This window comes from Borostomias antarcticus, assembly GCF_949987555.1.
Source record: "Borostomias antarcticus genome assembly, chromosome: 15".
NCBI lineage: Eukaryota > Metazoa > Chordata > Actinopteri > Stomiiformes > Stomiidae > Borostomias > Borostomias antarcticus.
In genome coordinates this window covers 18,759,978-18,891,589 of record NC_140248.1, presented here as the reverse complement: position 1 = coordinate 18,891,589, position 131,612 = coordinate 18,759,978, and the positions used below count along the sequence as shown (strand labels likewise).

At 45.0% G+C, this 131,612-nt stretch overlaps 7 protein-coding genes across 13 annotated transcripts in view; 3 read left to right on the top strand and 4 right to left on the bottom strand.

Moving 5' to 3' along the window:
• Positions 1-24,259, top strand: part of LOC311318724 (RNA-binding protein Musashi homolog 2) — a 199,639-nt gene extending 175,380 nt beyond the window's left edge. The window contains exons 12-15 of one of the 3 annotated variants that reach the window (XM_084450145.1): positions 8,312-8,491; positions 14,507-14,661; positions 17,458-17,528; positions 19,133-24,259. In XM_084450145.1, the coding sequence (XP_084306271.1) occupies positions 8,312-8,491; positions 14,507-14,661; positions 17,458-17,499 (377 nt within the window). In that variant the 3' untranslated portion in view covers positions 17,500-17,528; positions 19,133-24,259. Of the gene's footprint in view, positions 1-8,311; positions 8,492-14,506; positions 14,662-17,457; positions 17,529-19,129 lie in introns of all 3 variants that reach the window. The other 2 variants (XM_084450144.1, XM_084450146.1) reach the window with 2 other exon arrangements.
• Positions 24,260-62,338: 38,079 nt separating this feature from the next.
• nufip2 (nuclear FMR1 interacting protein 2) lies at positions 62,339-66,517 on the bottom strand (the record flags this gene model as incomplete). Its single annotated transcript, XM_084450081.1, has 4 exons — positions 62,339-62,492; positions 62,618-62,650; positions 62,875-64,563; positions 66,376-66,517. 4 exons carry the CDS (start codon positions 66,515-66,517, stop codon positions 62,440-62,442), a joined length of 1,917 nt encoding a protein of 638 aa, XP_084306207.1. The 3' UTR covers positions 62,339-62,439.
• A 1,148-nt stretch (positions 66,518-67,665) lies between these two features.
• LOC311318920 (dystrophin-related protein 2-like) lies at positions 67,666-99,482 on the top strand. The gene is made up of 24 exons (XM_084450354.1): positions 67,666-67,728; positions 67,912-68,041; positions 78,112-78,286; positions 86,017-86,173; positions 87,052-87,160; positions 87,546-87,805; positions 87,999-88,145; positions 88,525-88,603; positions 88,832-88,892; positions 89,735-89,796; positions 90,924-90,998; positions 91,617-91,824; positions 93,393-93,478; positions 93,688-93,845; positions 95,588-95,754; positions 95,862-95,973; positions 96,236-96,375; positions 96,504-96,563; positions 97,110-97,157; positions 97,280-97,405; positions 97,745-97,988; positions 98,585-98,714; positions 98,824-98,919; positions 99,171-99,482. The coding sequence occupies exons 1-24, from the start codon at positions 67,726-67,728 to the stop codon at positions 99,194-99,196; spliced, it is 2,859 nt and encodes a 952-aa protein (XP_084306480.1). The 5' UTR covers positions 67,666-67,725; the 3' UTR covers positions 99,197-99,482.
• Positions 99,483-100,531: 1,049 nt separating this feature from the next.
• On the bottom strand, positions 100,532-106,522 carry glra4b (glycine receptor, alpha 4b; the record flags this gene model as incomplete). The annotated part of the gene is made up of 9 exons (XM_084450353.1): positions 100,532-100,792; positions 102,107-102,265; positions 102,647-102,861; positions 103,130-103,267; positions 103,426-103,508; positions 104,165-104,388; positions 104,546-104,613; positions 105,222-105,349; positions 106,515-106,522. 9 exons carry the CDS (start codon positions 106,520-106,522, stop codon positions 100,532-100,534), a joined length of 1,284 nt encoding a protein of 427 aa, XP_084306479.1.
• Positions 106,523-108,013: 1,491 nt separating this feature from the next.
• aifm1 (apoptosis inducing factor mitochondrion associated 1) lies at positions 108,014-122,099 on the bottom strand. Of its 5 annotated transcripts, XM_084449568.1 has the most exons (21): positions 121,878-122,099; positions 119,874-120,004; positions 119,383-119,503; positions 119,179-119,205; positions 118,680-118,814; positions 117,716-117,778; positions 117,353-117,418; positions 117,182-117,253; positions 116,061-116,200; positions 115,384-115,514; positions 115,030-115,120; positions 114,852-114,936; positions 114,678-114,754; positions 114,172-114,280; positions 113,850-113,957; positions 112,552-112,640; positions 112,300-112,440; positions 109,498-109,640; positions 109,129-109,253; positions 108,589-108,779; positions 108,014-108,475 (listed from the first exon to the last, which is right to left on the bottom strand). In XM_084449568.1, the coding sequence occupies exons 1-21, from the start codon at positions 121,963-121,965 to the stop codon at positions 108,404-108,406; spliced, it is 2,205 nt and encodes a 734-aa protein (XP_084305694.1). In that variant the 5' UTR covers positions 121,966-122,099; the 3' UTR covers positions 108,014-108,403. The 5 variants fall into 5 exon arrangements, with proteins under 5 accessions (XP_084305694.1, XP_084305693.1, XP_084305695.1 ...); XM_084449567.1 differs by having other exon boundaries at positions 117,182-117,418; XM_084449569.1 differs by lacking the exons at positions 117,182-117,253; positions 117,353-117,418.
• An 834-nt stretch (positions 122,100-122,933) lies between these two features.
• nono (non-POU domain containing, octamer-binding) lies at positions 122,934-127,151 on the bottom strand. The gene is made up of 10 exons (XM_084450557.1): positions 127,017-127,151; positions 126,187-126,305; positions 125,910-126,103; positions 125,448-125,749; positions 124,795-124,890; positions 124,510-124,706; positions 124,060-124,244; positions 123,913-123,943; positions 123,687-123,775; positions 122,934-123,316 (listed from the first exon to the last, which is right to left on the bottom strand). The coding sequence occupies exons 2-10, from the start codon at positions 126,263-126,265 to the stop codon at positions 123,209-123,211; spliced, it is 1,281 nt and encodes a 426-aa protein (XP_084306683.1). The 5' UTR covers positions 126,266-126,305; positions 127,017-127,151; the 3' UTR covers positions 122,934-123,208.
• Positions 127,152-128,793: 1,642 nt separating this feature from the next.
• Positions 128,794-130,398, top strand: vma21 (vacuolar ATPase assembly factor VMA21). Its single transcript, XM_084450160.1, has 3 exons — positions 128,794-128,950; positions 129,455-129,564; positions 129,865-130,398. Exons 1-3 carry the CDS (start codon positions 128,889-128,891, stop codon positions 130,005-130,007), a joined length of 315 nt encoding a protein of 104 aa, XP_084306286.1. The 5' UTR covers positions 128,794-128,888; the 3' UTR covers positions 130,008-130,398.
• Positions 130,399-131,612: the final 1,214 nt, after the last annotated feature.

The window sequence follows — 131,612 nt, the reverse complement described above, 5'->3', positions numbered from 1 at the left end:
TGAATGGCCAATCCATGCGGTGTGTAAACCCATTTGCCCGAAGGAGCCTTATCGCATATTATGGCGGCTATAAAAAGCTCCCTGTGATGTTTGGAGGTGATTACAAGTATCTTACCGCCTGCATTCTGGACGTCCATCCCGGCATATCTGTGTATCAATCGCCATTAATCACCAGCTGAATGGAGCTAGCTGTAGCTAACAGGTCATTTCCTAGTATTGTTTTGTTCTTTTCATTATCACCAGATTCCAACTCCCTGAGGACAGTCGGCGGAAGCAGAGGTTATTATGTAAATGGTGGTTTCAGTGTTCTTCTCCACTGAAGCCTGTTCCTTTTCCCACTGATGAACCCACAGCCCGGTTGAAGAGGAGGTGGGGGGGGGGGGGGGGGGAAATAATTTGGCACCATTTTGCCACATTATCTGAGATCATTATCCCTTTCCCTCCCAACAAGCTCTGTGATCCTGGGAAGTGCCCCAGAGGACTCTGGGATTGGCTGTGCTCGCTGGGCTAAATTAATCAGGCTCCCGGGGGCCCCCACGGGGACACGGCTCCGTCCGCTCGTCCCAGATGCTGCTGCGCCCGCCCGGCGCCGCCGCCAGCCCAGAACGGAGGCACGTGTGCCGGGTACAAGAAGAAAAAAAAACGTGGAGCAGAGAAAGAGAGAGAGACAGACAGAGAGAGAGAGAGAGAGAGACAGAAAGAGACAGAGAGAGAGAGAGAGAGCCAAAGAGGCCCGTATCCGTGTCTGTCGGAGGCCCTCAGAGAGATGAGGCGTGTTGGGGAGGGCGATGCGCGTCCCCCCCCGTCCCACAGAGAGCTGTGGCTCCTCCTCAGGGTGATGCGCCCCCCCCCGTCCCACAGAGAGCTGTGGCTCCTCCTCAGGGCGATGCGCCCCCCCCCCCGTCCCACAGAGAGCTGTGGCTCCTCCTCACACAGCTGGAGCTGACAGACGCTCAGGGGTCATAGCAGACTGAGCCTCCAGGGGCCTCCAGGGGCCCCCGGCACTGCAGGCCCCCTCCACCCCCTTACACAGCACAACCTGAGAGGCTGGAGTGAGTTTCCGGATGACCGACACGACACTTTCTGTGCTAAAGTTGTTGTGAGTGGTCAGATTCCAGAGTCCAGCCCCCAAGTTCATCTTTCTTTTTCAGCAAGATACCTTTGTGACTGATACTGTTTGTGTGTGTGTTTGTGTGTGCGTGTGCGCGCATGCATGTGCGAGCATTTAGCCGAGCTGATCAGCTGCACCTGTAGCAGGAGAAAAAGCACGGCAGGTGGTCAAACGCGCTCAAGTCGGTGATGACAGCATAGCCTCATACAACACAACCTTAATTCCTGTCCTGAGATCACACACTTGTCTTTGGCAACATGTTGAACACGAAGGAGAGAGAGAGAGAGAGAGAGAGAGAGAGAGAGAGAGAGAGAGAGAGAGAGAGGGGGGTCTGTCTGCCGGCTAGCAAATGTAAGAATGAATCATCTGTTAAAATTCATTAGCGAAGCCTCTCTGAGCACAAAATGACAAGACATTAAATATGTATTATTTATGAAATGTCGGCGCTCTTGGAAAAGGGAGTCTAGTGTTGTTAATTAGTCAGCCATTCAGTCAGAAAAGACTATTTCAAATGTAAAGTGAACGCTGCTCCAGACAGCCTGGAGAGGGACTGCCCCCCCTCTCTTTTTAAATGGCATAGGTGGAGACGAGGAGACTAATTACAGTCTCGGTGAAATTCAAAACTAGTTTGGGACACCGCGTGACAGGTGTATTGGCAGCCTCTGTGGAGTGATGTGTGTGTACAGGCTATGTGTGTGTGTGTGCGCGTGTGTTTGTGTTCGTGTGTGTGTGCGTGCGTGTGTGTGTGGCCAACATGGATTTGAGTGGCGGCTAGGAACGATTCGGTAGCAACTCGCTGGATGTGTTTGCGTGTGTGAGTGTGTGGTTGGTTGTGTGTGTGTGTGTGCGCGCCCGCGTCTATGTATGATTAACGTTTGACAAAGGTTTGTGTGTCCGCGCATCCCCCAGTGTTTCCGTTGGAACCGTAGCCCTCGTATCTGGATAATCACAGACTTTTTTGTCAGGGAGCGTCTCACCCTTAAACACCTTCCCCACTTTCTAAAGTGGTAAAGTAGCAAGGAATATGCCCTATATTTTTTACACCGGACATGATCGGCTCCTTTGTCTGTGTTTTCAAAGAGAGAGAGGCAGTACTTTTCAAGGCGGTGGTTTAGAATTCCTTCTCAGAGCTAGTCATCTGGCAAAGTGGAAATGAAAGAGCTGCATTTATCCACTTGAGGAGAGCTACCCTATAGTGCTGGCAGCAGGTGACGAGAGGAGCCCTCCCTCCCCTCCCCTCCTCCCTCTCTCCAGCTCCGCGTCTCAGCAGCGAGCTGCTGCGTTGGCCACCGAGCCCAGCGCCAGGCCACTGGGCAGTGGGCAGAGGCAGAGAGGGGGGGGGGGTGTGGGAGGGGAGAGGAGGGAGAGGGAGGGGGGTAAGATGGATAATTATCTGTAGAAATGAAGCTCGGCAAACGATTCGCACTGCCGGGGCCCCTGAACCGGTCGCCAAGGCAACCTCAACCTGCTCATTTGTTTTGCAGATGAGTAATTACATCCAATTAGAGGAGTGTGGAGGAGAGAAGGAACGTCCAGAGAAGGGGCCATTGTTCCGGTTAGATAGTGTGAATATTAATAACGCGACGGTCGGAGGCCCACTGATGTGATCGGTGATACTGCTGCAGCTGTGCAGCACACTGCCCGGCCTGGCATCACGCTGATGAAAATACATGACTTAGGCTGTGTGTGTGTGTGTGTGTGTGTGTGTGTGTGTGTGTGTGTGTGTGTGTGTGTGTGTGTGTGTGTGTGTGTGTGTGTGTGTGTGTGTATGTGTGTGCGTGGGTGTGTTGGTGTGTGTGTGTGCGTGCTTGTGCCAGCCCCCCCACCTGTGTCCCCCCTACCCCCCACCTGTGCCCCCCCCCCCCCAAATAGCCATCCTCCTCCTCCTCCTCCTCCCCCTCCTCCTCGTCTGTGTGTCTGGGGCTGCATGGTCAGCTGGCTGGACCGCAGCATGGAGACGGAGCAGGGCAAGGACCCTGATGAGGAGCAGCTTAGCGCCCTCACTGCTCAGCCGAACAGCACCTGACTTTTATCTCAGAGGGACTTTTATCTCAGAGGGACTTTTATCTCAGGGGGACTTTTATCTCAGAGGGATCTCAGAGGGACTTTTATCTCAGAGGGACTCTCACGGCTCTAGACTTTTACCTCAGAGGGACTCTCACGGCTCTAGACTTTTATCTCAGAGGGACTCTCACGGCTCTAGACTTTTATCTCAGAGGGACTCTCGCGGCTCTAGACATTTATCTCAGAGGGACTCTCACGGCTCTAGGCAGTTGCTGTGTTCGGAATCGCTCCCTATTCATTATATAGTGCACTATATAGGGCGTCAGCCATTTTGTTTGTAGTGTCCGAATTCTCCACGGAATTTTCGTTCCCTATATAGTCCACTATTTATTACCCACAATTCACCTTGATTTGCAGGGAACAGTGCATGTACCCTACATTTTCTCCGTTCCCTAGGTAGTTCACTTCATGGTGAACCCCATATAGGGAATAGGGAGTGAGGGAACGAGGGAGCGATTCCGAACACAGCTAGTGTGTTTTGGGCCCCTGCCCCCCGGTCACCTCAAACAGAGCGTCATGTTTTTTTGGTTCCACACTAGTGAGCTGATAGGAGGAGTCTATTCACGCTGTGTGTTTCTACAAGGCAGAGGGGTGTAGAGGGATGTGCCCTGCATGTGGAATGTAGGATGGTGAGTTATCTACCTCCACATGGAGGCGTATAATCCGTCCGTAGAGGTCATAAGGGGGGTTAGATTTAGACGCGCACAAACACACACGTACACACACACATGCACGCACGCACGCAGACACGTACACACACACACAGCTATTCTGTAACTATTCTACCTCCCATCCACCCAAAGCCAATCACAAACTTCATAGTGTTGAAACGCTAGAATGAGACAACCCTAATCTGCTTCCTGCAGAACTCGCTGGAGAAGATCAGAGCAAAGCCATTATTTTGACAACTTTGAAGTCAGGAGCCTTTTTTTTTCTTCTTTCTAATGCCCGATCTGTTTCTCACCTTTGCTCAAGTGAAAGTAAATCACTTTGTATTCGCTGAAAAGACAAGGAGGCGCAAGACGATAATCGAGCTATTGGACTTGCCCAGACGGGCTGTCTTCTCATCCCTTGGAGGGAGCTTCTCTTCAGACACATTTCATTCATATCTTTCCCCACTGACGGCGCTATCATCGAAGCAATCTACCTGAACAATAAACGTAATTTTGCCTGCTTTTATTAGATAAGGCCCAGCAGTGAGGCGCCCGGCGCTGCGGGCTAATTGTCCGTGGCGGCGCAAACAAAGACGCCATGTGTATTTGTTGTGTGCGTCGATGTCGCCTTTGTGTCCCGTTGCTCCTGCTATCCTGGAACTGGTGGGGGGGGGGGGGAGGGGATTATGCAGATTGCAACAGGAAGCCGCCATTGTGGAGGGCCTGGCAGCGGCTCGGCACACAGATGTGGCATGAAGGCAGAGCCAGGGACAGGCCTCCTCCCTCCCTCCCTCCCTCCCTCCCTCCCTACTCTACCCCCCTCCTCCTCTCTCCCTCTCCTCCTCCCTCCCTCCCTCTCCTCCTCCCTCCCTCCACTACCCCTCTCCTCCTCCCTCCCTCCCCTACCCCTCTCCTCCTCCCTCCCTCCCTCCCCTACCCCCCTCCCTCTCCTCCTCCCTCCCTCTTCTACCCCCCTCCCTCTCCTCCTCCCTCCCTTCCTCCCCTACCCCTCTCCTCCTCCCTCCCTCTCCTCCTCCCTCCCTCCACTACCCCTCTCCTCCTCCCTCCCTCCCTCCCCCTCTCCTCCTCCCTCCCTCTCCTCCTCCCTCCCTCCCTCCCCTACCCCTCTCCTCCTCCCTCCCTCTCCTCCTCCCTCCCTCCACTACCCCTCTCCTCCTCCCTCCCTCCCTCCCCCTCTCCTCCTCCCTCCCTCTCCTCCTCCCTCCCTCCCTCCCCTACCCCTCTCCTCCTCCCTCCCTCTCCTCCTCCCTCCCTCTCCTCCTCCCTCCCTCCCTCCCCTACCCCTCTCCTCCTCCCTCCCTCTCCTCCTCCCTCCCTCCCTCTAATCCTACCTCCCTCCCTCTCCTCCTCCCTCCCTCCCTCCCCCTCTCCTCCTCCCTCCCTCTCCTCCTCCCTCCCTCCCTCCCCTACCCCTCTCCTCCTCCCTCCCTCCCTCTCCTCCTCCCTCCCTTCCTCCCCTTCCCCTCTCCTCCTCCCTCCCTCTCCTCCTACCTCCCTCCCTCCCTCCCCTACCCCCCTCCCTCCCTCCCTCCCTCCCCTACCCCTCTCCTCCTCCCTCCCTCTCCTCCTGCCTCCCTCCCTCTCCTCCTCCCTCCCTCCCTCCCCTACCCCCCTCCCTCCCTCCCTCCCTCCCTCCCCCCCCTACCCCTCTCCCTCCCTCCCTCCCCTTCCCCCCTCCCTCTCCTCCTCCCTCCCTCCCCTACCCCTCTCCCTCCCACCCTCCCTCCACTACCCCCCTCCCTCCCTCTCCTCACCCTCTCCTCCTCCTCCCTCCCTCTCCTCCTCCCTCCCTCCTCCCTGCCAGAGCGGGGCTCCTCTCAGCCGCCCGGCTAATGGGGGCGATTGTGGCGAGGCCTTCTCAAAGGTCGCCGCTTGTTTGTTGTAAAAGATCTAATTAGGAGGAGGTGAGGAGGCAGAGGAAGCTCGTCTAATTACAGCCGAGTGCGGAGAAAGCACCTCGGAACCCAAGGACGGCCGGCTATTAGCACGCATGTCAAAAACGGATTAAGCACAAGTGTCCTCCAGGTTCTAAAAAAAAGAAATATTTTTTAAAAATCAGTTCTCCCCGGTTGGGCTTCACGGTTCAAACTCTGCGGTCTGAATTTGAAACGCTGACGGCGTGGCGCTGTGGCGCGACCTTAAGAGAGGTCCGAGAGCAGGGGGGGGGGGGGGGGGAGCAGGGGGGTCAGCCGTGAAGATAAGGAACTGCAGCGCTCAGGAAATTCGCTCCCTTATCCCCCTCCCCTCACACCCAGAGGAGGAGAGCACATCCCTCTAGGAACACCCGTCGCCTCCTCCATAATTCAATCCAGCACATGGTCTTCACAGTCACACACACACACACACATAAACACACACACACATGGGGTTGTGTGCGAGTGCATGTGACCGCCCCTAGCACAGCGTGTTCGGTGGCAGGGCGTTTAAAGGAGGTGCAGCTGGATCTAATGACAGCACGGCACACGTGCGGATCGCAGAACGCACGCACATGGCTGCCCGTCGGCCAGACGGCCGGCAGCCCCCAAAGCACCGGCGGTCAGGGGCAGAGGCAGAGGAGGACATAGTGTAGAGAGAGACAGATACAGAGACAGAGCAGAGACAGAGAGAGACAGATACAGAGACAGAGACAGAGACAGAGACAGAGACAGAGACAGAGACAGAGACAGAGAGAGAGACAGATACAGATACAGAGACAGAGACAGAGCAGAGAGAGAGACAGAGACAGAGAGAGAGAGAGAGAGAGAGAGACAGAGACAGAGAGAGAGCAGAGGCAGAGATGGGCTGAGGGCGGGCTCAGCGCTGGTGGGTCAGGGTATTGCCGGACCTCTCTGGGTTTGGACCTCATCTCCTCCCCCCGCCCCATCTGCCTCAGCTAGAAGAGCTGCTGCTCTGTGTGACGCCCCCCCCCCACCTCCCGGACCCCCCGGAGATAGCAGACACCTTTGACTTATTCCCAAAGAGCCTCCTGCTGTTAGATGGCTCTGATGTGACCCGTTGCGTCACGCGGGGCTTCCGGCCTCTCCTCGTGGCTCGGAGGGTGCCGACTGACCCCTACAGGACGATGCGAGGCCTTGTGTTTTACATATTTCCATTCCGTGCTGTACACAGATCCGTCTGCTTTATTGTTTTCCATCCATGGACGCCTCCCCTAATGTATGCGTCCTGTATTATAACTCCCCCCCGCTGTCAGGAGCACTCAATAACCCGTGGCAGTCGCTTATAATTGAGACGCAGTGGGAAGTGCAGCGTCCAGAGCCTTGGTCCACGCTGTCAGGGACGGCGCCGAATGAGGGGCAGCCTGACATTTTTAGAGCCAAGTAATTTGAGGGCCGGTGGGCGTGGGGGGTGGGGGGGGGCAGGGGGGCGTAAAGGGCAGGCCTCTGAGCACGCCGCCGCCACCGCCGGCGGCGGTCGAGACCGGCAGCCGCCGACAGCCTCGTTGTTGCCGGGCCACCAGAGGGAGGCCCGGGTGTGAAAAACAAACGCTCTCCGCCGCCGCCGCCAAGCCCCGGCCTCTCCAGAGCGGATTAGCTCCCGCGCCGAAGAGGTGCGAGAGCCAACGGTCGCCTTTAATGTCCCTCTCTTTTATACGAGCAGCTTGTCTCAGATTAAGGGGACAAGCTATAAACGTCTGCACGTCTTATTACCGCGTGACAATTTCTGAAGCGTTGATAATCCGCCATCTGCGTTTCAAAGAGGAGATGGTTGGAGAATGGACTCGGCTTAAATCCGGAGTGTCAAGCGCTCCCTTCTGTTTATGGCCAATAAAGGCGAATGTGTCTTTGTTAGCGCAACGCAGCGAAATGTCAAACGCAAGGTCCTCGATAAGCAGAGCTATTGGTGCGAAATCAGAGGCTTGAAATTAATTATTGATCTGTGTGAATTGTATGTTTTCCTCCCGTCAAACGCTAAGAGTTTCCTTCAGGTACATCCAGCAAGCATTGTAGTCCTCAAATGAAAGATGTATTGACTTGTTTTTAATAATTGTCCCATCTCATCCCTCTCTCCAGATGACAGAACAAAATGTGAGGGAATCAGTTGACATTGTTCATCCTTAGACACGGAAACGGGCAGCTAGCGTTGTCTCTGAATGAGAGGTAGTCAGTCTAGCAGCCGACACCATCATAGTCGGCCATTGTTTGACAGACAGACAGCGAGCGAGGGAGGCGGATCTTGATGAGAGACACTGTGTACAGTTTTCCGGTGCCCAGGCTTACATATCAAACACACCCCGGACAGTAGGAGCTGCTGGGGAGCGAGAGCAGGGAGGACCAACCAATCACAGAGAAGGGGATCCCTCCTAAACAGGGCGTCACGCCCCGCCATGCCATGCTTTAAAAAAATTTAATAAAATAAAAAACACAGCCATGCCAACTTGTGAACCATGCCAACTTTTTATCCACAATGATGGAGTCCCTTCCCCTCCTCCCCCCCTCCCCCACCTCTACACTGTATCTCCCAGGCTTCCCCGATTACGGGTTTTACTCTGCGCCCAGTGACCAGCGGGGGGCGCCCTGCTCCTTTGCGGACTATGGCTCCCTGGGGCCCCAGGCGGCTCAGATGCTGCACGGCGAGCATGCCACCTCCGCCTGCAACTCCCCCCTACAGCACCTACAGAGCCCGGATCAGTTTAAGAGCCCAGGTTTGTATGTGCTCATCTCTCTCATCCACCTTCGCGGTTGGTGTTTTTCCGTTTGATTCATGACTTCCGTTCCTCCATTTAGATGATCTGTGCATTTTTTTTTATACATTTTTTATTTATTTCTCTCTTTGATGAGGAAAAGAAAAAAGGCTTTGTTTGCCCCCCCCCCCCCCCCTCCGAGAAGTGTATTTGCATACGAACGTCTTGCCCACAATGCATTGCATGTTTTTTCTCCTCTTTTTGATTTTGAATGTACTTTTTGTTTTTGGTGCCGTTGATTCCATGCCCCTGCCTGCCAGTAGAAGACGGCACGCTCTGTCTGCACTCCTCCATGCATGTGTTACAGTACAGAACCAGCATGAGAGCCAGGGGACTCGCTGGGGACTCACTGGCCTCTGTCAGAGACAAGAGCTCATGTTGACGTTTTCAAATCCCCATGACCTCTGCTCTTCCGCCAGTGAGTGAGTGAGTGAGTGAGTGAGTGAGTGAGTGAGTGAGTGAGTGAGTGAGTGAAGGAGTGAGTGAGTGAGTGAGTGAGTGAGTGAGTGAGTGAGTGAGTGAAGGAGTGAGTGAGTGAGTGAGTGAGTGAGTGAGTGAAGGAGTGAAGGAGTGAAGGAGTGAGTGAGTGAGTGAGTGAGTGAGTGAGTGAGTGAGTGAGCGAGCGAGCGAGTGAGTGAAGGAGTGAGTGAGTGAGTGAAGGAGTGAGTGAGTGAGTGAGTGAGTGAAGGAGTGAAGGAGTGAAGGAGTGAGTGAGTGAGTGAGTGAGTGAGTGAGTGAGTGAGTGAGTGAGTGAGTGAGTGAATGAAGGAATGAGCGAGTGAAGGAGTGAGTGAGCGAGCGAGTGAGTGAGTGAGTGAGCGAGCGAGTGAAAACGCTAAATTATTCAACCAAGTCCTATAGCGAATATATGATCACCTCTATTACCAGTCTGAGAATGAATAACAAGGCAATCAGCAAGCATGTTTGGTACTCTGTGTGTGTGTGTGTGTGTATGTGTGTGTGTGTATGCGCGTGTGTGTGCGTGTGCATTATACTGTAGCAACATCACACTGATATGTTGATATACATAATTCAACCATTACTCTGCAACAGAGGCGCGTTGTAATGTCAGTGTTGCTGTTCTGTGATATGTGCGTTCATTTACCTCAGCCATTTGGTGTTTCTGTGGCCCCGGTGTGATTGCACTCTTCACACACTGGAACGGCCGTTGTCTTTCCAATGGAACGCGTCCAATCAGTAGACGAAAGAAGAGGTGTAGTAGTGTTTCTAGGTCATTTCCTGTAGTAAAAATAGAAAGTCCTCTCATCCAAGTGGATTGCCCTCATGCAGAAGCCCCAGTGCTACGGCAGACGTACGTGTGTTATTGGCCTGATCACGGGGTTGGTGGTTTCAGTAGAGAGCGTTCACTACTGCATTGTGAGCGGCCATTATACTGCGAAGCAGGTAAGTGGAGCGTGAAGCGTCGGCTATCGAGTTGATAGACAGCGGCGGGCCCCCGAGGGACTGCGTGAGACACACCGCCGCCGTCGGCTTATTCCGCTCGCCAAACGCCTCCCGCCTCTTTCATCAGTGTCAGAGTGTCGGGCATCATCGATGCGTGTACCGGGAACACAGGTGAATTCCTCCGCCAATCTATAGCTGGAATCCATAGGAGCGTGTGTTTTTAGGAGCGTGTGTGTGTGTGAGTTTTTAGGAGCGTGTGTGAGCGTGTGTTTTTAGGAGCGTGTGTGAGTGTGTATTTTTAGGAGCGTGTGTGTGTGTTTTCCATAGGAGCGTGTGTGTGTGTTTTTAGGAGCGTGTGTGAGTGTGTGTTTTTAGGAGTGTGTGTGAGTGTGTGTTTTTAGGAGCGTGAGTGAGTGTGTTTTCCATAGGAGCATGTGTGTGTGTGTTTTTAGGATCGTGTGTGAGTGTGTGTTTTTAGGAGTGTGTGTGAGTGTGTGTTTTTAAGAGCGTGTGTGAGTGTGTTTTCCATAGGAGCGTGTGTGAGTGTGTGTTTTTAGGAGCGTGTGTGAGTGTATGTTTTTAGGAGCGTGTGTGAGCGTGTGTTTTTAGGAGTGTGTGTGAGTGTGTATTTTTAGGAGTGTGTGTTTTTAGGAGCGTGTGTGAGTGTGTGTTTTTAGGAGCGTGTGTGAGCGTGTGTTTTTCCAAGCGCAGGCAGTAATGATGCCTGGGGCTGACTGATGATCCTGTCTCTCCTCAGAGGAGATCTCCTCCATTGTAGCGGAGGAGGAGGAGGAGGTCCTGGGCAGTGGGCTCTGGCAGGTGTTGTGGACTCCTGGAGACACTTCCTCCAGCATCACTAGTCCTGCCTCATTGGTTCTGGCAACGGACAGGAAAAGACACCTTTAGGCTCCATGCTCTACAGACGAGATTACACACACGCGCGCGCGCACACACACACACACACACACACACACACTCCTGGTTTGGAGCGACTCCCAGCCCTGGGTGGAGATCAGCCTCAACTCATTGGGATGGATGGTTCCCTCACACTCCACTGTCTTGCCCGGGTCCCGGGGCTCTCGGGGAGGACTGCCGGTTCCGGTAGACGCCCCCCCCCCCCTGTCCCGGACCCCCCAGGGTGCTGTTTGATTACACACGAGAGGGGAGGATACAGCTCTGTTCGACCTCCAGGTCACGGCGCCGCATGCGGGCACGCCCCCCGGGTCACAGTTCTGGAGAAGCCCAGCTTGTGAGGACGACGCGGGGGTTGGTGCTGTGTGTGCTCGGGTAGTAAAGGGCCCCTCCAGGCCCTTGGTAGGGCCCCCGCAGTCCCGGCCCTGCTGATAGGGCGGGCGGCTGCCTCTCCACCCAGAACACCCTGCATCTCAGAGGAACACGCAGCCGCTAGTCAGCAATCTAAGTGCTTCCCAATCAAAAGTCACGGCGCGCACCACTAAGTGTCTTTGAAAGACATCACACTAGCGTTCTGCAGGCTGTGTGTGTGACTGTTGGGGCGAATACATTAATGTCAATCTTAGTTTCTTTTTAAAGTGTGACTTGATTACACCAGCCAAGCAAATCCTCAGCGCCGCACTGAAGACGGGGCTACTGTGTTAGAGGGGAGGGGAGGGGAACTCATCCACAGCCAACGTGTAGCAGCCCGCCTCACCTCATCCTACTTCACTTAACACACTCCGCTTAACGCGCACACAGAGGGGGCGCCCGCGCGACCATCGCCCGCTTTCGCTGTCCGTCGAGCCCTCTCTCTCTCCATCCGGGGTGACGTGTATCTCGTGGCGAAAATAGGGAGCGCAGGAAAGCGGTAGGAGCACATGCAGGCGCCGCGTCAGCGCTTTCACGGCGCCGTGTTGACGTGTTGACACCGACGCTCCGTCACCATGGCGGAGAGGGAGATGGAGGGCGCCGCGCCGCGAACGGGAGTCGAGTTCGGACAGATGAGTCACCTGCGTATTAAAAAGGGCGCAGTGCGATCGGGAGTTTTGGCCTTGTTAAATTAGCATGGGGAGCAGAGTCAAACCCAATAAGTGTAACTCATGTTTTGCTGTTAAAGTCGATGGCTGTGGCAGCACTGCCTGGAGGCTTGGGGTGGGGGGGGCATAAATCCTGTTTCACATGCAGGGGGGGGGGACGGGGGGGGTTGGGTGGGCTGTGTGCAGTTCAATAAAGTCCACCAATTATAAAAAATGAGGATTACTGTTTAAACTGAAAATAGCTGTAATTGCTTAATAAGCAAGCCTATTAGAGGCTGGGCTGGCCAGATAAGAGCAGTGAGCGCGGTCATGAGGCCCTGCAGTTAAGCACCAGAGTCAACCTCATTAGATCACCATGCAGCCCGATAGCTTTGCTTTCCACCCTCCAGACCATAGCAACAGAGAGGGGGTCTTATTACAGCTCATAAAACTGCCCCACTTAGCAAGAGCCAGTCCAGGATGGTGCGACTTATCAGTGAATCTGCAGTAGCAAAAAGAATACGTGTAGTGAGTGTGTGTGTGTGTGTGTGTGTGTGTGTGTGTGTGTGTGTGTGTGTGTGTGTGTGTGTGTGTGTGTGTGTGATCTACTTGATGTACTCTGCTTTGTAAGACATCCTTGTATCCTTCGTGGTCCGAGCCCTTTCAGCTCAAAGGCAGCTTCTTCTGAGAAGAGACGGCCGTCTGTCACGGTCAAGCAGGATTTTTTATCTTTTTTAATTCAATTTCTGCGTTTGTTTTTGCAGTTTTATCAGTGAATAGAGGCGAGGCTGAGGGCCGTGTGAGGGTGACGGGGCGAGGAGATTAAAGTGGTGTGTAGCTGTTACTCCGTTTTAAGATGCCGCGCACCCCCTCCAGCGTGTGCTCATATCACTAGTGTTATTGGCCTTTCCAGGGCGTCTGGATTTTCAAAAGGCGTTTTTTTTATTAGTCTGAGTCGCTCTTACCCACAGGGCATAGGTCGTAGGTCACGCAGACCCTTGCCTTTACAGCCCTCTGAGTTGGTACCTGGGGATGAACTCAAGTCAAGCGTTTATATTTCACAACGTGTACCCCTCCTCTCCGTCAGATATGTTCTTTGCTTTGAATGTTGTGCAGATGTGAACAGTACCGCCTCGGTCAGGAGAACAGTACCGCCTCGGTCAGGAGAACAGAACCGCCTCGGTCAGGAGAACAGAACCATCTCGGTCAGGAGAACAGAACCGCCTCGGTCAGGAGAACAGAACCACCTCGGTCAGGAGAACAGAACCGCCTTGGTCAGGAGATAGATAGACCACGACAGTAGATCACAGACAGACCACTACAGTAGATCACAGATAGACCACTACAGTCGATCACAGATAGACCACTACAGTAGATCACAGATAGACCACTACAGTAGATCACAGATAGACCACTACAGTAGATCACAGACAGACCACTACAGTAGATCACAGATAGACCACTACAGTAGATCACAGATAGACCACTACAGTAGATCACAGATAAACCACTACAGTAGATCACAGATAGACCACTACAGTAGATCACAGACAGACCACTACAGTAGATCACAGATAGACCACTACAGTAGATCACAGATAGACCACTACAGTAGTTACCTTAGTCACCCGGCTACCATGAGCATCTTAATCACAGGGTCGTTTGTACAGTATGTTCAAACCGCGTTTCGTTGTACATGGTACCCTATCATGTATGCAATACTGTAGGTATTTGTTTATTTACCTTACAGTTAGAGGAGGAGGTACCGTATGGATGAACCATTGATACTAAATACATAATAAATCTGGTTAGACAGACAGTGAGAAGGCTTTAACTGGTGTCATACCTGCCCGCGTTTGGAGATGCAAGTAATCGCTACCCCATGTGACTACAAATTGTCCCCCTGACTAACTACAATGACCATTGACGATACAGTACCACCCATTTAACAATACTGAAACTGACCTTTTTTCCGTGAGGAATCTCATTCGCATGACACCACAAACCATGCAAACGCATACAGTGACATATTTCCCCACACTGTATTAATGAAAATAACAAAGCTGCAGCAACGTCATTGATATCGGCATTTGCCCCCGCCAAAGCTGCCGGTATTTAGTAAGCCAGCACAGCCTTACTAGTGAGTAGTCTGGTCAAGTGATCTGCAGTGGTCTTCCTGTCTTGTGTTGTGCATGGTTGCAGCGTGAATGATATTGCTGTATATACGTTATAAAGAGCATGTACAGTACATATCCCTAAGAATATCATACTGGATTCATTTTGGATGCTGTCCGTCGCCACCTCATTCCTCTATCTAATTTCCGCTCCATTCTCTCAGTCTGCCTGCGGATCATGACTGCAAACAGGTCTGGGATCAGTTCCGACAACCCATTTGAGCATCGTGTCATTTTGACTTCATGGGATGCCAGGTTTATGAATTCGCTGTTGTATTCTCAGATGTTTATGTGTAGAGTACCAACATGAATCCGGCATATGCGTCCTGTACGGTGCTGTGCGCTGTTGTTCTTCCTCGTGTGCGGCGCTCCGCAGACCTCTGTAGTGTCACTGAGCTACGGCGCCCCCTGCTGTGTCGTTTGTTCAGGCGCCAACCCACCGCGACCCGGAGGCTTCCCCGGAGCCAACAGCCCAGGGCCGGTCGCTGACCTCTACGGACCGGGCAGCCAGGACTCCACCGTGGGCAACTACATCAGCGCCGCTAGCCCCCAGCCTGGATCTGGCTTCGGACACAGCATCGCGGTGAGTATAGCCCCTCCCCCCCTGTCCCCAGACCTCCTCGTCTTCCTCCTCCTAAAGCACCCTCCCCCCCTCTCCTCCTGATAGAGGGTCACGGTCACAGAACAAGCGGTGCACGTGGCCCACGGCCGTCTCGAAACGTGACCCCCCCCCACCTGCTTCACTCCGCTTTGTTGTTTTGTTACACTCTGAAGATAAAGACGCTCCTTTGTCAGTCCTTTGTCTGATTTTTAATGGGAAGTCGACTTGAACTCGGTCTTGTCTGAGTAGAGTTTCTGGCCGGCGCCGGAGACAGTGACTCACTGGGCTGACGCGTGTAGACAGACATTTAAGACATTAAATAAGACAGACATTTAAGTAAATAAAATGAGGCGCAACTGAGGAAGTGAAGCTCGTAACAGGAGGGAGGCTGCAGAAAGTGCATGTGCTGCCAACCACTGCCTGTTTGCTGAGCATATCGTTTGACATCGGCCATCACTGATGCCATGCCTGATTGTTGACCCTTTATTGGTCTTTATTAAAGGAGTCTGTTGCTTATTGAATATGGAACTCTGACCTAAATACGAAACACGCACAGACCATCAAACAATTGAATTAGCATGATAGGAGATCCTGGCGGCCCTATCTGTCTGAGAAGCTGCGCACAGTTCACAGCCGTGTCTGCTTCCTCTCGTGTTAGTCTCTCTCTCTCTGTCAGTCGCGTGCCTCTGGTGGACTTGTTGCTGCTGTCGTTAGCTTGTTACGGTGCCGTTGTGTACGCCGGAGTGTCAGAGAGATGGAATGTCACTCGACTTGTTATGTCTGAGTTTTTAGAATCTGATTTCATCTTCGGGATGGCGGCGCTGACACACTGGCGTGCCTCCAGACATCTCCAGAACACACGGGGATATTTGTAATCACAAAAGTACATAGAGATTGTACCGTGGGCACCATTCACCAAGATTAATTGCAGAAAAAGTATGAACGCCGATTAAGAATGGAGTTTAGCACAACTCTGAAAGGACGGAAGGGAGACTGTTCATCACCCTTTTGAACGGGAAGGACTCGGAAACGTATCGTTTCCTCTTCTTTTGTTACAAGCCTTTTGCACCAGCAGCTACAGCAGCAGTGAACCACTGAAAGGGTTGAATGAATTATTTGGACCGATTGAATTACTCATGGGATGAGAACACTTTTGTTGTGAAGATGAGAATATTTCCCCTGTCAGAGCAGTGAAGTAATGAAAGGGCTCCAACCTTTTACAACATTTATTCAGAATGCATAAGGGCATTTCATGATATTCGTGTTTGCCGTAGATTTACAGTACATTAGTAAGAGACACACAATACTGGTTTATCATTATGTTGTTTTTAAAGTAAATAGTCTGATCGGTTGGCTTTGACCCATCTCTTCTTCATGAGCTGATACAAATGTTTTGAATATTTGTGGAGAAAAAAATCTGATTCGAAGGATTCTCTCCCAACTGTGGAAACCTGCTTTTAATTTCTACTTAATTTATGATAAATTCAGTTCAACCTAATCCACCTTTAAATGATTCACTGAATCGAACAGAGTGCAATGAAGCAGCGAACCCCTGCTGCAGCCTTACAACCTTCAGCGCACTGCCAGATGATGTCTGTATCCAGAACATTAAGGAGTGAAATGATTCAGAACTAAAATGGGCTTTTTAATTAATGCATGTGTAACCTGCAGCCAGAGTGATCACGTGATGGAGCCTGACATGTTGCAGCCTCATGGATGACTTATAATCTGACTTGCCTCTCTGTCTCCCAGTCTAGTGTCAGATCTCACATGGGGGTAGTCAGACTGTCAATACCTGAGCAGCCGCTGTGCAGAAAAACAACCGAGGCTTGGGCCCCATCTCCTTTGTGCTTTCACTTTGAATTGAACAAGACGACAAGCTAAGCACTATTTAAAGTGTTTGGAGTTAGCATGCCGAAGAGACGTGTTGTCTATAAACGTCACGTCCTCGACCTGTCAGAAGCACAATGGACAGATGAGAAGCTTGATAACCAGCTAGGCCGATAGAGGACAAACACACTGCTTCTGCTCTCTAGGAAGGCTGTGATGGTTGCGCCACTTTGCCTCAGACAATGCGGGTGATTGCCGCGAGGCAGAGCCACCCTGCTCACAATGGCGAAACAGCTGTCGGCTCTCCGTGCATGAATTTGAAATACTGTGTAGATTAATATAGTTTTGTTGGCATGAATGAGTATATCCAAGCCTCCTGTAGTTTTCTGTTGCCCTGTATCTACTGTAGCCAAGATTAGACTTACTGGGTAGAGGGACTGTAGAATCGCCAGCACTTACATCTTCTGTGTTGTGCTTGACTTTGCCTCCATTGACCCTGTCATGACTCATCTCCTCTGTTTTGTCGCCAGTGTCTTGATGATGAACCAGTAATCTTGAATCATTACTGTAGCGTTTTACTCAATTCCAGCTCTCTCTCCCCTTGTCATTTGAATGAATTCAAAGCAGTGATAGCATTTGAAGTCCGGTAGATCTGGGTCTTTTAAGATCATTTGATGTTGGTTGAGCACTCTCTTAGTAAAACAATCTGGTAGCAGAGAGAGATCGCTGGAATCTGTAAAGTTCTACAGTGACTGTTTCCAAGAGAATATGGACAGAAAAATGATTTGTGTCGATTGCCTATTGCTCTGTCTATTGAAAGTGATCTAAGAAGCGAAAAGCAACAGAGAATACCCATTCATGCTAGCAGAACAATGTGGATAATAAAATGTACTCACTCTCTTTTCCTTGAAATGCATACTGACCAAAGTACTAACTGTACATTTTTAGGGCCCGTTGATTGCGACAGCTTTTACAAATGGATACCATTGAGCAGGTGGTCGGTTTCCATCTCATTTGAGGTATTATATTCTACTTCTCTTGTTCCGATCTTTCCCATATGTTGATGTACATGTATCTCCTATTTCCTCAACTCTAGTTTCACATCTCCTGTATTCTTAAAAAAAAAAAACACGTCCCTCCATGTCACACCATCCTAAACATACAGCATACAGATATGCACGGCTAAACCTTTCCCCCACTTCGGATTTGTGAATGCATTCATATAATAGCACATGATTACAGCTGCTTTTCTGTTTAAAAAAAAAAAAAAAACATGATTAAGCTGTACAGTACAGTAATGTATGTGTAGGACTTATCCTCCCTGATTTACTGACGGCTGATTGTCTTGCTAATCCTCCGATAAGTAATGTTTTTTCATCGCTCTATAAGATGTAATGATGGTACAGAGTGTACTATGTGAGCTGTTGCTTTGTTGTGTGTCTTTTCAATACTACCCTATTGTAAATGACTTGCTCTCGAGGCTCAGACCTACAATAGTGGATCTGTGGAGTTACCTGAGACAATGGTGAGCACTGCATTAGTGTATATGCCAGCAAAAAAACACAGCAACACCACACTCAGATCCAGCCGGCTTCTCTGCAGCTGGTGGTATTTTTTTTACCTCTGCCCAGTGACAGCGCAGGGCGAGAGGTAATGTTTTCGGGGGCGTGTTTGTTTTTTTGTTTGTTCATCTGTTTACGCAAAAATGACCAAACCGATTTTCACGAAACTCGGTGGAAGGGTGTAGCATGGGCCAACGTAGAACTTATAAAATTTTGGAGCGGAACTAAATCACGGAGCGGGTCCACAATCCGTCCAAACACGGCCAGCCATTCACCTACATTTGTTTTTTGGACCAGGATTATGCAAAAACTACCACACCTATTTTCACGCAACTCAGTGGAGGCTTGTAGCATGGGCCAACTTAAAATGATAGTTTAGCTGAGGCCCATAGACCTCCATTATAAAGGGGGTGCACGCACAGAGGAAAAAGGAGCTAGCTTACTACTGCACGGATCGGTTAAATGTTGGTGTGTACCGATCGGTTTCATTGAGGACAAAGCGACATTTGAGCTAAACTTGCTATGACAGCGGCGTTCCCCTTTCAGCCTATTATCTGTGGTTCACACCATTGAGTAAAAGAGTACTCCAAAAAAATAACCAATGTTTCAGTTTTTCCACTCATTAGGACTTAGGAGCTGTATCTGCTTCCTCAGTTCAGTGCATACACAGAGCAACAGACTCAGTTGTAGTTTGTTTATGTTGAAAATCTGGGAGGATGAGTTCCACATAGGCTACTGTACCTGTAGCTATGCCTGTGATGACCCTTTAACTGGCATGTAGCTTAGTTGTGGTAAAATTAGAGTGTGTGTGTGTGTGTGTGTCTGTCTGTGTGTGTCTGTGTTGGTGTCCATTTTTCATTGCTATCACATTTATTTTGATTGAGCTTTTTCGCCTCATGTACTCACGCTACAGTCATATATTTACAGGTATTTGACAGTCAGTCTTAAGTGAGTCTGTTTCTAGTCGTTATGGGGAAACTTGAGGTTATTGCTGCTGGGCTGTGCTGATGAAGTAGCCAGATTGTAATGGTGTTGCTGTGTGTCTCTGTGTCATCCAGCAGAGCCTATCTGGCGGTCCAGGAAAGACGGGCCGGAGTTTCTAATTGGCTCTGTATGCAGGTGATGTCATCAAACTTCAAGCACTACAGCATCACCCCGACTAGACGACTGGAGGTGGAACCACATGAAGAACAAAAAGAAAACGTAAAAATCATCTCAGAAAAAAAAAAAAACAGAAAAAAAAACGACTACTGCTGTACCATTATCCAAACCTCCCGTAACCTTGACAACCTGGTTTGGTATGATGTTTCATGTTGATTTCCTTCACCTTCCTTCTTAGTTGTTGGATTAGTTTGAACAGAGAGTTCTTTTTAGTTTTATCGTAATTATTTGTGACGATTTTATTTTACCTTTTAGTGTACTCATGTAAATTGATTGTGTTTATCTCTTTGGGGGTCATAGTTGACAATGTTTGAAAGTCATGTCTTCACCTTTGGTACCAATTGTAAGAGAAAAAAATCTGAGCTTCAAGTGTCTCTTTGCACCCAAAATAAATCCAAAGTAGGAAGGCTTGGAGAAAAAAAACATATTTCAGAAAATTTGAGAGGGTAACTAACTAATGAATCTTAGTAGCTGTTTTTAATTCTTGTGATGTCTCATTGTTAATCATAATTACCTATTTTTGGGCAATACAAAGAGGACTCCAATATTTTTATGGTCCTTTTTTATAAGTGTTGTTTTGTTGTTTAGAAAAAAATCTGTATTCTATAACAAATTTCATATAATTACATTGTGAATTCAAACTTAAGAAAAAAATGTACATATTATTCCAGTCACTGCGTATAACCAACTCAATGAGAGAATAGCATATTTTTGTGATGGTGTGTCAAAGAAAATGTTCTAGCGTGTGAATAGAAAAAAGCTCTAAACAATTATTATTATTATTATTATTTACTGCCTGAAGACGGTGACTACCCCAGTGACAAACAGAACATATTTGAACACTTACAGTATGGCTTGCTCTGTAAATACTCAAGCTGAATAACTTTACAAGTGTCATACCAGCATATTTACAAATGGTGAGTTCAGCGCACAGTTTTGAGAAATAAAAGATCATTGATTGGTATCTTTTGTCTAACCAACTCTTGTTTAAGATATCAACGTCATTTCATAAAGAGTGATGATTTAATTCAAAGCACACTGTACTTATTGGGTAAGAATAGAACTGGAGCCCTTAGCATTTTACAGTGCTCTGCTCCTCCGGACTCTTTTATACTCCTGAGAGAAGACTCAGCTTGTTGTTGTTTGTTGTTGTTTGTTTCCTCCTGCTTGTTCCTCTTAAATTGGGAACACAATACCTGGGCTCCTTGTGTCAGAGCCAGTATGTAACAACGCTTGGTCTTTCAATCAGTTCTCTTATAAATGAATTAGGAAGGTAACCATTTTGATACCATACCTCAGTCCTGTGAGTTCAACCGTGGAATCGTTTAATTTATTTTAGTGGCAAATAGATGAAAATGTTGAAAGGAAAAATAATAAATCATTGCACTGTGAGCAGAAAAGAAAGAACAGGCTGTTTCCTATTTGCACATGTATATGTTGGCTATTTAAGATGGCCCTGTCCTTTGGTTGACGTATGAAGGATTATGGGATGTGGCTCCTTTCTAGACTAGACATAAGCTTCACATTTCACAGGTGAATAAACAGCTTGGCAAATAGCGATTGATTGATATCAATGTGGAGGTCATGTCCTTGGATTTCTTTGTTTGGTGTGAGCCAGCCTCTGATCTAAGATATGTCTGATATTTTAGATTCAGCCAATAGAATACACTGAATAAATTATTCATTCTGTTGATCATAGCTGCTGCGCTAAGTTCTTACACGGAATGTGTTGGGCCAGGTTTTGCTCAAATATAGACACATTAATGACATGCTCAAAGTGCAGTAAGATTTTTAGACAGGAAGATGGAGTGGTGTGTATTCTGATGTAGTTTTATTTCTGATGTAGTTTTATTTGTTATTTCATTTTATCTGATTTGTGTCTCATTTTATTAGCTCTTTTGTTCAGAACAACCAGGTGATGATAAATGCTGGATGCTTTTAACGTAAATGATGTGGAGGTATGATCAAGTGATGATTAAAACGAGAATACAGAAAAGAACCGTTGTAATGTTCAAATGTAAACAAAAAAGAAATACAAAACTATAAAAAGAAAAAAGATGCTTCCTCACTGATTTCAATTTTGAATCAGGAGATTTTATTGATATTTTTGTGGTTAATATTGATAATTGTAATATTATATTAAAATGTAATGTGCATCCATCGATTTCTCTCTTTCCATTCCCTGTCACCACATACAATCTTTTGTTGATCATCCATGTATTTCAGTACATTACAGTAGTGTGTAAAAAGAAACACAATTAACAGAGTGCTGTCTTTGATAAGTGTAGTGGTCTCTTCTCTGTTGTTCCGCTCTGCTCTCCCTCCTTTCTCTGTCACGCTCTATTTCCTCTCTCTCTCTCTCTCTCTCTCTCTCTCTCTCTCTCTCTCTTACTCTCCTCTATCTCCTGTAATTAGTAGTAGATGTTATGTAATTAATATAATACTTGTAGTTATTAGTGGATTTAGGACCAGTAAGGATAGAAATTTCTCTTATTATCGAAGTCTGACATACATTTGCCAACCGTTATTTTAATAGCAGTTCCATGCCATTTGTTCCTTGTATGTTTAGAGTTTATTTCCTTTGTGTTGTGTTTTACCAGTATCACATGGTTTCAACTAACCAAAGCTCTCACAGAAGAACTATAGAGAAACAAATTGCTGTAAGATGGAATTTTAAACAAGGCATTATTAGGATCCCCACCCTTGAATGTTTTAAAAAGGGGTGTGCCATACTACCTTAAATGCTAATGCTAGATATGCAAAAAAAATATTTTTGATTCATTTCTAAGAGGGACACAAGCTATAATTATGAAGATTTTATGTGAAAGAAAATCATATTTTTTTAGGAAGTTCTAACATATTATGAATAATGATTACAATAATGATATTAATAATCATAATACTAATAATAATAAACTGTAATATCTTTTAATGTTTGTACACTTTGAAAATATCCCAGATGCCTATGGCACTGCTATTTTTGGATACCACTCTGTTTTTGAAATATCTAAAAAAAAATATTTCACTCATAAAAACATAATTTTGTGCATACTTTGAAATTCATTTGAATCTGGGAACAGTGCTTTTATTTGAATCAAAACCAGGCTTTCTATATTGTTTGTTAGCCTTGCTCACACGGTTAGGTCCAAAGCCCCAAAATGGTTCCAAAGAATGAGCTTATCTTTCGTGTCCATACTAGAGCAGCCCTATAGTGTTGCCCCACAGCCCTGGATGTGTACTAATACATTATCTCAATATATTCAAGCTCCATCTAGTTCCAGAGGAGCTCTACTTGATTTGATGTGACTTCAGTCTTGAAGCAGTATTCAAGCAAGATCAGTCTGGTTGGATTTTCTCAAGAATTTGTCAATAAAGAATGTTACTATTCAAGTCAACCCTAGTTTCAGCTGTTGTGGTATGTTGATAGCCTACATATGTTTATTATTGTTATGTTACATATCACATGGAAACAGTAATGTGCTGGGCATAGTCCAATCAGAATACACTGGTTTATTTGAAGAGGGTTGATATGAAAGAAAATATAGACATTTCTGTATAAAGTAATACTAGGAAATAAACAGGACATCCCATGTCTGCTCTGTTCACTAACATTGTTTTCTAAGATCACTTGTACAAAACAAGTCATTGTTAAACCCTAGATAGTCCAGTTCCCTCTCAATGACTACATAGTGTATATTTTCACAAACTATTTGTCTGGAAGTAGCAGGCTAGAATAATAGCAATATAACCAATACCCAGAACACGATCTTGTCATCACCACCACAATGCCTGAGGACTTTTCATCCATAGCTGTAACTCCTCTTTTGATTGAAGTAAAGGCTGGTTATCCCATTAAATAGTTCATTCCCCTTCTCTCTATCTTCAATCTATTATTTTGATTTGATCCCGTAGCTTGGACTTTAAGGTAGCATGGCTCTGTAGCTGTAATTTTATTTTTCATTGACAGCAGTTTACAGCTGATGAATGTTACACATCTTACTAGACTAGCTGATCCATTGGGGGGAGGGGAATGTTGGTTTAAGAAAAAACTCAAAAAGGAAAAAAAAAAAGACCTGGAAGGTGATATTTGGAGTGTACTACCGTATCCATTTAAACTTGAATCTTGAGGCAAGTGCTAGGCAATGGCCAAACATCATCCCACCCTCCTCAAATCACCCCCTCACTCACCAGTCTTTATCACTTCATACATGTTCTGTTCAGTGTGCACTTCACGTATGTATATCCCTCATGTAAACATTTGACTAGATCAGAATAGTGAAATCCCTTTATTATTGACACAGGAAAACCCCTATTCAGAGGTCTGTATTACTTGGTAGCCAACACTGATTCCACCCCTCACTGTCAAAACAGTCAACGTTATACAGTGAGCTTGTGTGCTCTTTTGGCATCACATTGTGTTTAAAACCCAGCCGGACCTTGCTCAGTGATCTGGCATACTCTAGGTGATTCATTATGGATGACTGTTAAGCAACGACAGAGCGATCCACTGCTCTATGTTGGGTCTCTGTTGAAAGTGAGTGTGGATCAGAGTGCTCATGGCTGTTGCTCCAAATCTGTAATATTGTAGAGGGAGAGCCGTCAGTCCTATAGGACGGTGCTGTGTAGCATTATAAAGGCTGTAATGTCCTTCCATGTAACTTCCACTGTCCTCCAGAGAGGGGGAGCAGCCTGACCCAGAGCTCTCCTCACTGCTGTCTGCTCCTAATTTGCCTTGCCCATTCCTAACACTTGCCCATTTTTTAACGTTAACAGACTTTTTACGGCGAGAGACAGACAGGATTGACTGACGTCTGAAAGCATCTTTCAGGTCTTCTTCTATGGTTTGCTCAAGCCCTGTTGTAAAATATACTAAAATGGATGGGGGTCTCTCACATCACAGATGTGGAAAGTATAATTTTATATTTGTATTTTCAAATAATAATAATGATGAAAAAAATGTTTGTGAAAGGTTTCCATCCTCTACTGTGGTCCAGAAATCGATGTGTCTGTCTGGAAAAAAAATAATAAAATAAAATGAACTGTTTTATTCCTTGCTTTCATTGTTATTTTGATTTGCTTGACTATTGTAATAAGCATTTAGTGTGGGAAGATTGTATTTTAATTTTTTGTCTGTCATTAAATTTGGTGGTCTCTTAATATTTGAATCTCTTCCACGTTCTCATATGACATTGACACAACAGAATTATGAGCACACATGTATGTGTACAGGAACTATTTATCATTAGTTGTTTCACCTTAAAGGGGCAGTACGCGGTTTGTGATTTCTTGTTGGACTTTTGACATTTTTGAAAGATTTAGCAAAATGCAACCGACAAAATCCTCCAAACTGGGGGGAAACAAATGACTGTCGCTAGGCATGTAGGAAGGCTGACAGGCAGCTAGTCTCGCATAGCCAAACCTTTCTCCACACTTTCGTTCCGTGGTGCACTCAGTTATAATCCTGAGATAGATCAGAAAAAACATTGTATTTCTTTAAACCAATCACAATCGTACGGATTTATTTCATTTTAGTGTCAGTGCTTCTCAGCCAAACTGCATATTGCACCTTTAACTTAAGCCCGGCATATACTTGTTATTTGGCTACTGTATGCATACGCATAGTCAAACATGTATTTTGCAGCACGTTCATTTCTGAGTACCTGCACATTCAACCGCAGACGACGCGCCAAAGGAACGCGGCCGGTGATGCGTGGTAGACGGGTACGCGTAGTTAAAAGCAAGTATAAAGCGGGCTTTAGGCTCACAAACAGCACTTCATATAGTCAAGAGGTTTGCTCGGTTCAGCCATGCAAGTCACCCATTGAACACAGAGCAAAGCACACAAAGCACTCTAGGGTTTAGGGGGAACGGCTTGTGTTCTTGTTATGAATTGTAATAAATGAGTAATAAAGGCTGCAACATGGAGATATGGTAAATTACAATGTCTTCAAGGCAACAACAAGCCTGGGTCTGGGTCCCTATCTCCATGTCCCGCGTTATTAATCACACAAACCACATTTCATCACCAGTAATCCCAGATCCACTGCCTTCTTATTCAAATATACCAAGGCCTTTAATTCTGTTAATGCACTCTACCATTCAGATTCAGGTCTTTATTTGTCACATGCAAACATACAGAGCACAATCATAGTGAAATATTACTGCCGGCTCTGTGATGTGCTCAAAAGTTGGTGGTAATAAAGCCCACAGTATGCAGATCTCAGATCAGGTTTAAAAACGTCACACAAGAAAAGGTGAAAACTGCACATGGCTTTAAAGGACAATGTTGATTGATAGTTTTCACAGGAACTCAACATATGCTGCACATCGTTAGCACTGCGGTATTGTTGTTCTCAAAGGCACCTCTCTCGTAAGGGCAGGCGCCTTTAATGACTGCCAGCCTCAAACAGCGCCCTGCATCGTCCTTTCCTCGGCTGGCTTTGAGAAAAGGCCTCTAAAAACATTGTAGCTGTCTCACTATAACTGAAGTTATCCAGCAGTACCAGCAGACTGTCTCAGAACAATGGAATGATGAGCAGAAGGTGTTTGAGACTGCTGTCTGAGTTTGACAGTACATCCTCTCTAATACAACCCCCCACCAACACACACACACTGGAATGAAGCTAAGGTTTTTATTATGCTTGTCAAAATGTAATCAGTTTAGCTTTACGTGAAGTGGAGAATTGTAAATACGTGCCGTCAGCAGTCAGCAGAAAGGTGGTTTTGTTTTTCTTCCTGGTGACGGCCCTGTCTCGTCTCTCGTGTTTCCCAGCTCCAGAGGATTAGAGGAAGGAGTGCTCTTATGAATCTGACGGAGGCTGTGCTGCTGCTAGCTCCTTCCCTGCCTCTGTATCATAGTGGTGGACCTGCAATACACAAGTTTCAAGTTTGTTTCATTTTAAAGAGCATTTTACAACATATTCTCAACGCAATTTACAAAAGGTTAGGCCTTTTACATTCGATTTGATGTAATCAACATCAAATCTAATCTCTGGAAAGCACATTGCACTTGCGCTCATGTCAGCTGGCATGCTTAGTTCAAATCTCTTGGCGTATAAAGACAAGGATGTGGCCAGTGGAGCCTAGTTACTGGGGGTGCAGAGTTGGAGAGTGGAGAAAATGTTTTCACCGCAGAGCGAATTTTGGGGCACACATTTCCCCTGTCATTATCCTACACTTTAAGCTGACTGATATTTCCATTACCTGTAACTCTTGGGTCCCTTTCTCATGCCTGCTGCCTCCTCTCTCTCGGTGTACAGTCACTTCATCATTCTACATTAAGGAGAGCAATACACTTAAGAATCGGCTACACTGAACTGTTTTGGACACACAATCTTTATGTTTCTCTGGCACTTTTAGTCCCCAACATATTTTGTGATGTTATTGAAATTAGATAAACAGCTTCTCAATTCAAGTCCTACCTAAACAGTAGCTTATTTAAATTCACAACATAAGCTTGCACACCAACAAGACCTGAGGTTACAGTGCCTAACAATTCAAGCAAGCTAAAATTAGCTAAAAAGTGTGCAAGCTAGTTAGCGACCAGACCGTCTTTCTAGCTTTGACCTCAATCCAGTAAACCTATGTCAATTCACTTAGCTTGCACACCAACACCAGATATGAAGTTATAAGCTTAGCTAACAATGCAAGCGAGCTAGCTAAACCATGTGCAAGCTAGCTAAGCTAACGATTTTTAGTGTTTAGCTAGCTAATGTTATCTAGTGAGGGTCCAGACCGGCTTTTAAGATTTGACATCAGTCCAGCAAGCAAACGTTAACTATTTTTGTTCTTCAGCTTTTAAAATCTTTTTACTGGGCAGTTTTTGAAGATTAATGCTTGTTTGCCTGTGTCTCTTTCTTTTCATTGCCTTGCTCAGACACGCGCGGCAACATCAACCTGGAAAATCTCCACAATGAGGCGCGGGAAGTTAGTAAAATAAAATAGCGTCTGGCATGCGCACGGAAATGTTGTCTTTTCCAGGGATGCTACAAATGTCATTTTAGACTATATTGACAGATACATATTTTTTCCCAAACTAGCTAAAATTTAATAAAAACAACAAAATAATCACAACAAAAAGGCAAAGTGGTGATGAAAAGTGTGGGTTTAAAAGGACACGTTTGCACCTCCACGTTGAATAGTGGGGGTGCACTTGGACCGCTTGGTCTACAGCGAAGGCACCAGTATGTGTGACATAATAATAGTTTACATTCACAACAACCACTCCTGTTTTGTCTTGATGTGTGTTATAGTAACAGAAACCCTCCCTATAGGCACTGCTTGTTGTCACGCTGTCACATAACACACGTTGTCTTATGAATAAATCAATGCATAGATAAAAAGGCACAGCAATGAAAAGTGAAGAAAAATGCCTGTGCTGTCATATCTTTTTCATTAAAGTTTTATCTCCCTGGATCTGCCCTACCAAATATAGCTCCACATGATCAACTATGCAGCCCTGACTAGCAGGCCTATGGTGTTACAGACATCTTAATCATTAATGTGGACAAGATGATGGCTTGGATGTATGACTCTGTCTATGATCAAGGTTATCCCCCAAATCATTTCGAGTTATCCTAGAACTTCATTGCTTTTTAACCCCTGTTCTGATCTTTATGAATGCAATGGGGAAGATGTTTATCTGCATATCTTGCTTTATCAAGAGACACATTATGACAGAAGCATCATTTATTTGTTAATGTTGTGTTGGTATTCTGATTAGCCTACTCTTCGGACATCTTCCAGGAAGTAGCCCACACACTATCAACTTCTTAAGACACTCATTCGCAGGGAAGTCGCATAATTAAGTATCTGAATAAAGAAGCCTGGAACCTCTGATAGAAGTGTCCTTATTATCCGCATGGAACCAAGTTATATTTATATAAAAAATGAAAAGAAAAGGAGAAGAAAAGAAGAAGCCCATAGGCTGTCGTTCCTAAAGAGACAGGAGGTGCACACTGATCTGCATACCAATCTGTGACAGACCCTCCTGAGCTGTGGCTCCCAGTGACTCCCCCCATACATGGTGCCAGCTACCAGCAGCAGTCCTGATGTGACAGCTCCTAACAACACTCCCAGCACCGTGGAGAGTGCTAGATGTTGCCGCATGCATGCCTAATAAGCCAGGCTCACGTTCCGGCCAGTGTGAGACCTTAATGAGGAAGTGGCGGCTCAAGAGGAGGTCTGGTGGATCACTCTAAAACAGCGGAGTAGCGCTCTCGACCTGGCGTTTATGCATATTCATGACTGGTGTGAGCAATGGCGGTGGGGCGGCGATGGTGGCGCCACACCCCCCCTCAGCCACGGCAAAGAGCGGAGGACATTGCTCAGACCTTGGGGCTCCTCAGCACTCATTAACAGCAATTAAGAGCAACTCTGAGATGCTGGCATTCTTAATTGGCAATTACAGATATGTTAGATATGGGTGAAAGTGACAGAGCTATGTTTAGAATACATCAAGGTAAATTGGCAAGTCGTGTTTATGCCTTCTAAATGAGATGGAAATGAAAGGTTGGTTGCTCAGGTGCTTTTTCTACCTCAAAGTTGTGTATTTTGTGTGTATGCGCATGTGTGTGTTTTGTGTGTCAAAATGTCAAATTGACTCCAAACTGGACTGTATTTTAACAGACGGTTGTTCTCTTCTCTAAAGGCAACACGGACATTCTAGATGACATTCTAGTCCTCTATGCACTTCAATGCAGCCAGCGGTGGGCCTCATGCCGCGATGCTGGGGACGGATGTGGAGTGAAGGCTCTCAGGTGGCTGTGCCCCCCCCCCCCCCCAACCCCTTCCCCTACCTCCTGATGTGCCAACCCCGCGGTGTGGTAATTGACGTGACATATTGATGGGCACTCTCCCGCGGCCAGGGAGACGCGCGCCTGCACACCCTTCCAGCTCGCTAATAATTGCTGATTAAAAACTAGTTAAGAGCCCATGAAGACTAAAACGTGCATTAACCGAATGACCTTCTGGGACTGGCAAACATTCTGCCTTCCCCCACCAAAATGAAGTGACTGTCTCATCCGTGGATATGGTGGCAGGGGCTGTTATTGGAGACGTGGAGATAAGGACCAAACAGGAAGGAGAGCGCTGATTGCATATTACTTTTCTTTCTTTTTTTCTCGAAGCGGAGAAGTTCTGCCAATATCCTTTTCATTATTCACTGACTCAAATTCACTTTATCTTTATTGAGCTCTTATCGAGCTGCTTATGAGCTTATATATTGAGAGACGATGTCAGCGAGTCAGTCATGCTTACAAACATTAAAATGCCCCTAATGTTTTCAGAAATCTTTCAGTTGTAGAAGAATGTTTGACCTTAGTTCAATGACATACAGTTCCGTATATGAGGTCTCATGAGTATCTTATGAGGTAGCTATACAACCACTCTGTTCACATTTTGGACTACTGTGCTGGTTCACCAATTCTTCTTCACTACCTGATATTAAACAAATCTCTGATACTGTATAAGACATGATTAAAAGGAGCACTATGCTGTATGTACAGTAAACTTACATGTATGTCTGAACTGTCTGGGTCCGATCCTAGCTGCTTATGAATCTATCTATCATGAAGAGAGGCTATGGAGTTAAAGGCATCTCTAGAATAGAAGTAATTATAGCAGCAGTAATTATAAATAGTCCCTCGTGCTTCCTGTAGCTTACTGTACCACACGGTACACGCAGGTAGAGGCCAGTGCTTCCTGTAGCCTACTGTACCACACGGTACACGCAGGTAGAGGCCAGTGCTTCCTGTAGCCTACTGTACCACACGGTACACGCAGGTAGAGGCCAGTGCTTCCTGTAGCTTACTGTACCACACGGTACACGCAGGTAGAGGCCAGCGCTTCCTGTAGCCTACTGTACCACACGGTACACGCAGGTAGAGGCCAGTGCTTCCTGTAGCCTACTGTACCACACGGTACACGCAGGTAAAGGCCAGTGCTTCCTGTAGCTTACTGTACCACACGGTACACGCAGGTAGAGGCCACAGGCCAACTGACAGGGAAAACACTGTCATTCTGATTCTCTCTCCTCCTGTTCTATCCTCTAAGATAAATGTTCATACTGTAAATCTCCACTGACCGACTGTTAAGCTCCCCAGAACAGACCATGCAGAGCTCTGCTCATTATTCATCATTATCATCACACTGCGAGGTTGGACCCCCCACCCCCCGCCCCCCCACCCCAAATCAATAACTGCCTTAGAGAAAAATATTTAGTAAAACACTGAGGAAGCTAGGAAAAGCATCGGCCATTGTGAGAGAACAGTAGTGGAGACACTCTGGCCGCGGGCACAGCAGATGGCTCACAATGACAAGACAGAGCCAGTGGTCCTGTCAATCAATAGAGATAGAGGGGTTTACATGAAGGCTTTAGTCTGTGTATAGACCTCTGTTCATCACTATGAGAACAAAAGATGTCATGGACGTTTGGATATTTTGGCACTGTTCACAAGCTGTGTTTTCTTTCTCTGAACCAACACAGGCACCACGCTATAAACACACACACGCACACACACTCACAAACACGCGCACGCACGCACACACACACACACACACACACACATACACACACACACACACACACACACACATAGTTTAGCCAAATGCACTCGGGAACACACAAAGAGCTTTATCTGTGGGAATATGTCCTCCAAGCAACCTTCATGCTCTTGCTGTGGAAAAGGCATTGAAAATTGTGCCAAGGCAGTGGGATTTCAGAGGAAACCGGAGCCTGCTGAAAATGACCCTTCACACATTCATAGAAGCTCTTTTCAACATTTCGTCTAAAGAAGCAAAAATTGACCAGGGAATGTTTCACTTCAAAGCATTATTCCAGAGCCAGTGCTGACTGATCTAGTGCTTTCATTCAATTTTCATTTTCAAATTTGAAATCCCCCTTTCATGCCTGTAAGTGAACAACTGTTGATAAAAAAAAACAATATTGGTCTTCCCTCATCTTTCAGTTATCTCCAAGGAAACACAATCGCCCTCTTAGATATTTTTAAAAATCTGTTCCCTGTTGTGAGCGTTCAGATGACCACTGGGCAAGCCTGCAAAAATAAAAAAAAACAGCCTTTCTTTTTTTCAATTTCAAAAAACACAGAATCCATCAAACTCTGCACAATGGCAGAGAAAGCAATTTGCTAACAAATGTTTTGACAATGCCTTTCCTTTTTTTCACCAAGCATTCAGAGATGTACGCACAATTTAATACCCACAAACAATCAGGGCCCTGAATGGATCCACAGATATTCTGTATTTTTCTCATTATTGTCCCTGTGCTATGGAAAAGCAGTCAATGGCCCATATCACACAAAATACATTATCTCATCCTGTCATCCTCTCCCCCAGCGCACAGAGCTTAATTAATTCCATCTAGGACCAAACAATATTCAGCAGCTTGGTCAGGGGTTATTATGAAAGTCTGTAGCTAATTGTTTTTAAGACAAACTCACCCGCATACTAAATGCATAGAGGAGAGTGATTAGCGAGTGATGGCTGATATAAGCCGTCTAACATTAAAGTGTGTCGTTCGTGGCGCAAGTCCAGGGGCTCGGTTTGGCAGCAGATCGGCCGACGCTTCCTCCTGAGTGCCGTGACACACTCTGCTGCTCCACGCTGTTTTCCTCAAGGTGAAATTGGATATCATCTGAGATAGTGTCACGCCAGGCAGAGGCAGAGGGAGGCTTCATCATGGAAATGTTTAAGACATGAGACATTTCTCTCTTTTTTTTTAGATGGGGCATTTTCTCTGGGTAGAGAAAGCCAGATGTGCAAACCTATTTCAAAAAACCCTATTCTCATGGTAACTCAGGAGAATACAGCAAATGCAAACTGCTGACAAGATTGACATTAGTGAGGCAGCTGTGAGAGTGGGTGTCGAGATAAACTGTGTGTGACATTTAGGCCCACCAGTGGAGTGTGCTGGGCGAATGGGGCCTAGCAGCCACCCAGGGGCCGGTCCACCGGAGGCACAGCCCACAGGCACAGGAAGCGCGCTCCAGCACGTCTCCCCAGAGAGACCGAGCTATTAGGTATTCCACACACACAGTGCAGGGGAGTGCAGTGTCACTGTTAATGAAATGCCTTTTGGACTAATCCGGCATTGCATCCTGAACAGATCCCAGCCTATCTCTCTCCCTTCATACCCCCCCCCCCCCCCTCCTCCCCCGCCCCCCTTCCGGTGAACTCGCTCCCCCTCTCTTTCCCTCAGGTTATTAATCATGATGGCATTTGATGGTGAAACAGTGGGGTATGCAGAAATGGGCCTTGTTCTCAGCATGGAGTTGTCGTTTTTCTCTGTCTGATGTGTTCCGAGGGCTCAGATTCCCTCTCTCTGGTAGAGGGAGATCAGGCTAGTATCTGTGGCGTGTGCTGAAGACACCTGTCTTCAAATCTGACTATTTCAGGCAGCTCCCTTGTCCTTTTTGTTATAATACAATACAATACAATACAATACACAATATATGACGTTAACAATAATGTAATACAACAGAATAGAACAGATGAATATGTCTTTATTTTAGCTCATCTTCCACTTTAGATCGACCCCGTGTACGTTGGTTAGTTAGTTCATTTATTGTCCATCACACGTGTACCAGAGTATAGTCTATTCTGCTCCGACATTTGTTCCAAATGTTTTAAATATGTTTATTATGAAGCCATCTTTTTTTTTTACAGAAATGAATGAACTGTATGCATCCACAATCAGTACAGAAACATCAATGAATATTTCACAGAATGCATTGAGCCTCTTTTATCCAATAAAATAAGAAAGAAACACATACAGCAAGAGCAACACAAAACAAAAGGCACAGAACAACCCCCCCCCCCCCCCCCCAGAGTGCATCCTCAATTGTCCAACCTATCTGTTCCTAATCTCGAGATGGGATATCAGAGGTTCCCAAACCTTGTCAAACTCATCATCTGTCTTTCAGAATAAACCTAATCCTCTCCAAGTGCAAAGTGTCAGTTAGCTCAGTCAACCATAGTTTCCGTGTAGGCACCTCTTTCTTTTTCCAGAATAGTAATGTAAGTTTTTTCGCTGCTATCATCCCAAATGATAAAAGACGTTGTGATACCTTCAGCCTCTTCAGGTCCCCAGATACCCCTAGAATTTTCAACATTGGATCTGGTTCTAACTCAGTACCAAACATGTCTGCAAAGAAACAGAATATTTCAGTCCAGTACCTCTCCAGCTTGGGGCAGAGAGCGTAACTATGTAACAAATCTGCCTCCGCGAAGCCACACTTCTCACATACAGGTGAGGTCTCTGGGTATATATTATGTAGTTTTGCTCTTGAATAGTGCAACCTATGTACATTTTTAAACTGTATCAAGCGATATCTAGAATTAATGGAACATGAATGTATGAATGTCAGACTATCACCCCAAACCTCATCTGGTATCTGGACGCCCAGTTCGTTTTCCCACTCCAACTTGATATTATCTGAATTTGGAGGGTCAATGGATTGTAATCTATCATATAACTACAATAAAACATGTTCTGACCCGGCCGACAGACCCAGACACCCATCAAGTTTATCCGGTCCGGCCCTCTCGAAATCTGGGATGTATTTCCTAATGTAGTCTCTAATCTGAAGGTATCTAAAAAAAATGGCTACCTGGTAAAGTATACCTCTCCATGAATTGTTGGAAAGATGAAAAAAATCCCCCTATATAGAGGTCCCCAGCCTTACATACACCCAGCCTTCTCCATGCCTTACATACACCCAGCCTTCTCCATGCCCCAAAGGTCCCATCTATATTTGCAGGAGCAAATGAGGGGTTTGATGCTATGGGAAGTAAAAAAGACACTGCCCTGAGTCTGAACTGTTTCCTCAGTTGCTTCCAAACCCTTGTCATGTGGTGAATGATGGGATTGTGCCCGTAACTGTCCTTCCGGAGTGGGACTGGGGAAAGAACTACAGCCCCTGGTGAATATGGCAAACAGTCCCCCCTCTCCATCTCCAATCACTCGGAGGGCTCTATAGTATCATCTAACCAACTGATAATGGTGCGTACACTCGTCGCCCAGTAGTATAACATAAAATTAGGTAAAGCAAGCCCCCCTATGTCCTTATACTTGCAGAGATGATCTTTCCTGATTCTGTGGGACTTATAGTTCCACACAAATGAGAGGACAATAGAATCCAATTTTTTAAAGAAGGACTTAGAGAGAAATATCAGAATATTATGGAGGAGATAAAGCAACTGCGCCAGAAAGATCATCTTAACCACATTTACTCTACCTATTAATGAAATAGGAAGTGTTTTCCAGAATTGGATATTATGGTTGATTTTTGGAATCAGCGGAGAGAAGTTGGCCTCATATAGGGAGCTGTATTTCTTAGTGATCACTATACCCAGGTAGGTAAATTTGTCCAACTCTATCCTAAAAGGGAGGTGTTCAAGCCATTCAAGGCTCTTCAGTCGGACTGGAATTAGCTCCCCTTTATTCCAATTTATTCTGTACCCAGAAAAGGTGCTAAATGAGTCTATGATCTTCAATAACACTGGAATTGTAGTTTGTGGTTGGGTCACATAGAGCAAAATGTCATCGGCATACAATGAAATCTTGTTGATAGTACGATCTGTATTGTAGCCATGAATACCTGGATGAGTTTGAATTGTCTGCGCCAAAGGTTCCATGACTAGTGCAAATAATAAGGGGCTAAGTGCACAGCCCTGTCTGGTCCCCCTGCCTAACCTGAACTGAGAAGAGAGAGATTGATTAGTAAGTATCCTAGCACTAGGGTTGCTGTACAACAGCTTAATCCAAGATATAAACTAAAATGGCAAATAGGTACGGCCATTCAACCTGATCAAACGCCTTTTCGGCGTCCAGGCTAATAATGACAAGGTCATCCTCTGAATGTCTAGGAGCATGCATAATGTTGAAAAGAAGACTTAAGTTGTGAAAAGAGCTCCTATGTGGGATAAAACTAATCTGATCAGTATGAACTATCTTGCCTACGAGCTGACTAAGTCGTCTAGCTAATGCCTAGCCAAAATCTTTTGATCTGTGTTCAGCAAGGACACTGGCCTATATGAGCCCACTTCTTCCAAATCTCTGCCCTTTTTTGGGATTAAAGTAACAGTAGCCTCATTTAAGGTCTGCAGCAAAACTCCATCACTGTACGCTTGCTTATACATCCGATGCAAATAGGGGACCAACAACTCACCAAAAACCTTATATAGTTCATTACCTAACCCATCTGGACCCGGGCTTTTATTGTTCCTCAGAGAACTGATAGTCTCTAACAGCTCCTCCTGTGTGATCTCCGCATCAAGACATCTATATCTGTCTGTGACAGTAAAGGTAGCTCTCAATTATCCAAAAATGATTGCATCACGTCTGGTGTTGCACTTATTTGAGAGGAGTATAAACTCTCATAAAATTGCTGAAACCTGTCGTTTATATCTTTATGCGAAATCAGGGGTTTACCTGCGACTGACTTTATTTTGTGAATTCTGTTCAATTTTGTTGCGTTTCCTCATGGAAGATTGAAATGAGATTATACATCCTCTCAAATAGGCCTTCAGTGTTTCCCATAATATCGAGGTGAGGTTTCATCATTGTCATTAGTTTAAAAAAACATCACAATATGAGACCTCAGGTATTCACAAAACTTAGAATTAGTAAGGAGTTGTGAGTCAAACCTCCAACTTCTAGATCTCGGATTCTCATCACTCAGGTTCAAGGAGATGGAGACAGGGCCATGATCAGAAATTATAATGTTGTGGTACTTGGCATCATATGCTGCTGGAAGTAGCTTCCCATCTATCAAAAAGTAATCAATTCTAGTGTACACATTGTGGACACGTGAGAGGAAAGAATATTCCCTGCCTGCAGGATTCAAGATCCTCCAAACATCAAAAAGATTCATATTACTGAAATATGGTCTCAAAAAATTGGCTGCATTGGAAACTGCTACTGGTTGAGTGGAGGATCTGTCCAAGTACGGGTCAAGCACCAGGTTCAGATCTCCCCCTACTACCAAATTAGTAGAAGAAATATCAGGTATTAGGCCTAAAACCTTCCTAAAAAATTCAGGGTTGTCACTGTTTGGCTCATATATGTTAAGTAGGGTCACCAATCTAGATTGTATTTCCCCTACTACAATAACATATCTCCCATCTCTGTCCACTATTGTGGTGGAATGTTTAAAAGGCACCCCCTTCAAATCCGAATCAAAATAGCCGCCCCTCTAGTCTTCATTGAGAAGCTGGAGTGGTAAACTTGACTTATCCACCTACACCTGAGTCTACCATGAGAATCATTCTTCAGGTGCGTTTCCTGCAAAAAAAATATGTCAGCTTTCAATGATTTCAGATGAGAGAGGACTTTGCCCCTCTTAACCGGTTCATTCATACCGTTCACATTCCATGTGCAGAAGATTATCGCCTCTCCCTTCCCCTCTATTCCCTGTGTCATCCTGCATCATAGTGGCTTCGTAAACACTTCAGTCCATGCATGGTACCCCTGTCTCCCTCTCGCATACGTAAAAATCTTCAATGAGTAACACTCTCCCCACCCCCCTACCCCCAAAACACAAACCCAGATTAACAAGCATTCCCACTGTGCCTAATATATTCACTTAAACACACACTCATCTTATATCTCAAGGATATAGAGCTATATTTCAGTACTTAATCACTAACTCACTTGTTGAACCAACTATCTCTAAGCTCAGTAGATATAGTATTGCTATCAACAAAACCAGCATCATATCAAAATGTGAATTAACAAATCTTCAACACCTGCAATTCGAAAATGTAAACATAAGAAAAACGTCCAAAACATCATAAACAGAGTCCTGGGCCTTCCCTTGTCCAAAAATCATAAACAACCTGTTACCTCTGTACAGGGTTCCACTTAAAAGTGCAAACAAATTGTTAAGGGAAAACAGCCAACCATTTATCCTACCGAGATATTTCAAACACAACATATTTCAGTCCTCCCTCCATACTGTCTAAAAAAAGAGAACAGAATGCGAACATTTATCCTGTACTGGGCACCGTGCATCAACATTGTATGCTGTGCCTGAGGGAGTGTGTGTATGTGACTGTGTTGTGTATGCGTATGAGCGTGCGTTCCCGCTTACACCCGTACATTCCCAAGCCTGTGAATGAGTCCAGTTGACCACCCAACTTACTCTGAACCGTCAGAAATCGATAGCACTTTTGTACTCTACAGACCTACATCGTCCTCATCACCATCTCTCCTTCTGTCCACAAGCTGCCTCCTTTTCTGTAAGCGCGTCAGCTGTCATCAGTGTTCAGTTCCAAAGTGGCGTTCTGCAAAACGCCTAGCCTCCTCCTGATCTGTGAATGTAGTTTCCTTGCCCTGGTACGTCACTCGTAGCTTGGCTGGGAGCATGAGGCCGAACCTGACGTCAGGTTTGTCTCGTAGTAGAATCCTGGCCGGTGTGAAGGCCTGAGTCCACCATGTCTCTTAACCACTGCCGAGGGGAGATCTCTGAAGATTATTAGCCGTTGCCCTCTGAACGTCAGATTCTTGTTCACTGTCACTTTCTGTAGTATTTCCTTCAGATCCTGGCAATAGTGTACTCTCAGAATCAGGTGGCGTGGAGGCACATTATCCCCCTGGCGCTATCGGAGAGCCCTGTGTGCCCGGTCTAGCATGGGCTTGTCTTTCAGACCAAGAGACTCTTTCAGTAGCTGCGCAACAAAGTCCCTGGTTTTCTGCCCATCTTCCAACCCCTCTTTCACCCCGGCAATCCTCAGGTTCATCCTCTTAGACCGTCCCTCCAGATCCAGACATTTTTCGGACAGTTGTTCCATTTGGCCAGAGAGACGCTTCACTTTATTCTCCAGCTCCACCACCACTTCCGTCCCCAGTAGATGCAGCTTTGGCTAGCTCCTTCACCGTCTCACCCTGACTGTCTATTTGTGTCTTTAAAGTCACCAGAGCCTCGTCATTCTCTGACTTCCATGTCTCCATCTCCCCTCTCAAAGTTTGAGTCACGTCTGCAATCTTTTCCTCAATCTCGCAGCAGATTTCAGACTTCACTCGAGCTAGCTCGGAATGCAGCGCTGCAATTGTAGCTAGCACTTCCCGGCTGTCCCCACTCTGTGTCGACTCCTCCGGGCATGCCTCCGCCCCAGAGCCCGAGGCTGCGCTGAGGCCTGCTTCCTCACAATCAGTTTTACGGTTCTGTCGTCTTGTGGACATTTTCGGTCTACTTTTCTAACTCTGTTACTATTTCTTTATGTTTATCAAGCCTCCTTTTCTTCTATAAATATGTGCTGGTAATGTTGGGAATGAAGTTTTAATATAAATTCTGCAGAGCCGTTGCTAACACGACTTTATGCACACATGGCCCAACTGGAAGTCTCTTGTTCCAAATGTTACGTTCGTATTGGGGAAGGTGCATTGTGGGTCTTTGCCGGAAAATGTGTGTTTTTCTGGATTTCTGTGCTTTTCACACAAGAGTTTAGAGCTCTGTGAGTTCCACATGAAATGAATAACGCTTAAAACATTTAATATATTCATATTCATGAAAGAAAATCATGTTTTCACTCCTTCATTAACACAAAGGACCATGCATCATGGGTGGGGGACAACATGTTTACTGTGCACTTGTTTTCCCTAGACTATCAGTAATGGTCAGTTTACAGTACTGTATATTCTCCAACATAGCTGGTATAACCCTAACCCAGAGAGAGTATAAACTGAAGGTTGAATCCTAACTTTTGGCAGTATTAGATGTGTCAAGTTTACATTAATCTCAGTCACAGAGTTGCAGAGTTCAGTTTCATCTTTCTGCGTTCACGGTTGAGAAGTTGGCTTTGTTTTCATCTCATTACATTTACATTACATTACAGTCATTTAGCAGACGCTTTTATCCAAAGCGACTAACAATAATTGCATTTAACGTAGGAAGAGCCAATGTACTACTACTTGCCAGAACTCACAAGTGCATCTTCTTTCTAAAACAAACAAGTGACTAAGAGCATAATCTAGTGCTGAAGCAAAGTGCAAGAATCACAATCTAAAGTACAGTGCAATATAATATAATAAGTGCTTAGGTGGGAGGATTGTTGTAGTACTTCTTGAAGAGATGAGTTTTGAGCCTGCGACGAAAGATGGGCAGCGACTCTGCTGTCCTGACATCAGTGGGCAGCTCATTCCACCACTGCGGGGCCAGGACAGAGAAGAGCCGTGACCGTGTCGATCGACCGCAGGAGCCTCGGAGTGACGGGGCAACCAGTCGCCCTGAGGTAGCAGAGCGTAGTGGTCGGGAGGGGATGTAGGGTTTGACCATGGCCTGGAGGTAGGAGGGGGCTGTTCCTTTCATTGCCCTGTAGGTTAGCGCCAGAGTTTTAAACTGGATGCGAGCCGCTACAGGGAGCCAGTGTAGGGAACGGAGAAGGGAAGTTGTGTGGGAGAACTTGGGGTGGTTGAACACCAGGCGAGCAGCAGCTTTCTGGACAAGTTCCAGAGGTTTAATGGCTGACGCCGGTGCCCCCGCGAGGAGGGAGTTGCAGTAGTCCAGGCGGGAGATGACCAGGGCCTGGATGAGTACCTGCGCCGTTTCATTAGTGAGGAAAGGGCGAATCCTCCTGATGTTGTAGAGCATGAATCTGCAGGAACGTGTGACGGATGTGACATGTGAGGAAAATGACAGTTGGTCATCCAGGGTCACACCCAGATTCCTCGCAGTCCGAGTCGGGGTCACCACTGTGTCTTCAATGGTGATGGCCAGGTCCCGGTGCGGACAGCCCTTCCCCGGGAGGAACAACAGCTCAGTCTTGTCCAGATTGAGCTTGAGGTGATGTGTCGTCATCCACTCCGAAATGTCAGCCAAGCACCCAGCTATGCGTGTCTCCACTTCTGTATCAGAAGGGGGAAATGACAGAACCAGTTGGGTGTCATCGGCATAGCAGTGATAGGAGAAGCCATGCGAGCGAATGACAGAGCCCAGAGATGTAGTGTAGAGGGAAAACAGGAGAGGACCCAGGACAGACCCTTGTGGAACCCCCGTAGTCAGACTACGCGATTCCGACGTCGACCCTCTCCATGTCACCTGGTAGGAGCGGCCCGTCAGGTAGGATGCAAACAGGGAGTGTGCAGAGCCATCGATGCCTTTCTCCTCGAGGGTGGAGAGGAGGATCTGGTGGTCTACCGTATCAAATGCTGCTGACAGGTCTAGGAGTATCAGGACAGAGGAGAGAGAGTTCGCTCTAGCGGCATGGAGTGACTCTGTTACTGCAAGGAGGGCGGTCTCTGTCGAGTGGCCAGCCTTGAACCCGGATTGGTGGGGATCTAGGAGGTCGTTCTGGTGGAGGTACGAAGACAGTTGGTTAAAGATAGCACGTTCAAGTGTTTTGGATAGAAAGGATAGAAGGGAAACCGGTCTGTAGTTTTTGACATCAGATGGGTCGAGAGATGGTTTCTTTAGGAGGGGGGTGACTCTGGCAGTCTTGAAAGCAGAGGGAAAACATCCTGAAACAAGAGATGCATTGATGAGGTGGGTTAGGAAGGGAAGGAGTTCGGGTGCAACAGACTGAAGGAGAGTCGAGGGAACAGGGTCTAGGGAGCACGTGGTGGGGCGGTTAGATGTTACAAGGTTGAGGGCCTCGTTGGGGGAGAGGGGAGAAAAGTGGGATAAGGTGGGGCGTGGAGAGGAGGGGGGGAGCAGGGAGTGGAGAGAGGGTGGGGATGGGGGGGTGAGTTTCGTGCATGGAGCGTTGACCGGGGGAGGGGGGAAAGAGGATCTGATATCGTTAACTTTCTTGTCAAAGAAGTTGGCGAAATCATCAGGGAGAAGGGAGGAGTTGGGAGTAGGAGGTGGGGGCTGGAGTCTCCTGATGGCCGAGGGCAAAAGGGTGGGACACACGTCATTCATCATTTCCACAGCAACTGTCCCTGGATTGGACAGCCATGCAATCAGTGCCCCATCAGCCCTGCTGTCTGGCTGTAGCGCCTTTGTCCCTTTCTGCTAGCCGTCATAGTCAGATAAGATTATCACTGACAACCTCAACTCTGACTGAGCACCAACACGTCTGGACAAGAATGAAAAAGGGAGGGACTTTCTACTTTTCTTCTCTCTCATTCTTTATTTTATTTATACCCGAATCTCCAGAAGGAGCCTCTCCCTGTCTTGTCAAGCTGACGCCCCTATTTTCCAACCCTGCTAAAGGAATTGGCTTTCAGAACCCAATTTGTCAAGGGCAAGGCATGGCCCTCCAAGGAAAGGCTCTGACAGATGCATTGAGATCAGTGGCAACTTTATCAAACCACATATCAGGAGGGTTTAAAGCTCCACATCAATAGCATGAATTAAGGGCAGATATAAGCGATAAACAAACAACACAGTAGACATTCATTGTCTAATACCCTGAAGACACAGAACGACAAATGTATCTAGATATCTTTGTGTGAAACATTGTGAACATAAAATAGGTGATATGTGAACATGTATTTGAAAAAATAGGGTGCAAAACAAAGTATGTGGTGGAAGCAGCCATTACTGGGCTAGGTCATCTTTTCTCCACCCATGCAGTATTAGATGGGACTCAGACAAAAAAGGTTTTATAACAGACATATGAATCCTACATAATTTATTTAAAGCACAAATTAATAAGGTCATATTCATCATAGTCTCTTTTCCTCTTATCATTTTAATTTTTAATTCTTTCCAGGGGACAGAAAAAGGCTTCCTGTGCTGCGATCCTGGACTGTGACTTTGCTAGCTCATTACTCACAAGCCTATCACCGGGAGACTCAGATATCTTCAATACATCCTAGCACATGCTGCCAAGGCATATACAAAACCAGCCAGGTCTGACCTGATGGTGTGGGGATTGATTCTGTCTTCAAGGTTACTGTTATCCCTAAAGTTCTCATAGGCAAATGCTATTCGCAGAACAAAACTATAGACCTACTGTATCATACACTATAAATGGAGTTAGATCCTTACTGATGTTCGGGAGGAGAAAAGACAACACCACCACCATTCCAATCTAGCGAGAAACACCTGGCCACGCCTTGCCAATCAACTCAACTAGACACACCTGTTATCACCATGCCGTCGAGGTAGTTTCCTGCCAATGTGCTATATGCACAACTCCGGTACTTCCTGAAATTAGACATGCTTCTCTATTTCCTGTCTCACACTATTGGATGAAATGATTAATCAGGTGTGCCTGATCATTGTGCTGCAGTCAGACACACCTGATTAATCACTTCATCCAATAGAGTAGGACAGGAAATAGAGAAGCATGTCTAATTTCAGGAAATACTGGAGTTGTGCATATAGCCTATTATCCACAGTATATAAACCTGCCTAACCTACTGTTCTCTCTCTCGTTCGTATGCTTGCATTCCACTCCTTCCCCATCTCATCCTTTGCTCTCTAGCTCCTCTATCTGCCATCCAGGGACCACGCAGGGGTCTACTGAGCGCCTCGAAGCCCGGCCGATAACCCGAAGGACTCATCTGCCACACCCAGAGTCTCAAACTTCCTTAAATGTTTCCAGTCGTTGGTGTTGTCTTTTGAACTCGTGAAAATAAGGGTGTGTATTTTGGAAATAATAGAAGGACTGTTACGTACTGTACATACACTTGCCTATCTGAGACCACCCTGTAGACAGTTAGGAGTGCCCTGAGTGGTCTCAAGAAGTAAAGTAGACTAAAAAGTGTGGTCAGAGTGTACAGACCTCCAACCATGAATGCATGTTGTCAGTGTAACCAAGTTGAATTGGGTAAACTCACTCCTCAGTATGAATACTGTCTTGTGCCATTGAAGGGGTAGTCAACACTCCTCCTGTACACCCCAGTCCAAACCCCATGTCTCTAGCGCCCCCACACAGGGAGCTGGCTTGTTTTCATTCATGGACCCGGCCCGTGATTTGGATCCGCTCCAAAATTTAAGGGGCTCTAACGTGGCCAATGATTCACCTCTCCACTGAGTTTCATGAATCATTCATTCATTCATTATTCATTCAAGCCTTTATTTATTCTTGGAAAGACAATTGAGGTTACCCTCATTTCCAATGCCACCGAGATTACAAACACATTAAAACATAAAGAAAAATACAAGCACATTAAAAAAATACAGAGAACAACATAAGTCAACGGTTAAAGGAGACAGTAAAAAAACATATCAGGACTAAATCAATGTAAAACAGTTACAATTAGAAATACAGTGGCTAGAGATAAAATAACTAAAAACAGCAAAAGAGAGAAGAGCTTCCATTTTTAAGATGTTTTGTAGCTCGTTCCAAGAGTTCAGAGCATCAACATAAAATGCAGTCTTCCCAAGTTCTGAGCATGCTGGGGGAACCCTCAGTCAGTCTAGTAGTTTCAGTACAATCAGTCTAGTAGTTTTTGCGTAATCCTGCTAACAAACGAACACATGGACACGCCACCGAAAACATTGTACTGTCGCTGGGGCGGAGGTAAAAAAAAAAAGGATTTATGTTTATTTTAGTTTATTATGAAATCCCACAGTATCAGTATGTGTATAGCTATATATCATTACATGCACCCATTTTGCCTATCCGAGACCACCCTGTGCCAGTGGTCTCTGGAGGAATGATAGAAAACCTATTATTCATGTTATTTTGGTTATTATTTAGATAAATATTAATTGAAAACCCACAGTTGAAATGTATATCTATGTATTAGTGGGCTTGTAGATATTCCCGGCTTGTCAGAAATGTGCATTGGAATGTGTGAATATGCCTGTGAGGGGGGTGTGGCCATGAGTGGCGCGTAATCCAAACAGTGACAAGCGTGCAGCCTACTTAAATTTAATTTAATTTAATTTAACTTAAAGCTAAATGATATTCGTGAAAATGCAAAGATGCAGCTACAGTACATGCGAGGCTCCCCTAGGGGGTTTGCATCTTTGTCACCTTTTTCACCCCTGATGAGTTTGCACCCATGCTAGTGGTCGGCTCCTGGAGTATAGTGTCATCATACCTCCAGAAAACATCCTAGTGGATGAGGAAGACCAGACCCCAGTCGACAGGGAGGTCTCTGTGAATCTTGTGGTTTCAGTGAAGGTGTTAGGTTGCACTTAGGCTATAAGAACCCGCGGTGATGGCCGCTGGCCAGCAGGGGGAGCAAATGTTATATGGACTGCACTTATAGCGCTTTTAACCAAAGCGCTTTACAATGGCCTCTCATTCACCCATTCACACACACATTCACACACCAATGGCAGCAGCTGCCATGCAAGGTGCCAGCCTGCTCATTGGGAGCTATTTGGAGTTCAGTGTCTTGCCCAAGGACACTTCAACATGTAGACAGGAGGAGGTAGCTGAGGAAGCAGCCACAGACAGCGCTGGGACCGAGTGCCCTGCAGAGCAGGAAGAGGCGTGTCAGCTCATTCTGAGCTTAGCTGTTGGAGTTGGACTTGGACTCAGCTTGTAGTATTCCAGGTAGACACCGGGGGAGCTGTCCCAGTCAAACAACCCTGTTCCTGGTTGTCTCCTCTGAGGTGAGCTTTGGTGCAGCTTGTATGGGACCTCAGGTTTGAGCATGAGACTTACTGGGAGTGAGTGGGATTTCCCAGTGGTCTTTGTGGCAGTGGAATGTGCTGCTTACGGTTTCTGTCTGGTTGACAGGGAAGTCAGTTCTGTGAGTCTCACCGGTGGGTGACTACCAAACCCCTTGCGTAGTGGATTGCTCTGGCTGGGTGCACAGAGTGTGGACTGTCCCGTATATAGCCACATGCTTGGAGAGTTTGTCTGCTCTAGTTGGCTTGGAGTCCCAGAGGCAGCGGTGGCAAGCGAGCGTCTTGCTCTTGGGAGAGCCTGAGGGAAGACTGAGAGTCTGCCCCATTGTGGTCTGTGAGAGCGTCTTGCCTAGACTGGTACACAGACTGAGGGATTGCCTTTTCTCTCAAGAGTGTTTTATTTGTTGTGTTGTCTAGAGGTGGTGGATAGGAAAATGTCTTGGGTATTGGATGTTTTCTTTTTGGATGTTACGTGCGTCCTCTTGCCTATCTGAGACCACCCTCTAGACAGTTAGGAGTGCCCTGAGTGGTCTCAGGACGATAGTAGAAAAGCCTAGGATTTATGTTTATTTTGGTTTATTATGAAATCCCACAGTATCGGTATGTGTATAATTATGTACAGTATGTATTACTGGGGTCAGGATATCACCAGCTAATGCTTGCTGCATGTAGAATATGATAATTCACAATGGTTGTAATGCTGATGATGTTGGGGGCGTGGTCTGCCCTTGGTGCGTGGAGCAAACTTCAAAGGACTCTCGGCCTACGGTCAGAACAGACGGCACACAGATCTCCGAAGAATCATTTCAATCATTGTTGATGCAGCAAATGGACAATCGGCCGGTGAGCCTGACTCTGTTAAGAAAATTCTCTTTTAAAAACTGAACCAACCCGAGCTGGTGACATCGCACGCCTGGGCTGGCATGGCTGTCTGTTGGCTGGAGAGTGAATATGTGTGTGGCTGGGACCAGAGATGACACAAAGAGCCAGAAGAGTCGTGAGAAAAGGGACCAAAAGTATTTGGACAATTAGTTGCTCAGCTGTTCCATGGCCAAGTGTGTGTTATTCCCGAATTATTTCATTTACAAGGAGCAGATAAAAGGTCAAGAGTTCATTTCAAGTGTGGTACTTGCATTTGGAATCTGTTGATGTCAACTCTCAATATGAAATCCAAAGAGCTGCCACTATCAGTGAAGCAAGCCATCATTAGGCTAAAAACCATAGGGTTGTATATGGAAACTTTTTTGAGACGGTTCTTCTGTTGTTACAAATGGTTCTATATATAATATATCACCCTTTTTTAGAGTGGTCACAAACTTTGCATTCTGTAGCATACATCAAGCCTCTATCTTTCCTCACACTTTCTGACTCTGTATTAAGAGGTATGGCCTGAACTTAAAATGACTTATTCCCAACGGGAAACTGCAAGTGAATCATTATTTTATGACGTTCCTATGAACTGACGGTTAAAGGATGAATCCTGGGGTAGCATTGATGAAGAGATGGAGTTTTTCTCTGAATTGCGTTGGCCAATTACTGAGAGCTTTGCGAAGTGTGGGGAGAAAGACCTTGGTGCTCAATGCGGGGCTGGTGTAAATGCATTAAGTGGAACCAGCTCTCAGCATTAGCTCAGGCAGACTGTCAGCTGATCAGATGGTCATATGGGTCCATGTGTGGTGAAGAGGTCTTCCCAAAGCTGTAGCAGTATCTGTAGACAGTCGTGTAGTGGTGACTAAAGAATTGAATATTCTCTAGTGGCTAAATTGCAGAAATTATAGTTTTTACATTAGTGGTGGTTAAAAAGGGGTGAATACTGTGTGTCCATGGATAAATTATACGTCTCTGTATGCCCTCCACTACACCACTGCCTGTAATGAAGCTCTCATCCTCGCTAATAGCTGTCTGTCAACCATGAAAAATACTGTACTGTATTGTACATATTTTAGTGTAGATGAGTCCAGAATCTGTGTGCATTGCATTGGTATTGTGATACAGAGTCAGCAGAGACATTAAACCACTGTTAAGGAAAGTATCACATTCCTGGCAGTTGGGTTGGGATAACTGAGTAAACACATCTCTTGCTTGTAGGTTCACACATTTTTTTATCCAGGCATGCTTTTATTTTGGGGGGTCCTTTAGTCACGTACAACTACTATCAACTGCACCTGCATCTACTGATACGGCTCGGGTCAGGGTTGGGGTTAGGCTTGGGGTTGGGGTTAGGGTTAGGGTTGACGTTAGGGTTAGTTGAAAGTTAATTGAGATCTACAGGCCATGTAAGGATTAGGGTTAACCCTCTCAAAGTGGTTAAGGTGTTGCCTGTAACCCTAGACCAACGCAGCCTGGAGTCTCCAGCCAAGGGGAGACGAGGGCAGTCTGTCCGCTACGGGTGGGCTGCATGGACGGGACGCATCGCGGCAGAGGCGGCCGTAGAGCAACACCTGTCCTGCACCGCTGAGACAAAGGGGGACCGCCAGGGACCGCCGGGCCGGTGTCCTTGTTTATTCCCTGCCAGGCTGAAGGCAGCAGGTGCGTCCCTAACTTGTGGTTATGGCATCAATTTAAATGACAGATAATTACTTTTGCGACAATGTGCCAATTAGATTAGGCTCAGCCAAACAACATAACGACAATTTGTTATGCTCTGGTGAGCAATAACACACCTATCATAATTAAGAGCTATGACCAAAATAGCATGCTGCTGTGAATTGCAAATACTATTACAAACCAATACAGAGAAGCACAGGTCTTGTTCTCTGAGATACATCGGGTGGGTTATTTTCTCTGACCTGTTGACCAATATCACCTTTGATTTACTTATAGCGCTTTCAGGGCACTAATTGGTGGTGGCAGTAAGCCTCATGACTCTGTCAGCTAAGTTTCCAAGAATCTGTAAGTGGGTGTTATGATTTTGTCATTGCCTTGTCCTGAGGGGTTACTGTATGCTTGTCAGTCTTCTATTTGTGTCAAAGTATTACCAACAGCAAAGGTAGAAATGAAAAATTGTTAAGTGAAAAGTACACTTAACTAAAAACATATATATTAGGGTCATCAGGTCACATTCCTAAGAGATGTCTGAAGTTTAAAAAAAAAAAAATATATATATAGGCCTATTAAAAATTTAAAAAATAAAAAATAAACTCAATTTGGGTGCTTTGTGTTGACCACACCTAGCAGGCTGGGATGATCTATCTATCTATCTATCTATCTATCTATCTATGATGATGACGACGACGACGACGACGACGACTGCACTTTAACTATTTATGTGTTTGCATATGTCCTAGTTGTTTTCATTCTTTCTGCAAAACCAATTGGCCCCTGGGCCAAATTAAGTGAAAAGTTGAAGTAAAAAGGTTAAATAGGGAGGAGTTCACTATACAGTACCACCAGAGATGGTTTGGTTTGTCTGCTCCCACTCCAGATGACGGGACATGCAGCTACCTCTGACACAGTGAGAGTTTCCAGAGTCCATCAAACCTGCGACTGATTATGCTGATGTCATTTTAGTGCACAGTTCCACTGCACAGTGATCAGAGCCCACATCTCTCCTCAGCCTTGAACCAAATGAGAATGCACCAGCAGGACCATATGTTTCTAATATTCAGTCTTCGTTTACAACCCACTTATGATTGCCTACCAGGGGAGTCTTCAGCATAATTCATTGTTATTATTATCTAATTGGTTTGCAAAAGGCTTAATCTTCCTTCAGGAATTAACAGGGTATTGTTTGGGGGGGGCTGGGGGTTTGGTGGTGGTGAAGGATTTGAATAACTAAAGCTCTCGGAAGAGCCACTCTCTTGCTCTCTCGTCTCCGTTTGCTGTGACTGAATCTTGGCAGCACTTCCGCGCTTCTCTTGGGGTGGCTCCCAAAGCGAAACGCCTAGCTAACGAGAACCCAGTCATGGCAGCCAACTCCGCGTTGTTTATCTGAAACAGACGCACCCCCCTCCCCACACACACGTCTTCAAGCCTGAATGACCGTCAAGAAAAACGCCAGGGGTCCACCACGTCAAAGCTCGAGGGCACCTTTCCCCATAAACGGCTCTTTTGAAATAGGCTTTGGGGGTGGGGGGGTGCTACCTGTATGAGGTGGTGTGGGCTGCAGACGGCATAGTCAGACACAGGAATATGCACCAGGGAACTTTCCTCCAGCTTCCTGTCAATAGAGCTTGGAGTGAGGCTCCATGAATAATATATCTTCTGGCATTTGCCGTCTAGGGCCTTAAGAGGGATGAAGGGACCGCAATGCCAGTCATCCGCCACGCAGCGTGACAATTGTTCTCTCTCAGTTGTCATGGGGATTCTTATTTATTTATTCGTTTCCAGTTTTATCGGGATATGGTGATGCTGCGTGTGTGTGTGTGTGTGTGTGTGTGTGTGTGTGTGTGTGTGTGTGTGTGTGTGTGTGTGTGTGTGTGTGTGTGTGTGTATGTGTGTGGAGCGGGGTGGTTTGCTTTGTGAAGGAAGCCTAAAACTCTAAAGGCTGATCTTAAATGTATTAATTTGCTCTGCTACACTCTGGATGAATGTCACTCTCAGGTATCTCTCATAGACCCTTCTTCCCAAATTCAGGTTCTGCTTCCACATCTTTGGCTGTTGCTCCCTCTCCCTCTCTCTTTCTCTCTCTGTCACGCACACACAGACAAAACACACATCAACACGCACGCACACACACACACACACACACACGCACACACACACACACACACACACACACACACACACACACACACACTCATACAAATATTTCAAATGGACAGAAATATTGCCTAGATATGCCGGAATGTTATATATCTCATCGATATAAAAGAATGCGCTCACAAAAGCAGCAGCCTATTACTCCGGCCTACAGAATGGACAGCAATTGTGAAGGCAATTTCAGACAAGACTGTCTCATCATCTCCCTCTCTCTCTGTCTGGGGCCTCTACAGAGATGACTGGCAGAGGCATCCATACATTTTCAGCCTGTGCACTGATTTTACGGAGGCCTAGTTGTTGTTGTTCTTGTTTTTTTACCCTGTACTTAACTGCAGATTCAAAATAAAGAGTACAAAAGGAAGCCGAAATCAAAGCGTTCATAAAACATCCGTAGTTTGAGATGGAAGCACACTGCGGCGGGATTCTGCCCTTCAATTTGCTACAGATGACAACTGCTCACTGAACTGTGTAGCACGCACTTTATAGACTGAAAGAGCCCCCCCGGCCCACAGACGGAGCGGAGCTCTAACAGCCTCCTCCAGTGGCCGCAGACGAACACTGCCCTCTCCGCCTGACAGGAGGACATAGGACTCCCGGCTATTATTCAACAATGACATTTCCCAGCTAATCAATATCTCATCATTGGCAGTCAACGCAGCCTGATCCAGCACCCTGGAAATAGCTTTAGCTCTAAGATAGCCGCAGCTACCACCGAGTGTGTGCGCGTGCACTACGTGCACGTTTGTGTGTGCGTGCGTGTGTGTGTGTGCGTGCGTGTGTATGTGCAAGCACACGCATGTAGGCTACTGAGCTGTCAGTTGTTGCAACTCACACAGACATTATTAAAGGATTACTATTCATAATGCCACATCAATTTGTTACATGTCACGGAGTGCCAATATCCACTCTTTTGTTTCCGTCTTTGTCTCCACATTAAACCATCAATGATACACATCAACACCGCACAACAAAAACGCATATCAAGCTGAAAATGGTGAGATGTCAGTCATAGTTCATGAGCTAATCAGCTTTACAGCCCCTTGAGACTTCCTTTCTTCTGGAAGACAAAGGTAGTGAGGAAGGCGGGTGACGGCGAGAGATACGGGACGATAGATACGGGTTTAATGGTAAATATGAGCAGGGTATAAATCGGCAGATAAAACAAGTCACTCAAAGCCATTTCCTCTCCATTCCGCACACAGCGATAGTTCTATTTCAGAGCTGTCCGTCAGAGTGACTGGCAGCCGGTCCCCCTTCACTGATAACGTTGCAAAAAAACAGCTTTCAATAGTTATATCATGTTTCCTGTGATAATTAAACACGCCATGTGACTTCACTATTTTTGGAGGGTATATCTATGATGAGCCAAAGTAGAAAATACTACTATTCCGGCTTCTCACTTGCCAATATTCACACAATCTTTGATCGCATTAAATGTAGTTAACCGGTGTTTTCCATCAACTGCTTACGTCATTCGGTCTCAGCACATGACCAGACTCTCCACACCACTCTGTATAACACTATTGACCACAGAGAGTGAGAGGAAGAGGAGGAAGAGGAGTAGTCATTGTTTAATCAGCGAGACAGTAATCTGTAGCTGGGATGGAGAGGGTAGCTCTAGTCCTGGGAGGTGCTGTGAGACAGCTCATATATCAGGTGGCTGGCCTGCCTGCTGTTCCATGGAGCTGGACTGATGCTTTCGTAATGGGCTGTCCCATCATTGGCTGAGCCATCCGCCCATTGATCTTGATTGGAAGGCGGGAAGGCGGTGGGGGCGGGCATCAGACGACAGCCCAGTCTGACTACATCACCTGCACAACAGACCAGGGCCTCTGGAGCCGACGGCCGCTTTGACGAACACCCTCAGCGCTCGGCGTCGCTTATAATCTTAATTGGCGTGTTTGGCACAGCCCCCGCTGCTGCCTGGCACCGCCTCCTCAGCTGGCATGCCAGGCGTCGTAAACTTTTCTCCCCTGCATTTATTATACTCAGTCCACTTGAATGGCAGAGAAGAAGGCATTTCGATCAATTAAATTCCAGTCCATGCGCTATTGGAATCACTTATAGTCACAGATCCTTGCCAGGACTTTAACTGAAAACTTAATTACCTGCCCGGGAAGACGCTTTCAAAGGAAATATTGAGAAAGCCTGGTGTGGTGCCAGATGGAGGAAATACAGCTGAGCTGAACATTACCCTCAGGCTGACAACACCACATGGTTATACAGTACAATTCAATCCTAAGTCAAACACAGCATGCAGGTATTCAGATCAGTAGCTGGGGGGCCAAAGGGGCGCCCGCCCCGGGCCCACAGTCCTAAGGGGCCCACCTTGGGCTCAATACTGAACATGCCTTTTTGTTGTATAGTTGAATATTTTTAATACATTTTGTTTAGTGTATCTTGATTGTGGCAAAAAAAGTCAAATAAATAAAAATGTTTGTTTTGTCGTTGACACCCCCTTAGTAGCATACCCCCTTAATAGGAGCCCTGCCTATCTGAGATGCTGTTAGCATTTGAAGTGCAGTGCTGCAATGATAGGTTAGACTTGAGCTGTTGTTGTAGCAGTGTTAGTAGTAGCCCTATTCTGTGAATAAAATACAAATACAATTGCAACTAATACAAGTCAGGCGCACTGAAGCGTAAAGAAGAAAGGCAGAGGAAAATTCTGGTGGCCTCATGTGTTCCCCTGACAAATTTATTTTCCACTACTCAACCCTCCAAGACTGCTGCTAGCATTAGCCAAGCAACCGAAGCAAGGGATGTTAGCGAGGACGAGGAGAACGCGGAAGCTAGTAACATACAGGTAGCTGTGGAAAACAATGCAGATTTGGATGAGATAAATTAAGACGACACAAATGATGAAAATGTTGTGATGATCCTGATGATATTGATAGTACTAGCCAAGCAAGGGAAAATGTTAGTGGTGGTGATGAGGATGATGATGGTGACGTTCAAGATGATAGTAGCCTATGGAAACTATAGTGGCTAGGCTGAGGGAACAAGCACCGCCCCCCCCCTCTCCTACAATTACTCCCCTGAATCTTGTCATACAGTAGATGCTGGCTATCTGGCTACCTTTTTAAAAAAAACGTTGCTGCTTGTGTTGTAGACTGCTGTGTCTTCTTGATTATTGTTATTATTGTGACACAATGCTTGAACACAAGTAGTTTGTTGTGTGTAGGTGTGGCTTGGTTGTGTAGGCTATATGGCTGTGTGGCTGGACACCCAACAATATCATTGGATATTAAACTGTGTATTTGCCTGCTATCCTTGGTTGCCCACTAGTTTAGTCTGCTGTATTTTTCATCTTTTATTTGACTGAGGTTTGAGCAAATTATGTGTTACATCCATGCTGCCGACCATGGTGCTGAAAAAGCCTATCAGCAGTTGTGTTGCTTAAATATCAGCAGGCCACCATTTATTGATAAATCCACGGCACTGTCCATGGTGCTGAATTAGAACGCCTAATTGTTATCTGCATTTCTTTCCATTCCATCTACGCAAGTTTCCCCTTGGATCAGGGGTCACTGTACATACTGACGGCATGCACTCATGGGCGGAGGTCTGCGCTCACCGGGCATCCTTTCTAGTTCACTTTGGAATTCATAGTTGCACACAGAGGGATGTATGGCCCTGTATTTAACACTCTGATATCTATCATTTTCATTGCTGTGTTTATAACCCATCTCCACACCAAAGCCAGTCCTCTTACGGCCAGGATTGCTTTCCAGTCGATTGTGTCTGGACAATCACTGGTTCCATTATCATGGAGGCATTTCTTCAGGTAGGCTACGACAGGGTGAGAGGGAGCATTGAGAAGAGCATTTTCTTTTTGCAGGGGAAAAATAAGGTTAATAGTGAGAGACAGTACCAAGGTCATTGCTTTCAGATTACAGTTAGCCTGATCTCAAATATCTCTTTTGTCAGCTGCCGGGGCAAGAAAAATAGAGAATCTCAAGCTTTCATGAGGACAAACACCATAAAAGTCCCTTTCATTGAACCGTCCTGCCTTTGTGAGTCCTCAGTGACTGGGTTCTTTTTGTGCGGGTGTTGCATCCAGGATGAATAGCATCAATCTTTCTGTTGACTCTGAGGGGGAAACCTGCTCCTACTATGACCAGGTAGAGGCCATTTAAAGACCTTATGTTCCGGTGAATTCAGTACATTTATACCATTGTACTGTAACTGAAACATGGAAACCGGTATGCAGGTTGATAGTGACTTTATAAATCAGAACTCTGCATTTATATATTGCAGATTTTTCTAAAGACAACATGAAAGTTGTTTTGTATACTACTTGTGTAATATATTTGTAACCCTTATTTAACAAGGCAAGTTTGACTGTTTTAACTCTTTTGCAGATACCTCACATCCTACTTTCATGTAGGAGTTAAGTGCCTTGTTCAATGATACAACAGTGGAGTCACATGCTAGTGGAACCAACTACTGTCTAGCAAAAAGCCCGCTTCTTTGGCTGCAGGGGTGTGACACCCCCCCCATATATTATGCAAGAATGTACACAGCTGGCCACAGACACCGACACAGGCATCCACCCTCTCCAGTATTCAATCAATAACAATTTAATGTAAAGACTAAAATAGACTAAAATAACTAAACATTAAGAGTTAAACCGTAAGACTAAAATATACTAAAATAACTAAACATTAAGAGTTAAACCGTCAAGATTTTCCTCAGTTATTTCCTCTGGTATGCGTGAAAGTAACATGGTTTCATTGTTGACATTATGCTTTCCTTATTTTCCTGCGCTCGTTCTCTCCCACCCCTGAGGTTGGGGCAAATGAAGTAACGCCAGGAGGGGGCAGTGTGTGAATGGCTGTATTTAACAGCTCTTATCAACCTTCTCCATTCACAGTGTCCCATCCATTACACCGAGAACTGGACTGGAGCTCAGGCCTGCAGGGCCTCTCATTACTTGAGAGAGAAAAGGAGTGTGTGTGTGGGGGGGGGGATGATAGAGAAAGACAGATCACAGTGTTAAAATGAGGGACATACTTCCTGTATTTTGCTTTGTCCACAGCCGGTGAGATCCATCAGCAGTGCCAGAAACAGGCCCTCTCTCTCCCACAGCAATGCAATAAACGAGGACCGTGTCGCAGACAAGGACACTGGCTGAGACAAAGCCTTTGTGCCATCCATTCCGCCCCCGTGTCAAGGGTAATCTTGTTCCCTGTTCGTCATATTGGCCACCACAATGAGAGGCGTCATCATTCTTTCCTGGGCCTACAAAAGCAGACAGTCATGGGGCACAGAGAGGGCCCATGTGGGAGCACAGATATGGTCAACACCCAGCCCGAGAGGAACTTCAGTGAATGGGTTGGGTGGAGGGTTGGAAAATAGCAATGCTATCTTTTCCACTCAGAGAGAGGAGATATATTGGCCATCTTTATCAAGTTCCTGATACCTGTAGCCTACATTCTTTAACAGAGCACCTGGAAGATAGATTTCATTGTGTAATATTTTGCCTTGTTTATCTAGATTCTGTAGTCTGTTGTTCACAATGTATAGGTAATCTGTCCTGTATAAGGATCACTGAAGCGCAATCTGATAATTTCAAACAGCAGTAACACCACAAACTGAATTCCTCCAGGTACACATTTAAGGTTTTTGCTGATAAATCCAAATAGTGCAGCAAATTGATCCTCGGATACACGCTGCCCTCTTCTGGCTGATCGCAGAACACAGAAAGTTTCAGAAACTTTCAGACTCACCTTGGAGCGTCTATGCATCGTGAATGAAGACTCACTTCAAACTCATAACATGAAAATGAGCGATCACAGGAGACAGTGCATATATAGCATATCAAGGTACTCGCATGTTATCTCAACTTGAGATCTTGTAAAATGCCAACTCTCTAAATGCCCACCTAGTATAGCCATGGACTTACAGCGCCATCTACAGGGGAATCATAGAGTGACATAACAATAAATATAAAAAAGCCTTGTGTGATGGAGAGCAATAACATGAATTTCATGCCATGGACATGTTTTTTTTTCTTTGAAGCTAGCAGTAAACTCAATTACACAGTGTACAACTTGCATGCATTTACATGTTCTTTTTCCATTTGAAACACTCTTTATACTCAATATACAGCATTTGAACCAAACATTCTCTATGCTGAATATATAACTATAATCAATTTCCTTTGATGTGTGTAGTAGGCTGCTGAGGATGTTCTACCAGTCTGTCAACTTGACCTTGAGCCAACTTGACCTAACGGCCTAACAAACCTCTAAACACTTACTAATTTCCACGACACCAGCACACTGTTCTTTGCCGTGGCCTGCTGGGGAGGCAACAACTGGACAGCCTGGAGGCGGTGGTGGAGAGGAGGATGAGGGAAAAACTGAAGTCCATCCTGGACGACCCCTCCCATCCCCTCCATGACGAGCATTGGCAGATGGGGAGCACCTTCAGCCACAGGCTCATTCAGGTGCAAAACAGAGCGGTTCTGGCTTTTTGCCAGCAGCCATCAGACTCTAACATCCCCTACCTGTAAGTTTTTTTTTTTTTTTTTAAACCTCTATGTATATTCTCTACTCTTGATCTATTCCCCCCAGGGATTATAATTTATATTATAAAGTATAATTTTATATGCTGGTGAAATATAGAAAGCTACAGTAGTGTCCTTTGCTAGAGTTTGTAGGAAACAGAACAAATGGACCTGTTTGCCAATCATAAGGCCTCATAAAGAACACACACCTAGCTACTGGATGTAACACTGAAAAGGGCTTTATGTAAGCAAACAGTGGAGTACCAAGAGCCCAGCTAATCCCTCGGGGGAGATAACACTGGGGGAAGTAGTAGAAGAAAGTCCGGTTTATTTTGGGAGAAGGTCTGCCTTAATCTGACAGCCTTGCTAATACCTGCTGACGGACTAGACCTCGGCAGCCCCCAATATGACAGTCCATTACAGGAGCACATGTCCCCGAGGGATTTCACAGGGCGTGATGGGACTGTTATTACCATCAGCCAAGTAATGGCCTCAGGAATGGATCAGTGTCATAAACAGTGAGTGACGCTGCAGGAACTCCCATGGGAGGTGCAGACATTCTCTCAGAACCAAGCAGCTGTCTGGACCAGTCGTTTGGCAAAGGTCTTGACCGCCAACCAACAGAGGAGGAACAGAGGGAGTTACATGTGTCTGGGTGTAAAAGGGATCTGGGTCTTTAGCCTATACGTATTAAGTTCAGGATTTAATATCTGCCCAGCCCAGGTCTAAAGCCCCCTGACACAAAGCTCTCCAGAGAAGGCAGGGCAAGCTAGTTTGAGAGATAACCGGGGTTTCATTCAACCCTGACAAATTGTTGCAAAAAGTTAATTGAAATGAAAATATTGGTGCGTTCAACACCGTGTGTTAAGCAAGTGTTGAGTCTATTTAGCATTGTTTATGTATCAGTCTGCTGATTGGGCAACTCACACACTGTTTCCAGATTGAACTCACCTCAGGCTCGTATCCAGGCAACCTCTGTCACATGTCTAACACATTAAAAATACTACCAAACCCAAAATATCAACAAACTGTAGTTTAGCTAGATGCACTCAGATCATCTGTATCTCACCCTGGCTGTCGTTTATTTTGTTACTGTGAAATTATGTTCTACTAATTCCATTTATAAGAATATTTCGGTAGAAACTGTTCAGAGAACAAAGACAACAGAAACCAATGAGGATTTTTAAAGAAATTGTAACATTTTAATGGAAACTGAAATTGTGAACACTGAGTTTTTATTAAATCTATTACATTGATTTGGAATTTGGAGGGTTATCATGCTTTAAAAAAAAAAGAAGGAACATTTAGGTATTGGTAATGAGATGCATTTGTTAAACTTTGAGTTAACCTATTGCAGACTGCGCACACTTCAACATTTTTAAATGTCAAATTGTGAAACAAAAACATGTTCTTGCTGCTGCCTCTGAGGGGTTCAACAAGGAGGAGACAGAGTATCAACAGAGAGAGCGAGAGCGACACAGAGTACAAAGATGGACTTGGCACCACACACAGCTATGCTTTCCAATACACAGCTCAGAATCACCATACCACCTCTCAGATACATAAGCACTAACTCACATTTCTTCTTTTCACTTCAACATACAAAGATGTGCATGTTACACAAATAGCTCTCAGGTGCCAAAGAGAATGAAAACTATGCCCCCCCCACCCCCCCGTCCACCCACAAAATCTGCTTTTACAAGAGGCCTGGGCAGCAAGAAATGAGAAAAGTCTAAATGGAGCACAAACACTTAGTCCAGCATTTCCCAATACAGACAATTGATAACTGGGTGAAGAAGCAGCACTTTCGGTATTTGTTATGTCTATTAATAGTTTTTTTTTTTCCTTTAGGACTTGTCTACACTCATACCATCACACACTCACAGTGACATTCAGCTGCTACAGTAGCGGCTAAGCCCCTCCCACACCAGCATGTTGTCCCTTCGGTGCCTCCATCAACACTTCGTGTCCTCCACCTCAGTGCATGGACCGGACCATACAGTAGCTGAATATCTAAGTAGTGTACCTTTGGTGAAAGCGAAAAAGTTGTCATACTGTACGTCCAACAGCATTTGCCTCGTCCCATGTAAAACACACAAAATGAAGTACTGCCAACAAAAACAGGGAACAATTCTTAACCGGAACAATTCTTAACAGGAACAATTCTTAACCAGTACACGCAATATCTTCACATGCTCATTAGTCCACTACAGCTGTCTGAGGAAATGCATTGAAAACAATTAAATGTACTGATGAAGGGGGTGCAAAACTAAGAAGTAACATTGCCATCAGCCGCAAAAGGTACAAACATTGAGGCTTTCTAAACTTACAAAAAGAGGTTTAAGCCAGCCATAATAATCAATAGATAACTAAATAGTCTAAAAGATTTTTCAAACAGTATGACATTTTAATTCTGCCTATAATTTTCTTTTGAAGCAAAGTAGTTTCATTCTAATTGTGCATCTATGAATAAATTAAGTGACAATTCAAAAATAAACTCAGTTTTTTAAACAGACAAGTTAATACATTAATGCGTTAGAGCAAATCAAAGAAAACAAAGGAAAAAAGAAAGATGTGCTATCTCACACCGTAACTTGACAACGGACTGACAAGTCTATATACCAGCAAGCAGTTCTCATTAAAATTAAGCAAATTGAAGAATGATTTGTAGGTCAAATGATTTTCAAGCCATGATATTTTCATTAATAACTTCTAAAATACACAATTCTTTCAGCTACTTTCATGTCAGTGAGAAGAAGCAAAAGGATAGCAGTCAGAAAAATTGAACAGCATTGCAATGGTCATAGACATAAAAAAAAGAGCAAAAATAATGGCACAAATACAATTTGGAAGCAATTTTAAAATAAACGTTATCAAAATAATTGTGTAAGCATACTTTTCACACAGGCACCTGAACATGAGACATAAGGGGAACCTTGCATATTATTTGAAGAGCGCACTAACGCACACACCCACAAACAACCTAGCAATGAGGCCTACTGTAACTCATCACTCATAAACCTTTGTGGCCTGCATCAACATCTTAAAGTGATTGCACTTCCTAAGGGGAGTGAAAAATATAGACAGAATTATCATGTTCATGCTTTTCTTTCACAACACAAAGCACGCCAACACCCCGTGTACTTAGTCTCCACTATCAAGAACCTGCTTTTGGTTTACAGATTGCAAGACTAAGTAATAGACAAAGCTATCCTCTCTAGATGCATATTCAAAATTGCCATTTTGATTAAGTGCTATAAAATATGTGGGGCCAAAGATGGGCACCTTTCTGATACTCTCTAGACTCTAGAACCCTCTAGACTCTAGAACCCTCCTTACAAGAATCCACTCAAACGCTATTGTTCATAACAAAACAGAACATGTCTGACCAAATCATTTCACACCGACAGAGGCCCCAAACAGGGTGCCCAGACTACTTTCAGATCACCCTGTTTTACAAGAGTGGCGAGTAGAAACATTTTCACCCACTGACAAACAAGGTTCAAAAAACAAATCGGCCTAGAGAACTTAAAACGTTTTGGCTTCTTGATGCCCCGTTGTAATTTGACGTTGTATTCTTAAGGGGACGTGGTCAAGTTGTTTCATAAACTGTGTATGGACAAAGCACCGAATAATACAATTATCACCATTAACCGTGTCCAAAAATTGTTAACTAGGCAACAAAATCAATTCCCACTGCTGATAGACAAATAAAAACAATAAGCACTATTGTGTGACATCCACACAATTTCACTGGCCTCCACAGCAGCCAAATAAGACATTTGTTCTTGAATGAAGTACAGTATGTGTTAACACACATCAAACACACACACACAGACACGCAGACACACCCACACACAATGGAAGCAAAACAAAGCATTTTAAATCCCAGAGGTCTATCCTTTGTACAGAGTAATTTCAGAGTAAAGGAACTCGGCGTGATCAGAAAACCCAACAGAGGACTGGACCAGGGGACTGGACCGGGAAGCTCAGACCCAGTCTTGCCATTGCATATTAACTGGACTGCCTCTCAGAGATAGTAAACAGGGAGGCGTTTCAATCCATGAGTGACAGACGTAATCTGAACTGTACACAGACCGCACTATCATTTATGGGTGGAAGCCAGTGCGCACCAGCATGCTTATCTAAAGGAGACTGCCTGGACAGAAAACTTCAGAGCTTCAAAGCTTAGCATTAAGGACAGCTGCTTGCATGACATGTCACCATTTTCTGCAAGCGCAACATTTTGGTATTCGTCACGGATCATTCGATTATTTATAAGTCTCAAATTTTGTGTATGAGCTGTTCCAACATTTGGGCGTAACAAGACAGGATCTTAGTCAACTGATTTGGCGGAAAAACAATATTGTTCAACTGAAGTCATGGCTTTACCAACGCTACCTGAGTGACATTTTATATTTCTGTATTTATTCACTTATTTTTTTCTGAAAAATAACAGCCAGAAGCCATTATTAAAAGGAGTATTTCATGCCATATCGGTCGTAATTAAAAGATAAAAACAATTAGTGTACATAAAGTGCTATTAATCCACACAATAACCAAATCACGTATGCTTATAGAATAACTTGCGATCCCTCAGCTCCGAACCAAACCTTAGTGAGATGGTAGTACCAATGACATCGTGACTAGCCACATTGCCATATTTGGACTGCCTATGCACCTATAGGGCCTTTTAACACAGTCATTATGAAAGACAATGTGCAACACCTTTTCAGCCGTGACCAGCTCAGGCAATGTGATTAAAAAAAACACCAAGAAGATGCAGCCATCAGCCTAATCCGGAACAAGAGCGGATCAAAACAAGTGAGCCATACAACTCAGAACAATCACCATAATCTCTTCGACATACTCAAAATGAACCTTTCAAGATATCCCCTTTCATGTTGACAGAACTCGTATGTTTTGCAGTGCACACTGCCTAAACGAAGTTACAGAATGGTAATGTTGCCTGCTGAGTAATTGGTACCACATCTCCACACACAGTATGTCAAAGTGACTGTTCAGGGACATTGGTTAGTATTGCAATTGTTTTCCATCTGTCACCTTTGCATTATGTTTTGTTATATACCAGTACTGTGACCTATCCTCTCAAACAGTCATTCATCTACACCAGCAAAGATGTGCAAGGAATACATTGTCATTATAACTAGAAAGAGATTAAGGACCAAATGCTGAGATGGCACGAAACACCCTAGTGTCAACAGGTAAATTAGAAAATGAAAAATGTGTTTCTGTAGCAGGGAAATGGGCAACAAAATGTGGTGTATGCAAATATTAACCTCGGAGGACATTAGGCCTCCTTACGGATCAAATACACTCGCTATGAGAGACCACACATAGCCCTTGCTCTATATAATAAGTCACTTTCTTCCAAAACTAGTCAGAATGAGTTGAAGAGCACATCTGTCATTATCTCAAATAACTGTAAGCCATGAAATATGCGGACTGAAAATTGCAAGGGCTTAAGAAAATGTAAGAAACGCAAAAGAAAACAAAAGCTAAATTCAGATGAAGACAAATAATACAGATTACTGGTTTTCAGATGCTTAGCACACCGTTCATAAGATGACAACCTAGCCTAGTGTGAAGCTTTCATACTGATGGGCACTTCTTTGTGCTCTGGGAGATTATGCATACTGTAGGTAACATCTAAAAACGCTTCATCATCTAGGACAAACAAAAGTAGTGTCAAAAAAGAGACCCCCAGAGTAAATATCCAGGGCGTTCTCAGTTCACTAAAGTAATTAAGACAAATGTTTTCCCTCAACAGATTTCCGCTCTAATTCAACTCGAAGCTCAACAGCTGATACCTTTACATATCCTTTCCATTTATCTGAGTTTCAAGGCATTCTTTTCAAAGTATGTTTCATTTTCTTTCACAATGTATTCAAATTTGTTCATATTTATGTGTACGCAGAAATTAGGATACACACAGATCTACGTTGAAGTAATTTGAACCCATGAAGAAATAAAATGATTGAGGCATCCTACTGTCAGACTAATGGTTGCCACAGTTCAACGGACAACAGGATAAAGGCTCAGGCGGTGCACTTTGCACCTTCTTTCATCTTATTCCCACTGCACCCAGAGTAAGGAGCTAAGAGACCAATGTCTATCACAGCAGAAAGTGTCACAAGTGTCCATACAACTTGGAGGCACCGAAACATTTCAAGTTTTTGGGGTCCATCTGTAGTTCCAAACTCTGGCCCCCAATTTTTCCGCCAATAACTTGATTTACGTGACAACATTCGCCCTTCTATTCTCAACTTTGTCTTTACTCCACTCTGATGCATCAACTCCCCCCCTCCCCCACCCCCCCACCCCCCCCCCCTCCAAAAAAAAAGGTGAGTCCATGTCCCACAGAAAGTCTGTCACTTGTCACCCAACTGTCCACCTCTCACAGTTGACTCGATTTTGTTTTCCAAAGACATGACTGCCATGGTAGATAACTGCAGCACCCAGGCAATGGGATTGGCCCTCACTGGTCAGGTCCATCCTGGGTCTCGTCATAAACCACAACTCTTTTTGGATCTAGGGGACAGTACAGAGAGAAAAATCAGTGAATTAACCATTTGTGTTCTTCAGTATGTTAGGCACATTCTCACCATACGATGACGGTCTTTGATAATGGATGAATGGTACAAGATTTCCCTTACCTTGTTTTTGCAAATTGAAGATGTATCCCATTTCTGTAGGGAGAAACAAAGGGTCATGAATATTGCACGTTCAGTTAGACAGTAAACCATTTACGTATGAAAACAGAACAACACTAGCCTACGGTTGAACAGTTTCATTCTTAGACAAAGACATCTAGGCTACTTCCTTATGTGCTGAATTCAGAGGCGTTTGTGCAATGTGAAGATAAAAAAACATGCTCCTAAAACGCCAGTAGACCTAGTAGATTAAGCATTACCTTTAGTGTGATAAGTAACAGCAGCTTTAAGATCAAACGACCCCCAGCTACACCTTCTGTCCAGGCTTTTGGACTGGGCCAGGGTCTGCTCTTTAGAAACCCCCAACACCAAGTTGGTCAATGAAGTCTGGGTGGGCTCGGCAGCACTGTCTTTAATGGGAGCTGCCGCAGTTGCACCTGGACTCTTAGCCTCACCCGTTGTCTTCTCCTGGCCAGATAGATGAATCTGTGCTCCGTCCTCGTCCTTTGTCAGAGCAGGGATATGAGCGAGAGACGCACCACTGGGGGTACTAGTCCTTTTTTCTTGAGCCAGTGTGAGAGGCTCAGGGACAGGTGAGCTAGTGTCAAGGCATGACTGGTCTGCGACAACAGTACACTCCCCTTGAAAAGTGACTGGCATAGCCTCCTCCTCCACGGTCAGCTGCCCGCTTCCTCCATCCGGCCCCACGTTGGGCTCATTGATGAAGGAAAGCCCCCACTGATTCTGGAAGATGTCTCCCAAGGCTTTCTGATTTGTCTGAGCGGCTGGGTTGTCCACTTGGCGAGCACTGGGAAGTACAGGTTGCATATTTAAAGGGTTGAAGGGTATGAAAAGAGTACACTTCCTCGTCTCGAAAGCTGCTGCCGCAGGATTGTTTGTAGAGCTACAGTTATTGTCCACAGAGGATGCTACGTTCTCGCCACATGGGAGAGAGGGGGCTGGTGGAATATTACTAGCAGCAGAAGCAAAGAAGGTACCTCCAGACGGGCAGCCATTTCCGTCTCCAGAAACGGGGCCATTAGTAAAGCTAGCTGAGGTGATGGTTTTCATGGCGGACATGGGGACCTGTGACAGTCTAGCGGGAGTCTGAGGAGGCACTGGCTCTCCTCCCGCCTGGGCCGCCTTGTTGAGGTTCTCCTTTACTTTGCTTGCATAACTGATCTTGGGCACAATTTTAGCACTGCTATTGTCCACGGGGAATACCGGAGGCGGCTTGAATAAAGTCCAAGAATCCTCTTTTGTAGAGGAGGACACCTTAGCTTTGGGCCTGTCCTCGAACTTTTTACCCGAAGCGCCTGCAGTCTTACTATCAGAGTTTTTCCTCTGAGGCTCGCCCTTCGACACCTCTGGAGCGCCTGTCCGCCTGGGTGCTGTGTGGGCCTCCGCTTTATGGACAGACTTCATGCCATCGAATCTTAAGCTCAGCACTGTCTCAGTTGGTTCAAGAAAGGGAGCCTCCGGCTCCTGTATGGCATTGCCTTGCTGCATGGCTCTCTCCCTTGCTCTTGTCACATTCTCAGTGTTCTTGATGCTGTTCCGTCTAGCCTTGCGTTTCTTAGGGGTAGTATATCCACCTTCGGAGCCGCTGCCATCGTCAGGGACTGACTTACTGGAGAAACCGTTGGTGATATAAACAGAGTTTACCACCCCATTTTGAAGTAACACAGATTCTTTCTTGTCCAATTCCTGGCCATCATAGTGGTTGAAATCTGAAGCATTGTCATCATTGATGTTCATAGTCTGGTCCAAACAGTCTTTGCTAACCACTTTTGAAGCAGTGGAGTAAACCTTTTGTGTTGACTTTTGTCTCACGGTGGCGTTGATCACATGTCGGCTACCATTGTTGGCGATGGCATACGGGGCAGCGGTGTCATCTGGAGACAGAGTCCTGTCCCCCCCCACGTCAATGGTGTTTACTTTTCCATTACCTGAGAAAAACAACACAAGCAAGTTAGTTGCAATGTATACAGTCTACAAAAGGCCTAACCATGTATTCAACTGTCTATTACAGATCTGCTAGTATATCCAGTGTTAAGGGAAAAACGCAAATACAATCATCAGCACCACTCTCAGGAAATGTTTTGGAGTCTTACAGTAACTACAGCACCATTTAATGTATCACACATCTAGACTGCACGGGTGAGGTGAAAGGTCAGCCACGTTGATGTATTAGTACTCTACTGTCAGATTACTTGGACATTTGGAAAATATAGTAAGATAACATAAGAATCATCATAAAAGCTAGGCTGGCTTTTTGAATCAATATGCTTCTTCTTCAATATGCCAGTAGCATCATGGCATGGGACTGTGAAGATTAAAGGTTCACTGATATCCTCTGAGCAACTACCCTGTAATTTAATCCTAATGTCTCTCATATGAGGGGCAGCACTCAAATGACTCAAAATGCTTTTAACTCTACAAAAGGACAACTGAAAGTGTATCATTCAGATAATCCCATGATCACATATTTGCAGGTAAGGTTATCCTAAAAGGTAGGCCATCATGGATGCAGTCAGCTTTGTGATGTCATAGACAGATCTGACAGATAGCCTTTACTGGTGGAATTTCCAGAATTATCTAAGATGACATCACAGAGCCTTGAGGAAAACTCAATGTTCTGCTGCTAAATCCGTTTCATTTAAAGTATTTGAATCGTCAACCATGTAACATGGCAATTAGGACATGCCATTTTCAAATGATCTTTCAATTTATATTTTGTATGTGGCAGCAGACCACTTGCCATATATAACTTGGGTGGGATATAAATATACATTTTCGGCTAGCTAGCTTAGTTATTGATTTCATTAGTATAGTATTAGGCATGATGAGTCATTAGTCAGTAGCTAGCTAAAATAATTGGGAAGAATCGAGAAGAATCGAGATGTTTGCGTGGCTTCACGATCGGTGCCAAGCTAGAGGATGCAACAGGCCTACCCGGGCCGGAGCTAGCTAGCTACTGCTTTTAAGGTTCGCTAGCTAGCTAACGTTAGTGTTGCAGCTAGTCATCAATTCACCAAACTCGCAAAAAACGTGAAGACCTTGAGCCATCTGGTTAGAGCAGCAAAGATCAGCGCAAATAAAGCTGCGTTCAAACTTGTAGCCAATAAAATACATTTAGCAGCTAGCTAGTTATGGGATTGGTAGCCATCTAGCCAACTAGCATACATGTTCTAACATGGCCGACAGGAAAAAGCATCCGAGAACATTCCAGTGGAGCCGGCTTGTTTTGCTAGCTAACGTTCACGTTAGCAGGACGTTCAACGCATATTCTAACAAGTAGCTACACGACAGCTTTAAATTCGTAAGGCAGTCGCAATTGGTACGTGTTAAATTTAAGAAAACATACAAAGATAAGTTATCGAGTCGGGATTTGTCACGGGAGCATAAAAATGGGTGGCGAAAACCCGGCGCACAAGGTCAATCCCCCATCTGTCAGATCATCAGTGACAGCTGTCAGGCGACGTGTCCCCTGCCCCTAACTAGCCACACTGGGACATGTTTGGCTTTAGCTAACTACGTTACTTAACTTAAAGTGGGTTGCATTATTTTTTTGCTAACGACCATTCAGCTTTAGCGTTCGTTACATCGATGACAGCTAGCAAGCTAGCTAATTCAACTGGCTTAGTCATTGACATTAGCTACAGCTAGCTAAGCTTGCTACTAACGTTAGCCGCTAGCTGGGTTAGCCTGCCTGGCTGGGTTAGCCTGCCTGGCTGGCTAACTTTTCCGGATGGCCCAACCTGTTTTCTTCGTCTGCGTTTCCTGATGCTGGAAGTGGATCTTCTCATTTTTTAGAGACGTTTTAAGTTGAATGGCGGTTCTCTCTTCTCCATGGTGGTGATATCGTCTCTCTTGTGCCCGGTCTTTGGGCTGTTCCTCCATTGAAGTGTAATAGAATATCCGACTTCTACCAATGCGTGCAGAGTAGATGACTGCCACTGGGCAAGTAGAGAGCCAACTTCACAAGCACCCAATCAACGACAGTGAAACACGGAAGCTATTTGAGGCCTCTGTATACGTCAGCAGAATGTCTAAAAAGTATCAAAGCTACTATTTTGGGTGTTCCCACCCTCTCCCGAAATTCAATGTGTTGGACTAGCCTACAGTACAGTCTGAAAATAGTCAATTTCTTTGCACTGTAGAGGTAAATCAAAACGTTCCTATAGTCTTTCATTCAAAGACCATGCGGTGTTTTGATTATGGTCTTATTCGGTACTGAGAAAGGTTTGTAATGGGCATAGCCTACAGTGAACAGTCTGTGTGGACTGAATGCTTTAATTTGGGCTCAATTTAGTGGTTCCGCCACTCTGTGTGAAAAGAGTCAACTAATAAGTGTCCCCGTGCTGCATGGCTGATCTGATAATACATCTTTAACTTTAAATGCATATTCATTCATTTGTCGCTGACGTGGAAAGGTTATTTAACTTAGCACAGATCTCTTTATGTGTAGTGGCTGAGTGAATGGCTGTGGTTTGCTCTGCAAACACAAGGTGGAGCCAAACCATAGTTTGAATCCACCAACCCACCCTCCACAGTCAGTTGTCTTATCCCCCTACTTGGTCTACATACTCAGTGACTCATAGCTAAATAAAGCAGCCAGCAGAGTCTCTCGGACGAGAGGTTAACATCAGCCTCTCCCATATCACTAACATTATAGAAAGCCAGGGTAAAAGGAATGATAGAACATGTCTTGTATTTCAAATAATTTAATATAATACATGCACATTCATCTTAGTAGAGATTGCATCTTTTTTATCTGTTTTCAGATGATAACTCAACCTTGAATCATTGTTAATTGCCATAAGTGACACTATCTCTCAATACTTATAAATAGTAAGATCGACTAAAACATGACATCTGCGCTCTATGATATTGATCATCCTGGAAGTCTACTTTGAGTGCAGTGAAGATGAGCTAATGAGTATCCTCACCAGTTCCACTGGCTGCTCATTTATTTGCTTTTCAGTCTCTCTTCTCTGTTGGGAAGGGGTGGCAGCGAGCAGACTGTGTGGATGTTGTCTCTCAGGAGGACCCAGACAGGCTTTTGGTGATCCAGAGCTTCTGTACATTGCTTTGGGTTTCGTAGAGCAATGGTATGATGCAGCTATATTATTTCCTTCCCTTAGACCAAAGTTGGTTTTGATATGTTTTAATTGATTTTTTCCCAACTAGGGATTGAATAGTATGTAATTCCCTCAGACATGTAGGCTATATTACTGAGCAACTATTTGAGGTCTTAAGTCTGACATTCATATGTTGTTATTCTTAATTTGAAGACTCACAGATGTAGGCGTGATGGGGAGATACATGTGAATCAGAAGCAGATTCTATGTCCAGAACACAGTCACTGCAACGGAATGGAATCAGAGCTCTCCGACAGGATGCCCCCCAACATGTACCGTGATGGTAAGTCAAATTATGTGGAATATGCACATTTATCACAGTTGATCAGTTTGTTTTTAGAGTGCATTGATTTAGGCGATTTCTGGTTGAAAGTAAGGCTGCCTTCATACCGATAGTTTACCATTACATTAGACTACAACCTAAATTAGGCATAGACACAACCGTTTACCCCAGAAAGAGAAGCTTTTATATGTCTGTAAAGTGTTTTATTCCACAGCTATTTGTAGAATTGTAGACAAGATCGCAGTTACATTTTTGTACAGGAACTATTAGCCCAAATACCAATCTGCCGCTGCCGATATCGGCCCGCAAGTGGTTTTTGGGAAGCATATCAGCGGGCATTGGCCGGCCCGCTGGGGGAACCCCGCTAGCTTTTTTCTGGCGGAATGTAGCCTAGCCGTCCTATCAGCGCTGGAGGACCTCTGGCGTCTAGCCGTCGGCAGGATTACCCCACAACAACCCATTACAAGCAAACAGTATTATACAATTTGAAACTATAGGCTAGGGCTATTATTTTATTTCAAAGAAGGCACTATTTAATTAATTTCTGTTTTTATTTCTGCACCAACACCTCCACATAGCCTATTTGAGCAATCCAAAGTAAATTTCTCGCATTCATACCCTGACCCATCTCATTTAGAGCCTACTTTGCACAGATTGCATAGAATACATGTAGGCATATTGTAGCCTACACTAATTTCCAGGGATCTTGGGGACGGACAGAAACTCAGGAGGAGCGGGGGAACAGTGGGGTCCCGGAGAGGGCAGAGGGGTGCGTAGGTGGCGCGGGGTCCAGAGGGCTTGGAGACGGAGGAACTCCACAGAGGAGCGGGGAGACACTGGAGTCAGGAGCCTAGGGAGAGCAGAGGCGACGGACATTAGGATGGCACAATCATGGTGCATTCGTTTATAACTGGGAGGTGGCAAATTGCGACTTGCTACTAGGAATTATTAAATATAACACCGCATGAACTCGCACTTCCTCGTCGCAAATTCGGATATGTTTCTCAGCCCCCAGTTGCTCGAATGCACTAGATATAACTAGGTAACTGATATAATGGTATATAGCTCGAATGCACACAGGTCGGAGGTAGGTATTTTGCCACTTGCCACCTCCGACCATAAACGAACGCACCATCAATAGGCACGCAGGATTACGAGAAGACGGTATACTAGACTTTCAGCCGACTAAAGACTGACCGACAGTAGTCAACGTTCAAGACCCGAGCGTCTCTCTTCAGCGGCCTTAAGTAGACTAGTGTTGCCCAGGTGCTGATTGGGGTCAGCTGGTCTGATGGTGATAAGCAGCACCTGCTGAAGAGACTGCTCGGCCCGATGCAGTGGTGTTCGAGGGGGACTGGGAACGAGACTGGCGTGGGCGTGACAGTGGGGGCTCAACAATATTGAGGAGCAATCTTTATTTTCTGTTTTGTGTGTAATTTCTAATTAGATTGATAATTATATGTAGGCACATTCTTTTTCTGTATGAAGATTTACATTCTAGGCCTAATATGAGGGATGGGCGATATTGCCAAAAGTATTCACTCACCCATCCAAATAATTGAATTCAGGTGTTCCAATCACTCCCATGGCCACAGGTGTATAAAATCAAGCACCTAGGCATGCAGACTGTTTTTACAAACATTTGTGAAAGAATGGGTCGCTCTCAGGAGCTCAGTGAATTCCAGTGTGGTACTGTGATAGAATGCCACCTGTGCAACAAGTCCAGTTGTTAAATTTCTTCGCTGCTAAATATTCCACAGTCAACTGTCAGTGGTATTATAACAAAGTGGAAGCCATTGGGAACAACAGCAACTCAGCCACAAAGTGGTAGGCCGTGTAAAATGACAGAGCAGGGTCAGCGGATGCTGAGGCGCATAGTGCGCAGAGGTCGCCAACTTTATGCAGTCAATCGCTACAGACCTCCAAACTTCATATGGCCTTCAGATTAGCTCAAGAACAGTGCATAGAGAGCTTCATGGGTTTCCATGGACGAGCAGCTGCATCCAAGCCATACATCACCAAGTGCAATGCAAAGCGTCGGATGCAGTGGTGTAAAGCACGCCACCACTGAACCCTAGAGCAGTGGAGACGCATTCTCTGGAGTGACGAATCACGCTTCTCTATCTGGCAATCTGATGGACGAGTCTGGGTTTGGCGGTTGCCAGGAGAACGGTACTTGTCTTACTGCATTGTGCCAAGTGTGAAGTTTGGTGGAGGGGGGATTATGGTGTGGGGTTGTTTTTCAGGAGCTGGGCTTGTCCCCTTAGTTCCAGTGAAAGGAACTCTTGAATGCTTCAGCATACCAAGTGATTCTGGACAATTCCATGCTCCCAACTTTGTGGGAACAGTTTGGGGATGGCCCCTTCCTGTTCCAACATGACTGCACACCAGTGCACAAAGCAAGGTCCATAAAGACATGGATGAGCGAGTTTGGTGTGGAAGAACTTGACTGGCCTGCACCTCAACCCGATAGAACACCTTTGGGATGAATTAGAGCGGAGACTGAAAGCCAGGCCTTCTCGTCCAACATCAGTGTCTGACCTCACAAATGTGCTTCTGGAAGAATGGTCAAAAATTCCCATAAACACACTCCTAAACCTTGTGGAAAGCCTTCCCAGAAGAGTGGAAGCTGTTATACAGTAGCTGCAAAGGGTGGGCCGACGTCATATTAAACCCTATGGATTAAGAATGGGGTGTCACTTAAATTCATGTGTGTAAAGGCAGATGAACGAATACTTTTGGCAATATAGTGTATATCTCGATATTTTGCTTAAGCCTTGAATTAATCCTTTGATGCATACAATCACACCAGTATGATGATTCTAGTCCCTGTAACATGTATGCATTATAATATTCTTGTTAATACTGCATTCACATGCTAATTCTAAACTTTCATGAAAAAAGGGAGAAATCAAAACCAAGTAAAATTTATGGTTATTTATTCAGGTATTGCACTGTACAGACTTTCAGTATAGCTGTTAAATGAAAATAAATAATGCCACATACAGTAGCCTAACTCTATAGAGCTCAAGATCAAATGTAAAAAGTGCATTCAACAAACGCTGAGAAAACAGAAAGTTCACATTTTCCTGGTCACCACAACATGTCAAAACAATAAGTGCATGTCTCTGTGCATGCAAGGTGACATTTGAAAACAACACTAACTAATCTAAAGTGACAATTTTTTTTTACCATTTTGTTCAGACTAGGTTCCTTGCTAAAAACACAAGCTTATCAATGGTGTCTGGTTTGAGAGATGTTCGGTGGCATGTAACTATATTCCCACTGGTACTAAATACCCTTTCCGAAGGGGAACTGGTGGCGGGCACACACAGATACTTGTATAGCTCAAGATTAAACATAACATGTGCATTCAACAAACCCTGAGAAAGACATTTCAAAACAGAAAGTTCACATTTTCCTGGTCACCAGGAACATTTCAAAACATTTTTTTTAATTATTTTATTCATTAAATGGAAAAAAATCTCTACTTTGTAAAATAAAGTAGAGATTTTTTTTTTTTTTTACTTTTATTTTTTTTGCCGCAATCAAGACACACTCAACAAACTTTATTCAAAATATTCAACTATACAACAAAAATGCATGTTCAGTCTTGGGCCCAAGGTGGGCACCTTAGGACTTTGGGCCTGGGGCGGACGCCCCTTTGGGCCCCAGCTCCCTCCTCTACTGTCCCGACTCGAGGTAAAATCCGACTGGCCTTTGCGTGAATGTGCGTTCTCACTCAGTGCATCTTATTTTCAGTTAGCCTAGTTGGATCTGTGCTATTGACAAAATGAGTGTAGGCTATAGGCCTACAGTTTCTACCACTCTGTAAAGACCAGAATACCGCAAGAGGAGACACTTCTTACAAAAAAGCGACCATATATTGGTCACCATTTTGTCCCAGAGTAGTTAACTTTAAAAAATAATTCTAAGGCAGTGGCTATTCTTACAGCATATTATATACAGTATGGTATATTTGGGTTATGGTTGGTTAGGTTTAGAAAGCAGAATTTTCCAAAACAAGATGTAGCACCACTGTGATTGTGAAGCCGCAGGGTGCCGTGTAGAAAAACTCACCTCTTCAAAAGTACCCGGACCCTTCATCTAAAGCACCTATTGTATTTATTTTGCTGCTCGCAGTTTTGCTTTAGCACTAGATTATGCGCTTAGGCACTTGTTTGAGATTCACTTGTGAGTTCTAGCGAGTAGTAGTAAATCTATGTTAAATGCAATTATTTTAAGTCGCTTTGGATAAAAGCTTCTGCTATATCTAATTTAATGAACGTAGGCCAGCTGACATCCTGGTAACCTATGCTAGCTAGCAAGCGTTGCTTACGTTAGCTAACTGCATTTCCAATCTAACGAGTGATAAACATCTAACTAAAGCTGGCTACATAAAATACCATTTGCTCAATTGAGGAGAGGTTTGCTAAAAATGCAGTAATTTCATCAATTTACCAGCGAGTGTGCCCCAAAAATATTAAAAATGACCAGGCTTCCACTCTGGAACTATGGTGTTTTGGAACTTCAGGTTGCCTCACGACACGCGTTACTTTCGCATTCTCCAAATGCAACAGAAGTTTATGGAAGTGTCGCAACTCTCACTCAACGGTTCTGAAGAATGGCATTTGAACTATCCCCGCCAACCCGCCAAAGAGAAAGAGCACTCTTTGTTCCCGCGTCTCTGAATAAAGAGGACAAACAACACAGGACTGGTAACTGTACTGTAAGTATTTCAATTTCAATGTATGTTTATTTATGTATTTTGGTGTCGCCTCTGTAGTAAATTACGCTAACGTTATGTGCAAGATACCCTTTGTAATGATTCTCTATCAAATGCTCTTTCCAACATTAGCTAACGGTAGATAGCTTTCTGTAGCCTACATAGCTAGCTAAGTAGCCTATGTAAAATTACTCTGTCGCCATGAGTGTTATAAGTTTTGCTTTTTGTGGTAATTGTAATGATGGGTTGGTAACCTGGAAATATTTCAGCTGTGGCCATTTCTTGAACTTTTGTAAAAAGTTGTGGTGGGCCTTTGTTCGTTGGCCACGACATGAATTCATCTAGGCTAATGCTAGCTACAGTTTTGGCAAATCTTTAATAAATCTTTAACAACTTTGAGAGAGAATAGAATAGATAAGTGTCCCAAAAGTTCCCATGTTCATTGGGCTACCATTTAGGCTGTGCTGGGTAGGCAGTAGCACTACTAGCTAGCAAAGCTATTGCTAAAGTTAGCCATCTTATTAGATTCTGTTTCTGTGGTGGATGATAAAACTCAAGAGGTCTATCATGGTCTGGACAGTCCTATCCATGTCTCTTCTGTGTACAGTATATCTGTCTCTCACGTGGCTGACTGTCCTGTCTCTCCCTCCAGCCCAGGTGGCCTCACAAGGTGTGTCTGCAGCTGCTGAAGGAGGTGGAGGAGAACTCGCGCTCCAACGCTCAGAGGAGGAATCTGCAGAGAGAACTGAAGGAGCAAGAGCATGACGTGTCGTGGAATTTTCTGACAAGTATTGTTCAGGAGAGAGTTGAATGCCAACATCCTAAGTTTAACAAAGTTTATTACATATAACACATACAAACAGCACAATAACCACATACAATACGTACAAAAAGCACAATAACCCCAATAACTTGCCTTGAGAAGGGGACCACCAAATCTCAGTTGCTTCATGCACACAGCAGTCTGCAATCTGAGAAATGGCAGCCCAGATCTGCAGCTATAGTAAGCTTTACACAGTCAGATATGCAGCCTTGGCGTCTGAGTTGTTTCCCGGCCCTCGCTCACCCCCCTGTTCCTGTTTTGTTGACAGAGAGAGTTGGTATGGCGAGGAATACGCGAGCGAAGACAATCAAGGGTGCTTGGTTCTACAAACATAAGATAGCAGATGCACAATATTCTTTTCTATGCAAGGATTGAGAAAACCAGCTGTAACTGGCCAAAACAACACAGTATGTTAAATTAGTTCAACTAAGGTCTAATGTGTTAAAGGAGTTCAACTGAGATCTAATAATACAGAATTTCCATTACGCACAGGAGATTACTGCACTACACAGCCAGGTAATGCCCCTCTTCCCAGTGTGTGTGTGTGTGTGTGTGTGTGTGTGTGTGTGTGTGTGTGTGTGTGTGTGTGTGTGTGTGTGTGTGTGTGTGTGTGTGTGTGTGTGTGTGTGTGTGTGTGTGTGTGTGTGTGTGTGTGTGTGTGTGTGTGTGTGTGTGTGTGTGTGAGAGAGAGAGAGAGAGAGAGATCAGTTTCCCTTGTTCATTTTGAGTGGTGTGTGTGTTTATGTAAAAAGGAAGTGTCTAAGTAGATTAGACAGAATCTTAACATTGTATGCACTGCAGGACATATGAATTTGGAACTTACTGTGTGTGTTTCCCCAGGATAAGATAAGCAGGGCCAATAAAAGCTTTTATCATCATTGTGTGTGTATATCAAAGACTAAAGTGTTTCAAACCATGGACCAAGCCAAGGCTAGAATTTATCTTAATGTTATTTCATTTGTTATCTTATCTTTTATCTTATTTTAGACAACCCGCCTTGGGAGCACAACATGGCTTCACATTGTCCACAAACCACAGCATGTGACGCCAGTCCTGGTGATTGGTGTTTGTTTCTGGCAGACCTGATCACATTCTTTTTAATAATCAAAATCTTTCAATTATATATACTTATTAAAGGACCAATTCTTTCAGCCATGTACCAAGTCCATTTTCTTTTGATTCTGTGTTTTAGATCGTCCACAGCATCTTGGGGGCCCATCGTTGGAAGATATAGTTTAACTCATTGTGGAGGTCATGGAGGAGGTACAGGAGGCACGAGACACTCCAGGCTCCAGCCCTGCCAGCACACCTGTCCCCGCCATCGCTAACCGGCCGCAACGTAAGTATCAACTTGTCTAGTTACTGATAGATGTTTCTTGGTTAAAAAAAAACACACCCACAAATGTAATCCTGTTTTGTTATCAAAGGCCTCTTGTCCATAGTGCACACACTATCCTCATTGTATTATATATTGTGTCTGTCTAATATGCTGCTTTTATTTTTTTGGTTTACCGCCTACAGTGTAATGTTAATGTTGAAAATGTCCTTTACCTGTTTGTATGAGTAGCCCATATATAGGATATACTGTTTTATATGCTGCTAGTGCTGTTTTTCAATTTGGTTGTCATTACTTAAATAAAATATAAAAATATTTTCTCCTTTACGACATGTATTAGCATTATTACAGCATTAGCATAATGTATAGCATGGGGCAGAGAGGGTTGTAGCCTGACTACGATTGGATGTGCCAGAACTTTCTTCAACTAAAAAAAAATAAAACTGAAGTTATTGTCTTTGGAGCCAAAGAAGAACGATTAAAAGTCAGCTCCAATCAGTAATGCTAAAAACCACAAATGAAGCCAGACATCTTGGTGTAGTCATGGACTCAGACCTGAATTTCAACAGTCACATTAAGATAATTACAAAGTCAGCTTACTATCACCTGAAGAAAACTTGTCCATGCGTTTATCTTCAGTAGACTCGACTACTGTAACGGTGTGTTTACAGGTCTCTCTAAAAAATCGATCAGACAGCTGCAGCTGATTCAGAACGCTGCTGCTGGAGTCCTCACTAAGACCAAGAAAGTAGATCACATCTCTCCAGTTCTGAGGTCCTTACACTGGCTTCCTGCCTGTCAAAGAATTGACTTTAAAATATTGGTGTTGGTTTATAAAGCACTGAATGGTTTAGGGACAAAATATATTTCTTATCTGCTGCTATGTTATGAACCATCCAGACCTCTCAGGTCGTCTGGCACAGGCCTGCTTTCTGTCCCCAGAGTTAAATCAAAACATGGAGAAGCAGCGTTCAGTTTTTATGCTCCACATATCTGGAACAAACTTCCAGAAAACTGCAGGTCTGCTGCAACTCTCCGTTCTTTTAAATCAAGACTGAAGACTTTTCTTTTTGACGCTGCTTTTTATTAAATAAAATAATTATTTATTCATACACTGCACTGTAACCTTTATTCCTGTATTTTATTTTTCCTGTTTTTTTGCATTTCATTTTATATGACCTTTTATGTGTTGCACTTTGTCTTGATGCTTTTAATGTCTCATGTAAAGCACTTTGAATTGCCTTGTTGCTGAAATGTGCTTTACAAATCAACTTGCCTTGCCTTGACTTCGCCAGACCCAATTCGCAAAAATGCAAAGGGTCTGGAAACTCACAGTTGCTTTCCGATTCCCAAGGGGCGTTACCAACGGGTGTAGATCAAAAGGCCTCTGTACGCAATTGGATAGACCTACAACCAATCAGCGAAAATGCCTCTACAGCGCTCCTCTGTTCCGTCATCTTATTAAACCCGCCCCATATTAGATAAACGGTTGTGATTGGCACGAACAAATTTCTGTTGTGCAGATTCCGTTAGAACGGTTGAATATCCAGACTGATCTGTGGAGTCAAATCGAATGTGAGCTCGCGAGATTAGGCTGGCGACGCCAGGCTAGGAGGTTTGCAGAGCACACCACCAACATGCCGAGTAGGCTAAGGACCGACAGCAACGTATTTTGGTACGCTTGGCGGCCCGCTGATTAACCAGTGAGCAAGAACGAATTTGTCTTCGGCGGGCCGCTGGCTGCACGGCCATAATCTGCTAGCTGAGAGAAGGCTATATTTTGATAGAGCCAATGCTATGACAGTTATTTGCTTTGAACGTTGACTTGGATGGAATGTTCAGGCTACTTGTCTGAAATGTGCATCCATATTATAGATAGACGTGGGATGGCAATTTGTTTTTCCTCTCTGAGACACACGATTAATTCAAATGTCCGCTCAACTATGCATATTCACAATTTTATTAGTGTTTTGTACTGTTGATTGTTTTTGGAGCATTGACTTCAAGGACTCAACTCAAACTAATGAAATTATATATGAAGGCTTTGAGAGTGAATTATAATTGCTGTTTTTCAGACGGAATTAGTCTGTATGCAGTTGATTCTAGAGCTGAATAAAGCAGCCCATTGGCAATGGATGATTAGATTCATGAACAAATCTAAAAACTCTAATATGACTGAAAACGACGTATTTGTAGAGATACGAGGTATGACCACATTATGAAGAGTGAAAAAGCTCTTTCAGAAAGATATCTTAGTGAGGAAGTTTGATGGGAAATAAAGTAACTACTCATAAATGATTAAAAATAACATTTTTAGCAGTTACACAGTACAGCGGTGGATGTGCATGTATGCATAAATTCCAGTATGTTTTTTCTGTCATGCATTTCCTAAGTCCCAACTGGTTTTCTCTGTTCATTCCTAATTAAAAGCATTTCACTAATTAAAAAGCTGTGGTCCAAAGCTAGAAATGTAATCTAAATAGACATGACTCAGATCACATACAAAAGAGCAGACGTGCGTGACAACCCTAACTTCCCGCCAGACCTAGGTTGTATTACCATTTGAAATCTTTTCAATGACTTTTGCTTGAGCCTGCCTGGAGTGTCAGCTGGGTGGGGGTTGCACTTTTGGGAACAGATCATTTGGGGTTCAATTGCGCCAGACAATCAAGCACATACTCGTGACGTCTTGAGAAAGATCACAACCCCAATCCTAGACCAACCATCCTAGACATGGTGCTCATCAAGGTATGTCTACTGTATGTGAGGGTCAGGAGAAGCTCTGTACATTGTACCCATACCCTGTACATTATGACCAATAAACCCACTTGAACTTGAAGTATCATCAGATTGCAAAGTTACTTAGTTAGGATGAATCTCTTTATTCTGGACCATGGTCTTCTGTATCTTCAGTACAATACTTCTCACTTTTGCCACAAGCCTCCGTTCTGTCTGTCAGAAGCACGCAGTGCTTTCCATGCCCTATGTTACTAGTCTTCAGCCTGTCCTCATGATTCGTGTACAACACCATTGCCCAGTCAAGTTGATCTGGCACAACACTCAAAACATTTAGTTAATTTGCTATGACGCAGATCAGAGTTGCTTTGTCAGGATCACAGCATTTGAATATATTTACTATTAACCGTCACTGTCCACTGGCTGGTCCCTGGGTGTTATTCTTCTAGCGCCGGGACGTCTCCCCATGTCACAGTGCCATTGTGATGCCAGCAGACCCCAGGTGGAAGGTCCAGGGGACCAGGAGTGCGTCAGAGGGGGCGCTGGGCCAGAGGGGGGCGCGTGTCTGGACGGTGACACGTGTCTGTGCTGTGAAGATGTCCGGCAGAGGCTTCACTCTACCAGGTACAGTATGAAAGGACAAGGGAACACGTGGAGGGAGCATGTTCAGATGAGTATACGTTTCTTTTTAAATGGTAAATGGACTGCACTTATATAGCGCTTTTCCACCTTAGCGGCACTCAAAGCGCTTTACAATGGCCTCTCATTCACCCATTCACACACACATTCACACACCAATGGCGGTAGCTGCCATGCAAGGTGCTAACCTGCTCATTGGGAGCAATTTTGGGGTTAGGTGTCTTGCTCAAGGACACTTCGATAGGTGGACAGTCGGAGCTGGGATTCGAACCACTGACCCTTCGATCATTGAACGACCCACTCTACCAACTGAGCTACAGCCGCCCCCTGTGTATATTTACAAGGCCAGAGCCTTTGAATCGTTGTTCTTAAACTCAACATGCACATCTATGCCTATACACACAGTATAGTCTATGAGCATGCACATGATATACAGTGTCGTTGCACATTGTATAGTGTTCTATGATATGATCATGCATCTGTCGCAAAAATCACACCCAGGTGGTGAAGCAGTGCAGTTTAAGAACAATCTCTACTTCCCTCTGCCGCTGTGCAATGGTATTGGCTTCTCCTGATTGGTCTAAATCTCATGCTACGAACGGATACACACACACACACACACACACACACACACACGTATGGAAGGGGCTGCACTGCCCCGCTTAAAAACATTTTAATTGCTTAGGGACAAATGTATTCCACTGAGCTAAGAGAGAATGTATCTCAGTTGACAGGTTGTGTCTGAAATGTTATCATTAGCCTTGGGTCTGTGGCAGAAATGTTTGCTTGTTGTTGCACAAATTGAATGAGACAGAGATTCATATCTTGTCATCTATGTACGTATATATGTAGAGTATGTTCACTAGGTTGACTAATCTTATTTGTTTATTTGCTGTGCTAACCTCTCCAAGCTACTTTATTTCTGTTTGTGTGTGTGTACACAGTACAGTGTGTGTGTGTGTGTGTGTGTGTGTACAGTACAGTGCATGTGTGTGTGTGTGTGTGTGTGTGTGTGTATGTACAGTGTGTGTGTGTGTGTGTGTGTGTGTGTGTGTGTGTGTGTGTGTGCGTGTGTGTGTGTGTGTGTGTGTGTGTGTGAGATATAGCCTGCACGTGTGCATGTGAGCCCTGATGTGAGGGCTGATGTTTCTGGGTTAATTAATATACAAGGTACAGTAAGCTGCTCAAGCAGAAAGAGAGAGAGATGTTCTTCCTGCTTCCCCAGGCATTCACTTTCACCTTCCATACAGTCAAGTTAGCTCTTTACAGTGACACCAGCAGAAGTTGTACAGAATCCAAAGAATGGAAATTGTCCAATCTAAAATGTGTTGTACAGTAAAAGATGTTCACCCACAATGGAATGAATATAGGCCATAGGCCTACTGTCTATATTTAAACAAGCCAGATGAAACAGTAGGCCTAAACATGTTGTTCACCACTCATGATGTATGTTTCTTTGTAGTAATGGAGTAGAAACGGGATATTTTCTTCATGAATATGAATATATGAAATGTGTTATATTTATATTTAACTCCCAGAGCTCTAAACTCGTTTACGCTCCTGAGCACTTTCTTTCAATTCTGGGAACCCGCAAACAGCAAAAATTACTCTCCTCAATTGTCCGGCACAGATGCAATGTGCACCAGTCCGTTTTTTGCTTGCGTCCTGGCAACGTGAAGCAGATGCACTTATGGTGTTCCTGCATTTGTGAAATGTCCTGACTGTCTGCAGCTAAATCAAAGGATTCAGTGAAGTGATACATATGCAATGAACGTGGAACTCTAAAGCGAGCATCCAGGACCTATGCAGAGCTGGGCTTCAAAATACAGTACCTAGAGACTCTCTGAAGCACCAGCCTCTAAGCGCGATCACGAACGTCAGGAGCACACTGTATTGCCGCTCGAATTTGATGTCAGAACACCAACGGACACCAATTACCCCCTCGGTGAGCTTCTTGTCTTTGAAATCGAGAGTTTAACATGTTTTTTGAATGATTTTTCAAGGTGCCCACCCAAATCCATTGTTTGACCAAAACAAACGACTTTCTCAAAAGTGCTAGTTTTGTAAACGTTTTGATCTGAACCATTGTATATGATCATAAGTAACCTTAAAACAGGGCTAAACATGCATTTTCCCTTTACTACTCCTTTAAGTGATCTTTTTAGCCGGTTTTTGTGGCGTCGTTATTATTTTTCAAGGTAGTTTCGAGGATTTCCGACCAGATGGGGCGCTGTCCGCTATGCGGAGTTGTATGGCAGTTGAAGAAGACTACCTCGAAAAATAATGACGACGCCACAAAAAACGTCTAAAAAGATCACTTAACGGTAACGCCGATCTTTCAAAGCACATCGTTTGTTAGAATAGGCGTTTCTGCTTTGGTGAGTGGCTTTGAAATGTGTATTTGACACTTTTAAATATGAGCGCCAAGCGCTGCCAACTTGGCGACTATTTAAAAGTCAAAATTTCCTATGTTGGTAGAAAGGACTGTGGTAGCAGATGCTACGTCATCAGTGTACTCACAGTTCCTGAGAAGGGCTAGGTGGAAAGGTAAGCCTGTTTGCTCATTATTCCGTTCTGTGTACACAAGCAAGCCGGGTTCTGAGGTACAGGGTTATGGTCGATAACAGGAGGGAGTTTCGCGGCGAGCGTAATAATTGACCCTAAGACAGCGTTGCCATTCCGGTGCTACACTCTCTTGCCTGGTCGTAACCTGTACACTAGTTACAAAGGCCTACATTTCTAGATAAGGTTATCAGTTTGGATTTAGCGCATATCATAATGAAATATTTATCAAGGGGGAAAAAAATATTTTAAGCAGACCTGTGTACTCAGACTTTTGACTTGCACTGTTTATCATAATATAGCCCAGTGTAGTGCAAGCAATATTTTAGAATCATGTCAAATCATACAATTTTGCCTGATCACTTCAGTAGTCAAATTAGAATGAAGAAAGGCTTTGTGTGTGTGTGTGTGTGTGTGTGTGTGTGTGTGTGTGTGTGTGTGTGTGTGTGTGCGTGCGTGCGTGTGCGTGTGCGTGTGTGTCTTGCAGACTGTCAACGCCATGTGGAGGGGAAAAAACATCTATAATAAAGGCAGCTACAGAGTCAGTACCGAGTATTAACTCATTCTTCCGACAAGCACAGGATTTGAAACCAATTAGGGCAGAAACCCATTTCACTCCATTCATTGTAGAACACAACTTGCCATTAGCTGATGCAGATCATGCTGGACCACTGTTTAGGAAAATGTTTCCCGATAGTGAAATAGCCAAACAGTATGGCTGTGCCAGAACGACAGCCTCCATAGTGAAAACACTGACCTGGAAAGATGATGAATGCATTACAGAAGCAATGAAGCGGTCTCCCTACAGCCTTGCCACAGATGGGAGCACAGATATGGAGGACATCAAAATGTACCCCAGTGTGGTTAGGATTTCTGATGCCAGTCTTGGGAGGGAAGCTGTCATGTTGCTCAAGATTTGCGAATCACGAGAGTCTACTGGGAGAGCAATACAGTATTTGAATAGCTTGATGGTGAGCCAAAGAAGAGATACCATGATCAAAATCCTCCGGGGTGGATTACTGCAATGCTCTCCTCATCGGTCCCTAGCTACAACCTTCAGAGGCTCCAGTATATACAGAACAGCGCTGCTAGGATCCTGATGAGGGTGCGAAAATATAATCACATCACCCCCATCCTCAAGTCCCTTCACTGGCTCCCCATCTCACTCAGAATTGATTTCAAGGTTTCCCTCCTCACCCACCAGTGCATATATGGCAACGCCCCCCCCCCCCCCCTACCTCAAGGATCTTCTCACCCCCCAGACCACCTCACGCACCCTCCGCTCCTCCACTGCAAACCTCCTCAAACCCCCACAGATCCACCTTAAAACCATGGGCATGGGGGCTTTCTGCTCGGCTGCCCCCAGGCTGTGGAACGCCCTCCCCGACCACCTCAGGGCACCGCAGTCTGTAGAATCCTTTAAGAAACACCTAAAAACGCACCTTTTCACAAAAGAGTTCTGATGACTGCTTTCTTAGGTTGCATTTTTTTTTTCCATATCATGTTTTTAAAATGCCTGTTTGCTCATTTTATCTTGTCTGTCTTTGTCCTCCCATGTAGTTGGCTGTAACTACATTGTTGTTTTTAAACACCTGTTTTATAGCACTTTGAGATTTCTCTCTAAATGTAAAGTGCAAAACAAATAAAATGTATTATTATTATTATGAAATTGTATCCGCTTTGCTGCAGACAATGCTGCAGTTATGCAAGGTTTGGGGAAAGGCGTAGCAGCTTTTTTGATGGCCTTATTGGTTGTGCCTGTCACCTGATACACATAGCTGCAGAGAGGGCATCCGGGCAGCTTAGTATAAACGTTGAAGACTTCCTCATCACCATTTATTATTACCTGGACAAAAGCAGCAAGAAAAAGTCAAGTCTACATGACATACAGGTCATGTGTGATGCAGGTGTGAGGAAGATCCTCCCCAGATAGCAAGCGGATCTGGGCCATATACAGGCCAGATCTGGTCCTTGTGGCTTAGTTCCGGCCCATATATGGCCCAGAATCATTACACATCCGCTTGCTATCTGGGTCAAGATGGTCTCCACAAGGTGGCTGTCTCTGGGGCAGCGTGTGAACCCTCTAATGCAACAGTGGGATCCACTTATGATGCGTTCACACCAGAGAGGCAACCGCCAGGTTGCGCCGCAGGGTGCACCCTGATCTCGCCGCAGAATTCGGCGGTACCGGCGGTGTAAATTCGGTACCGCTGGAATTTCATCGCAGATCGGCGCACGCACATTTTAATGTGGGGGTCACCGCGCAAATCCACCGCAAAAGTTGAGAAAATCCAACTCTGGCGTTTCGCCGCCGGCGGTGGTTCGCCCGTGCCGCGCCACCTGATTTGCTCCTACCACGCCGCCCGGCTAGGCAGCTGCGGCGTGCCGCCCAATTCGTGCGAATTGTATTGACTTCCAATATAAACTCGCCGCAAGATTTGGCGGTGAATCGCGTAGGTGTGAACGTAGCATTACTGTTTTCTTTCAAAATGAGATGGACGCAGGAAAGAAAAAGAAAACGGAACCCTCAGGTTCATCCAAGCTGCCCAAGCCTCCATCTGGTCCTATCCAGAAGCCTCAAGCCAAACCCTCCCCCAGCATGCCAGCTATGGTACAGCCCAAGCCCTCCTCTATCTCACGGTCACCACAGCTGCCCAAGCCTCCATCTGGTCCTATCCAGAAGCCTACAGCCCCACCCTCCACCAGCATGCCAGAAGTTAAAGCTCCTGAAACGCAGAAACACACACACTCAAATGACAGGAGTGTCTACTGATAAAATTCTTCTCCTGCTCTTAACCCATCCTGTCATCCGTCCCCAAGGGCAGCCGGGAGCAGACAATAGGCAGCGTGCATGAGCTGCGCCCGGGGACCAGTTCAAGCGCTCCTGTCTGCCTTTGTTAGGGACGGACAGTGTTAGTGGTCTGTTCTTCTGCATGTTTTTCGCGATGGGTTCTTAGGCTATGGGGGAAACCCTTGCAAACACAGGGAGAACATGCAAACTCGCATAGAAAGGCCCGGGAGACCTTGCTGAGAGCGTCTTGCTCAAGGATTAGGGACCTTGCGATCCCCAGCTGGCCACTCAACCTGCCGCGCTACATCACACCCGAGATATAGTTTTTTTTTTATTAGATAGATCGATCAATCTATGTATAAATTAGCTCGAGTCATTCCGGTGCCGGATGGCTTGGGGGAAGAAGCTCTTCCTGAGTCTCTCCATGTTCACCATGTGTGTGCGGTACCTTTTCCCCGACCGAAGCAGAGAGAACAGTCCATCGCCTGGGTGGCTGGGGTCTTTCAAGATCCTGTTGGCCTTGGTCTTGCATCTTCTGGTGTAGATCTCCTCGAGGTGGGGGAGTGACCCTCCTTAAGTACGTTCAATTGACCATACCACTCTGTAGGGCCTTGCGATCCTGTGTACTGCTGTTCCAGTACCAGGTGGGGACATCCTGTACCAGGATGCTCTGAATTTCCTCAGTTGTGATGGAATGAATTTTCCTAAGCGCAAAAGAATTCCCAGCTCTGCTGAAACTTACATTTACAGTTACACAAACTTGCAGTTACACTATACAGTTATGCTTCTGAGTTTCTCATTCGTTAGCCGAGCATGCACTTAACACAAGGCTCTCGAGACAGAATGAGTGTCTCTCAGAATGGGAAGCGAATCGAATGAAACCCAAATCCTCTGATTTAGCTGTGAATGGTCTGACATTTCACAAATGCACAGTATAACTCTGTATTTGCTTTGCATTGCCACAACTAGCAAAAAACTGACTGGTGCTAATGATGAGTCATTTGTGCAGAAAGGGTTTCCAGAATTGAAAGAAAGTGCTCAGGGACCCTTCTGCTTTTCACACAGAGCTCTGGGAGTTAAATACTATGAACATGAAATGAAATTTCGTATGTTCATATTCATGAAGGAAATATCAAGTTTCCACTCCTTCATTACCACAAAGGAACATGAATCCTGGGTGGGGGACAACATGTTTACTGTAACACCTGTTTTTCTGTTATTGCTAATTCTTTGTACAGTGTTTCTCAGACCATGAAGTATAAAACTAATTCGACCCGGAGGATATACAGTATGGAGAAGCAAGGGGGAAATCAGCACTAAAGCACATCTTATCTCTCAGGCATTAATTAACAAATGAACCGTGAAGGGACCCCCTCTGACTCTCTGAGGGCTTAATAGACCGCCTGGAGTTAGCATTTTGATTGCTGGTGCTGACGTTGATCTGACAGTCACTAGACACTCTGACTCATAGATGAAGCAGGGGGAAAATGTGTCCTGGAAAAAAAAAACTAAAATAAAAAAAAAAATCGATTTATTCTAATAATTAAGAAAAAAGTAGTCAAGAATGCCAAGATTCATCTTTGCAAGTCCAAGCTGCTTACTTTTATTCCAAATAGTTTACGAGTTTGCAAAGTCGGGCTCAGAAAGTCAGGCTCAGATAATTCACCAAGAGACCTGATTCTCATTAAAACAGAGCATTATAACACTGTGGTTGTAACCATACATGCATATGCAAATACCTCACTAGCCAATTATCAGTGAGTAGGCTACAGTAGGTCTGAGGGTCAACAGCTGAAGTGAATATTTACAGAGATGAAAGATTAACTGGGAGAAGGGGACCCCTGGTGAGTTCTCCTTCCATAAAGATGTTTTAGGCCTGGAGATAGTGGGGTCAGGGCAATAAACAGGAGACAGCTGCTCACTTTAGAACACACAGGATTAACAGTGTAGATTTCCTATGAAATGTCTTGAGCAGAAATTACAGTAATTTGAATTGATCTATTAGAAGCTTTATGAGGGTTCTAGTTTTTAGACCAGATCAGTTTTCCCTTTGGGCAGGGCATTGACTATCTGAATCTGAGATTAGGCCAAGGACTCATCAATGGAGTCCAGAGCAATTTTATCTGCATCCTAGCTCATTGGCTGTGATATAGAGTAGGTCTGGCATAGTGTTCCGTCAAGGGGAAGTAATTTAAGACACATCTTTGCACACACACATTTACTGTAAATACACATGTTGACATAATAATCTTAATTTGATTTGTGAGATTTATGAGATTTATGTCTTTGGCCAGAGAATTTATCAATATTCTATCCACACTCTTCTGTTTATGAATCATGACAATGTCCTTCATATCCACAGATCAAGACTGGGAACTCTGTCTGATGCGAATGAGGAGCTGCTGCTCTCCCTACAGGAGATCACTGAGTGGCTGGAGCTCAAGGAGGAGGAGCTATCAGAGAGTTTGCCGTTATGCGGTGACGTGATCACCTATCAGCATCAGAGTCAAGCGCATCAGGTATTCCAGAACACTTTTGGCCACAGACTGTTATGCAGTGATGAAAAGTGATGTAAGGAACGTAGTTAATTGTTATGCATAATCCAATTATGTTTGTCTGATATTCTAAAAACGTCATAAGGTATACAATGCAGATAATGTATCTCAGATGAAAGTATAAAGAGATATCCTCAACTGTAAGCTGCATTTTGTAGATTTAGGTAAGATTTAAAACATTTAAATATGTCTATTGCTATGACGAGAGGGATAAATGCTCCATTTGAAATGTGAAAATCATGTCTTTGTGAACTGCTGTTTGGCTTATTATAATTTGGTGTCGGATGACACCATACTGTTGAAAAAAAAAGCTTGGAGGCGTGGCCACCCCTGGTTCAAAGCATGTGCACGTTGAGGTACAATCAGCGACGGGGTACTCTTCTGTGGCCTTATGGGTACCCAAACCCACAAACCACAAGACTGAAACTGACCGAATTTAACTTGTCAGAATTTTCTCTTATTGCTACTGTAGCTCATAACAGACTCATAGTGCATAACTCATAAGTTACATACTGCAGCTTCAATTATGATTCATTCTAGAAATATTGCCCTCACAAATCAACATAATTCCAGTCTGGAACTACTAGAGCTGGTGTATTTTACTCCCTTAAATTCCCTTGGTTATATATGTTTATAGCCAGAGTCTGCTCTCTTATTTTATTCAGTTATTTAGTAATACAATTCTTATTTAATTATCCTTTCATATGTTTTCTAGTTTTATCAATGTTACACCCATTGAATTAAGATCTAAGAACTCATTCAGCCCATTGTCAAAGCTATTTTGTGCAGCGCCCACAGACAGATAGTGACAGAAAGATTTGAAAGTTTGGTCTCTTTCTCAGGTCTTTGTGGAGAAGGTGAAGTCTCGGGAATCCTATATTTATTCCGTGTTAGTGTCTGCCCAGGCCTTGCTGTCCAAGGGGGCCATCTTGGATCCAGAGCACAGCACAGGTGGGTAGGGAACATTTGCCTCATGTGGTGATTGCTGAGTGGTGGTACCAACACCCAAGTGGTTATTACAGTGGATTAGATGTGCTAACTGGGGTAGTAGTAATGCAATAGATACATTCAAATAAGTGTATTCTCTGTCCAAGACATTGTCATAGGAAATGTTGAGTCCTGTGTGTTATAAGGTGATGCAGCTGTCTCCTGTTTATTGCCCTAACTCCGCCTCCTCCTCATCTATTACAGTAATCGTAGTAGTAGTAATAATAGTAGTAATAGTTGTCTACTCCATGTAATTCATTACTGTGCTCTATACAGTGTTGACATATTCTACCGAGGAATGAGCTTCTTGCTGTCCTCTGAAGCTGGCCTGTCCTGTTCCTCCCTGTAGACGTGTGTCCCAGGCAGAGGGCCTGCCACTGGGTGTGGAAGCGGGCGGTGTTGGCCAGGGATCTGTGGGTGAGGGTGATGGCACGTTGCGCTCAGCGCCACGAGCACATGACGTCCACGCTGGAACACCTGACAGAGCTGCAGGGTGCCATGGAGGAGCTGTGTCTGGATTTGGAGCAGGCAGAGGGGGTGCAGGAGGCCTGGGGACCCATAGGAGACCTCCTCATTGACTCACTGCAGGACCACATCGATGCCACTAAGGTCTCCAGAGCTGGGATGTCGCGGTTGGGTGTTATTAGGGTTGGGTTTGGGTCCTCTTCTCCTCAGTGGCTAACATTCTCATATCCAAGCCCAAGAGTGGCAGCAGTAGCAGCTTTCTTCTAGACATGCAGTCTCCATTGTTATTGGTTGATTGTCGTATTGGCTGCCATGTCCTGTTTCTGGTCTGTTGTAGTTGTTTCAGGAGGAGTTGACTAAGGTTCAGAAGGGCGTGAGGCATGTCAACAAGCTAGCCAATCCGCTGACGGTCTCCAACACTCCCCTCTCAGACGACGGCTCCTTGTCTATGCAGCAACTCAATTCCAGGTGGAAACAGCTGGAGGTGAACTACATACACATACAGTACATCTTGCACATTTGTCATATGTCGGACATATGTACACACAAACACGCAGGGGAGGAAGATGTGGATGTAACACCGATGATACGGGTACCGTGTACAATCAAATGCGTAGCTGCACCCAAAGTGTTGCTCAAATCTATGATCCTGAGATGAAGAGTCTCATGCTCTACCGACTGAGCTAGCCGGGGAGTTTAACACACCTAACTCTCCATGTAGCAACTATTGCATGTATTGCACTAATGGTGTAAGCATAATATGCTATGTCTACATGGCCCAGTAGACAGATTGTGTGTGCGTGTGTGTGTGTGTGTTTGTGTGTGTGTGTGTGTGTGTGTGTGTGTGTGTTGTCCTTTTGTAGGAATCCACCAAGGAGAGGCTTAGGCAGCTGCAGGACGCCCACATAGACTTTGGACCCAGCTCCCAGCATTTCTTCTCTGGTAAGCTGCTCTCAGACCGACCCGCGCCAACTTGCTTCTACAAGCCACAACACTGCTTTATTCATCGAAGACAACCATGCCCTACGTCTTTTTAAACATCTCCCATTTTACCTCGTTGAGTGTTCACAGTCTGTTTATTCAACTACTTGCAGTACATTCGCTTTCACACGTTAGAATATACATGATAATCATATTATGCTTCCTAGATTTCTTCCTCCTTCATTTCAGGCTCAGTGCAGACTCCATGGGAACGTGCCATGTCACCCAACAAAGTGCCATACTACATTAAGTAAGCGTAGCTGTGTGTTGAATCTGTGTTCCAGGGTCTGATAGTAGCGTAGCTGTGTGTTGAATCTGTGTTCCAGGGTCTGATAGTAGTAGCGTAGCTGTGTGTTGAATCTGTGTTCCAGGGTCTGATAGTAGTAGCGTAGCTGTGTGTTGAATCTGTGTTCCAGGGTCTGATAGAAGTAGCGTAGCTGTGTGTTGAATCTGTGTTCCAGGGTCTGATAGAAGTAGCGTAGCTGTGTGTTGAATCTGTGTTCCAGGGTCTGATAGTAGCGTAGCTGTGTGTTGAATCTGTGTTCCAGGGTCTGATAGTAGGGCAGGTCTCACCAGCTCATCCCTGCCAGTAGTGCTCTTCTCATGAACCCTGTCCCAGTTTGTTTACTTTGACATGTAACCCTAACATAACAGACGCTCCTCATTCTCTCTCTCTCTCTCTCTCTCTCTCTCTCTCTCTCTCTCTCTCTCTCTCTCTCACTCACACTCAATCTCTTTCTCTCTCTCAATCTCTCTCTCTCTCTCTCTCTCTCTCTCTCTCTCTCTCTCTCTCTCTCACTCAATCTCTCCATCTCTCAATCTCTCTCTCTCTCTCTCTCTCTCTCTCAATCTCTCTCTCTCTCTCCTTCTCTCTCTCAAGCCATGTTTCCATCCACATGTTTTATGCGAATTAAGTTATATCGAATTAAAAATCATAATTCAATTGACAAGTGGATGGAAACATGTCTTCAATCTCTCTCTCTCTCTCTCCCCCCCTGCAGTCATCAGAGGCAGTTAGTTTACTGTGACCACTGTTTTCTGTCACCCTTCGACCCGTCTCTCCTCATTCCCTTTCTCTCTCGTCCCCTGCAGCCACCAGACCCAGACCACGTCCTGGGACCACCCCAAGATGGAGGATCTCTACCAGACGCTGGGTGAGAGAGCGTTTTATCCGCTCGTTCAGATGCTCCAGAGGAAGTGTTGTTGCATGCTGGTGACCTCATATCTTTACTGCATTTCACTTCTGGAGGGATTTGAAACTTCTGACTTATCTAGAATTGATATTCTTCTTGCTGGAATAAGTTTGTACTAGCTGTAGTCATAATAATCATAATAATAATAATAATACTTTATTTGTATAGCACCTTTCATACCAATAAATGCAGCTCAAAGTGCTTTATAACAGAATGTACATGCACAGAGTGCTTCATATACAGTAAAATAGACATAAATAAACAAAAAGCAGGAAATAAACAAAAAGCTGGAAAATAAGATGGAAGATAAAACACAATAAAAGATAAAGATAAGAAATCAAGTAAAATACAATGTCATTCAATATGGTAGCGCTACACCGTGTAAGTATCTTAGGAAGGTACAGAACTACTTCGCAGTGTGTATTCAAAGTGGGCGACCTCGCCCGTGAGACCTCACGCTGAGCCCCTGAACCGTTCACGTCCTTTCATTGTTGTAGCCTATAGGAATATGCTCAGTGAAGATTTACCTCAGACTGTATCTGTCGGCTGTAACCCCTACCTGTCATTCGATATGGTAGCGCTAGATCACAGTGTAATCAAGGTAGGCGACCTCACCCGCGAGACCTCTCATAGAGACCCTACTTGATGTCCTTTCACTGATGTACTGTGTGCTTGGGAACATACTCATACTCAACATACTAAGATTTATCAGACTGTTGTCAGGCTGCTTCAGTGCCAGTGCTACTACTGCTTTGGCTCCAGGAGCCTACTAGATTAGTTTAGAAAGGAAATTGTTTAGAAAAGAGATGCACTTGTGGGTTCTGTTCTATGCCCCCCTACACACACACACACCCCATTGCTCTCTGTAAAGCGCATTGTGTTGCCTCTGCGTATGAATTGCGCTATACAAATAAAGTTTGATTTGATTTGATGCACTGACTATAAATGCAATTTTGGATAAAAGCATCTGCTAAATGACTGTAATGTAATGTCATATCCCAAAGGATGCCTTGTTGTCTCACTGCCACAATTGTAAATGTGACGGTGATCTAAACATGACGACCATGTCTGCGCGCCTCTGTCCCCAGCCGATTTAAACCACATCCGCTTCTCTGCCTACCGAACCGCCATGAAGCTGCGTCGTGTCCAGCGGGCCTTGAGACGTGAGTGAGTTGGGTGGGCTGCCATGATGTCGCCAATGCCGCAGTATTTTTCATTTCATATACTTTATTGTCCCCGTGGGGAAATTTGTTGTGGACTCCGCTGGTCCTGCAGGTCACAAGACAGACATCGCAATCATCCTCAACACTTGAATTTAAGTAGTAAAAAAAATAATAATAGCAACGGCAACATATTACAGGACCCTCAGTTGACATATTACACAACCCTCAGTTGACATATTACACAACCCTCAGTCAGGTAAAATAAAACAGTCAATACAATCAATATAGTTTTGATTCAGTCAGAAACCAATAAGGAAACAGTCAATACAATAATCCAATAAACGGTCCAGAAATGTCATTGTCAGTGCTCTATTATACCTGTTACATACCAAACTACATGTGTGCAGTCCTGATAGACATAGGAATCAAATAATTTTTGAAGCGGTTTAGTCTGCTCCGGGGAGCTCTCCTGCCAAAGGGCAGCAGCTGGAACTCAGAGTGGAGAATGTGGGCCGGATCGGATATAGAGTACACCATGGGTGTATACACTGCTCCAACAGCTAGTACCTGCATACACTGCTCCAACAGCTAGTACCACACACCTCCCTCTGTCCTCAGTGGACAAGCTGAGCCTAGCCTGCGTGGCCGCGATGTCCAAGAGCCTGGGGTCGGCGGCGGCGGCGGCGGCGGGGGTCACGGTCGTCCCAGAGGTCGTCCCCGCTCTGACCAGCCTGTACGAGATGCAGGGGCGAGAGCACGGCGTCGTGCTGGACGTCCCGCTCTGTGTGGATATGTGTCTCAACTGGCTGCTCAGCGTCTACGACAGGTCTGACACGTTGTCTGTGGTTCATCTATCCCCACGCCCCCCCCAACCCCCATCATCTACGACAGGTCTGACACGTTGTCTCTGGTTCATCTCTCCACACGCCCCCCAACCCCCATCATCTACGACAGGTCTGACACGTTGTCTCTGGTTCATCTCTCCACACGCCCCCCAACCCCCATCATCTACGACAGGTCTGACACGTTGTCTGTGGTTCATCTCTCCACACGCCCCCCAACCCCCATCATCTACGACAGGTCTGACACGTTGTCTCTGGTTCATCTCTCCACACGCCCCCCAACCCCCATCATCTACGACAGATCTGACACGTTGTCTCTGGTTCATCTCTCCACACGCCCCCCAACCCCCATCATCTACGACAGGTCTGACACGTTGTCTCTGGTTCATCTCTCCACACGCCACCCAACCCCCATCATCTACGACAGGTCTGACACGTTGTCTCTGGTTCATCTCTCCACACGCCCCCCAACCCCCATCATCTATGACAGGTCTGACACGTTGTCTCTGGTTCATCTCTCCACACGCCCCCAACCCCCATCATCTACGACAGGTCTGACACGTTGTCTGTGGTTCATCTCTCCACACGCCCCAACCCCCATCATCTACGACAGGTCTGACACGTCTCTGGTTCATCTCTCCACACGCCCCAACCCCCATCATCTACGACAGGTCTGACACGTTGTCTCTAGTTCATCTCTCCACACGCCGCCCAACCCCCATCATCTACGACAGGTCTGACACGTTGTCTGTGGTTCATCTCTCCACACGCCCCCCAACCCCCATCATCTACGACAGGTCTGACACGTGGTCTCTGGTTCATCTCTCCACACACCCCCCAACCCCCATCCTCTCTGTCCTGCAGCTACTGCCCTCGCAATCTACCCTAATACCCATAATAGCTTTCTTTCTCTCTCTTTCAAAGTCTCTTTCTTTCTTTCTTTCTTTCTTTCTTTCTTTCTTTCTTTCTTTCTTTCTTTCTTTCTTTCTTTCTTTCTTTCTTTCTTTCTTTCTTTCTTTCTTTCTTTCTTTCTTTCTTTCTTTCTTCTTTCTCTGTCTGTCTGTCTGTCTGTCTGTCTGTCTGTCTTTCTTTCTTTCTTTTCGTTTGTTGCGCTGTATTGACTAGTGTATACAGTATATTCTTCTTGTGACCATGTCTGGGAAATCCTTTGTGATGTGTGTGTGTGTGTGTGTGTGTGTCAAGCTCTTCAGCTTAAAAGCTGAGGGCCTAAACAGTGAGTGTACTACTGCAGGGCTAACACCTGGACATCTGAAGAGTGTGCGTAGTGTGTAATGAACCATGTGCTAATGTGTGTGGGTGTGTGTGTGTGTGTGTGCGCGCGCACCGCGTGCGTTTGTGCGTACATGCCCATGTGTGAGAGACAGTGTGTGAGATAGTGTGCAAATGTCCTCATGTGCAATACCTTTTGTGTAGATATTATTTAACTATTGAATGAAAATATACTTCCAGCTCCTGCACTGCTGAGCACGACTGACAACATGACTGGGATGCTGCCCTTCTCTCTCTCTCTCTCTCTCTCTGTACCCTCTAGTGGTCGCAATGGGAAGGTGCGATTGTTATCCCTGAAGGCTGGGTTGGCGTGTCTATGCAATGCTGACATTCAGGACAAGTGTAAATGTGAGATCCTTTTACGTCTACACAGGGAAACCTTTTCTGTAGCTTACCTCACAAACCAATGACAGTAACTCAAATGAAAACAAATAAACCGTGTGGGCTCCAGTCTGGGCCTATTGGTACGCTGGAGGAGAGGTTTACAGTGGGGTTCAACACTGCCATGAGATGCTCCGCCCATGTGCTGTGACTGGTCTGAGGAGAGGGGGTCTCAGATTTGTTCTGGCAGGTGTCGGGGCCCGGTGGCTCAGCGGACCAACGCCACCTCACGGCGCTGCTCCAGGAGGTCATCCTGATCCCTCGCCAGCTGGGCGAGATCGCAGCCTTTGGCGGGAGCAATGTGGAGCCCAGCGTCAGCAGCTGCTTCCGCATGGTAAACCGGGACACACACACACACACACACACACACACACATAGCATCATCATCATCAGGTCGTCCACAGACGGGCCTCCCATCTTCGTCTCCAGTTGTCCCGGTCCTCCACACACCTGGCCATCTCATCGGTGGTCTCCACTCCCGCGTCCATCTTGATTATGTCCACGAATGTTTTAGTATGACTGTCTTTGCGACTTGTGTCTGCGCCATGGAGGTGACTCCCAAAACACCAGCTTAACAACACAGCACAGCACAGAAAAAACATACAGCACAAGCACAGTAAAATGTCAAGAGGTGGACATCATTAGATTCCTCTTGGCCTACAGAATCTAGAATCTTCCTTATTTACTTTACCACCTTAACATATCCACCACCGCTGGTTCTCTATGGCGGTTCTCTGTGTCGGTTCTCTGTGTCGAGTTTCCCCCCGTTGAGATCTGTTTCCCTCGTTGGTGTGAAAGGAGTCGCCACAGGGACCCAGCTCAGTCGCCCACGGGCTCAGAGTCTAGCCCACCACTGACTCACAGCACTGACTGACCACACGCACACGCACACACACACACACACACACAAACACACACACACACACACACACACTCTCTCTCTCACACACACACAAACACACACACACATACACACACACACACACACACTCTCTCTCTCTCTCACACACACACACACACACACAAACACACACACACATACACACACACACACTCTCTCTCTCTCTCTCTCTCTCTCTCACACACACACACTCTCTCTCTCTCTCTCTCTCTCTCACACACACAGCACAGACAACCAGGCTTCTAATCTCTATATTGATGAACAGTGGACAGGCCTTTGTAAAGCCTGTGTAAAGATTCCGTACTATATCAGAATTAGACTAATGTCACCAAGGATTTCAGCCAATTTTAAAGAATTGAAAGTAGGTCTCAGGCTCTGGGTTGGGAGAGTGATTTATTACGGTCACCAAGGAAGTGTTTATAATAACAGTCTGGGCTGTCTCAACACTCAATGCCAAATGTTAAATATTAGGAACATCAATCTCTCGTTTCTATAGACGTTTAATGATCAATCCATCATATGCCTGCTCCCATTGTCCCAATAGATATGTTTGAAATGACTTAACACATCACTGTACCACTGGGTAATGGCATTTTAACAGGCTGGGTTAAGTGGAGCAGCCAATTACCAAGTACAATGGCACTCTGACCTTGTGGTGTGTGTGTGTGTGTGTGTCCCTGTGTGCATGTGCGTGCGTGCGCTTGTGCGCGTGTATTTGTGTGTGTGTGTGTGCGCGCGCGTGTGTGTGCGTTTGTGCGCGTGTATGTGTGTGTATGTGTGTGTGTGTCTCAGACCAGTGGTCTTGTGATGCTGCTGTAGCTCTGTGGCCTCATCATCCCCCGCTGCCACACTGAAGCACAGCACTGAAAGCCAAACAGGAATGATAACTTCATTATGCCTTCCTCTCATCTAGAGGGAGATGCCCTGAAGAAACCACACATGGGGCGGGCCGTCTCCCAACCTCTTAATGAGAATCCAGTCGCGTCCTCCTGAACATTAGTGACTCATGGGGCATCTGCTTCTCTCAGTGTAGTTTTCATGAATTATTTCCTGTGAGGCTTCAGTGATTTTCTACAGCTCTACTCATGCAGTCTCTCAAGGCGTTCCCGTACCCCCGGGCGGTCCAGGGGCACGCGCCCCTAGCCGACAGCGTTCCCGCTCACGTTTGTCTGCAGGCTCCTGGGAGAACGTCCGTGGAGCTGGCCCACTTCCTGGACTGGATGAGCCTGGAGCCGCAGTCCATGGTCTGGCTGCCTCTCCTGCAGCGCGTGGCCCTGGCGGAGAACGCCCAGCACCAGGCCAAGTGCTCCGTCTGCAAACAGTGTCCCATCAGGGGTTTCAGGTGAGACCAGACGGCCAGAAAGGGATCCCTCGCCACAGCCGTGCTAGTGAAAGTATATCAGACTTCAGCACGGTAACTGTATACGCATTCCCTCCGGTCTCATGTAGGTACCGAAGCCTGAAGCAGTTCAATGTGGACATCTGCCAGAGCTGCTTCTTCTCGGGGCGCAACGCCAAGGGACAGACCTTGCATTACCCCATCATGGAGTACTACACGCCAGTGAGACCCGTGTACACCTCACAGAACATTGCTACAGACAGATTTCCATTGCCGTGTTAAGCGGGGTTCACATAGAACAGCCTCGACGAGAATGTCTGTCTTTCCGTGCGATTTGATATGCCGAATCTCGAAAACGGAACATTCGACCAATTTTGCAGTCACAAAAACAGTTGAATTTAGATCTAAAACTATTTTAAGCCGTGTGGTCTGTTGTATGTCAACCAGGCTTTAAGGTTGTGGAGTCTCTTCTCTCTCTAAACAGACAACCTCAGGGGAGAGGATGCGCGACTTTGCCAAAACCCTGAAGAACCAGTTCAGATCAAAGCAGTACTTCAGCAAGCATCCTCAGAGGGGCTATCTGCCGGTGCAGCCGGTCGTCGAGGCGCGCCACGCGGACCGCCGGTGAGTCCACCCCTCTGGTCGGATGTCGTGCACGTCAGCAGAGGCTGCGCCGCTCTGGGACGGCTCATCTGGAAAAAAAATGTCGGCCGCAATTGACACGTCCGTCCCTGTGTTTCCTCCCACCACAGCGCGTCCCCTCAGCTTCCCCACGCGGACGCACCCTCCGGGACCGAACGCTACGCCTGCAGGTACGGCTCAGGAATCCTTAAATAAGTACAAGGCCTCGTGCCCGGTGGGGGGGTGGGAGGGGGGGTTGTTTTTGCGGCGGCACTCGTATAAGTCGCCGTGAGTCAGAGTGCAGAGAGCCATACCAGGCGGCCAGTACACTCTGCCGGTCAGCGCGGTTCACTCAGCATGTGAACTCAACTTGTCTGCCCAACATGTATACTGACATAGTCCATGACCCATTTTCTGAAGCAATTACCACACTGCCGTCCGTGGCTGACATCATCAGCTTGCTTAGAGGGAAAGAGAACTCTTGGCTGTGAAGACGTCTCTAGCTTCAGTGCCGACGCCCTCTTCGTCTCCGGAGCATCAGTGCAGTGCTGGGTCACTGGACACCGGCTCTACTGTCGGCTTGCTCACGGACAGTCTGCTCATAGACTCACTAATGCCAGTAATGAATAGGACGAGATTTATTCGGTTTTATTAGCACCTAATCATATTAAAACACATCACCCTTCTCTGCTGGGGCATGTTTGACGATGTAATTAGTCATGAAGCCTCCATTGCAGGCTGGCAGGGATGGAGAACCAGAGCTGCTCCTTCTTCAACGAGAGCCTGTGAGTATACATTCCCCCTCTTAGAAAACTAAAGATAACGTGAATTGACTTCGCTCGCCTTTTGAGCCTCATGGCTTCTTGGTTCTTGGTTCCTTCGGTGCTGTGGCCCCTCCCTGACCCAGGGAAGAGGACCAGTATCTGCTGCGTCTGGAGCCCGACCCGTCGGCCCCTCAGAACCTCGCTTATACAGACTGTGAGAGCCGGAGCGAGCTGCAGAGAAGGCTGGACTTGTTAGAAAAGGAGACCAGGTGAGAAGGACACATCGATAGCTCCCATATTCCTGTTGCTATAGCTCCAACTTCTTCTAGATGGGGTCCAGAGTCTTTCCTCACATCGGTTCCTAGAACTGACTGGACTGAGCACTTGGACCTGGTCCCCCGGGCGCCATGAACGATGGCTGACCACTGCTCCTGGCTCCTCCTTGGAGGAGGTTGGCGTTGGATGGGTGAAATGCAGGGAACAATTTCCACCGGCGACCGCAGATGTGTGTGTGTGTTGTGTGTGGTTGTCGCCACTCATTCACCGGTCTGTATTTGCGTGTTGACTGCTTGGCGAATAAAAGACAGAATTTTAACATTACTCTCAAGAGTCCTGCAGGCGGAGCTCCGGCGTGTGAAATGGCAGCATGCTGAGGCCCAGGTCTGTCCCCGTCTGTTGGAGCCCTCCGGGAACTCAGGCCGGGAGCACCAGGACCGGGCCCCGCCGGCTGAGGCCAGGGGCCCCTGGCGGCATAAGAGCAGACTGGAGACCCGCATGCAGATCCTGGAGGAGCACAACAGAGAGCTGGAGTCCCAGCAACACCGCCTCAGAGAGATGCTGCTGCTGCTGCAGGTGAGACGCGCACACAGGAGGGAGCGAGGTGGGGCGTGAAGGACGGATTCAGGCGGGGATCAAACCACCCCAACGTCTACCGCTAGACCAAAGAGGAATCCCCCCCCCCCCCCCCCCCCCGAGATCCAGGGGCAATGTTTGGACTTTTCAATCACAGACTTTTCATCCAGACCCCTCTGGATGGCCCGTACCTTGGGCCATCACACGTTTCCCAAAAAGGAGGGTTTTTGGCCCCCGAGACCAAACGGCCCCGAGTTGGGAGTGCTCGTTATCAACTTGTGATGGCCCAAATTAGTAAGTACGGGCTAACAGGAAATAATAGTGAAAAAGGTAGCAAAAAACATCCTGAGGGGTGGACCTGGCTCCTGGCCTATTACTCACACTTTGTGAGTCCTCTCAGTGAGAAGTGCTATAAAAAAAAATATATAATTTTTTAAATACACTAAATGGGCATGGAGGAAATAAAAACACTGTAGTTACTGTGGGAAATGCACATAAATCTCTCTACACTGGGTGTAAAAGTCTGCCTCATATACTGTATATCATTTGGTTTCACAACATTTCAATTTGCCATTATGTCCCAATTATTCCAACAGTCTAAAGAGGATTGTGAAGACGACGTGTCCACCTCTACCTGGTGCTCGTCTGTGTATTCTCCTGCTGTGTCCAGGTGGGACCACCAGGGAAGACAGCCCGGCACAGGGACCTCTGACACACAACACACAGGTGATTCAACGCAGGGAAGCTTCATTGACGTGATGGACTCAGAGTCTATTCAAACTGTTGAAGCCTGTTGAACCGGACCTCTGATGGCTTCGGCTTGTTCATCTCTCAGGAGCTGTGCAGGTGCAGAGCCTGGAGGGTGCAGCTGATCTTCAGCACGTCATAGAGAAGCTCAAGAACGTTTTCCCCACAGAGTCTAAACAGAACGGTGAGTATAGAGCTACTGTAGAGCCAGGCCTGATTCTGAATCACCGATTCTAAATCAAATCAAACTTTATTTGTATAGTGCATGGCATACACAGAGTGGGGATAACAGTACCAACACATGCTGGATTTAATTCTCTTAAGGTCTATCAACAGCTTTACTTCATTAACCTGAGTCAGTCCTCTACTTTTCATTAACCTTATTTGATCATTTAAATGTCTGTATAGTGTTTCACATCTCTCCTTCGCCCTTAGGTGCAACTACACTTTTTGAACCATAGGTGTCGCTGTTGTCCCACAGAAGATACTCTCCATTCAAGAGCTGAATTCCTACAAATGGAATCCATTTCATCCCCACCATTATTTTGTTTTCTGTTTTGCAGACATTTCACATAAAAGCACTACCACTCACTGACCCATTTACTAGTTTACATGTGTGGCAGTTATTCTTTCTCCTATAACACATATACCATTAAGATTCTGTAAATAGCAACTTTTGATTTTGTAACCAAATGACTGTTTGGTACACACTCTCCTTTTTGGGGCCTCTGTTGCAAGTAAAAGTACTGTACCTATATGATATTGTATGATTAAAGTTGTGCAGAAGACATCCACAGTGTTCTTTTGATGGCTGTGCTAACAGAACCTCTGAAACAAACCTGTGCAATCTGCCAGCCAATGAACACTTCAGAACCGATTTAATGAGAATCCAGCCCCGCCCTCCCGAACATTAGTGACTCATGGGTCATTGCTTCTCTCAGCGTAGTTTTCATTAATTATTTCCTGTGAGCATCTCTGACTGTGAGGCTTCAGTGATTTCTGCTCTACTCAGGCAGTCTCTCAAGGCGCCTCATTGTGGAGATAGCAATTGTATTTAATTGTTTTTTGACAGGAGACAAGTAGACTAGTTGTTTAGTAGACAATAGACAAGTTGTCCCTTAGGAGCACCCATGTATTATTCAGTTTATAACAAGAATCGTTTTGGATTTGGATTTCAGTCTCAGGTCTGACCCCTGGAGGAACTTGCAACTGCATCCTCAGCCTCCATCCCACTGACGTAGATGTCCCTTAAGTGACTCAAATGAATAATCAATCAAGAAGCAAGTTCATAAACATCCCATTTATTGACAGTCTTAAGGTAACATAAGTTAGTAACCCTCAATATAACCTTCCACTGTGATAAACTGATCACAAACCATTCCAGTCATGTTCATGGACACTTGTCTTTGTTTGACCAGTACCAACAGGCTCATTACAGTATGTACAGTATATATACTATGGCATGTTGCTAATTGGGGATGATATGGCTCGTATATTTTCCCAAGAATCGGACAGAAAAAAAGAATACCTAAAGAAATATCATGCACTCCTGACTCAGCATCTGGCCTTGTGTCCTGAGTGTGACATTGAAGGGATCTACATACATTAGAGTGCAAAATGGAAACAATTTCATACTTTTATAGAACAGGTACTGGACATGCAGTCAAGTTGTCATGCTCACAGCTGATGAATTTGACCATCTGTCTGTAAGTGTTCTACCGGGGAAATAAGAGTTCACAGTCTCCGGTGCTGTTGTGGAGTCTTCTGGCGTTAAAGTTACGTTAGTCAAATCTTGATCAAATGTCTTCATGTCGCAGCACTTTGTAAGTGAGCCAGTAGAGGACATTGAAGATGAGGAAACTCAGAGGGAACACAGCCCGGGATATGGTGTCGATCCGCTTGGCACGGTCAACAAAGCGCCTGCGGATGTCATAGAAGGGAAATCCAGGAGGCAAGTCAGCAAACACTGGCGGGGCGTCCATCTCAGTGGACACACACGGACCTATCCCATAACCAGGGAAGAAGAAGGCCTGCGCCTGCCGAGCCAGTTCCTCCTCCTACAGGGAGAAACGAGGGGTTAATATCACCCGTCATTCACACTGAAGCTCTCCTGTCACACATCACACACTCCATATGAGCACACTACTGTGTATGAAACAGTCTCAGCTCTGTGTTTAAAGAGTTCTTACGCCAGCGCAGACGCAGCACTGCTGGGGGCCCCCGTCACCCGGCACGCTGTTCCCCTTGGCTTTGCTCTCAGCTGCCCCCTGCCGGCGGACAGCAGAGACACACAAACACAGACGTTCCGCCGTCAAGATTGGACATGACTAAGGTTTACATATCATTCAGTGATGCAGTGTCACTGGTTTTAATGTTTCTTTAAAATGCAAATAAGTCAGAAGCAGCATCTGATTCATAACACGTAGGTACGTACCCAAATCAAGGTGAGACCTGGTACCAGTGTAGTGGATGGTAGGCCTATACGTAGGTATACGGAGTATACTCACATCTTTACCCATGGACCCACAGTATACCCACTTCTTTGAACACGCCTAATGTAAAAACTGTAACATTTCTGCTACAATATACCCACTTATTTAGTCACCACTACACTCCTGCCTGGGACCAAAGACTACTACAGTTCATGCTTGGAGCAACTCATGATGCATCACCATACTGTGAAATGTGTATGCATTTACAGGGCTCTCACCTTCAAACAACTGGACTAATACAATAATCTATTAGATTAATTGTTTTATATCTTTATTTTTTGCTGCGACCAGCAGCTCTATAGGTCGCTCTGTGGGTCGGTTGGTCGATCCGTCCACAAAAGCATTGGTACCACAGCTCTTACTACACTAATTATACAAGAGGAGAAGATTCAGCCGATTGAAAATGCTTGTAGTCTACTCTATAGCTCGGGCGTGGTCTCAGCTATTGCGAATTCACGCTTGTTTGTTGTTGTTTTTTACATTTATTTTACAATTTACAATTTCTACCTTTTTCCCTTCAAGTGAGACAACAGCGAGTCAAGCTGTTGACGTTGTTAACCAGAGGTGGGAGGAAGAGATGGGTTGGATTTAGCACAGGTCAACGCTCCGTGGAACTCCAGGCATCGAATGCGACAAGCAGCTGAACTGTGCTCCTCCCGCATGACTGGGCATGTGCAACAGTAAGAGAGCCGGGCCTGAGGGGGAGAGGAGGGTGTGGACGGGGAGAGGAGGGTGTGGACGGGGGAGAGGAGGGTGTGGAGGGGGAGAGGAGGGTGTGGACGGGGGAGAGGAGGGTGTGGACGGGGGAGAGGAGGGTGTGGACGGGGAGAGGAGGGTGTGGAGGGGGAGAGGAGGGTGTGGACGGGGGCTTGTACTCACTGCACGCTGGCGCTGCTGTTCTCGGAGTTTTCGCCTCAGTCTAAAGAACTCTTTGTGCTGCCGGGAGACAAAGTTAACGGCTGCGTACTCCAGCAGAGCAGCAAACACGAACAGGAGACACACGGCCATCCAGATGTCGATGGCTTTCACGTAAGACACCTGCGCGTGAGGGAACAAAGATGGGCACTGTATATTTGGCGTTTTCTAAAAATGAGGTATCTTTTGTATCACATCTCATATTGGTAAATCCCCATGTCTGGTTGGTTATCTGCTGATATCTGGCCAGTCATTGAACCCTGGCCTGGACCAGATTGGCAGATGACAGTAGCACCTGGGTTAAAATACTATTTGAAATCCTGTCAATTGCAGTATTGTTTGCTTGAGTCTTCCTGGGGTGTCAGGTGGGTGGGGTTTGCATTTTTGGAAACAGCCTATTGTGGCATTCAAGAACAACCAAGCACAGATAATTAATTGCAATCATTTCAAATAATTTTTTTTACCCTGGTCTGGAGCGTCGGAGGGTAGTACTGTATCTCTGACCTTAGGCAGGGAAGCCCTTGAACCAGAGCTCTGGGTGGTCATGGTGAGCACGGTGGTGATGCCCAGGCCCACCCGGGCGGGCGCGGCGTCCATGTTGATCCAGAAGGAGACCCAGGACAGGATGACGGTGAGCAGGGAGGGGATGTACATCTGGATCAGGTAGTAGCCCATCTGGCGCTCCAGGTGGAACTTCACCTCGATGCAGGTGAACTTACCTGTCAGTCGCAGACAGCAGGGGCGCCGTAAGGGGGGGGGGGGGGGTTAGGATGATTCCAAGGGCCCTGCACTTACAGGGGCCCCTATAAACCACTATTATTATTTTTATTATGATAACGTCTAAGTTTGGTTGGCCCAATATTATATTCTTTCATAGGGTCCACATTTTCTGGCAGCACCCCTGGCAGACAGTGGAGAGAGGGTGCATGAATAATGAGGTATCAGCGTGCAGCCTTACAGGACACTGGAGTTTGGTATCTACTGTACCTGTGTTGTAGTGCTTGGTGCAGTAGCCCATATCTTTCTCCTCCTTCAGCACAAACTGAGGGAGCATCAGGTCGTCAGCCACCTGTACGGACCCCACGTCCAGCCACTGGAATATCAGGTCGTTCATCGTGTAGCCGACTGCGTGAGACACACAGGGTTGGATAGGGAGGAAAGACGGAGACATTCGTTTGATTTCGTTTGAGTCGAACCAACAGCAGAGGAATATAACGATCGTCGGTTGCAGCCGACAGTCTAGCGAAGACCAGGGAGCAGAGCAGGCGGGGGTTTGAACTCACAGCTTTCAAGCTGCATAGTGCATATCTGACTGTCCATGGGGAAGTTCTTCAGGTCCATGGGACAGGACAGGATGAGAGTGAGCCTGAGTAACACACAGAGACACGGTGAGAGGGGGAACAGCTGATGAGGCAGCTATTAGAACACTCACACATAAGCTTCATTTTGGATTCAGGGAAAGGTGCCCAGTCTTCCCCAGCAAGTGTGCCCTCTTTCCCTCCCAGGGGTGAACTGGTGTAAGCTTTCTCCACCTCATCAGATCGGAGTTGCTCTATTCAGAACACCTGCACATTCCTTCACACTGCAAAAAACATTTGTTAAAATACAAGAAATAAACACTGAATTTGAGGAGAAATTACTTAATACTAGTGAAATTATTTGTCCATGTAGCAAGATAATTTTACTTCATAAGACATTTTAAAATGGTTGGAGATTAGAAATAAGATAGAAACTAGTAAAGAACTTTTAAAACTAGAGAATTAATCTCATATTTACGAATCTAAGACTTTCAATCTTGGCAAGCGCAGAACAATTAGCAGTGAACTAGGACGGAGAGGGAACCGGTGCACACTTCAGGGAGAGAGGAGGAGCGTTGGACCACAACCAACAAGAACAGGAAGTAGGCTACTCTGATTCAGCTGAGGAGCAGAAATCTTCCATCTGTCTCTCTCAGGAGGAAGTATGTGGGGCAGTTCTAGGAACAGCGTTGGTTCAGGCTGCTGCCGACTGACACTTGGTCACCTGATGCTGTAGAGGACGTTGCCGTTCTGAAAGATGCGCAGGAGCTTGTTGTCGGTGGTGACCTCGTGAAAGTTCGCCCCCTTCTCATTGGCGAAGAAGAGGTCGGGTTTCCAGATGGAGTCCAGCATGGAAGGATCGAGGTCCAGAGAGTCGTCAGGGTACTCCTTATAAGCCAGCCGCGGGTCATTCCACTGCTGCCTTAGAAACACATTGAGCCGATAGTCCTATGGTTGTTTCACAGGAAGGTTTTGATTAAAAGTGGTTGTAAACAGTATAAAAATATTCAACGTCTGGATTAGAGGCAGGCTGATGATGATGATGAGGATAGTGGAGAGTCCGATGATGATGATGATGATGATGAGGATAGTGGAGAGTCCTCACCATGGTGGTTTCAGTGATAGATCCAAAACTGTTGATGAAGATGTTGCATGTCACATTTACAGGAGGTCCTGAAAATGCATAAAATACAATTCAAATCAAATTCCATTCCTTATTCAATTAAGTGGAAATGAAGTGGAAAGCTGTCTTTAAATGGATTCAGTTGTCTAGACACAGCATAGAACTGTGTTGTTATTCCCAATATGCCATTCGTACAGTGCATCTCTCAACTGCCGACAATCTAAATATTTCGTAATCTATAATTCTAAGAGGGGTCACATCGGTGTATTAAAGGATGATGATGATCAGGGAAAGACCCTGTATGCGCTTGGCACATTTCAGGGATGCGGAGCAAGTATGAAATATATATGACAAGTGAGCCTGGGGAGATGTGGAGGGAGCGAGTGGGAGGGAACTGTCTGTTCATCTCTGGCTGTGCAGCAGCAGCCTGAAGTAGGTCTCTGGGTTAGCATGCAAGCCAACTGACACGTTTCTAACTCACACTTGGGGGAATTTCTGTGTAAAAATACCACGGCTAATAACTAACACCGTACTGTCAAATTAATTATCTTTTCAACATCTTAGGCGAGATTTACACTGCAACAAGACACACACGCACGCGCACACATGCACACACACTTGTCATGGATGCAGTGCAACACTGTGTCAACAGCCATACCTTTGAAGTTGGGTCTAATGCGAGCGTCATACCCTGATGTGCGTCCCATCAGTTTGTCCAGGAAGTCCGAGGGGGACGGGGGCCTCGCCGCCCTGCTGGGCAGCTTCATTTCCTTACAGGACACAGGCCTGCTAGGGGAGGAGGGCTATCAGTGAGCATTTCATTTTACATGGTACCCTGTGCATATGACAAATAAACATTACATTACAGTCATTTAGATTACATTACAGTCATTTAGATTACATTACAGTGATTTAGACGCTTTTATCCAAAGCAACTTACTGTACAATAATTGCACTATACTCACCAGAATTCACAAATCTTTTCTAAACAAGTGACTAAGAGCATAATCTAGTGCTAAAGGCAAAGTGCAAGAGTAGCAAACTAAAAATACAAAAGGTGCTTAAGAGGGAGGGTTCAAACATCTGTGAACCACTGCATCAGCACTGAATGATGTAGGCCTACAATGTATGCAGCTGGTGACACATACTGTAGTATGATTGGCATTGCATTACTCTAATGTTACACTATAAGAACATATGATGTGATGCGACAATGGACATTTGGCTAGCAATTATTTGTGACAATTATCCATGTGACAAAATCATTTCTCCTCTATGCTGTTCTGAATAATCGCCACACTTCGTTTACACTGTGCCAGCGCTGGAGAACTGTCTGGCTGGATAAATTATCATTCAAGGGTAGGGAAAACAAAACGCTGTATTTCTTTAAACCAATCACAATCGTCTTCAGCGGAATGGTTGTTAGGTTTCATGTAGTCTAGATTGAATCTGATTGGGCGGACAGCAGATATCACCGTCACTGATTGGGCAGTAATAAACAAATGACAAGGCTCATCCCAAAAACCAAACGAATGACAAGGCTTATCCCCAAAATCAACATCTGTTGAGTCAGACTAAGAATAACAATTATTTCACATTGTGGGGCTAAAATTATATTTATGGAATGAATCAATATTTAATGAGATGTAAAAGTCTGCAATATCTGAATCATTAAATACATCACACTGGTCATCTCATTATGAGTTATAATGAAGCCCAGTCACACATGAACAAAAACTAATCTCACTGGGCTAACATTAATAAACATATGTATTTACAAACATTGCAAAGTGAAATAAAGTATAATTACATTTTCTACGGGCAGTTAAAATGAATGCAATTATGATTCAGTACCAAACTATTTGAATTTGCGGTATAATAGTCTCTCACTTTTGTATTAAAATATACAAAATCTGTATTTAAAATAATTCTACATACATGTAATGTCTACTTAGTCATGTTGAGGTAAAAAATATTTCATGCTCCTTACTTGACTTGTAGGAAGCAGACAGATGAGACCCATACCATCCACAGGACTTGTGAGAGCATCCTCTGCTGACAAGCCTTTGCATAAGAGAAAAAACAGAGCAATCTTCAGATGCATAAAAGTCCGACGGGAGAAGCCTGTCGAGGAAGGCACAGCGACATGATGTTGCTCCGCTGCCCACACGAAACCTTATGGAGGATCCTCTGCAGGGGCACCTTCCAGGATAAGGTCTCTGTACTATTCAGGATCTGGGCAAGTATCACTATTCCAGCATTTGTGTGGATGAATTTAAGCTTTATCTCTTTTCCACAGCCACATACACATACTAAAGAGACAGTCTTTTCAGATCTTTTTCAAGACTCAGTGCCTTTGGCTCCAAATCGTTTTAGCTCATGACAGCTTAAGATCTTAATGAGAATAATTTGGTTCCACACTTAAGATGCCATCAATGGAATAAATATTTTCTTTTGACCAAGAATGTATTGCTTAATTTTCATTGTAATGAAAATTAAACAAATGTTCATAAATTACTTGCAAAAAAAACATTTCTGCGAGAACTAAAAAAAAAAAGAACATTTTACTTCAGGGCAAGACAAAGGTAAGAACAAGGAACACAAAGTTGAGAAGTACAAAAAGGGATTGGCAATTGTCTTCAATCTTATGTTTTTCTGTAAGTAAATTTACTTGTCCTTTCTGTTAACAGGCTTGTCTCTCTAAACACCCAGACAATGTCCAATATCTGTCAAAATGCATAAAGGGGAAACACATTCCATGCCTTTTCTTGAATCCAAAAGCAGACATGGTAACTAAACATCCAACTGAGAAGATATAAAATATTTCTCACTCTTGTAAGACTGTTCCGTATTCCCATGTGGAGTCCGTTTGAAAGGGAAAGCATGTCCTCCACGGAGAAAATCATTAAAATCATGCAGAACATTTTTTCTGCATGTGAAAGCATTTCCAGTTCCATAGTGGATAACTAGGCCAGCCTTAATTTTAATGTGCTTAGAGCATACTCAAGACCTACTTTCTCTTTTGAGTGCTTCTCAAGGCTGTTGCTTGTAGAGGTCAGATGACCTCTACATAGAGCTGTCTGTTCCCATCTCCTCTTAGCACTGCCAAGCCAGAGCTGCTGAACCTGAGCTTCCTGGGCGCCCTGAGCCTTCCCCTCACCCTCCTCCATACCATGTTAGTCTTAGGTGGAAGATGTGGTCACATCGAAGAACAGTAGGGAACATAATATTTAATTCAACCAAACAGCATCTCTTCCACACTGATGAACCTTTGCAGAAATCACAACTGCATCTAATCTGCCCTGACAGAGAAGCCACAGTCCATAAGGACTGTGATGCTGCAGGCATTCCAATGCGTCACACATTTAGCCATCTGAGTCACCATATGCTCTGACAGAATAATTCAAATTGATAATTCACTTTAAAAATATCTTTATTGCAGCCTTTTTTTTCACAATGAGCTGCTTTGATCACACTGAAGAAGACAAACATGTTCCAGCATATTGTGCTCAGGCTGGTAGAACAATTTAGGGCATGGACAATCTCACCTTAATCACAATATGCAACATGAATAGATCTAGGGTGGGGCGGTATTCTCGTGATATTGAATGTCTATCTGGAATAGAAAAACAAAACAGGTGGATCCAATACGCATGACAAAAATCCCAGTACGACCAAGTGTACAGAGAGCAGATGTGTCCAGAGGTTCTCCCTTTTCCAAGTGCGTAATCATCGTTGGGTCTGCCAAAGCCTGGCAATGACTGTGACAGTTCAAAGCCTTCATGATGAGTACTGACAGTGTCTCAGCGTAGGCTTGACCTCGGCCTCCCAAGAGGAGACTCAGTCGTCGTGAATGTTGAAGAGCTTGGCCACCTCGTTGAGATCTACATGCTCCTCTCCGTCTTTGATTATCTGCAGAGACAAAACAGGAAATTCCGTTGCTAAGAAAACTATTTTTAAACATTTTAAGAGTTGAGAGACCATCAGAAATAATCCATCTCTTTCAAACAGCTGACAGTGCTCACCTTCCTTGCAATGGGCATCCTGTTGAAGACGTTCCATAGTATAATGCCAACCACCACCTTGTCTCGCAGATAGAAGATCACTCCTTTTCCGTAGTCATCCTTCTGCTGGAGCGGAGGAGGGGCCGGGGTGTCGGAGGCCGCGACGCTACCGGCCACCTCTTCGGTCTCACTCTCTGAACGGATTCCAGTACCTAGAGCATCAAAGACAGATGCTCACAGACCTGCCTCTTAAATCTGACATCAGGACTAGGATTGTAAGAGTTTTACTACGGGTTCAAATAAAATAAAATAAAAGATCAGTTGTGCCCTTGGTCTTTCCATAAGATCAGACAAGTTGAATCTCAAAAACGCAAGTTTTAGAACTTGTAGAACTTTAGAACTCCAAGTAGCCAGCTATGAAAAACAATCAAATGTAATTCTAAAACAGTTTAAAACCGCATCTGCTGTTGTATGTGAACCCCACTTAACATGTTAATTAGAAAAGAGGTTCTCAAGAATCTTGTTAACTATAACATAATATTAAGTACAGATTGATCGTACCTGACTTCTCTGTGGCAGCTTTAGGCGTGTCCTTGGAGGTGGCTTTGGCGAACACTCCAACTGTTGGAAGACTGCTGTCTACAATTCCAATAGCCTCGTAGCCCACATCAGGTCCCAAGTCACTCCTATAGGACACAGGAAGAACCAATTAGCAGAGCACAGGTTGAGACATGTACAAGTCATCACAGTGACAGTTTGTGTGAGTTCCTACAACAACATAGACTGAATGAGCCTATCACAATATGGACGGAATGAGCCTATCACAGCATGGACTTAATGAGCCTATCAGAACGTGGACTAAATGAGCCTATCAGAATGTGGACTGAATGAGCCTACCAGAATATGGACTGAATGAGTGTGAAATCTTACCAGAACATGGACTGATGCCAGTAGGGTTTGTTGGCCCCGGTCATGTTCTCTCCTGCCAGCCTTCCACTCACGACCGCATGGTCATGGTGCTCCACTCGCCTGCGGCCCAGTCTGATGTCATAGAAGCATGCCGCATCACCCGCCTGGGAACAGAGAAGCCCCAAGGAACATAAAAACAAGGTGTCAGAGAATTTTTTATTTTATTTATTTAACCAGATAAATCAAGTGAGAACCAATTCTCATTTGCAATGACGACCTGTCCAAGAGGCAGAACAGAAAGCAAGTCTATTCATAAAACATGAGTAAAATACGTAATAAATAATCAAACATCAGTAAGTAAACAACAAGGATCAGGTTTAAAAACATCACAACACCCCAAAATATACAATATCTAAACAAAGTATAGAAACCACATGGGTCAGAAAGAGATGTCATATATAGTTATCTAGCTCAGTAGAATTACCGCCTTTACGCAGCGGTATAAACCTGGCCAGTTTTCCACACAGCAGGGATTTTACCAGATGTCAGATTGAACAAGTGGGCGAGTGGGGATGCTGCATGTGCACTAAGGCGGAGAAGATGAGGATCAAGATCATCCTCATCCTTAGATTTCTTAATGCTTAATTGTGAGAGCATTAAAACCTTAAATGTGGCTACATTGGTTACTCCTGCAACTCTGTTCTTTTAAATCAAGACTGAAGACTTTTCTTTTTGCCGCTGCTTTTTATTAAATCAAATAATTATTCATTCATACACTGCACTGTAACTTTTATTGCTGTATATTAGTGTATTTTTCCTGCATTTTTTTTCTTTTTTTTTTTTTACAGTAAATTTCGTTTTACAGTACCTTTTATGTGTTTCTTGCACTTTTCTTGATGCTTTTAATGTCCAATGTAAAACATTTTTAATTGCCTTGTTGCTGAAATGTGCTATACAAATAAACTTTCCTTGCCTTACTGGTCTAAGTGTGAAGCTGCCACACACATTGGGCGAACTCCCAGCCACTAGACCAGGGGTACGGTCTGCTGAAGACACTAGACCAGGGGTACGGTCTGCTGAAGACACACTAGACCAGGGGTATGGCCTGCTGAAGACACTAGACCAGGGGTATGGTCTGCTGAAGACACTAGACCAGGGGTATGGTCTGCTGAAGACACTAGACCAGGGGTATGGCCTGCTGAAGACACACTAGACCAGGGGTATGGTCTGCTGAAGACACTAGACCAGGGGTATGGCCTGCTGAAGACACACTAGACCAGGGGTATGGTCTGCTGAAGACACACTAGACCAGGGGTATGGTCTGCTGAAGACACACTAGACCAGGGGTATGGTCTGCTGAAGACACTAGACCAGGGGTATGGTCTGCTGAAGACACACTAGACCAGGGGTATGGTCTGCTGAAGACACACTAGACCAGGGGTTTGGTCTGCTGAAGACACACTAGACCAGGGGTATGGTCTGCTGAAGACACTAGACCAGGGGTATGGCCTGCTGAAGACACACTAGACCAGGGGTATGGTCTGCTGAAGACACTAGACCAGGGGTATGGTCTGCTGAAGACACTAGACCAGGGGTATGGTCTGCTGAAGACACTAGACCAGGGGTATGGTTTGCTGAAGACACTAGACCAGGGGTATGGCCTGCTGAAGACACACTAGACCAGGGGTATGGCCTGCTGAAGACACTAGACCAGGGGTATGGTCTGCTGAAGACACTAGACCAGGGGTATGGTCTGCTGAAGACACTAGACCAGGGGTATGGTTTGCTGAAGACACTAGACCAGGGGTATGGCCTGCTGAAGACACACTAGACCAGGGGTATGGCCTGCTGAAGACACACTAGACCAGGGGTATGGTCTGCTGAAGACACACTAGACCAGGGGTTTGGTCTGCTGAAGACACACTAGACCAGGGGTATGGTCTGCTGAAGACACACTAGACCAGGGGTATGGTCTGCTGAAGAAGCACTAGACCAGGGGTATGGTCTGCTGAATAAGCACTAGCAGGCAATCTATTAAAAAGGTGGCCAGAGGTTATAAAGTGATGGTTTAAAACATCGCACATATCTGTCTAGAATTTGAACATTATCACTGCAGATCAGCGGTGGGAGAGGAAGGAAGAGAGAAAGGAAGAGAGGAAGGACAGCAGGCCTAGGTTTGAGAGGTGTCATAGTTCTCCAGAAGCAAGCTAGAATTTAATTTGGAGTTTGCAAGAGAGGACAGATAATAATCTGATGTAGCTTTTCTAATCATGCTGATGCATCTGTTCCGCAGTTGTCTGAAGTGCAACCAGTCTGACAGAAGGTCGGTATGTCTGGCTCCTATGTACTGTCGCATGGGAGTCACATGGGATATGACACTTCCTTCTTTGCACGTTCCTTGAGAAACCCAAGGAACCGAGCAACATAGCAAACCCATATCAGGAAAACGCAACAAGACGTTTTTAAAGCTTCCTTCTGTCGCCATGTACATGTATGACATATCTATTCGGCTGCCCCCAGGCTGTGGAACGCCCTCCCCGACCACCTCAGGGCACCTTTTCACAAAAGCGTTCTGATGACTGCTTTCTTAGGTTGCATGTTTTCCATATCTTATGCACCATGAAATGCGTTTATCATGTTTTTAAAATGCCTGTTTGCTCATTTTATCGTCTTTCTTTGTCCTCCCATGTAGTTGGCTGTAACTACTTTGTTGTTTTTAAACACCTGTTTTATAGCACTTTGTTTCTAAATGTGAAGTGCAAAACAAATAAAATGTATTATTATTATTATTATTATCTACACAGAGGCCAACATTATACTTACCACCCAAATATTAGCTCTAGCCTGTAGCTCTGCATTGACCCGATAGCCTCCAAAGTCTGAGTCCACCTCCAGACCAGCCGACTTGGCAAGCTCCACGCTGGGCTCCAGACCCACGGCTGCAACGATATGGTCCGTCCTCACCTACAACAGACCAAACAGGGACTGCAGTAACAGACCATGGTAATACGGCGTGCCAATAAACCTCCTCTTGTATTCATTTCAGTCGCTGTGCTTCAGGGATTGGGAACCTACCACACGGCCATCTTTCAGTTTGATCTCCACTTTGCCATCTTTGAAGCTCACATTTTTTACCAGTGCCTCAGTGATCACTTTCACTCCCTCTGTATTAGAAAGCAAAGGAGAAAATGGGGGGGAAAAAAGTCATGAATTTTATCCTGAAACTCAGACTGAATCACCAATCAACTTCATTATTCAGTCTGAAAGTGCTCCCGTTGCAGCCGTTTTCCGAGATGGGCGTTGCCAAATGAGTCCTCAGCCATTAGTTCCTCCCCTAACCAATCACGTTGTGCAGTTTAATTCCGTCATCGCATTCAAAGGACGCTGATTGGCCTGGTTGGAATTCCAACCAAGAAATCACTCTGGACGAGAGCCTTTTGACCCTCAATCGCCTGAATTTCAGGGGCTGAAGCCAGGCTACATTAATTTATCATGTGACGTTTAAAATTCTTATTTGTGTCTGTAGAGTTACTATAAACAACTAGAAAGGGTGCTCAGAGAGCACAGGGCTCCGTGCATTAATGCATTTTGTTGGTGCAACTCAGTTTAAATGGTTAAAACCACACCTCAGTTTATACGTAATAGCTTACCACAGGATCCAGGCTAAGAAAATCTTATTTTATTAATTTTTCCAACATTCTTAAAAAAAACATCTCCATCAGGACGCGAACCCAAGACTAAAAATCACTACCTCAAAGCCTTTATCCACTCGGCCACCAGGCAGTACGGGAAACCAGGCAGTACGGGAAACCACGCAGTACGGGAAACCAGACAGAAGACGTAGGGATGAAGTGAAAGGGAATGGTCCAAGTATGGCCAAATTTGGTTCTAATTTGTGTATCCGCCCAGTCTTTCTGATCCGTTGCGCGATTTAATGGGTTCTAAGTTGGCTCAAGCAACATCCCTCCACCGAGTTTCACGAAAATCACTTTGGTAGTTTTTGTGTAATCCTGTTAAATAACAAACTAACACACGCAACTGAAAATATATAGCTCCGCCCCGGCGGTCAGCTGTGGTCCCACTATAAAATGCAGGAGCCTTGCCACAACCCCCTGGCCCTTTATTGGCAGAGGCATACATTCAATTCAACACCACTTGGAACATGCCTTTTTGTTGCCACAACAATGCATCCGAGCCAAAAGTTTAACTATTTTCAGTTTGAGTCACACTACATAAAACACCCCAAAAAAGTCTCTTCTAACCGCTTTTGGCCAGGTGACAGTATTTCATCGCAGGCAGTGCAATTATTTTATTTTTATTTTTTTAAAGCGGGCGTCTAGTGTGACTACGGCATCAGTGGCAGTGCTCCTCACCTCTCTTGACCTTCTCTGTAGTCCAGTTGCTCAGATACTCTGGCAACACCTTCCCCATGTTGCCCTTCTCTGGGTACATCTGGATCACCTCCAGGCCAGACTCACTGGCTACCAGGGGAGAAGGAGAAGGAACATGAATGATAACATGTAATAGTCAAGCCACTCTCTCCACTCCCAAAAGCAGCTCTCCTTCTCTCCCCCAGCCACTACCCCCTCACAGTGCAATCAGTTAACTAAAGGATAACCTGGAAGTAGTATCAGCACGGTTACGTTATAGATATTTTATTTGTAGTCCCCATAACCAGTTGGCCCGAGGTCTTACATCTCCTCCCCAGGGCACAGGCCAGCTCGCTCCCCAAGAAACCTCCTCCGACGATGGCGATGGATTTGACGTCTCTGGAGACCTTGTCCAATGTTTTGAAGTCATCCACCTACAGTTGAAATCATGGGCAAGAGTATAGAAGCACTCAATGGGAATGGAATTGTAATAACATCAGCTCTTATCATTGCTTACAACTTTCTATTCCCCAACATTGTTTTTTCTTTTTAGAACAATGGAAATGTGTGCATTTGCAATGCGCCAAAGCTATTTTTTGCACTATAATGTCTAAAATGAACCACTCAGCCAGGGGGATAGTGGAGGGTAAACAGAAGTTAATTCGGTTTACCCACCTCTTTAAAATGAGACAGAGTTTACTCAGCTATTTTCCAATCAACTGCATTAATCAATGACGAGAAACTAGCATCTGTATTTACCACTACACCCCTGCACTCAGCCAAGCCTTCCTGATGAGCACAGACGCCCCCTGCTGGTTAGACATATATTACCTTCCGGAACAGTGTGGTCCTCTGGGCCACGTCCTCTCCAGCTCTTTCAATCACTTGTAGATTCCTTGGCACGCCGCCTTTAGAGAAAAGCTCATATCAACAGCTGTTCACTCAGATTCCCCCGTAACTTGAAATCTGCAGCTATATCGGTTGACTGTTCTCTTTTGGTCTTACCTGTGGCAATCAGACACTTGTCATAGGAGATCTCAGTGTCGTCACTCAGTGTCACTTTGTTTCCTCTCACATCCATGTGCACAACCTGGAGGAAAGAGATCCACGTTCATTCAGAACGAAATGTCTCAAAAGAAACGTGTGAAAAGATCATACATAAGATCAAAACATGGTGATTTACCTTTCTTCCGGTCAGAACAGCTACTCCTCCGTTTGGCACTTTGTCCAGCTCTTCCGGAGCGACGTAGAACGAAGGAGGCTGAAAGTAAATACTTAAAGAAAGAAAAAAAAATGTTTGAAATGTATTCAACGACAATAGGATCATGCTCTTGCAAAGCAATACCCCTTATGGGTAGAGAAACTGGTTAAGACATTCAAAACTATCCAACAACTACCTGTACGTATCTACAACAAAGATACAAATGTGTAAACCTGTGCTATATCATAAGAGTTGCAGCTGATGGTTTGCAGAATGTTTTGGGCTCTGTCTGAATGGGACGGCTTTGATTCTGGACAGTTCCGCGTGTGAACACACCTCCTCTCCTTGCCATTCCACTGTTTGAAACGCAGTGTGCCCGTCACACCCGGGTCATCAGAAAACCACAGCTCCTTGGACAGAGGAGGCCTCATGTACGGAAGGTCTGACTCATCGGTCACTATCAACACCTGAGGACAGACATCAGGACGGACAGACAGTCAAGGAAAAAGGCACTCATCCTGGCTTAGTTCTTGACATGTGTGGTGGGAAAATTTGAATGTCTGTCTGTCACTGCAGAACCAGAACATGCATGCATATGTGAAGGAAAATAATTTTTCAGATCACCCCCATCTCTGTATCTCAATAACAGAGCCATGGCAAGCGGGAATGCTCACCCATTTTACAAATCGCCATTTTCCACTGGCCTAGCCTTTTGTTTCTCAGGAACATAAACAATGGCATGTGATATTTCTCTAACAGGTCATGGGGTTGTGTCCTGCATAGGATAAAAGCTATGTTCTGTACTTTACACTTCACAGTTTTCCTGGGAATCTGATGGAGGGATCAGCCTTCTGTGGCCTTTTGTATCAGGGTCTTCTGATACAGTACAAAAGATCTTCAATAAGCCCCTGCTCTGATGATTTGTAGAACGAAGGCATTTTCTCTCAATTAAATAGTAAGAAATGATTTCATCAACAACATGAATGATGGATAAAGAGCAGTAGACTAATGACCTTGGCTCCGGGGTCTCTGGCCCGAATGGACCGAGCAGCAGCGAAGGAGGCGGTTCCTCCTCCAATCAGGAGGTAGGGGGCGTGTGTGGGGACATGGGGAACCTCAAGGACGGGGGCAGTGGGGGGTTCCTCTGCTGGAGCTGAGAAGGAAAAACAAAATTAAAATCACAACATAAGCTCCTACAGCTGGTTGACAGAGGCGGTCCCACACCATCCTGCACACACAGGCCGCAGACTCCACTGGACAGAAAAACTATGAGCAATTGAACCATGTGTGGGAGCTTAGCAGTAGCCGTACGTTGATGAAATGTTTCGGCACAAGTAACCTTAAAAGGAAAAAGAGAATGAAATGGGATAAAGGAAACAAAACATGTGTGAGAGCTTAGCACTTAGCATTACACCCCTGGATCCCAAAATACAGCAGTAACCTTAACAGGGAAGGAAATGAAAATCGAACCAAGGCCAAGTGAATGACCGAATAATAGGAGAGATGTGTTGGAAGTAACGGAGTCGTGTGCTAAAGGTTCTTCCCCCCCTCCTACTGAGACTGAACTCGGGTCTTACCACTCTCTGTCACAGTCGCAGATTGAGGCTCAGCAGTTTCTGCAGGGGGGGGTTCAGCTACTGGTGCTGGTTCTGTTAGTATAACCGGAGCACGTTAAGCAATAATGAAGAAAAAAAAAATCTGGGTCATACTTGAAAATGAGTGGCAATATCTCCATGCACCGGACAAGAGTCCTTACCGCTCTCCACAACAGGCGGTGGAGGCTGTTCTACAGGCTCTGTAGGGGACGGGTCGGATGGCGGTTCCGGTTCTGTTAGCAGAACAGTAGCACTGAGAATCTGGGCTTACTCCCCAGCCGCTACACTAGGCGTCCACAGAATCACTTCACCGTCCTTGGAAGTCACGCTTACCACTCGGAGCTGGAGTACTAGGCAGCTCCAATGGCTCTTCTGGGACGGATTCAGCTACAGGTGCTTGTTCAACCACAGGTGCTGGCTCTGGTTCTGTTAGCATACATCCATTTAGATTTTTTCTTAAATATATATATTTTGTTTTAATCCTGCTCCAGTCTCATGCAAACTTAGATGATCGATGCTCCATGGGTGACGGGTCTTACCACTCTCTATTAACGGTGCAGCAGGTGCGTCTGCTGGTTCCCCTGAGGCTGGCTCTACCACAGGTTCAGGTGCTGTCAGGGGGAATCCATAGTCCATGATTAGAATCAACTCTTCTTCGCAAACCTTAGGGAGGTGGGAGGGCCATCTTGATCCATCCAAGTACTCCTTACCAATATCAGCTTCTGGTGTAGTGGGGGGCTCAGGCGATTCCGCAGCAGTGACTTCAGGCGACGTTTCTGTGTATTTACCAAATGCTTTAAAAACAATTCTTCACACTGACAGCGAAAGAGCCAATATGTCGTTCTTCCACTGCAGGGATGTAACTGTCAAAGGTGGTGTTGTAGATCAAGTGTTTATTCTACTGAAAATGGGGTGTTCTCTTCTATCAGCGAAACCGCAAATATGTCTTCATCTACTCTGGGGTCTCAATACTCTTCGGCTGCTGGAATCTACTGACAATGATGGCGCTGCTGTAGATCAGTAGATATTTATTCTACTGAAAGGGCGTGATCTCTTCCACCAGCCATTCTCACCTTCAGGGACAGACGAGACTTCAGGAGTTTCTACTGGAGCAGCTTCGGCAGCAGGAGCAACCTCTGTCAGCAGGCATGATAGAATTGTTCAAGAGAAAGGGGAAAAGCTGGACACTTGAGAAAAGTGTGCTCGAGAAAAGAGCCTCTCCATCCATTATCAAAACCAGAACATCGGGGTAGAATATAAACATCAAACAAGGCGCAAAATACAGTTTCAAGCAATGCATTCATACATAATATTTCTACTACACATTTGATAGCCAAATTGAAGGGACAGATGGAAAAAAACAGTGGTATTAATTGTGAAAGAACTTTCGAATAAAGTTTAAGGATTATCACAGAAACATGAGAGACATGGGCAATCACGGTGTCAGGTGTACCATCAACCAATAGATAGACACCCATAGACAGCAGTCAACAAACTCTAGAGACAGTGCTTCCACCAACCCAAACTCAAAGCGCTGTTCAATCTAGTTTTACGTAATGTCATTTTCATTCATTCGCAAACTACTAATTAGACCTAGGCCATAAATTCAAGGACAGGCTATGGTGCGGTGAGTAAGAGGAGTTCCAGAGGTGCAAGAAGGTTGTGCTACCAGACAACTAAATTCAGTGCCAAGCACATCCCTGTGCGCCGCCCCAAGTTTGAGAAGGCGTTAACTTGCAGAGAAGTGAGAAGTGAAAATGTAATGTAAAATGAGGAGACATGCTTAACTGAAAGAAAAAGACATTTGAACAGAAAACCAGTAGCATGCCACAAGCAGTGCTAAAGAAAGAGGTTATATATGGAAAAATAGTCCCATGCCACATGTAACACGTGCAGTGAGGTCAGTTAGATAGTTCAGCCTGCAGACAGATGTTGCCATACTGTACACATCATTTGGTGTGAAGGAATATGGAATTTCCAGATGTGGTGTGAGGCATAGATACTGTATGTGTTTGCATAGCTATATAGAATGAGAACCTGAGGTCAGTTCCGGTGTTTCACTGGGGTCCAGTTCCTCGGGGGCAGGGGGTGAGGGTTGGAGGCTCTCCTCCTCTGATGGGAGTGGGGCTTCGTTCTCAGCCACTAAAGGTTCAGAGACCTGCTCAGCAGGCTCTTAATAGTGAGGGATCACATGCAGTCATGTATTAGCCTAGCAGCTACAGGCCTTCCAGTGAGCTGAAACAAGTTAAGGGCAAGGGTGACCTGATCTCCAGCTCAGCAAAGCAAAAGCACCTTAGTGCTTATAGAACTTGCTTAGTTTTGAGACTTTTCAAACGCCTCTCAAAAAAAATTGGGATTCACTTACAAAACTGACAAAAACGCCCCCGTGTGGTCTACTTTCATAGTTACAACATCACAGTGATCTAATGTAACTTAAACTAGATGGTTTTCAACAGTGTTTTGCTTTCACAATATAACTTTTGACATCTAGCTTATAAAGAAAGTGCCGTTATAAACTTTTGGGGGAAAAACTCACCTTGAGGAGTTTCAGCAGCTTGTTCATCTGTAAGACATTGAATGTAAACAAACACGTTAGATTATTACATAATTTATGTCCTGAAGTAAAATTTGAACAGACTGTGATATACAAGCAATGACCTGTTAATGCATAACATGTGTAGTGTCTGATCGGCAGTATGGTGGCATACAGTGACTTGGATGCACAAAGAACAGCCCCCACCTGGGGACTCTGTCGACAGGTATGTCGTTGGTTGTTCTGGAGCTGCCTTGCTTGATCTGGATGCAATTTCGTCAAGCCGATCCTGATATCTGTCTTTGTCTCCTTTGATGGTGCGGTATGCCTATGAAAACATTACACCAATTCTCATGTAAACTTTATGGACAGCTTTTTCATGCATTTTCCAGTTGGAGAACTATACGTTTTGACTCAAATGAGTTGTTGTGCCGTGAGAGGGCAACAGTAACAAAACTAAACAGTTGAATGACAAATAAAGTCCATATCTAATAATGATTAATCGGATGACTGCCACCATATTCTGGCCCAAATCCATAAGCAGATAAGCCTGTGATTATTGCACCAGGCCAAGATGCAGAACTGTAAAGAGAGGTTATCATAAAAACAGGGCCAGTGGCTTACACTACCCGAGAAGAAAAAAAACTCAGCACAAATTAAGAGGGTCATCAATGAATATCATGGTCATGGATACTTACATATAATCCTCCACCAACGAAGGTCGCTCCTACCAGGAGCATGTAGATTTTATTCTCCCCACCAGATTCTGGAGCTCCTGAGGACATGGGGGCCTGAGGGACTAATGCAGGTCTTCTCTCGTGGTTCAACACTGTGTGTAATCAAAAGATGAATTAAGCTTAAAAGGGGAAATTACATAGCTTGCTGCAGTATGGTAGCCTGACACTGCCATTTCGTTTCACGCAAATTAAAGTGGATGTGCGACTCAGGGGCTGGAGCCAGGCTAGCAGTACGGTGGAAATTGTAATGTGCATTTTGTTGTTATTTATTTGGAAAGAAAAACTCGACTCTGGGCAGGGAATGTACAAGTACAAATGTATAAATTCCAATAGCAACATCAATGCACACCTGGTGAGAGATAAGAAGCACATGCATGCACATTGGCGATTTTATAGGGGGGGCAGGGGGGGCAAGTGCCCCCCCTGATTGGACAGCCCAACTCTGCTCAGATTCTTAAAAAAAACTAAACAAAAGAAAAAAAAACTTTTTTTTCTTTCTTTTTTTTTTTTTACTAATTAACACAATTATTAAATACATAATTGTGGTTTGTACCAGTTTGTGTTAGATCATCATTAATTTTAAAAGTGTATTTATTACTTAAACTAGGCTACCTTTAAAAATATATATATATTCATAATCCACTAATGGCACAACTCGTCCGTCGAAAAAAATGAGATGTACTGCTCAGTGCTCAACAAGCTACAACTAGCCAACCTGCTCATAATGGCAAAAAGAGCTATAAAAACAATTTACCACTTCTTCATAAAATAAAATAAAATCTGGCAATGCTAATGAAGAAGCTACCACTCGAAATGACAGCGCAGCATGTGCAATCGAATGCAGAAGTGCTCCAGAGGCTATCGGAGCTAGCACACTAGCACTAGCACTAGCACTAGCACTAACACTAGCACTAACACTAGCACACTAGCACTAGCACTAGCAACATCACCATCGGCGAGGAAGCTAGCACCAGCAGGCAGTGGCAGTTTGATGTTGTGATGTTGGGTTCGGCCTAGTGCTCGGTCATAAAGTCATATTGACATGCTCGTGGTGTCTATATGAAGTTTGATGCGTTGTACATATTGAATTGTCATACGGATTTCTCATTAGCATACTGTTCACAACTGGTATTCTTTGTAAATAGATGGGACGAGACGGCAGAACAGTTTTGTTTTTTTTCTCACGTCAAAATGTTGCCCCCCCTACTCTCAGAGGGTAAACCGCCTATGTGCATGCAATAGATGTTTGTCTGAGAGCACGACATTATCTGAATCTGTCATACTGCGGCCGTCCACAGAGTTTGGTTTGTAGTCAAGCGCTCAGCTGACAAGTAGCCAACATGACATTTCTTTATCACTAACGCTAGCAAGCTAGTATTTTTGAATAACTAGCTTTATTACAGATAATGGGTTTCGATGATACTCATAACTCGAATATAATAAGAGACTCAGACATAAGAGAGCGACTAGAGCTAACGTTACTGTAAGGTGCACATGCTTTCAAGCGACGACCTTGGGCTGAAATGGCATTGAGAGTTGGCCACGACACCCTCAGAGCTTGCAAAATGACAGTGACACGTTTACCTTTCTATTGACCTAACTCTCACTGCTGAAATGAATGAATAGTGTAAGCAACAGACTTTTTTTTTTTTTTTGCTTATTCATTGCTCTAGTTTAAGTCAGTCCTGTGCTTTTGACCAGCTGGCTAGCTAACGTAGTGCTAGCTAGCTAACTACATGGCCGCACCGGTTTCATATTCATAAACCAGTGTGTAATTTAGGCATGTCCGTGTCAGGCAAGAAACATAATCTGTCTGTGCTGTCTACCGTTACCTAGCCAGCTACGTTAGTTGAGATTGTAATCTAGGTTAATTGCACTGGCCGGGTTTGAAAAGCAGTGACGTTATGCTAGCTAGCTCACGTTGCATTACATAGCAAGTTAGTTAGGACAGCTAGTACTACTTGCCTGCTCTCCTTGCATTTTGCCGGCACAGAGTGGAGGAGGCTCTAGTGAGCGGGGCCAGCTTTCTCCACATGGTCCTGCACTTCAGCATAGCGATATCACTGGACTGAAGCTATGTTCCAGATCAAAAATGCTGCTGGACGTAGCTTGCTTAGCTAGCTACCCGAAGACCGTTTTTAACTTCACTCTAGCTAGCTAACTACAGTACAAGGCCAGAGATTTGGGTCAAGCGAGCCAGCGACAGTGGAAAGGGATCCTCGATTTGGTCTACCGCGTAACATAAGGAGGGGCTTCCTTATTTAAACAATCTCATTGGTTCACATAGTCAAAAGCATTCTACCAGGGCTACCCTACAACCCAAAACGAGGTCACCCTGTCAAAGAACATTACCCGCCCTTCATACAATCTCATTGGTGGTTGAGGTTTACGCGTACATGAGCGCATCAATACTGCGCAAAACGCTCCATTCAACTCGGCAGGTGTCCAAAACTAAAGCAAGGTTGTGTATTCACTTTCTAATTTAAGTAACTATATTGGCTAACTGAAAGGAATTGGAACCTAACACAGTGGGGCAATACTTGGTGCCTCACAGCAAGAAGGTACTGGGTTCGATTCCCACTTGTGAAGATGTGGGCACTGGGGATGTTCTCCCCAAGATTGTCAGGTATTCAGGTGGGTCATCTCCCGGGCCTTTCTGTGTGGAGTTAGCATATTCTCCGTTCACAAGCGTTTCCTCACAAGAACCCGATATGAAAAACATGCAGAACAACAGATGCTCTCCAGCCCTGTCCCTGACCAGGACTGAGCACTTGGACCCCGGGTGCCACTGATGAGGCTGCCCACTGCTCCTGGAGGGCAGCTTGGATGGGAAAAGGTCAATGCAGAGGACAAATTCCACCGGCGACCCCTGAAGTTGCATAAGTGTTGTGTCACCAGCACTGCTCACGTGTGTATCTGTGTCACTTGCCGTGTGGCTAATTAAAGACCCCTCGAGGTCCTGTAATTGGAATTATAAAGAAATGCATATCTTATGATAGGACAGACATCCAAGACCAAGACATGGCTATAAGAATTTATTCAAAGCTGTTCAGAAAGGTTGACGAGTATGACAAAAACATGTTTGCTATTTCTATATAAAAGTACGTTTTTTTAAGGAATAGAAAAAGTAAAGCCTGTACAGAAGCATTTTTCATTAGAAAATGCAAAACAAATCTTGAAGTGACAATGATACTTAAGCCTATATTAAAACAGAAAACCCAAATCCTGAAAATAAAAAAAAGTCAATGCTCGGATTTTAAAATACAGTAAAGAGTAGGAGGAAAAGATCTGAGGCCTCAGAATCTGCGTCGCTTATTGGGCCCAAAATCAGCAGGACCAGCGGGACCCCTTTGGAAGCCAGGCTGGCCTCCCCCAGGCATGTTGTTGCTTCCTGGTCCCTGTCCCTGAGAGTGAAAGAACGTGTCATTAAAATAAGCCATGATAAATATGCACTACAATAACCTATTGTGTAACTAGTGTTAATTAGTAGATTTGTCATTTTCATCATTTGTAAATTTGGAATTTATTAGACTATCTGTATCAAGCATAATCTTGGAGCCGGCAGCAACATTTCACGGCGACTGTACACCGTACATTCAAAATAAATCTTGAATCTTGAAAATAGGTCAGCCAGGGCCTTTCTAGCATGTAATTGCTGGCTAATTACATGTTACTTTTTGCTTAACAGGAAACTGGCCAAGCTAATTCGGTGCAGATTGGACAATCAGTTTTGCATGTTGGAAGCAAAAATGTATAAGTGGTTTCTTATTATACCATCAGGGAAGGATTCTCAGCAGGCTGGCTGGGAACTCCAGCAGGAACAGCATTACCACCCATTGAGTTTCTGTTCATTCCTTGTTGGCCTGTAACGACAGGAAACAGACAAAGCTCGTCAGACCAATACAACCTGCTAGATAACATTGAACTAGTATTCAATGAGCATTCAATACTCACCAATAAATTAAGATTAGTGTTAAATACTTATAAACAAGGACCTTACCTGCAATGTGCATCCTCATCTCCTGCTCCCTCTACATTAAGAAAAGAGAAGGAAAGGTTTGAGAAATTTCCTACAGAGTTGTCTTTAGGGGATGAATAAGGATGCATATAAGGGTATTGAGAATGCCCCCCTCCCCAAAACACTCACATTTTCAGCAAAGTTTCCCTTGAACTCTTGCTGCCTCCTCCTTATCTCCTCGCCATGCATCCTCATCTCCTCCTCCCTCCTGCAGCGCTCCTCCTCCTGGCGGAGCTCCATCTGCTTCCTCTTCTGCAGTTCCTGGTTATGCAGCTCCTCCATCCTCCGCAGCTCCTCCTGGCGTCTCAGCAGGTCTGCAAATCACCAAATTCATCTTCACTAGGATGTTTTTCAACCCCCCCCCCCCCCTTTTTGAAACAGTAATGCCGTGGTGCTCAGTGTACGGCATTTTTCTAAATGCAGTGTTTGTTTTGCAGCGCAGCCCAATGGGGAGTGGACCGCAAGGCGATAAAAAGCAGACCCAGAGCGTTTTGTGCTCAGGCGTCTGCAAAATGGAACATACATGACCATGGCCTTAATGTTGCTCAGGTGTCTGCCTGCTAATGGGACCATACACACCCTGCCGCATCAGCATGACCTGGTGTTCATGCCTGGCTGCCTCCATCTCGGCCTCCAGCTTCTCCTGGGCCTCCTTGATGTTCCTGTCCACCTGCTCATACTGCTGCTTCTCCATCTCCATCAAGGCCCTCCAGCGCATGGCATACTCGTACTCGAATGATCCCGGCTGGGCGAAGCGCGGGGGCTGCTCACGCTCCCTTTGAAGAGAGAAACTCAAGGTCATGTCTCTGGGGCGACTGATGGGACTCTCTGGGAATTCCACTCTCTTTATGGTCGTAAACTTACTTGTGAAACTGCTGGTTCTTGCTGATTATCTTCTCGGGCAGCCCCTCATCCTCATCACACTGCTCCATCGGTTCCACGGTCACCGGCCTTGGAAATCTGCATGCAAATGTTTTAATCGTGCTCAGTGTGAAGTCAGGGTTTTTTCCTGGCTCCGAATGGGTCTTTGGGGGTAATGCGCAAATATTTTTTTTGGGGGGGAAACCTCTGTTATGCTGTGTAGCCTACCAGCACATATAGGCCTATATTCTTCGCTGTCATTCTGACTGAGCTCACTTTTCACAATCATGGAAAATCTCCCGACATGACACAAAATGGATATGAAGACAAAATGTTTAAGACACTGATAACCAGTCTATTAATCTCGATTACTAGTGGTCCAAACCATGGAAAATGCAAGAAAGAGGGATGGGTTGTATTTGAAACAAGCTATCAAACACATTTGGAGAGTATTTGAATTGCTATTTTTATTCTCAATTTTTAGCATTTTGGCACTGGTGATTTTCCTTTGGCTCTGGCTAAAATCTCTGAGGGGCACCAAAAAATCCTCTATGCAGGAAAATCCCTGGAAGTTTACTCAATTTAGAATGGTTACATCAGGCAAATTAACTTTATCAAACCATGATACTGATTTACAATTGTAACCAAATACTCACGCAGTCAAAAGAAATGCACCATCAGCACAGCGATCCAGAGCCTTCCTTGCACCTGGCTTGCCTGCAAATTCCACAATTCCCTTCCCTGTAGGCCGACCTCTATCATCTACGATAACGATGGCCCGTTCCACCTGGCCAAAAACAGAGAACCCTTCCTCCAAGAGCTCATTGGACACAAATTGCGGCAAATTTTTCACAGTTAGAGCAGCACCATGTGTGGCAAATCGCACACGCAGCTGTCTGCCTCTGAAATTGGTATCATCAAGCTCGGCCTTGGCAATATCAGCCACTGTTTTGGTCTCCTGTTGGTTGAAAAAGATGAAGATAATCATTCACAAGGTGTGGAATCTACACTTCACCCTGAACCCTAGAGTTAGGGTAGAGACAGAAGTTTAAAAATGTCAAGAGTTGTATGTCATTGTGATTAGGCCTACTGACTGAAGCATGGAATGGAACATTTACCAGTCTGATGAATCCAAATCCCCTGTCCTTATTGATGAAAATCTCTGATGGCTTGCCATACTTGGAAAACAATTTCTCCACCTCCGGCTCGGTAACCCCAGTCGGTAAATTACCAACGAACAATCGGCTACGCTGAGTGTATGACTTCTCTCCAGGCTTCCTGAAGTTCTGTAGATCTATGGTTAGAGCAGCATCTAGGACGAAACAAAAGTGTGTAGTTTACTGACTAAAATAAGTGTAGGACAATCGGTGGTGTAATTTGAGAAATTCAACTTACTGGGACCTCCATCATCATCTTTGTGCTGTGCATGCTCTCCGTTACTATTTGATGCTCCTCCAGGTTTCTTGTGGTCCATTGGGTTTCCTTGGCTGTTCTCCACGCGGAACCCGGTTACTCTAGGTTAGGACGATGGTGACAAATTATTATGAGTAACTAGCAAATACACAACTGGCCATTACATTAGACATTTGGTAGACGCCTTTATCCAAAGCGAGGCATTGCGATCTTTTTCGATATGCATGTTGCACCGAATTAACTCCATGGTTGCGCCTCATGTTCTAGTACAATGGGGAAAAAAAACATTCCTGATCGAACGTTATTATTTTTTTGACAGTGCAGATATTGGACGGTCCAACCATAGATATGGTTCCAACCACAAAGGTCCCCTCTCCGATAGCAAACGCTAGCTAGCTTCAGCTGCACAGGCCCTCTCTGGCCTTGTAGCCAACTCTAACATGGCTGGGCTAGCTAACGTTAGCTAGCTACTAAACTTTACCATACCGGCGTATCAAGCAGCAAGGAAATTATCACAGCTGACTAACATCAATGAGCAAAAGTTAGCTAGATAAACCATCTTCTAATTTACAGCTAAACAGCAGTCTAGCTGGTTAGCTACCTCAAGCTTTAAGAAGCTAACATTAGCTAGCTAGCTACTTTGTTCCCGATTTCAATGCCAGCAACTAGCTAGGCTAACGTATGTTACTTGTGCACCACACTATACCTTACGTAACGTTAAAATTAACGTTGGCTGTCTAGATCAGCGCGCCTTGTGTCCTACTCAATACTAACGTTAGCTTGGCTATGTATTCAAACGAAAGTATAACTACCTTTGCAAAATAAAATGTGCTCAAGCTTAGAAGATGTCTGCGATATCAAAAACCGTCGCAGGCCACAAAGGACTGAATTTATTCTCCGGTCTCCCCCACACTCCCTTAAAGTAGGTCACTTCGTTTCGATGGCCGTGGGTGATAACTCGTCACGTGTTTGGTGAAGGGCGAACGGAGAAGCCTCCTCGAGCGAGCGGACCCTACTCTTTCAACGGGTTAATTGTGGGCATGTCTATTTCATGATGTTCATCGGAAATGCCCCCCAGAGCAAAAAATGCACAACAGCTTCTGGTGCGTTCAAAAAGAGGCTTAAATCTGAATCTGAACTCGACGGCAGTCCAGTGCACCGTGGGATTGTCGAGGTAAACTAAACTACTAACCCCGGGTTATAACAGAGAGTATTCAAATCAATACATCAGTTTTTGTTTGCATTCATGACGCTAGAGGGTGCACGAGTCATACTTCGATAATGTGCCGGCCGGGTAACAAACCCATCACTTAACCATAGCTGCCTCAGTCGTACCCTTCACCTTTCTCTGTGTGTCTACTGTATACATCCCAAAGAGATACGAGATACGATCCCAAAGATCCTCCACAAGTGTATGAGGAATAGGTGGAATAAAATGACTGGCACCAGCTCAAGATATCTTGAAGCTTTAATAAACAAATCATGTAATCAAATATTCACGCGTGTTCATAGTTAAAAAAAAAAAACACACACACAAAAAACATACAAACTGTGCAGCACACCTAAATGGTTCAAATAAATATCATGAAACTAATAGGGCTAGGAAATGTAGGGCTATTCATGGGTTCAAGACCAAGGCATTTGGTTTGACCCGCTTTGCGCCCTAGTCCTCCTTGGTCAGTCTGTCTGTCCGTCCGTCCGTCTGTCCGTCTGTCTGTCTGTCTGTCTGTCTGTCTGTCTGTCTGTCTGTCTGTCCACAGGACAGAAACTTTGGATTAATTTTCCATCTCCCTTTCCGCCTCTGGTCACAGTCAGACTCTGGATTTGACTTCGGATAGTTTCCATTATTGAATAATATCAATTGACTTGCTCATTGCCCTTGACTTGACTGGGAAATCCAAACAATCTATCACGTTTGATCTAGCTCAGCAGACTGTGCTGTTTGTGGCCAAGCTTCTCTCACTTCCCTAGCGCAGTCTGAACTGAGAGAGAGAGAGAGAGAGATGAGAGAGAGAGAGAGGGAGATGAGAGAGAGAGAGAGAGAGATGTTTGTTGCGTTTTTGTTGTTTGCTGTGTGCTGGAACCTCTGAACGTAATTGGTCTGGCAGTGGCCATTGAGGACAGGTGGCCCTCAATATCCCTGCATGGCAGGGATTTCATTGTTTATTTTCAACAGCTGAATGACATTGTCTAGCCTATAGGCTATGGACTTTCATATGGAATACAATAGGACACTCCCACTCTTACGCTTTCCTCTAACTAGCCTATTGCTGGGGATAGCTCTTGGGGTGTGACAGGGGGATGGAAAAGCAAACCATCTGCCCGCTATAAACAGAAATATAAAAAGGGTAAACCTGAGAAGAAAATTGCACCTCCATGCAATGTGAACAATCATTTCAGCATAGCATTCAACATATACGATTCATTCATGAATTATGCAAGTCAGGCCTGCCTTAGGGGCTGTTATATAGCTAACTGCATCTACGAAAGGGAATCTTTTCATACTTTTATCATCTGTATTGCTGTCCTGTTCCTTTAAACAACACGTCATTATCACGTGGTGGAACCGGAACAGTTGTTTATTTTCAACGCCACACAAGCTAGCTAGCGAGCTAGCTGTTGAAGCATTTCTATTCCAATTAGAAATATTGGTTGTGATATTCCAGCACTTTTTCTGATCCAAAATGGAAAATTACGACAAGCAGTCATTAAACGCAATTCCCGGTCCAGTTCCAGATTTCAGAGGGTAAGTTAGCTAGGCTACGTAGATTTGACTTTACGTTGGCAGATAAGGAGGCTTGCGTGCTAGCGACTGGGCTAGGCTAACGTTCATTTACCTGGCCAGGGCTAACCAACGAGGAGGTCCACAACATTGTCGCTATAGCTAGTCATAGAATCTAATCTAGAATTTCATAAACACTCGTGTACCAATCACGATTATGATCTTCAGTTGAACATTGTTGTTTAGGGCCGTTCATTTATTTCATTGTGATGCGCTGCAGTAGCCTACTTGTCGATAGCTAACGTTAGCTAGCTAAAGGGAAACTAGCGTAGAAGAGCAGAATAATATTATACAGCTAAGTTAGCAAAATTACATTTCTGGGCCAGAACACCGGCAGTTGAAATGCCGTTTAAATATCAGTCTAGTTAAAAACCACGCCTGTAACTCGACACCACCACCACCAATGGTTTCTACATTAAAGTTATTCATGGATGGTCATGCATGCATTTCTTCTGATTTCTGTTCCAGAAATGATGGGTCATTGGTGTCAGTACTGAAGACTTTGCTGTTCTTTACAATCATGATGATTACTTTGCCAATAGGGTTATACTTCACAACAAAAGCATATGTATTTGAAGGTAAAGATCACCAGTGTGATGAACATGTTTGATGTGTTATTGCATGGTATAGACAGAATTAACTTAAGTTACCCGCTTCATTGCCAGTGTAACTTTGATCAAATGTTTTCAACATGTCTAGGTCAATATTAATACACAAAGTGGCACAAACATCAGAATTCTACACTTTATAGCCCTGTGTATCGTATTCCTTTCATGGGACGATTGTTGACATTTTCTGTAGTTAGCCTATAGATCAATGGCAGATGATAGAGGGCTGTGGTGTAATGTGTGACCAATTTTCTTTTTTCTTTTTTTCAGCCTCAATGGGGTATTCCAGCAATGACAGTTATTTTTATGCTGCCATTGTGGCAGTAGTGACTGTCCATATGATCTTGGCCCTCTTTGTCTATGCTGCCTGGAATGAAGGCTCACAACAATCAAAGGAGGGCAAGCAGGACTAGCAGGAACTTATCTTTGTGTGACTGTGGATCAGCAGGAGAAAACTATAATGTCACCACACACAGAGGACTTGATGCCTTACTGGAGCCTGGAGCCCATAGTCCACAAATGCATTGAATTGGTTGATATGAAATGGTTGATATTCTGAGAATGTCTGTAGAGTCACAGAGATGCATAAAGTGGTGGTTAGTGGACAGTGAATGTGCTTGTCCAGTTTTCCCAATTATAAAAATTGGGAACAGCACTTCTAAAGAGATCAGTCCCTATTCAACTGAGCCAATTTTGTGAAAATCAGAACATTTGTTTTCTTTCAGTACTGTGCAAAAGTCTTAGGCCACCCCCCAAAAATATGTTTGAAGCTATTTATTTGGGACATAAATGTTTATTTTCTCATACTACACTAAAACTTTGAATAAACACAAATAAACAATAATCCAATAAAAACTAATGAGGGATTTCTTGTTTTTTAAACTTTTTTTTAAACAAACTTCTGTGGACTCCCTTAGAATGCAAAATGGAAGCAATTTGCATTGGTACACTGCTGGTACAATTTGATAATTTTTTTTCAAGTAGTGCTGTGATCAATTTTCCCCAGCTTCTTACAGGATTTGCCTTAACTCAGATTTTGACTTTGGCTGCTTTTTGAAAATAATATTTCCCTGTCCAAGTGATCTCACACAGCTTCAATTTTGTTGAGGTCAGGCCTCTGAGGGAGCCATTCTTATAGGCTACTGCAAGTGTTCAATTTTCAGACTTCTGCTCTGAGTATCCATGCTCCAGGTTTTGAGGGTCTTTCCTGTACTGCAATCTCTTCTGCTTGTTGGCTTTCTTCGCTGCAAGATGCCCTACAAGACCATTTCTTATAAAGACCCATGGTCATTGGTCAAAGCATGTATTTTGGTGCCAGATGACTCAAGCACTTCACTGGATTTCCTTATGTCTTTTAAGGAAGTGACCTTTAAGTAGCCTACTGTTCATCAGATGCAGACTGCTTTTTGGGTCTTCAACTTGCCCAGTTTTGACAATTTCTGTATAATGAGCTTGAACACCACATCTTGAAAATCTGGTTTGGTGGGCTATAATGCTGGCTATAGCCTTGTTGATACAAAACTATGAGTTTGTTTGTCACAGTGTGTTAGCTTAGACATTTTCAAACCTCTACTTGGAGGCAATCCAGTATTTGTAATTACCATCCATACACCTGGTTTGGCTAATAATACCTCAGTCATTAACCCTACGTTCTTGAAATGACCCCCAGGAGTGAGTTTTATTCATAGTGGCAGTTGGTACTTTCAAATTCATACCTGTTTTCTAACTTTCAGCACTTACAATATGTAAGTGTAGCTTAAAAACTGTATCTCAAATTGTTCATCTGTTCTGAGCAACATTTTTATTTATTTTTTTATTTTTATATATATATATAAATCACACTGCCTTGACAGTACTCCTGAGTAGGGATGCACCGATATGACATTTTTGGCCCATACCGATAACAGATATTAACATTGCTGTCATGGCCGATAACCGATATTTGCCGATGTCGATATGATCTGTATAAAAACAAATTTCTATGATAATCAAATGTTATACGTACTGAAAAACACATG

Bases quoted from the DNA above. Each gene is read 5' to 3' on its own strand.
- LOC311318920 (XM_084450354.1), top strand. The intron at 96,564-97,109 runs GTACGGCTCAGG...CCTCCATTGCAG, and splicing joins ACCGAACGCTACGCCTGCAG to GCTGGCAGGGATGGAGAACC. The intron at 97,158-97,279 runs GTGAGTATACAT...TCCCTGACCCAG, and splicing joins TCCTTCTTCAACGAGAGCCT to GGAAGAGGACCAGTATCTGC.
- aifm1 (XM_084449567.1), bottom strand. From the start codon at position 121,965: ATGCTGAAGTGCAGGACCATGTGGAGAAAGCTGGCCCCGCTCACTAGA. The intron at 118,815-119,178 runs GTGAGTTTTTCC...CTCACTATTAAG, and splicing joins AGCTGCTGAAACTCCTCAAG to AGCCTGCTGAGCAGGTCTCT. The intron at 109,254-109,497 runs GTAAGATTTCAC...TGTGTCCTATAG, and splicing joins TGGCATCAGTCCATGTTCTG to GAGTGACTTGGGACCTGATG.
- nono (XM_084450557.1), bottom strand. From the start codon at position 126,265: ATGGACCACAAGAAACCTGGAGGAGCATCAAATAGTAACGGAGAGCAT. The intron at 125,750-125,909 runs GTAAATGTTCCA...TTCAACCAACAG, and splicing joins GATTTGGATTCATCAGACTG to GAGACCAAAACAGTGGCTGA. The intron at 123,944-124,059 runs GTGAGTGTTTTG...TTCTTAATGTAG, and splicing joins AGGGAAACTTTGCTGAAAAT to AGGGAGCAGGAGATGAGGAT.
- vma21 (XM_084450160.1), top strand. From the start codon at position 128,889: ATGGAAAATTACGACAAGCAGTCATTAAACGCAATTCCCGGTCCAGTT. The intron at 128,951-129,454 runs GTAAGTTAGCTA...TTTCTGTTCCAG, and splicing joins CCAGTTCCAGATTTCAGAGG to AAATGATGGGTCATTGGTGT. The intron at 129,565-129,864 runs GTAAAGATCACC...TCTTTTTTTCAG, and splicing joins AAAAGCATATGTATTTGAAG to CCTCAATGGGGTATTCCAGC.